This window comes from Triturus cristatus, chromosome 7, assembly GCF_964204655.1.
Source record: "Triturus cristatus chromosome 7, aTriCri1.1, whole genome shotgun sequence".
Lineage (NCBI taxonomy): Eukaryota > Metazoa > Chordata > Amphibia > Caudata > Salamandridae > Triturus > Triturus cristatus.
In genome coordinates this window covers 788,201,309-788,345,487 of record NC_140590.1, presented here as the reverse complement: position 1 = coordinate 788,345,487, position 144,179 = coordinate 788,201,309, and the positions used below count along the sequence as shown (strand labels likewise).

Here is a 144,179-nt window from a genome sequence, read left to right as displayed (position 1 = left end):
CGGTGCAATGCGACAACTACGATGGCTGCGATGGCAACACGCTTCTTCGGCGTTGCGAGATACTTCCGGAATGATGCGAGACGCTTCTGCTCGATGCGATGCTGCAGCGGCGACACCCTTTGCGAGATGCGACGACAACAGCTCCGACGGCGGCACGCTTCTCCTTCTAGAGTCGCGCTTCCAGCTCCTTGCGACACGCAGTCCCTCAGAAGGCCCAACAACAGCAGCAGGCACTTCCAAAAGACTCTGGGGAGCTGAGGGTGAAGTCCACTGGTCCTGGGACTTCGTTCAGGGGGCAAGCTCAGCACAAGCCCTTGGAGATCTTTTAGGCACAAGTTGAATTAAAGTCTTTGTAGTCTTTTCTCCTCGCCTTTCAGCAGCAAGGCAACCACTGCAGGCCAATCCCCCAGGTCAGATACAGTACTCCTCCTTACAGCTTTCCCAGTTCCTTCTCCTCAGGCAGAGGTTCTTCTTGTCAAGCAGGATCTAATTTCTTGGGAGCAGGGTCCCAATACTTATACCCCTAATTCATTTGTTCCTCTGGGGTAGATGGGCCTTTGCCCAGTCCAGACCAGTTCTTGAGCACTTTGTTGACATGACTCTGCCTTTCTATTCAGGGTGCAGGGCAGAGACATCAGCCGCTCCACAGGAGTTGGAGCCAGCATTGTGGTGGCAGAGCACAGCCCTATTCAGAGTCCAGGTGCACTCTTCCCACCCATCTGGATGTCAATCTCTCTATTCACCACCAGGCTACCTAGCCCTGCCCCTCTGGGTTTCCCCAGCCCTGTCACTCACACAAACCAGACAGGCAGATACACATCCTAGCAGAGGCGGGCTGAAATGGTTAGGCAAGCAAATACCAACTTTCTAAAAGTGGTATTTGCAAACACAGAATATTAAAATAAACTTTACTAAAATATTTATTTTATTATTCTGAGTTCAGGCATACTAAACACGATTTTCTACCATGTTCCCTGGGTCTGTTAGGATCATAGGATGTAACAATTCTAAAAGCCCCTTCTGGCCTATGGAGAACAGGTAGACTTACAATAGTGAAAAACGAAAATGGCTGTAATTCACTATTAGGACATGCCACACACATCAGGGCTTGTCCTACCTTATGCTTACAATGCACCCTGCCCTTGGGCCTACCGTAGGGGTGACTAATATGAAGTTAAGGGAAGGTTTAGGGACTGGGAAGTGGGTGCACTTGCCCAGTCAGCATAACAGTACCAGACTGCACGCAGGTTCTGCAATGGCAGACCTTAGACACATTTTACTAGGCCGCTTCTGTGGGTGGCACAACCAGTGCTGCAAGACCACCAGCAGCATTTGTATTTACAAGCCCTGGGCACTCCTGGTGCACTTTACTGGGGTCTGACAGTAAACCAAATAAGCCAATCATGGAATCCAACCAACATATACATTTTACATAGGGAGAGCATATGCATTTTAGCACTGAACAGCAGTGGTAAAGTGCCCAGAGACATAGAATAGCCAACAACAGGTCAGAAAAAGTACAGGTGGAAGGCGAAAAGTTTAGGGACCATCCGGCCAAAAGGGCCAGGTCCAACACAACCCCCTTCCAGCCAAAACGCAGGGTAGACCAATCACTTCCTTGATGGGCTTCCCTGCTGCGGGCGGTAGAACAAGGACCTGGCCCGCAACTGCAGGGGCAGACTCCAGTCCTACGCCAATCTGAACCTATTGGAATCCCTCTGTCCATACTCTCAGGGCCCACCAAGCCAATCCATGGGGAACCCTTCTCCTTACCTGTGGACACCACCTGTGCAGCCCCGAACCTTAACTGGCTCACAGGTGTGTCCCAACAGACAGACAGCAAAAGGCGACAGTGGCCACTGACAGTAGTCAGGGAGGAGACCCAGGTTGTAAGCCTCTCAGAGATCTCAAACCTCTGTGGCACCAGGGAGCGGGGGGCAGTAACCCCAGGTGCTTGGCACCCTTTGTCCATTCTTCCTCCTGTCAGGTCAGGTATGACATCCTGCCACTGACCCACCAGCCCCAGGCCTGTACCCGGCGGCTGGGCCAAAGACTGGGGTGGCCTCTCCCACACCCGGTCCTCCTCCTTGGGGCTCTGTACCCTTCCACTTGGAGTGGTACCCCCTTCCAGAATTGCCGGGCACCTGGGGCAGGTGTCCTGCGCAATTCGCCCACCAGTTCAGGGGTTCTATCCTGCAACTGGGCGTCCAGGTCAGGGGGGACACCCTGAACCTGGTCCTCCAACCTAGGGTCTAACCCCTTCAGTTGAGCGGGGGTCAGAGGCGAGGACTCCCTCCCTCTGCACCCCCTTACAGATGGCTGTGCCCTCCCACCTGGAGTGGTACACCAAGAAGACAGACTGGTAGGGACACTGATTACAGATGTCCCTCTCTCCAGGTCAGACAACACCTGAACCTGGCTCTCCAACCTAGGGTCTAAACCCTCAGGCTGCACCGGGGTCAGAGGCGAGGACTCCCTCCCTCTGCACCCCCTTCCAGAGTACTGCACACTCCCAACTGGCGTGGTACCCCTAGAAGCAACATGGGTCAGGACACTGATTACAGTTGTCCCACCCTCCAGGTCAGACAACACCTGAACCTTGCTTCCCAACCCTGGGTCCAAACCATGCGGTTGAACGCTCGCCTGGCGCACCAGGACTTCCCGGGGAGCACGCATGCCCCCCTGAGGGTACCAAATAACTCCTGTGTCATGTGACAGTCTGCCTGGCGCAGATCTCCCAACCCCTGTCCATCTGACAGTGCACAAAGAACCCCCAGGACAGGAGTGGTGTCACCATGGTCATTCACTGGTTCTTCCACTGGGGACTCCTTCCCCCTCTCACCCCTCACTCTGGACTTCTGCACCCGCCCAACTTGAGCGGTACTGCCAGACACCAGAACTGATGGAGGCCTGCTTACAGACACTCCCCGTTCACCAGACACTAGGGGGTCCCACACAACGGGCAGCCCCTCAGGACAGACTAGGCTCCCCACCTGGTGTTCCCTTAAAGAACCATCCAGGCTCTGAGTCTGAGGTTGGGCACTACCGGGACATAACCCATTCTCACTCCTTCCCCTTAAAGACAGGATGTGAGACCCTACACCCCTCTCACTACTACAGGACCTAGCTGGGCTACTCTGGCCACTCCCACCACACTGGGTTTGAAGATACCTGAACCACTCCTCTGGGGATCACTCCCCAATGCCTTTCCAGACCCTCTGGACTCCACCAAAAGGTCTGCCTCCAATGTGAGCTCCCTGCGGTCAGAGAACTCACTCTCCCACAGGTGTTGGCATAGCTCTGGAAAACAGGGACTTACAATATGCTCTCCCACAATTGCATCACACAGCCCCCTAGCAGGGTTAACCAAACTATCCTTCACCTCACCATCCAGTGCCTCACACTCGTACTGCACACCCCTCTCCTGAGACTGGCAAGACAGTATCTGACTGTCTCTGTCACACAACCCACACTCTTCTGGGCGGTCTTCACACTCATATACCAGGACTTCAATTTTGGGGGAACTCCTCTCCCTGCACCTCTCATCTAGAGTCAGTAGAGTGTCCCTCTCACTACTAGAACCATGAACCCCTGCGCCAGTTACCCTATCCCTCTCAGGGACACTGCGCACTACTGGAGCTACCTCATGTCCTTGAACCTCCTGGTGTATGTTAACCCCCTCCTTCAAGTCAGGTGCCATGTCTCTGGGTGTGTGTACTCTTCTCTCTGCACTAGAAAATTCAATATGGCTGCCACCATCTGAGCTGGATTCCTCCTCCCACTCAGCAAAGCTCAATCTCTGAGCTACACACATTTCTTGTTGCTGGGCTGAGACACTCATGGTCTCAAGCCTCTCGAGCTCTAAGTCAAGATTCCTCATGATCAACTCATGCTCCATTTCCATTTTTCTCTCTTCCATTTCCAGCCTTTTTTGTTCCATTGCCAGTTGTCCATTTAGTTTCGCCATCTCTATCCCATGAGCTCTGGTTTCCTTCCTGTCTGCCAACTCCTCTGGGGATAGACTTTTACCAGAAACACTGCTACCGGCAGGGGAAGGGGTTCTCCTTCCTCTTGGACCCACTGGCCCATTCAGCTGCTCCTCTGCATTATTATCATCAGTGGCATTCCTTGCTTCTACCCAGGCCCTCAGCGCCTTGTAGAACTCTGCCTTGTTTTTACATCCAGTTGTAGAAACATTACATTTCTTGCAGAAGAATTTCCGCTGCTTGGCAGTGTAGCTATCCAATTTCTCTTCTTCTCATTCAAATTCAGTATTAACAGAGACTATGGATGCTGCTTACTCCACCATGGTTAAGCTTGGCAGAGCTCAAAAATAGACAGTCCCAAAAAGAAATCTACCAACAAGTATTGGTTGCGTTTAAGGCCTGCATTCACTAAGTAGTGTTCACCAATTACTGTACATGAGTCACAAATGCAAGTCCAGAATCCTCACCGCTGACCACCAATGTTAGAATCCGGGTTCTCTGGTTGGCACAGGTAGGTACTTGTGACAAGCAGGGAACCTTTCCTCTAGTCAGGGTAAGGGGTTACACTCCTAAAATAACCCCTGCTCACCCTCTAGGTAGCTAGGCGCGAGCAGACAAGGCTTATCTCAGAGCGTTATAGGTTAAGCATTTGTGAACACATACAGTAACCAAGTGACAACACTACAAATGGACACCACACAGGTTTTTATATTAAAAATAAGGATTCTTTATATAGAGTTACCACAAGACCATTAAATGACAAAAATACACAATACTGTTACTTTAGATGGTAGAAGTTTGCTTAGTTCTTAAATGCGACACTTTAAGTCAATGTACCTTAGATGCGACACGCAGGGCAACGAAAGTGTTGCAACGATGCTGATGCGATGAAGTTTTTGGTGCAAAGAAATAAAGACGTGAAGATCTTCCAGATGCGTTACGCTTCTCCGATGTTGCGAGAAGACTTGACTCGATGCGTCAGCTACAGCGGCGTCACCCCTTTACGCGATGCGGCAACAGCGGCCTTGGCAGCTGCACTCTTCTCCGACTTTTGCGAGACACTTCCGCTCGATGCGATGCTGCAGCGGCGTCACCCCTTTACGCGATGCGACGACAGCAGCTCCAATGGCAGCACGCTTCTCCGTGGATGCGAGGCTCTTTTCTTGATGCGGTGCAATGCTACAACTACAATGGCTGCGATGGCAACACGCTTCTTCCTCGATGCGAGACTCTTCTCTTGATGCGGTGCAATGCGTCAGCTACGATGGCTGCGATGGCGACACGCTTCTTCGGCGTTGCGAGATACTTCCGGAATGATGCGAGACGCTTCCGCTCGATGCGATGCTGCAGCGCCGACACCCTTTGCGAGATGCGACGACAACAGCTCCGACGGCGGCACGCTTCTCCTTCTCGAGTCGCGCTTCCAGCTCCTTGCGACACGCAGTCCCTCAGAAGGCCCAACAACAGCAGCAGGCACTTCCAAAAGACTCTGGGGAGCTGAGGGTGAAGTCCACTGGTCCTGGGACTTCATTCAGGGGGCAAACTCAGCACAAGCCCTTGGAGATCTTTTAAGCACAAGTTGAATTAAAGTCTTTGTAGTCTTTTCTCCTCTCCTTTCAGCAGCAAGGCAACCACTGCAGGCCAATCCCCCAGGTCAGGGACAGTACTCCTCCTTACAGCTTTCCCAGTTCCTTCTCCTCAGGCAGAGGTTCTTCTTGTCAAGCAGGATCTCATTTCTTGGGAGTAGGGTCCCAATACATATACCCCTAATTCCTTTGTTCCTCTGGGGTAGAGGGGCCTTTGCCCAGTCCAAACCAGTTCTTGAGCACTTTGTTGACATGACTCTGCCTTTCTATTCAGGGTGCAGGTTAGAGACATCAGCCACTCCACAGGAGGTGGGGCCAGCATTGTGGTGGCAGAGCACAGCCCTATTCAGAGTCCAGGTGCACTCCTCCCACCCATCTGGATGTCAATCTCTCTATTCACCACCAGGCTACCTAGCCCTGCCCCTCTGGGTTTCCCCAGCCCTGTCACTCACACAAACCAGACAGGCAGATACACATCATAGCAGAGGCGGGCTGAAATGGTTAGGCAAGCAAATGCCAACTTTCTAAAAGTGGTATTTGCAAACACAGAATATTAAAATAAACTTTACTAAAAGATGTATTTTATTATTCTGAATTCAGGCATACTAAACTCGATTTTCTACCATGTTCCCTGGGTCTGTTAGGATCATAGGATGTAACAATTCTAACAGCCCATTCTGGCCTATGGAGAACAGGTAGCCTTACAATAGTGAAAAACGAAAATGGCTGTAATTCACTATTAGGACATGCCACACACATCCGGGCTTGTCCGACGTTATGCTTATAATGCACACTGCCCTTGGGCCTACCATAGGGGTGACTAATATGAAGTTAAGGGAAGGTTTAGGGACTGGGAAGTGGGTGCACTTGCCCAGTCAGCATGACAGTACCAGACTGCACGCAGGTTCTGCAATGGCAGACCTTAGACACATTTTACTAGGCCGCTTCTGTGGGTGGCACAACCAGTGCTGCAAGCCCACCAGCAGCATTTGTATTTACAAGCCCTGGGCACTCCTGGTGCACTTTACTGGGGTCTGACAGTAAACCAAATAAGCCAATCATGGAATCCAACCAACATATACATTTTACATAGGTAGAGCATATGCACTTTAGCACTGAACAGCAGTGGTAAAGTGCCCAGAGTCATAGAATAGCCAACAACAGGTCAGAAAAAGTACAGGTGGAAGGCGAAAAGTTTAGGGACCATCCGGCCAAAAGGGCCAGGTCCAACAAGGATGCACCAACTTCTGCAGGCCCATGTGCAATGTGAATCAAGGGGTATAAGTATGCTGTGGGTAAATTCCATTTTGTCATATCTTTATTCCTCCTTCAGCCCTCATAATCCAGTGTACCCTCCTTAGACCATTGATCTAGTTCATTAGCAGAGGCAGATTGTTGCATGTCCAGCACTTCTTGCCTGGCATCATGCCAACATCCAGCTTGTGACTTAACCACATACATAGATGTGGTACTTCGCTGCATTGCGGTCTCACGGGCTGTGTGACCTGCAAAGGCGTTACCTGCTCCTATTTTATCCGTCACTTTCTTGTGTGGACTACATTCAACAATTGACACTTTCTTAGGATAGGTTAGGGCAGTAAAAAGATTATACACTAATTCTCCATGCACTATCTGCATCCCATGTGAGGTAAGGAAACCCCTTTCTTTCCATAAGCGGCCAAAATTGTGTGCCATCCCAAATGCGTACTGGCTGTCGGTAAAAATATTGACAAGTAAGTCTGTACTAAGCTCACATGCTCATGTTAGTGCAATCAGTTTGGCCACTTGGGCTGACTTCTGTGGGATGTGAGCTGTATCAACTACTGTCTGAAGTGTTGTAATAGCATGGGCAGCAGATGTAGTGCCATCGGGTAATTTTAAACATGAGCCATCAACCCATAACTCCCCATCAATGCTAGAGAGAGGTGTATCTTGTAGGTCAACACGACTCTTTGTTTGCTCTTCACTGTGGAATATACAAGCATGTAACTCTTGCGACTGAGGCTGAGCAGCTGGAAATGGTAATAGTGTAGCAGAGTTTAATGCCAAACATCTTTTCAATGTGATATGAGGGTCCAAAAGTGTCAATTCATATCCTGTCAAGTGAGCACTAGTCAAATGCTGTGTTTTTGTATGATTTAGCAAAGCATCAACTGAATGGGGTACTAACAGAAGCAGTTTGTGTGACAAAACTATTCCTTCACTCTGACGTATAGATACAGCCGTTGCTGCCACCACTCGGAAACATCCAGGCAGCGCGCAAGCGACTGGGTCAAGGACAGCGGAGAAATATGCACAAGGACGTTGTTTATCACCGTGTATCAGTGTTAAAATCGAGAGGGCACAACCTTCCCTCTTGTGTATACAAAGTGTGAAAGGCTTAGTGTAGTCTGGAGTTCCTAATACTGGTGCAGAACAAAGAGCTTGGCGTAACTGTTGGAAGGCTTTCTGACATTCTGTAGTCCATGGGAGGAGCATCGGAGTGTCTTTAGTCAAAAGGGCCAACAAAGGTTTAATAATGTGTGAAAAACTGGGGATCCACTGCCTACAAAAAGAAGTAAGGCCAATCAGTGCACGGACACCCTTCTGAGTACGGGGCACAGGAGAATCTAAAATGGTCTGAATGCGATCTGGTGTGAACGCACGTCCCTCCTTAGACAGGAGGTGACCTAAATAGGTAACCTGCTGTCAACAATATTGCAATTTATTTCGCGAGACTTTATGAATATGAGAGGCAAGAAATTATAACAATAACAGTGTTCCTTCTTCACACTGCTCAGGGATATCTGCAGCTAACAAGATTTCATCGACGTATTGGATAAGGGCCACCCCTTTTGGTACAGGAAAGGAATCAAGCTGTCTTTTTAACGCCTACTTTATATACTAGGACTCTCTGTATAGCCCTGTGGAGCTTTACAGAACCGGAATGATCTATTTTTCAACATAAATCTGAAAAGATAATGGCTGTGTGGGTGAATGGGTATTGAGAAGAACGCGTTCTTTAAGTCGATCACTGAAAATGTAGTGGCAGTGGGAGGGACCATAGTGAGAAGGGTTGTGATATCAGAAACTACCGGATATTGGGGTACCACAATTTTATTAACCTCTCGCAAATCAATAATGAATCTATACATTTTAGTGTCAGTGTCTTTTTTCAAAATAGGAAGGATGGGGCTATTGCAAGTATTGTAGGGGACTTCTTCCACTAACCCCACTTTAATCAAATCCTGAACAATACCTGCTAGGGCTTCTTCACCTTCTCTGGATATTTTATACTGGGGCAGACTAGGCAATGAAACACCTTCCTTTACTTGGATATGCACAGGTGGAATAACCATTTGACCCACATCAGTATTTGATTTAGCCCACAAATTACAAGGTAGGGACGCCAAAGCAGCATTCTCATTGATAAGACAGGATCCTCAACCATTGGATAATTGTCATTTAATATAACACGCACACCTTCCGGAGAACAACGTATTGTAGCACGAAAATATTTAAGCATATCGATACCCACAATGTTGTCCGGCGGGATAGGGGAAAACAAAAATGGACATGTTGCAGTGAATTTTTCAAGTCCAAATTCATGTGGCTGAGAAAGCGGGCTAGGTGTAGGTGTTCCATCGAATCCTATCGATGTTATCATTGTGCCGGATAGGGGAGCCCTAGGAACCAATCTTTTAGACAGAGCACTACGGGTAGCCCCTGTGTCAACCAGAAACCGATCAGTAGATCTCAAGTCCCATCTACTAACTGTTTATAATCAGTACTTCTATCCTCTGGCTCTGTTTCATTAGAAATATGCCGCCAACCATATATTACCCCCAAAGAGAATTTTTCTACAAAATTAAATTGGTCTATATCTTTCCACTGTTGAACCATAACTACAAGGATCGGTGCAGTGGTAGTCCGACGAGCTTCCTCTCTAGCAGCGGTTTTTAATGTATCTTTTTCTGCTCTAGTCAAAGTAGAGCGAGTCTGTCGCCCAACTTGTTTGTCTTTATCTTTGTCCTCTGAAGAAGAGACCTACTCATCAGAAGCCTCATCCTCAGGGGCACTTGGAACAGGAAATTCATATGGGGTGGGGGTTGTTCTAATAGGATGCAATCATCATGAGGCGTATTAAGTAGCGGATAGATAGGGCGCCTAATAGGATACTGGCCATTTACCTCTAATCGACGTTCTCTATCTTCCTTTTCTATTCTTTTCTTCATTTCTTTGTCTTTTAATCCCACCGCTTTTTTATATATCATTTTCCGCTGCTCCTTCTCTGCTATAGCAATGAAACATATCCTGTCTACTCTTTCTTTTAAATAAATACTGTTCTACATATTGAACCTTTTTAAAATCGAATGACCCATTCACTGGCCATTGTAAATCAGACTCTTTCTTTGTGTATTTGTTCCACAAGGAACCGTACATTATGGGACAAATACCATATTTGATATACATTTCTCTATTTCGGGTCCCTTCTGGAGGAGCCGGCTGACTTTGCTCTAAAGTATTCTTGGTACCACAAGAGCAGCAACACCCCTTACGGAGTGTGCTGAGAACAGGCATGTTTTTACAAGTATATGTAAAATATTACTACTCCAAACAAATATTCCAAAAGGAGAAAAATCTCCACATTACCTGCCTTCAGTCTTTTCAAAGAATGAATAACAAACCCAAACCAAAAACCAAACCAAGCAAATCAAGAGTGCCGCTTCAGCGACCTTACCAAACAGAAGCCGCCAACTCCCACCTGCCGTTCTCTGGTCGAACTAATGGTCACTGCAGAATACGCCAAAGAAAGCCCCAGTCGAGACCAGCCCAAATCGGGAAAACCGAAAAAGTCACGTCGGCCTGCAAAGACAAAGGTCTCCTCATGCAGTGCACATCCTCAGTAATATTTTTATCCTCCTTCGAGACCACTCCTTCGGATGGCCGCGTCTCCAATGGGGCCCCACGTGTTGGGCAGCAACTGTGGAAATGTGACCAAAAGTGAGCAGACTGGTGCAGGGTCACCCTTTCGTCCATGGGTCCAAAGACTAACAAAAGAGAGATCGGTACTGAAGTTGAAGTAAAACAACAAGTTTATTAATCTCTCATGAGCGGGACCACATCCACACAACACTCTCAAGTGTTGCAGGAGGAGGTACATTGAGTTCACAAAACATCGTCCTTATATACTGGTTTTCTGCAATGTAAGCATTTGGACAGAAATGGAAAGACCAAGTTTAGACACAGAAATAGCTATCAGCAAACAAGGACAGATGGATGAACACTTGGTCAGCAAATAGGGAGGGGGAGCAGGAATGCTTATGGCAGCAGTAAACAGTCAACAGATAACATCTAATACCAGGTGCACCGGCAGCTACAAACCCCCCAGCACGTATATTGCTGTGTCGAAAGAGGTCAACTAAAATAGATGATACAAGCAGGGTGAAAAGGCGAACAGCAGAGGACTAAAGAATTACGAAGCAAACAAAATGGACACCACAGCCAAAATGGCTGTCGCTTATGCTAAGTAAAATATTACACTTTTCCACACAGTGGAGTACATATTCTGCATGACCCCACCATGGGGGTGCGATAACGGGAAAAGAGTATACGGTGCACTGTTGGACTGACCAGCATCAATATGCAAAAAATTTGATGATTTAGCGACATGCCTGGGGGGTGGGGAGGGTGGATGTTTGGAGGGAGGAGGGGGGATATTTGTTGGGCATTAGTTGAGGAGCAGAACCCCGAGGTGAGCCATGCCTAATAGGGCGCTTTACTAAGCACTACTGGACTAAGAACGGAGGGCTGCCTCAGAACTAAGATGAACCATTATTTCCTTGCTCAAGAGCAAGACTATTGACTGTTTGAGGAGGGACATCCTGAGATTACCATTTATATCTACATTATGATGTACAATGAAACTAGCACGCAATTACAATGTGGCTTATGTGATGCTTTTATCTGTTTTATCACAAATTAATAAAAATCTCTTCACAAAGAAATGAGGGTGCCTCCTGAAGGTGGTGTTGGGCTTGGTCCAGATCTGCAAGTGAAGGTGTTCCATGGTCGCCGTTGGGTCATTAGGGTGCATGGTCAGTCGGGTGTGCTTTTGTAGACGATGGCAATGACTCCTCATGGGCGGTCGGGTGGTCCTTGCGGGTGATGTTGTAGCCGTCAGAGATGTCTCCTGTCCGGAGCAGAGGTTTGTCCAGTTTTACATGAAGAAGGTGATGTCTGAAGAGTTGGAGTCGAGGAGGTCCCAGATTTCTGTGGCGTGTTTGTGAAGGACCACATGTTGAGGAGGATGCAATTGAGACAGTTGTGTGCGCTGTTGGTTGGCTGGGCGGCGAGAGGCACTGTTTTGCTGATGTGGCAGAAGGTGTGTTTTCAGTTTCAGCAGGCAATGGGTACAAGGGTATTCTTCGGTGATGCTAGATGGCAGGTCTTGTGTGGTGTCCTCGGCAATGTACATCCTCCACAGCGCAGGGATTGCTCAGGGTACAGTGTGCGCCACCCACCGGTGCTAGGCCTGGGCCCGACACGACCCCCAGGCCTCCTCCGCTCCCTGCCCCACCTTCACCTCACCTAGACATCTACACTGGTGCTCAATCCACCGCGCCCTCTACGAATCTGAGACTCAGTGAAGTGGGATTTCACAAGCCTGGGTACAGCAGTCACGGCCAAGTTCGCTGGAGAACCTCCTGATGCAGGTGATGCAACAGGGCCCCCTTAGGCGTGAGGTTGGAGCGCTCCCGCCACTCAAGTTTGGCGCTGCTCAGGGGCCTCACCCTCCACAGCGTCCGGGCAGTGCCACATCCTCCAGCCTGTGGTGCAGAGAGGCGGGGCCCACCATTGGCAATCTCCACCGTGCACCCCGGTGTAGTGGTGGCACCTGTTATGCAATGCAGACCTCCCTAAGTTGGTGCGCAGGAGTGCTCTACCAATCACAGGGCCAAAGGGCACCAGGTGGTCTCACACCAGTCAGCAACGTGTCTCCATGCGACCTGCCAGACTTCACCACCAGGTACGGGCGATTGCCGATGCCTCAATGTCTAACGCCACGGCCCAAAGGCTTGGTCCCAACGTGGCCCGCCTCCACCGTCAGGCCGCAGCAACTCCACAGTACCTCCGCTTCCCACTCCGGGTATCAGACGTAGGCACAATGAGGCCTCCGGGCCCCGTGGCCTGTCCACGCTTCCAGGCTTCGGCTGCCATGGTATCACAAGGGAAGTGATATGAAAAGTGATGCATCACTGGTTTTCCCCAGCGATGTGCCTCTTTACATATATTGGAGCCCTGAATCTGCATTTCCTTTTACCATCCGACTATGACTGGTCATCCTGACTTTTGGGGGGTTGGGTAGGTTGTCTCCCTGTACTAAACTTGGACCTGGCTGCTCCCTTCTGCATTCAATTGTTTTTTTTGTTTTTTTATCATTGGTGGTGGACTTATAGACTATTTCTGCCTCTAGAGGCAGAAAAGTCACGTTGGGCTGACTAACATGAGATTTTTTGCCTCTAATTGGCCTTTCATCACTTTTCTCTCGGTAGCGGCAATGTTTTTGTTGCCTTGACGCTAGTGTTAGCAGCAACATTCGCCCCCGCGAGCAGATCCTATCGCCATGTAGCGACATTTTATAAATATGCCGCTAGTTAGCGGCAATAATTGTACATATACCCCTAGGGGCATATTTACAATAAACTGGCAGAGCACAGCGTTACTCCAAAATTGATAACGTCATGCTCTGACAGATTTAAAATGCAGACATGTGTCATATTTACAAAATTCGATGCACACCTGCATTTCCCCTAGAGCTGGTGCTAAATAAGCGGCCTAGCAGCAGTGCACGCACCCTAGCACCATTATGCTAGGGGGCCTGCGCTGCAGGGGTGATTGTTTATGTGGAGGAAGGTACCTTCCTGCACATAAACAATCTTAACAGGTGATTTGCTCTATCCATGTTTGCTGCAGAATACAGCACACATGGAAAGAGCAATATATGAGGAGAAATACAACATTTTTCCTTGTATCATCTGTTTAAGACCAGGTATTTCCTGGTATTATTTTTGGCACTGCTCCATACCTTGTAAATATGAGACAGCATCAAAGAGCAATGGGTGTTGTGGTGGAACATCCTCTGCGACGTTCCGCCACACCCATTGCACGCCCCTCCTACGCTAAGTGCTGCATGAATAGGGGCATTATTTAAAAGACGGGGTTAAGCCACGTTAAGTAGCTTAACGCCGCATTGTAAATAAGGCGAAGGAGTTAACGCCACTAGAATGTCATTGAAAGTGACATTCTGTGGGGTTAAGTCCTTATAAATATGCCCGAAGGTGCCTGATTTAGAATTTGGCAGATGGGTTACTCCGTCACAAACGTGACGAATATCTCGCCCACCATATTACAAGTGCCAATGAATATAATGCACTTGTAATATGGCGGACTGGATATACGTTTTGTTTGTGACGGAGTAACCCGTTCACGGAACTCTAAATCAGTCCCTCATGCTGTTAATTTTTACTGCAGTATGTACATGAATTTTGTTTCACTAAAATGTCAGGGGTAGCATAAGTGACATAATGCACCCTGTGACATCAATGACATCAGCGTGTATAGATCTCTTTTTGGCCCTTTGAAACAAGCTTCGGAATATTTAGCAAGTGGGAAAGTCTCCATGCTCTGCTCTGCAATAATGATTTCAGCAGTTTCTTTGCATTTACAGAACTTCAGGTGCAGTGTTTCTGTTGGGGATTTTTTCCAATCTGTGTGTTCTTTTGTTATTATCAGGCCTCTTTCTCCCCCTACAGTAAAATTGGAGAACTGATGCTGTCACATAGTTTTAGCATTAATCTAACTAGTGGGTTGAAGTGTGGTTGTCATTTAATAATGACATAAGACCGAAGAGGGCTTTTTCTTGACTGGTCAGTTTAATAATGTGTGTTGTGGTAACATGATAATGTTTTGGGTACTTATCTGTGGTTCGAATTTTGATGGAATCTATTCCAGAAACTATTAGATTCTGGATTAATTTCTGGCAAATTGATGAGGAGTAAAAAAATATAAAAATCCTTACAACCGGCACATGGCTGAACGGTCCTAAAGGATTAGTGCTGTGAGTCCACGGCAGTGAGCATCACCGTGGATCAGCTGCAGAATATTTACTGGCCTGTGGTGACTGCACTCCTGGCCCAAGGGTATTTGATCTCCTGATCACTAATGGGACATTTCACTTGGAGCTGCTTTCGATATTCTGGTTTGGCCTTCTCCCTTCATGCATTTGTTCCTTCGACGAGGCTGCTCACAGTGCCCAGAATCCCATGTACCTTTCATTTGGGCTACTTGTCACGTATTTTTACCTCGGTTCAGCCAACTGGTTCCACTCTTCTCTTGTAGGGTGCAGCATGGCACTCTTTGAGCACAGCGAAGCACGCCTCTGCTTGATGGCAGTACTTGCTTTTCGTAGGTGCTTAAAGAATCGTTTCTTAAACAGCATCTTAAAACAGTAAGGTAGGTGATATGTTGTACAGGAACAATATAGGGTAGTAGTTCTAATATTGTGTATTGTGTTTGAAATTGTAAAGTCAATGTTAGTGTGTAGGGTATCCTAATTGCCTTCTCTTAATGCTATACTTGGCTGTTGAGCTCTGTGTGTAACCAGTTTGCACTTTCTGCAACACAGCAGCACCCCTGCCCTGTTAAGTAGCACCAATATTTCTGGTAATTATTTGAGAATCAGGTGCCATCTGTTAGAAATGGGCAAGTGGAAAGATTAGTAGGTGGAACCAGGCCAGAACCAGCCTGAACTGAGCCAGAGCCGAGCCAATGGTTTGATTTGGCCAAAATTACCAAAGTAAGTGCTGAGCTATGAAAACAGCACAGTTGTATACATCTACAGTTAAATAAACATGCAATGTGCAATGCACTATATACCCTCAGACATGCATTATGCAACATAAACAACAGAGAAACATGTATGAAGTATTAATACACGGCCCAATTAAACAAGCATTGGCATAGCCAATAGGTCTCGCTTTTGGGACCTTATAAGTGTTTAGGAAGTCAGTTCCAGGGTGAAGAGGAGGCAGGGGTGAGAACAGAGAAAAGGAAGTCAGAGATGAAGCCGGGGATGAGGTGAGAACAGTGGAACAGCTGGTCAGTGTGTGGGCGAGGAGGAGAGAAGAGGATGGTTGTAAGTAGAGGAGAATGTGAAGAAAAAAAACGAAGAAAGGGTGGTAGCGCTGGAGTGAACCGAGGACAGGACAGTATGTGTGGAGACTAGTGAAAAGAAAAGTAGCAGTATGTCAGAGTAAAGGGGGGGGGGGTGCGACACAGAAATGGAAGGGAACTTGTTGTGAAAGTGAAGAAGAGTCAGCTGGACTGGAATAAGAACAGGACCGGGCAGTGCCATAAAGAGAGGGCCAGGTAGTGCCACCTTGGGGAGACAGCAAGACTGAAATAAGGAGGTGGGCCAGCATGAGGAGACCCAGGGACTGAAATAAGAACAGGGACGGGTAGTGCCATAAGGAGAGGGCCAGGCAGAGCCAGCGCCTGAGAGGAGACTGCGGGGCTGAAATGGGGAGAGTCTGTGGCGCGCCTGGGTGGAGAGAGGCTGTGGGCAGTGAGGAAAGGACTCGAAAGATGGAGCGGTCTTCAGTGCAAGGAACTGTTCTGCTAAACGCACGTTAGTAGTGTGAACTCAATATTCCTCAGATACACAGGGCCAGAAGTAGGATTTCAGAGCCCTAGCATCAAATTTGCAGATAGTGCTAGGTTCATCCCATACCCTCAGTAGCCCTAACCGCTGGAACCAACTGAATACACATTTAAGCCAGGGGAGCTGTCTGGCGTTGTTCATGCCCACTAATTCCTTACATAAAGTGCTACCTTTGGTGGCGTTGTGATACCAGCTGCTTTTGTTTACAAGCATCTCGATGCGGGGCACTGAGAGCATGAACACTGTGACATAAATGCAGCGTCCCGCACAGGCCTCCGTCCATTTCAACGCTGCACAATGACGAGTCACAAAGCCAATTATCATCCCTACAGTATTAATGAAGTGGTGTACGTGTCACTGCACACCGTCACTGTGCACAGTGATGGCTTAGATCATCCTTCACTGCGCTATGGCTGAAAGTGCACGCGACTCTGGGCTGAGCACCCTCTGAGAGCGGCCAGGTCATGAATCCGGTCCTGTAAGTGTTAAACTGTGAAAGAAATAAGAACACATTGCTCCAGAGGGGCGATTTCCGTACTGGGTGCACAAACATTTTTCTTCCATTGCCATCAATACCAGCTTTGACAATTTGCGAAAGTTGGCGCTACAAACCGACCGGAATACAACACACACCCTGTACCACAGGCCTTGGAGCAAAAGTTCATCTGCATATTAATCACCCTAGTTCGCCGGAGTGGAAATGGATACTTTTGAAATGGTTGAGGGTGCTCTGAAGCTTGATTGCATAAACTTTCTGAAGTTTCTCTGTTATGATTGCACTGGTGATGAATGAAACCGCACAGCGTTTCCTGAGTGTTTGCACATTGGGAGACGGCCATCGAGCGCCGCTGTCATTGTTTTGCCAAGGCACTCATGTTAAGCAGGCCTGTGTAATTTTGTGATTCTGTGGTGATGGCAACAAAATAATATCAAGTGGTCAGGTAGTGATTAAGCAGCGCGTCCGTGAAAGCGCACTCTTGTGGAGGTGGGGTGTGTCCCTTGCCCGGGGTGGAGGGGACGTGCCTTCTAATGAAAGCGGCAAGGAAACGTGACCCAAAACAGATGGCCCCTGCGTGCCACTGCTGGCTCCCGAGAGCAAAAGGCTCTGGGAGTAAACATTTCCCGAAAAGCCGGGACATCCACACGCCTTTGGCCAATTGCGTGCTAAAGCCAAACGCAAAGGTCAATAGCGTGTGAGCACCACACGCACAAGCTTGCACAAAAGCTGAAGGGATTCCAAGAGGCCTATTTCCTAGGGCAGCGCATGTGCGCTGCCCTAGGCTCAACCTAAAAATTTTAAGAGGGTCTTACGGAAAGGGGAAACCTTTGGCCTGACCAAATTAGGGGTGGGATTAATGAGGTGGGGGCGAGGAGGGCATTTGGCATGAACTGCTTAAATCTCTTTTGATGAGGTCGACATTTTGGAGTTTTTTGGGACAGGGATATATCCTGCATTGTGTGCCTGAACTGCGAATATCTGTTTTCCTGGTTTCTTGAATTTTAGCTCCAGCCTCATTCTAATCCAGTGTGTTCACAAATGCCTAAGCCTGACTTAAGATGGTTTCTGGACTTGTCCTGGAGGTGTATTCCAAGCGCACTACTGTCCCTGTCACAGTTTCATGTGTGCAGAACTGTGGTGGCAGCGTACTGTGTTTGTAGTAATTATTATCTAACCAGACCTTTTTATGTCTGTCATGCGAATGGTTCCTACTGGCCCATTCACCCAAAGTTTCACTGCTAACAGCTGAACTCGGAATCTTAGCACCAAGATCCTGTGCGCCTGGACATATGCATGCATGCTAGTGCAGTTGGTATGCAGTACATGAGTGTCTATGTGAACTAGAGTGACATAGGCTAGTGGATTCCATTTTGGAAGCCTCTGGCCTGCTCAAATATACAAGATGGAGGTGAGGTTCTTTCTGGACAGTGGCAGTATATTGATGACATTTCTGCAATTGAGGGAGGGTTCTCAGACAGTGAAGTGGGGGAAGAGGAGATAGGCTTCCCCTTATATATTCAATCAGGTCCCTTCTGATGCAGACGGCTTCTGATGATTAGCTTCCCGGGACTGCCATTTGGTGGATGTCAGGGATGGAGGATGGGACTGTAGTATCTTTGTTAGGGTCCGAAGAGTCTTTTAAAAGTGGAGCAGCACTTTGTCTCTATTCCTGATCAGAATCAGATGTGGCTGTTGCTCACACCTCTTTGTGCTTCTGTTGTGAGTGTTACTAACTGGAGATGACCCTGATCTGAAGAGCATCAATCCAGATAAAGACTGGGGGGCATATTTACAAGAAAGTGCCACTGGGCAGCACCGCAAGCCCTTTGGCTGCGCCACGCTGCAGCACTTTCAGAGCACAGAAATGAAACATATTTACAATGATATGTCACATTCCTGTGCTCTCCCCTACGCTGGCGCACAAACAGCTGCCATGCGCCAGCACAGGCACCCTTGCATCATGGTGCAAGGATGCCTGCATCATGGGGAGATTGTTTTTGTGAAGGAAGGGGCACCTTCCTGCACGAAAACAATCACTACAGGCATTTCCCTCCTTCAAATTGTGCTGTAGAATGCAGCCCGCATTGAAAAAGGAAAAAAACAAGGAGAAATGAAAACATTTCTCCTTGTTGCACCTCGCTACGCCACCCCTAGGGTGGCGTAGCATACTGACGCATTTCCAGGTTTACAATTCCTCGTAAATCTGGAAATGTGTCTGGTTCCATGGGTGTTGCGTGGGGAACACCCACAGCAACACCCATGGAATGCCCCTTTCACGCAAAGTGCTGCGTGTAAAGGGGCCGTATTTACAAGGACAGGAAAAGCCACGCAGGGTGGCTTTTACTGGTTTTGTAAATATGGGGCAGAGAAATGCGCTGCCTTGGCATCACAAAAAGTAGCGTACTGGCAGCACAAGGGGCTTGTAAATCTGCCCCTGAGTCTGGACGACGGCCTTAGAAAGACACTTCAAGGGAGAACGGACTCAAGCCTGTTTTGCAAAGACAGACAGATAAACCACATCCCTTGTATGCAAACTCTGTATAAAAGTGAAAGCTGTTAAGCCACTTAATGTTCCAGTTCCATGTTCTCCTTAACCAATGAGTGGCGGCTCTCTAGGGGACTACTGCACAACCCAGATTGGCATCTGCCAGACAGACAGATATCCAGTGCTGAGGGCACATCACCTGGATTCCGGAGTGGAAGAGGAATTTCCAACTTGTCCTGGGAACCAAGGAGACCTGTCTGAGCGAGAGGGCTGACTGTGGAGGAGAAGCTGATTGTTAGATGGGGCTGAAGCAATTGACCTGGTGCCAAGGTCTGGCTATCATAGTCTCACAGACTACGTGCTTGGCATGATCAGGCTCGCCATTCAATAATTGCAACCTTTGGAGGGGCAGCGGCATTTTTTAAGCATACTGAGCAACCTTCCCATATTATCCCCATCATCACTGTCAAAACATTTGGGCCCAGTGTGCCTGATTGGCCGGTCTGACTGAATCTGAGATATACTCTTTCCTTGGGGCACCCACTGTGCGTCAGTGACCCCAGTTGTTATGACTGCAGCACCAATGATCTGTGTCCTGTGGCCCAACCACTGTGAAGTAAAGATTACAACCCAATGGTACCTGCAAAGGTATCACCCAATGAGTAGCATACCCAGCACTGACCACAAGATTGCCTTGAGACAAGCACTACTCTGAAGAGCAAGGCCATGGCCTCAAAGTACCCTTTGCCAAAGTAAGCACCTGGCGGACTTGGTTCCCAGTCAGATCATTACCAGTGCGACCCCAGCATGGCACCAAGACTTATGTTGTTACAGCTGGAGCCAAACGCCTGGAGTACCAGCACAGGACTGCCAACCGCCTACACCTGGGGGACCACCAGAGTGAAGGAACCAGGCTCTCCAAGCCCATGAGGCCCACCTCTGATGACCCCCCACCAGAGCTCAGAAAAGGGTCAATGTTGGATGTTCCCATTCCTGCTGCGGCCCTCCAGAGGCTTACCATGCATCCACCAGCTGCGCATCAGCAGCAGGACTGCCAAGTGCCATGCAAACTGGTTCTGCCCATTGTCAGTGAACCCTCCACCCACCAGAGGGACCAATGTGGCCAAGTACCACACCAGATGGATCCAGGACCCAGAGCCCAGAAGAGAATTTGTACTAAAAGTGGTAGGGAAAGCGCAGCATGTAAATCAAGAGACTACTCACAAGAACCCTAACACACCAGGGACAGAAAGAAAGAGGGAGTGGGTAGAGTGTCTAGATTGGGACCTCAATTTGAAGCACAGAAATTCAGGTATCTAACATGATTGTAGTGTGTATTATTGTACTTTCTGGAATAATAAAGTACTATTATTAAAGAGAAACACTATGCTGGGCAATCCTTTTATTGGATTGACGGATGTAGTGTAGAGTGCTGAGTCTAACCTCTCGTAGAAACCTGTGATTGCTCACCATTGCTACTACTGAGAGTCAAGTGCTGGAAGAGCTGTACTTGGCTCAGTTTGCATAGCTTTAGCAGGATGGGCCTCAGGACAGTGGAGGGGGGACCTCAACACCCATGGCTGTGGCCCAGTAGCATGTGCCTTTTCCATGGCCCCCCAAAATGAATTTGACAGGGGTCAATAATGTAACATACAACTTTGGACAGTCTTGAGATACCTGACCCTCTGGTCTTGCAAGCAGCCCCACATGAAAGCCAAGAGTCAAATGAGGCTAGGTGTCAAAGAGTACAGTATTAAACACTGTACGAAATGTAATAATCTGGTTTTCCCGGACTTTTGAGTTAAAAATCCTCAGCATTAGCCAAGCCTGCGGATCTACCATTAATCCATCCCACAATGTTCAAGACTGCTGTGCTATTCCTGTCTCATACTCAATACATTCTTAGGAATCCTTCATTGACTGTCTGTGAAGTAGTAAACAGTGGAATATAATCTTAGGACCCGGGCACTTCAAAGATCACAGGGAGACGGCTCAATATAAAATCATTGACCCTTGCAAAGTAAGACAACAACCATCATCTTTCTAATGCTTTACTATTGTGTGCAAAAACATTTAGGGTAATATCTAAGCTACTATAAGTGTTCTATGGGTGTTCTGATTCTTAAATAGTAAATTAAAGATGTGTTATTTTTAACATAATTGCCTTTGATTGGGGTTGTGTTTTTTATTGAGGCTAATATCTTGTTTGTTATGCTGTACCTGGAACCAACCTTCACAACACCTCCTCCAAGTAACCCGTGACCTCTCAACACTGCTACCACTGAACTCTAAAGGCAACTAAGGGAGACTTGGCTATTCTTTGCATGCAGTAGCATACTGAGTCCTGAGGATAGGGCTGCTCACCACACCATTCCTGCCCCAGGATCTTCATAATTACCCTGTGCCCCATCTGGATGATTGATTGATCAGGGTCTGTTAAGGAGCTGGATCTCCATGATCTCAGGATCAACAGTCTAAGAAGGGGTCTTGGTCAACAAAAGGAAGTGGGATGGAAGAGGTCACTGGGAACAGAACCCCACCTCTTCCTGGTGGGATGGGCCACATGGCAGCTCTCCACACCGCTGCTTGCCTGTTGATTACTGAAAGTGTGTGGGGTGGTCTTGGGCTGTGCGTGGACCCATGGGAACCTCAGGAGAGGTTTAGGGGATAAGCAGATGATCCCACCGAACACATTACAAAACCTCCTGGAGGGAGTGTGAGCACAGGTAAAGGGGCACCAAGCCACTTTTTAAGAGTTTATTGAAGAAGGGTGCTGCCTGGCACAACCTTTATATAAAAAACAATTGTAAGTTACAAATAGACGTTATGTTATGTTAAGTAATGGAGGGTACCAAGACAAAAGAGGGATGGGGCACTACCAGGCATGAAGGGAACACTAACAGCAGAATCATATACAGGGTAACTACAGCGGTCACAAAATTGCAGAAAGGTTCAGGGAACCAATCCTTAGAATAAGAAGAGGGGAACAAAGAGGCGACCAAATGGGGTGTGGCCACCTGATCAGCAGAGGTTAGCAAGCATGGTTATGGGCGAACAACAAAGAGGAAAATTACCCATTATGTTTATTTTACAAACATTTACCCATGTCAGGTCCAAGGCAGACTGGGTAGAAAATTACGATCCAGTTTTAGTGTTGGAGAACAATGAGGAAATTATGCTGTTTTATTGTTCTTTACATGACAAATATTTGAAAGGAGACATAGACAAGACCAAACTTGATGTAGCTTGATAAAAAAACATATACATTACTCACACCAGAGGGAAATGTCATCCTGATATCACAGAGGATAGTGACACACAGACCCCGCAAATGTATCAAGGCAGAGAGGACTTCCTCTTTTTATCTATAAAACTGAATGTCTATGCAACTTTAGTGGCTAATTCAACTGAAAATGTGCTGCCTGTAAATGACAGTGCACCACAACACCAGTGCTCCAAAATGCACCCCCTGCTACATACCACACTCTCCCCCCTCCCCTGCTGAATGGGTGTCGTACATTTGCTACACTTGTTTTTTGTGTGAAGCTTGGATTTATCACAATCTTTGCGACTTCAGTGATATAATATTAATGTCAGCAACCCTACTCTAAAAAATGGTCCAACACCGCTGTTTGCACTTGTATTTATTTGCATACAACACAAACCATGTTGGGCTTCCTTGCGTGGATTAGGTTGACCTGGATTTGTTTGGAATCCTATGGGTTGTGTGCTGTTACTGCAAGTAATCAGGGTTTTCCTCTGCGTGGTGCAGAGCCATTTAGCACTCAGGTCAACTTTCCTCACAAAAATCCATTTGTTTGCAAACGTTAATCTGCAGTTTTGTTTGCGTTGCATAGAATTACATGAGTGCCCCCGCACAACGTTAGCAAAGGGGTCTCCAACCAGTAGCTCATGAGCTACTGTAACTCTCCAGCTACATCTGAATAGCTCACCTGTGTGCAGCCCAGCTTAATAAATTAGAAAGCATTTGGGGCCATATTATCAAGGAACGGCGATAACATTATCGCCGCTTTAGCGGCAGGAAACTGCCACTAAAGCGGCGATAATGGGCTTGATAATATGCCCTTGTGAATTCCCATAGAAGCCCAGGTTCTGGTGTGAACCTGGGCTTCTATGGGAATTCACAAGGGCTTATTATCAAGCCCATTATCGCTGCTTTAGCGACAGTTTCCTGCCACTAAAGCGGCGATAATGTTATCGCCGTTCCTTGATAATATGGCCCTTCCTTGGTTGAATTAATAGTTACAAAAAAGGGTATGACCCAGCTATGCCACCGGGACCTGGGTGCATGAAAGAAAGTACAAAAGATAGACGGCCCCAGTGGGACAATTTAACAGAACACAAATATATATGCAGCAGCATCCATTAAATCACTTGTACTGTAAAATTCTGCTCAATATTATTTATTCATATTGAACATCAATCTGAATGCTCAAAATTCAGCAATACATCTTGAACACATGTATACTAAAGTGCCCTGAATGTGTAGAAGGGAGAAAGGAAGGACTCGTGTGCAAAGTGAGAGTTAAATGAGGGTGGAAAGGGAGTGACAATATATACATCAACAATATTATTCGCAAAAGAAATGGTTTGTCCTACATGACAATTATATACAAGTAAATTAATTAACAGCCATTATGTTGCTGAAAAGGCACAATGAAAACAGCACTGTTGCCCACACTGGCATATATACAACAAAATGTCGACGTTTCGACCCCTGACAGACGTAGGTGACCTTGATCCTTACAATGGGGTCTTCCTCAGGACTGTGAAGGGGCACTGTGAACCACCATTGGCTGGGTGGTTAAACTGATAGTAGCGGGCCCGTGGGCTCCTAGGTCAGAGAACGGACAGATGGCAACTTCTTATTAGGTAATTTCACATTTCAAATGTGTTTCTTTAAAAAATGTTCACTTATGCATGCAGGATTGTTTTTGGGCAGAAAGGGGCACTTTCCTGGACAAAAAATTCCTGAGAGGCATATTTCTCATTCTATGTGGGATGCACAATGTAGTACACAAAGAAAGAGTAAGTAACAAGGAGAAATAAAGATATTTCTTCTTGTTAAGCCTCCCATATAAGCTGTATCTTGTTGGCGCATTCCCAAGTATACCAGTTCAAGTAAATCTGGGAATGCAGCGAAATCCATGGGAGTTCCATGGAAACACTCACCCAATGCCCATGGAATGCCTTCCCAAGGTAGAGTAATGCAACAGAGCGATTTGTGCTGCGTTGCATTACTCCTGATTTATCAAGCCAAGCGGGGCCACGCAAAGTGCCATTGCGTGACTTGTTAAATCACATTTTGAGGTTTGCGTCATGCATGCACCACACTGTGTGATGCAAACGCGATGCAAACCCTTGATAAATAGAGCCCTTAATGTCAACTTCCCCTCTACCTCATAGAAGACTGGGCAGTACCCGCAGTTTGATACAAACACATAACACCTGGGCACTGCATAGATCTCCATCCCTGCCGGGGTACCTGACACTTTGTGAAGCCCCCTGAAATCATCATACTCTAGGCATCTCAGGGTAGGGCAGAACAGCCCAGGTCCACCAGCAGGTCAATCCCCCCTCCTGTCAGCCCTATGTCCGCACAAATCAACAACTCACCAAGGGGTCAGTCCAGGAAATTAGTCCAATTTTGGGTAGCATCCTTTCCTCTGCATCTGAAAATTTCGTCACAGGGTGGTCATTAGCGAACTCGACCTCCCCACTTACGCAGCTGTATTGCCTACTTTTATTTTGTCCATATGACTGTGTGAATAAAGAGCTCTTGGCTCCTGGCCAACAGGTGCACCACATCCTTGTGGAACAGCTCCCTCATGAAGAGCTGGATTAAGTCATGAGGAATTGTGCCCATCGAGGAGCTTCTGCACTGAGTGTTTGGGCTTCTTCACAGAGTCATTAATAGTTCTAGCGGGTGCTCACCCCAGTCCTACCGACCAAGGTGTAACTTCTGACCACTATATCATGGCTCCTGGGAGCCTCTTTCTCACCTTAGACAGGGCTGAAAACAGTGCTTCCCACACTCCTCGACTACCCAAGGGGATAATGTCATTGCCCCCAGCATGGATGACAAGGATGTCAGGTGAGGGAATGCCCCCAGCATTGAGTGCTGATAAAAAAGGTGGCCAAACTGATTCTCTAGTTTGAAACTGCCAATATTCTCCCAGCAGTGCTTAATTTGAGCCTGTGGTTTCCGGTGCTAAGCAGCTGCACTTAATGGTTTCAGGTGCTCGACACCAGCACTTAATTGTCAACACCACACTCAGGGCACTCTGCCACACGGTGGCGCAGATTATTTAATTTGGAGATGAGCATACAATATACATTAAAAAGGACTAATACCTGCCTCCCAAGCCATTCCTTTAACTTTGGGGACCTGGATTAATCTGAACTGCTGCACTTGCAGGTGAGAGAGATGGTTAGTAGTTGATTGGCAGCGATGACAGGGGCAATGGCCGGTGTAAGCTGCAGTGGCCTCCTGGTAAGGGCCCTGACACTTATTATTTTCCAAATTAAGCACTGTCATCCAGTGATGCTTGATTTCCACCCCCTGCTGAGCACTTACGAGCCCAGATCTGCGTAATGGCTCACCTGCCCTGCAGGCAAAAGAGTGACCACACCAGTACACATGCACCAGCCTGCAACTGGAGGTTGCAAGAAGAGATAATTATTGGAATTATAGAAGAGGATGGACATTATGCTGTGGATAAAGGTTTCTGCCATACCAACATCTACCTTGCAGTCAGGGGTCATTAATCAATGTAAAACGGATAAAAATCCATCTAGCTAAACATAGCAGGCAAGTGTCAATTCAAGAATTCTCTGCTTTTTCCTATCAGGTAAATCCTAAAGATGAGATCCTTAAATGGAAGTGGTTACCTGGCACATTATCTAGTGTTTCCCTGGGCAACCACTTGCAACGCCCTCCCTATTAGCAATGAGTTAAAAATTATATCTTGGAATGCAGCTGGAATAAAGAATAGTAGGGAGAAGTTGCATTATTTGAGTTCATTAGAGGCAGACGTGGTTTGTCTCCAGGAGGCTTGGTATGTGGATGAATTGATTTCCGCTGATTTTCTAATTTTGGATTGTAAAGTAACACCTTCAAGGAAGGTACATGCAAAGGGGGCGGGGTGACATACCTATTATCTAATAAGATTTAATGAAGATATGAATGTTATAAAGATCAAAGTAATTTATTCTTGGCAGTAACTTTGTTTAATCATGTTGGAAATCAGAGCACGCCCCCATTAATGTTGTCAAATGCTTATATTCCCCCTGAGGCTGTTAGCGATGTTCTTTCTAGTGATGTTTTTTTCTTATATTAGAAAGGTGTACAACAAGGAGTATCCGCCGCACATAATATTGGTTGGGGATATTAACTGTAAAATATCTAATCCTGTCTTAGAGGGAGAAAGAAAAAGAGGAAGCCATGTGGATACCACAAGCTTACTTCCCTTAAAAATAAGAACTAATAAGAGAGGGGGAATCTTAGCGGCTGGGTTGAGAAAAGTTGATGGTGGCATAGCAAATGGGAGGTTACCCTCTCACTACCCCGTAGCAAATACACATTAAACACCAGGGGGAGCCTCTATCTTGGATTATGTGTTGGTAGGATGTGCTTCCTTCTTTTTACTGGGTGATTTAAAGGTTATCAATTCTGTGCATAGTGATCATAATCTCTTAACTTTATCAGTAAGTTTGAATATGTTTCCTATTAGTTCTTGGAGGTTGGATGGTCAGTTTGTGAGGTTGAAAAAGAAAACAGGGAAAAGTCATTGGGATCATAGGGCAATTCAGCCTTTAGAGGTACCTTGGATGCCTCGTTAACCCCTTCCCCGCTCATGACGGAACCGTTCCGTCATGAGCCACGGTTGGCGTGTGCTCATGACGGAACGGTTCCGTCATGACAATCCTGTTGGCGGCCGCTCCGCCTGCGCGGCGCTGTTTCCCCGCCTGTGCGGGGCGACAACGCAAATGGGCGGAGTCATGACGGAACCGTTCCGTCATGAGCACAGCTCAACTGTGGCTCATGACGGAGCGGCTCCGTCATGAGCACAGGCCCACCGCGCTGCCCCCCTGCCCCCCCCCAGCGCTGCAGCGGAATGTCCGCAGCAGCGGAGGGGTTAAATAAGCTGCCTGGTTGGGCATAAAAGAAATAGAAAGTTATAATACTTTTAGGCAGGAGCTAGTTAAAGCAGTAAAACAAGTGAATACAAAGAAAAGTTCAAAAGGGATTCCCCGTCCCCTTCTCTGGTTAACTCATGAAATGAATGCTCTGGTTAGGGAGCAATTCATTCCCGTCAAAGAAATACTAGAGTGTCATTATTAAAAAGGGGGAGGTGTAGTCAGTTTAATGTTCATTTAAGAAAAGAGAAGGAAGATAGATTTTAGATAAAACTTAGGGAAGCAATATTAAAAGGCTAGACACGGATTTTCTAGACTATTGTTGCGGAGGGTTGTGGAGCCAGAGCTAGATCTGTTCCTGTTGCTATTGAAGAATTTAGATGGGTCAATTTTATTCAGGGTCTTTATGCAGCAAATGAGGGTGTTTTAAAGTAATCTTTAGTAAAGGAAGATTACACTCTGTATGGACCACCCCCTGAAAAAGAGATAGAACTTGCAATTAGGGGAATGCGCAGTTTGGCCCCGATGAAATACCAATCACTGTTATAAAACAAAATGGTCCTCTTTGGAGTCAAATTCTTTGCCCGGTTTTTAAATGCTGCTATGAAAGAAAAATAGTTTCCCCTCTTGGAAGTGGAGTATCATAGTTCCTCTTTTTAAGAAGGGAGATTGTAACCTACCATAAAATTATCATCAGATCCCCCTTCTAGACACAGTAGGTAAAGTCTTTGCTAAATGCCTGTTGACCCAGAGTAGTGAATGAGAAGAAACTCATAAAATTATACCTATGGAGCAAACTGGGTTCAAGCATGAAACTATTAATAATATGACTTGTCTTCAGATTATAAATGAAAAATATGTCAAAGTTAGAGGGGGAAAGGTATACACAGCTTTTAATGACTTCGACACAGCATTTGATAAAGTAGAGCTCTTTGCTGTGAAGTAGGCTTTTGAATTTGGGTATGCTGGGTACCCATTTCAAGTTAGTCCGTGCCCTTCATGCCGATACTTGGTGTAGAGTTTATTGGGTGGGAATAGGGGCTTATAGCAAGGTATTGATACCCTGATTGGGTAAAAACAAGGGTGCTTGCTTGTCCCCCTTTTCTTTTACGTTTATATTTCAGACCTCCCAAACCATTTGCCCCAAAGTGAGGGTATTGCCCCAATAGTAGGGAGACAGCCTAACATGTGCCTATGTCACGAAGACTAATTTTTGATTTAACCCCGAAGGGTTTAAATAGTCATCTCCATGCACTTCAAAAATATCCTGAGGCTCATTACTTAAAGATTAATGTATCTAAAAGTAAATTTATGTGTGTGCACATAAAGCCAAAAAAGCGGAGATAAAGCCCTTGTTAATATGCCCCCAAGTTACCAAAGTGTGATGTTGTCTTTATTTACAGCAGTCAAAGGTTTGGGTGACTGGGCACTCCTGGTCAATAGTGGTGTAGAGAGCAAAGCTGATCAACCCAGGATGAGAGCTCAATTTTAGTTGAACGAATATAGCGTGGATGGGAGGTCCAGGACAGGATAATAAGCAACACCAAGGTAGTTCCTTCAGCCAGATATCCTTGTATACGGCAAGGTTGCAATGGTCATATTTTTGGGGCGCAGGAGTCCCCTCCTGCGAAAAGAAACTCTTGTTGATAGAAAATGTTAGCTTCTATAGAAATAATTTGATCCAAAACCATTCTAAATCTACAGTGGGTTGGGGCTCAATAATAAGAGGCGGTCGAACTCTAGAAGCAGGAGCTAACATGTTGGATGCAAAAATTCTTGAGTAGACAGTAATGAGTAAAATTAGACCTCTCTCCACACCCTCAATTATGGCCATGGTGGAGTTCGCCACTGGGTAAAATGCCATAACCAAGATGGGTGACATTACACAATACTAAAATGTAGCAGAGGGGGCTTTGCTGGCTGGCATGAGTAGCCACCCAAAAGAAATGACAGAACTAACAATCAGTGATCTGGTGGAACTAGAAGACCAGTGGCAATCTCAGGTGGAAAGTGCTACAATTAACTGCAAATTTGCATTGAACAGCAAGATATTTTGTTTTACTAACTATCTTGGGTAATGTAATTTACTGTCCTGTCTCTGGTGATCCTGCAGTTTTACAGGAGCTGAATCCAATGCAACGTATTCTAGGTCCCCTTAGTTTCACATTGAATCAAAAACAGCTACAAAGAAGACAACATTGTTTGGCAAGTAATTGAAGTACGTAGGTGTGCGAGTTATAGTAAGTTTTGGGTAATGTGCAAATTATATCTTTAAATTATAACTATAACTGTAGAATTCCGAAGATTTGGGTAGTTTAATTTGGTTTTGCATAGAAAGAATTAATTACGTTTTACTATTTATAACTTATCCTAAACCTTTGATTTTTCATTCAATTTTAATGTTTTTTTAATTTTATAAATGTCGGGTCTAGATGTTGGTGTAGGCACCAATCCGATGAGAACGCCCAGCAGGGATGATTGATGCCGCTTTTAGCCCCTTTTTCCCCTCACACTCAACACAGGGAGAAAGAATAGGAACTACCACCCTGTGAGCAGTGAAAAGGGGAATGGGATAAAATAACAAACAGCGGTGGATGGATAGGACGTCCCTTAAGGCTTCTAGACTCAATACAGTTGAGGTGCACCCTGTATGCAACAGAGGAGAGAGAAAGGAAAGCATAAACACATAGACCCCTTCCCTGAGTAATGCACTCGAATAATACTAGAACGATCTCCCTACTCACATCCACTGCAGCCTAGTGGAAATAACAAATCAGTCTGTTCAGGGTGGTTGCAGACCCTGGAGCCGGAGTAAAATAAATGATGCAAAGGAGGATAAGCAATATCAAAGAAACAAATCCAAAATGTTCCAGGATGCCAGCCACCTACAGACCCCCCAAAGCGGATACCATAGTCAATTGCCTCCCCAACAGAAAAGCCCAGATAAAACTTGCCTGCATGACCCACAAAGCCCTGCACTTCAACACACGTCTCTACCTCGCAAAAAACACTTGAGCTGTTGGGTGGTGCCCGTACCTCCAGGAGATCAAGCACCCTCCTACTTAAACAAAATAAATTTTAAAAAACAAAAACCTACAACCGTTCCTTCTCAGGAATCGCCCCAAGAATCTGGAACGCCCTTCCAATGGAAATGAGACTGATTCAATCAACAGTGTCCTTAAAAAAAAAATGAAAGCGCTACTTATGAAAACTTGCCTGTCCTAAAGTCCAGTAGGGATCCTGAGTCACCTCATATACTAGCACGCTGATGTCATTCTCGCCTTATCCTACTGACTAATTCTTTTGCCCACTATTACGTCATTGTGTAACTATTGATTTTTTTGCATATCGTGTCGTCACATAACTATTGCTATTTTTGTCTATCATGTCGTCACGTAACTATTGCTATTTTTGTCTTTTGCTATGATTCTGCCATGATTGCCCCCTCTCATATGTGTCACATCCCTCTGTAAAGCGCTCTGACACCCTCTAGGGTCATGTTCACGCTATACAAAACCTTCTAAATAAATAAATAAGATAAATAAGTAACTAATCTGTAGCAGAGAGTCCAGTGTTCCACTTGGGGTGATTCTTGTAGAGATGGAAACAGTAAGAAACCCAGCCACTCCTGGCTGAGGGTACGGTAACTCCGTGCACAGTAATAAAGAAAAACAAAGTAGCACGCTCCTCGTTGCTTCACAGGAGCGGAATCACCATGGAGGCAAAGAAAAACAAGGTAGCACGCTCCTTGTACTTCACAGGAGTGGAATTACCACGATGCCAAGAATCTCGGGACGCGTGAACTTCTGCGTTGGTCCCGATCGCATAGGGAAATATGCGCAAGCAGAAACTCAGGAACACCCAAGGTTGCGCGCTATCCTATAAACAGAGCGCTTCGTCAGAAAATGCCGTATCCCAAGGCAAAATTCGGGCAGCAAGCTAAATTCAGAACGAAACCTGAACTGTGAGAAGTTGGCCTGGTATATGCTGTCCACTAGTTAAAGTGGGCACCTTGTACCAGTCCAAACAACCCTTATTGATGATTAGGTTAAAGACATCCTTTATTGGAAGCTATCCTAGTGGTAGCCATGGAGAGCAGCCTTCAGGCTAAGTCTCGAAGGAATGTAAAGCAGCTTGTTTTACCAGATTAGAACCTCCTGAATGACCAAATGAAAGGAGAACCACACAAGGAATATATAAAATATATGTATTTATCACTAAACACTCTCTCCTAAACTCTTTATGAGATTAGAGAACAAAGCACACAATATTACATCACTAGAACGACAGTAAATAGCACAATACACAGCGGGCTCCAGGGGGAGACGGAACCATATACTAACAAAGTGGTATAACAACCATGACTTGACTAGACACAGTGCTTAGAGCACGTAGAATCGCTGGGACCCCAAGGAACCACCGAAGGTAGTGACACAGGGGACCTACGGAGGACGGGTGCAGTGTGTGAACACAGGCGCGAGCTCCGTACAACTCTATGGGAAAGTCGGAGCTGGAATTTTAAAGATTAAGGACACTTCAGAGAGGACTTTAAGCAAACCCAGTTAAACATAGAAGGTTCTAAGGCCAGCACCCTTGAGAGCACCGAGATACCTGTGTTACCTATCCCAGAGGATGCGGGTGCATAGGGGCCAAGTGATGTCGGAAACCTTCATAGTTTTCAATGGCGTGATGTGGAAAAGTGCTGCTGCCGTGAAGATGAAAAGTGTCTGGTGTGATCCAAGCCTGGATAGTAGAGGAGAAGAACCTGAAAGCAGAGGGGACAGAGTCTGGGTCACTTCACAGTGACCAGGGGCACGATAGACGATTGCTCACTAATGTCGGGTGTTTCAGGTGAGAAGAGGTGAAGGTTGACTCTGCAGCCACGGGGACCAGGAGACGTCGACGACGACTAAAGTCCGGAGGTGAGCTGTCCCACGAAGGATGTCGAGTGCTGGGGTGGTCAGTGTCCGGATTGAACACCAAGAAGCCTTGGCAACTGCAACCCACACGGGCAGAGGAAAGATGCTTCGGTGAGGACCAGCAAGGTCCTAGGGACTCTTCCAGCTATGGGGAGTCAGGGCACATCTGGAGCAACCAGGGAAGTCCACAGAAAGTCAAAGTTACCTTCACAGGGATCCACAGGCCAACAGACCAGGTATCGGGAAGGGACCTCGAGCTGAATCACAAAGTACCAGCCCACGGAACACTCATGGAGTGTAAGCCTGAAATATTCAGTGAAATTACTGCTCGTGGTCAGGACTACAAGTAGGGCAAAACCAAAGGAAATGATGGACGGAGTGTTGAACATTGCAAGCACTCACCCCCAGTCAACTGATCTGGGTTTAATCCATCACCGTTCTTTAGCCCACTCTGCCACCCCAGTTCAGACATGGCCATATGCAAATCAGTCTGACCCTGTGCCTCATGGGAACAGTCCAGCCCGAACTGCCAAGCCAAGTCTTCCCTGGACCGGAAACAAGCTTCCTAGGACCGGGGGGGGGTCCCTTCTTATGACTACCCTGAGCCCTGAGCTGTGGGGGTTTGCTCTTGTCTGGTTATCTACCATTCTAGGTTGGCACTAAAATAAAACTATCTTGGTTGACGTTGTGCACCCTATTTCCTCTCTTCTGTTGGTTTTGACTTCTTATTTACCTCTGCCTCACTCTTGCCGCTTGATCCCAGTCGAAATTATTCAGGCCTTTACCCCCCCCCCCCCCGCCCCCCCCGGTTTCTTTCTTCTTACCCCCAAAAAATACCATGGAAAGTATCAAATCTTTCGGCTTCTCAGATGAAGACTTCGCCCGCATGATCGGGATCACTACTGATAGCAACAAACAATTCACGCTATCCAGGGGCCTGGAAGAAGAATGGACTAAACTTTTGAACCTTAAAAAGAAATCTAAACGCACGGAGGCACATGCCAACTTTATGTTGGAATATCTTAAGGTGGGTACTATCCCCATAGGCCTACGTGTTCGTAACATCCCGGGTCTCTTTGTTGAACTCAGATTATTCCTTGAAAAATGGGCCTTAATCTCGAACAGATGCTCCAGAGATTGGATGATGTTGATAGTTGAAACCGCTAGAGAAGTCCTTTCCATCCTCAATAAAGAAATTGAGGAACTGGAAGACAAACTCAAACGAGAGAACGCTGTTGAGGTAGGTAAAAACAAACTGGAAGAGATTTCCCGTGAACTTGACTCATTTTCTGAGTACCTTCTTAAGAGAAAAACGGACAAGCTCAAAAAAGACATCGGATTGTTCTCCCAGGAACGAGCCTATCCATTTTTAACTCCCAACTTCTATACCAACACAGAAGGAACCTACTCCAGTTATCCCAACAACCCTAGTAGCTCAAGATGGAACAATAAACGGGTTGTCACGTTCTCCGATACCACGGACTCTGAGAGCGATGAACCTACCAACTATAACCCTAACTATAATCAGGCATACCAATCTAGGCAAGAAAATTTCGACAATACCACTCCGTCGAACCATTTTTTAGGGAACCGCAGAGGCAACTTTCGCCCCAGGAATCGGAACCCCAGACAGAGGGGATTCCGTCAGGATCCAATACAGCCTCAGATGTACATCCAAACGAGGCAACAACAATATTGGAAAACATAAATAACATCCCTGTGTTTAACTTATCACAAAAAAACATCAATCCTGAGACCTCTAAATTGTTATCTAGAGGGTTGTCCTTTGTTCCATCGGTCAACTTCAACAAATTTGAATTAATCAAGGACCTCCATTCCTTCTTTCGGAAAATAAGACTTAAAAAATATTTTCAGAACAAGTCTCCTATTGACAACCTCGACAATCTATCTGGACTCCGACCTCCCTCGGAATTCACCCCATCTCTGGACTCTCTGGGCCCAGAAGTCCATATTTTTGAGAAGGCAGTTTCGACTAAGATCCAACAGATCGTAAGATATGTTCCTAAACCATCCCCCAATCTCTTCAAAGAAGAGAACGAGGCCCTCCTTAAATTGAGAGACGACAAACAACTGACCATCAAACCTTGTGACAAGGGTGGTGGAATTGTCATTTTTGACACCCCCACCTACATTGACAAAATGAACAACCTTTTGTCAGTCACCCAACACTACAAACATATTACCACCAATCCTGAACCAGCTCTCAAACAACGCATTTTGAATATCGTACGTAGGGCTGTGGATGATGGGTATTTGTGCACCAAGGAAGCTGAGTTCCTTACCCCCCTTTACACCCGGTTGCCTATCATTTATGGGGTGCCCAAGACCCACAAAAACGTGTCGGACCCCCCCCCTAAGACCCATTGTCTCCACCATTGGGGCGGCCACTGAGCCCCTCTCCAAATATGTGGACCAGTTTTTAAAACCGTTGGTCGCCAAACTGGAATCCTATGTAAAGGACACTGGCCACTTCATCGCCAAAATTGAGAACTTGGACTACCACAGTGACAGGGAGATTCTGGTTACTATGGATGTCGAATCCTTATACACGAATATCCCGCAAGAAGGAGCTTTATCTGCTATTCAAGAAATCTTAAACGCAGAACCTGACATCACCAACACCCCTTTCATTCTCCAATGTCTGAAAATTATACTGGGTGAAAATTATTTTGAATTCAACAACGAATTCTATCAACAAACTCAGGGAGTCAGCATGGGGGCAGCATGTGCCCCTAGTGTGGCATGTCTATACATGGGGATGTTTGAAAGAACCAACATCTACAATGAGATCGCCCCCTTTTTCGAAAATATCCATGCTTGGTCACGCTTCATAGACGATATTTTCTTCATCTGGAAGGGTGACCAGACTTCTCTTGATGAATTTGTTCAATGGATTAACCTAGCTGACGATAATCTGACATTCACTGTTCACTCTAGCAGTAACAGGATTGAATTTCTTGATGTTTGGGTAGAGCACAAAAATAATCATCTACTTGTCTCCCTATACACCAAGCCTACCGCTAGGAATACGTTGCTCCAATTTGACAGCTACCATCCTCGCTGCCAAAGAGAGGGTATTCCTTTCAGCCAATTTCTCCGACTTCGAAGAAATTGTACTGAGACCAAGGATTTCCTTTACCAGGCTGACATCCTGAAAACCAAACTTTTGAATAGGGGTTATCCCCCTAGATTGGTAAAGAACTCCTTTAAGAGAGCCAGGTACTATAACCGTGACACCATGTTCCAACAAAAAGAAGATAAGGTCACAGATCGACTGGTCTGCGTTACCCGGCATTCAAACATCAACCACAAAATCCGCCAGACCATTAATTCCCTCTGGTACCTCCTTAACATGGATGATAATGACCGGCTATCCAAACCACTCTTTGCATTCAGAAGGAACAAAAATCTCAGGAACCACCTTGTTCGTGGTAAACTACCTGAACTCCCTTGTCCTCTTCGCCAAATATCCATCACTGGCCTCCCCCCCATTACGGGTAACCATCGGTATGGATCCTGCCAAGCATGTCCCAACGCCTTGGTCAGACAAACTCTCAACATCAACAAACGAACCATCAAATTGACGGACATGACAAACTGTCGAACCGCTAATGTGGTTTATGCGATTTTCTGCCCTTGTGACCTTATCTATGTTGGAGAAACAGGCAGGGAATGCCGCCTGAGGATTGGTGAACACAAGTCTAACATTCGCCTGAAAAAATCAGGGGCTCCTCTAGTATCTCACTGGACTAGCTCGGACCACTTAGAACTAGATCTTAAATGGGTCATTTTGGAAAAAATACGTACCCCGGCGGGTAAGGACCCTACTACTCTCAGAAAGAAGAGGGAGGTTTTTTAGATATATTACCTGGATTCTGTTGCCCAGGGCCTTTTACGAGACCTGCCCTTGGGAAAATGCCATTACTTGAGCCAATACTCCGGGATTCTCCATCTGCCCGGCTGCTTGTTTCTGTTTACCCGAATAAATATATATATTTTTTTATTGTTTTTTCTACTGCGATTTAGGCTTACCTTTTGTTTTATTTTGTTTGGGCCACCTGTTTTGAAAGAAGTTCTCCCCTCCCCCCCTTCATCCCCCCTTCAGGTATATATTTTAATCCTGATACTCTACCCTAAATTGAGCTGGTTTATATAGCTCCATTTATTCGCTATTGATTATCCTTTTGTCAGTACATTTTGGTTTATTTACAGTAATAGATTTGACTTCCAGACCCAGTCACGTCCGCTATACTGCTGTGATTCCATCCTTTTCCAACATGGCCGCACCTTTTATCGGCCCTCCTAGTACTGCTCCCGTAGCCCCTTCGTTTATTTCTTAACTCCTGGGACTCCCGCGAGACTAATCTTTCCCCGGCTTTGGATTTGGTTGGGTGCTATTTAAACCCTGGACTGGTTGGCCCACATCACTTGCGCCATCAGGACGTGTTACTACAGCGATCATCTTGCTGGATCCGTTTTCCGTCTGAGCTCCGTGTTCGTCGACGGTAAGACTCTTCGCTGTCCTCTCCCAGTCTGCTCTATTGCGGTCCTGAGTATACTGGCAGTTCCTTGGACCCATTCATCCCTCCCCCGTCTATTTATTCTTGTAGCTTCATTTCTGTTTGGGCTTGTCGCAAAACTGGCGATTTTTTCTATCTTAGACTCACCCCATCGGGGACCTTTCTGTGTCTTTTGGACGCCAGCTGGCACTTTGCGCTAATTTACTAACATGGCATCCGCTTGTATAGAATTTTTGAAACAGATTGTCCGTTTCTCTTTTCAGATCATTCATCCCATAGACGAACCTGATATCTGCTGCATCCTCCCCCGATCTGTCGCGTTCTCTAGAATCTGTCTGCGGATTGTTAACTCACCACCCGATTGGATGGCTAGCCATAGGTGGGACTAGCACAGTACTCTTAATCCTTATCCTCATGTATAACATGCATTCTGCTTCCTTAGTTGACTTCACTTGGTTTTATTTTTTTATTTTTTTATTTTTTTTCTTTCTCAGAAATACCCTCTGGGCTTGACTTACATAGCTTGGGGCCCACACAACTGACATGCCGATTGCGGTTGGCCCCCCTAACTCTAGCTCTTTAACCGTCTTCTGATTCAGGAACATAGTCGATTTAACTACACCCTTGGTAAGCCTCCTTCATATTGCATACTGTTCTTTACTTGCGACCCGGTATCTTTGTATACCTTATGTCTGCCTACATCGTTTCTATTGACCTCAAGGGTAGGTTTCAACATTGCACGTCTTTTGTTGATGTTCTTTTCTTCTTTTTACAGAACATTTGTGTCCCCCTTGTCGCTTAGCTTTTGTCTCTTCTATATCGCTTTGAAGAGCTGATCTGTAAATAGTACTGTGGATTGAAAGGTATTGCTTCTTTCTGATAATCACCTATATATCTCTTTCTCTGATCTTTATCTATATATAATAATAATAAATTTATCTCTTTTTCCCCGCTATTTTTTCTCTGTCTTACCGGGTGGCGATTGACTGACTACTTTTGCACGCTCTTTTTCCCACTTTATTTCTCACTATGGGTGTGTATCTATCTCCTGGTTTGTAATCCTGACCCCATATGAATAGACTCTATCTCGCAGGGTGCACCCCGTTCTCCTCCACTTTTAAGCCTCCTATTAGTTTGATTCTTTGTCATCTAAATATCACCTTAGCCTCGGGCTGTTTTGGACTCTAATTGTGTAAAGAAAGGAAGAGAAAAAAATATATACATATATATGTCTTGTTGTACATTAACCTATTGATTATAATGTTTTTTGTTGAAATAGTACAATCTGTAATTTGATGATGTGTTGTTTTTTCACCCTTGTTTATGATTTCACAATAGGCCCGCTCTGTGTTGTCCCACACACCGTACATCGTCGTTGCCCTGATGAAGGTGTAGTTCACACCGAAACGTGCGTTGGCTCCTGCCCTTTTGGGCTCATTAAAAGAACTTATCTATCCCCACCAAATGGGACTGTACTAGCCTATCTTGAACTGGATGCGATTTTTAATGTGTTGATAATAATTACATGTATAAAGTGTTTTATTTGCATTTGTTTTGTCATAAATATGAACGTGTTGTCTGAATGAGAGTGTGTTTGTTTGTGTCTCTGTGTGGGACTGTGCATTTATAGCTAAAATAAACGGTTTGTTATATTGTTTATCCTTTTGGCAAAGACCATTACCGCAACATTGTTGTTTAAATAAAATATGTTTCTTTTATTTTCTTTGTTCTCTTGATTTCTTTGAGCCTGCCCCGGCCCGGGGCTCATTTCCATCTAATGTGACCCAATCCTGGGCTTAACGATATCAATATAGTGTAGACAGTGGGGCCTGTTCTCTCTTTGCAGGACTACAAGTAGCCCAAAGCCCAGCCTCAGGGATTGCCAAAAAGTATATGCTGCTGCAAAAGAACGCGGTGCACAGGGGTTCGGGTTGCACGGTCCCCACGAGGGATACGGGCCTCAGAATTGCTGAGAGCACAGATCAACCTCAGAGACCTCGGGAACCAACCTCCTGTGTTGCAGAAATCTTCGGAGTCCTCAGGAGCTCAGTAGATGCATACCGGTCAGATGCATTTTAGGTGCCTGCCTTGCAGGGGAGTAACTCCTTTACTCCAAGGGAGATTCTTCAGTAAACCAGTGTCGCGCAGATCGTCAAAGTACTTGGTTTCTGTAGCAGAGTTTAGGTCAGGTAAAATCTAAAGTCCTGTAGTCAGGGGTTCTAACTTTATACCCAAGGAAGGGGTGGGACAAACTCTGGGGACCCACCTATGGGAGGATCAGGACAGAGGGGTGGCTACACCCATGTCCTTTGTCCAGTTTTGCACCAGAGCAGGAGCAAATGGCTCCTGCAACCGGTTTGAGCTGGACTATGCACAGGAACACCTAATATACCCCCAGTGCAGAAATCAAAGCACTCTCAGAGTGCCCACACCCAGCCCCAATACACTAAAGCCTGTCTGGGAGGTGGTCACACCTCCTGTGACAGGAAGCCTATTGTCAAGCCTTCCCCTGATCAAGCTTGGCTCAGCAGCAGGAAGGCAGACTTGTGTCTGGGACTGGCTGCATCCATTTTGTGATGCCCAGGTCGTGAAAGCGGGTACCGGGTAGCCCGGTATGTCACATTTGCTAGGGGTGGGCGGAATTTGCGAAAGCGACTTTCGCAAATTATCGCGAAAATGTTAAAAATCTCCGCAAACAAGCGGAAGTTTTTTTCCCGCCCGTTCGCGATATTTTTGGCATGGTTGCGGGTCGCTAACTTACCCCTGCGGTTGCTCGCGGGCGCGGCCATCTTGTTTTCAGTTGTCTCGCGGTGCATGATCGCGAGAAAAAAGACGTGATCGCGCGACGCATGACGTCACTGCGGACGCGAACTGTCGCGAGACAGCGCAAATGGCTAAAACAATACATCATTTCATGGAGAACGTGACCGGATCGGGAAAACTTGTCGGCGAACGCGGGGATTCAGGTAAGGCGATCGCGCGCGAGAATGTATTATTTTACAGCGCGAGCAAGAACCGAAATTATTGCAAAGCTGCGGAATGTGGAAATTTTGACATTTCCGCGCTCTCCGCGGAACGCGGAAATGCCAAATTATCGCAAATTCCGCGAACGGAACGGAAATTTTGCCCAGGCCTAACATTTGCCCCTCTAGGAGTTACTGGCGGGGAGGTATGATTCCAAGGTGTTTGACATCAAACACAACATGTTACCATGCAGCCATTTTAAAGTTAGCATTTACCGCAAGGTTTTAATGCACTTAAGTTTATATGGTTGGCTGCATCACAAACAACCCCGGAAAATAGGTTCCGAAGGCTGCAGAGGGGCTCTGCTCATGCAGGTGCACCCTCTCACATGAAACCCAGCACCCTGCCTTCAGGATTGAAAAGGCCTGCCATTGGGGTGACTGATAGGTTTATATGTGCAGTGATATAGACTAGATATAGTGAACCTATATCTAAGTAAGGGGTGCATGCACCACCTTACACAGACTGGTGTAGCAGACCTGTGGTGTCATTTTGAATGGTCTCCCAGGGGTGGCATAATACAAGCTGCAGCCCTTGGGAGGCCTCTGGGGTACCTATGCCCTGGATACATAGTATACCATATACTAGAGACTGATAAGGGTGCCCCAGAATCCAATCAGGAGTGTACCTAAAGTACATGCAATTAATTTAGAGGAGAAATCAGCTAGACTGGGGTCCTGGATAGCAGGATCCCAGTCAATCTAAGTCAAAAACATTGAAACATCAGCTAAAAGTTGGGGTAACTATAAGAAGCAGATCCTACTCTCCTACATGAACGACAAGCACGGAGCAGCGGATCGGCGCAGGCTAAGTACCGCCTGCCTGCTCAGCTGACTTCCGCTGCCTCCGTAGCTGCGAGCTGCATGGATGCTGGGACATTTGGTTCCTCCCGGCCCGCGCCTTCAGATTCATCAGAGTCAGAGCGGTGTGTGCCTGTGCCTGTCCCGCCATGAAGCCCCACCAAGGCCATGACAGTATCCCCCCGCAAAGGGCACCGTCCCGGCAGCCTGCCAGGATTGGGTGGGTAGCGAGCATGAAAGCGCCAGAGCAGACCAGGACAAGACAGCTTGCGGACAGGTTCCCAAGAACGCTCCTCTGGCCCATAACCCTTCCAGTTGACCAGGTAGAGAACCCGCCCTTGCACTAACTTGGAGTCCATAATGCACCGTACCTCGTACTCCTCCACTCCATCAACCTCCACAGAGCATGGTCTGATAGGCAGATGGGTCTAAGGCAAACAGGGCCGCAGAAGAGAGACATGAAAGGCAGGGTGAATCTGCCAGGAAGACAGTAGACGTAAGCGCGTTGTCACAAAGTTAACGATCCTACTAATTGAGTAGGGCCCAGCAAATTTGGGCTTGAACTTATTCCCCCTTTTAGCCGAAGATATTTGGTTGCCAACCACACCTTCTCCCCCACATGATACTTGGGCTCCTGGGATCATCTACGGTCAGCGTAGCGTTTGTCAGCAGCTTGAGCCTTGGCAAGGTGGGCCTTCGCATCCTGGTGCACCACCCGTAGGTGAGAATGATGTTCAGGCACAGAAGAAAGGTTCGAGGAGATGGACCATTCGAATGGTAGTACATTGGGATGCCAGCCATTCAAGCAGAAAAAAGGGGAAAACCCCAACGAGGGATGTTTAACATTGTTATAAGCGAAATCCGCCATCCACAGCAAGGAGCTCCATTCATCATCATGCTGGAGCGTGAAACATCGCAAATATTGTTCTAAGGTCCGATTGAGCCTTTCTGTTTTGCCATCGGTTTGAGGGTGGAAACTGGTGGAAAGCTGAGTGTCTATCTTCATGCCTGTGCATAAAGCCTTCCAAAAGCGCGAAGTGAATTGCCACCCCCGGTCAGTAATCAGTACAGTGGGTATACCATGAAGCCATACCACATTCTGCAGGAAGGTAGCGGCTGACTCTGAGGACGTAGGAACTTTTCTCAATGGCATGAAGTGACCCATTTTGGTCAGATGGTCAACAATCACCAGGATAGCAGTATAACCTCCGCTAGAAGGCATTTCCAAAATTATATCCATAGACACCGTATGCCAAGGAGCTGGAGGAACAGGAAGAGGTTGGAGCATCCTAGCGGGTTTACTGTGGCAGGCCTACCCTTGGGTACATACGGCACAGTTCATCACATATTGCTTGAACTCTTGTCGGAGATTCGGCCACCAGAAATGACGTTTAGTCAGTGCGATGTCTTTTTGGGCTTCCAAATGACCCCCTATGGTAGAATCATGTGTCCATAACAAGGCCTGTTTGCGTAACTCTTCTGTGGTAAGAGAAAAGGGCATCAGAGTGATACAACAGGTTGTCCTTTTTGGATCAGAGTTGGGGGTTTGCCAATACCCATGTGTCCTGACCTATCAGTTCCCCTTGTGCCTGGACATCACTTAGAAAGGAGACAGAGGTGATAACCACTTGCCCCGAAAAGGGGAAATCTGCGTGCTGGAGTATAATGGGTGGTTCTACATCTTCTTTCTTAAAGGGCTGATGAACTCTGGAAAGGGCATCAGCCTTCCCATTTTGCGGGCCAGGTCGGTATTTGATAATAAAATCATAGTCAGAGACGAAGAGAGCCCATCTCAATTGTCACAGAGTAAGAGCCCTGGCTATTTTCAGAAATAATAAGTTCCTGTGATCTGTATAAATTTTGATAGTGTGTTTAGCTCCTAGCAGGTAATGTCTCCACTCTTCATAATCTTGTCTGATCGTCAGTAACTCTTTATCAGAGATACTGTAATTGCACTCGGTTGGCGTCAGTTTTTTCAACTAGTAAGCCACAGGATGTATTTGTCCAGTATCAGGGTGCCGTTGTGAGAGGACGCCTCCAAAAGCTGACTGTAAGGCATCAGTCTCCAGGATGAATGGTCTTTGCACGTCCGGATGATGCAGGATAGGTGCCTGTGTGAACAATCTCTTTAGTTCCGAGAAGGCGGATTCCGCTTCTGCTCCCTACTGGAATTGCGCTCCCTTTTTCAATAGCCTGGTGATCGGTTGTACTAAACGATAGAAGTCCTTGATGAACCTCTGAAACTCACCAGGAAAATCTGTACTCCTTTCACTGTCAGGGGGGGGGGGGGTTCCACTTGGTGATGGCCTTTACCTTTTTGTCATTCATTCGAATTCCTTTCTCATTGATGACATAGCCTAAGAATTCGATCTCTGATGTGTGGAACAGGCACTTCTCTAAATTGGCGTAAAGAGAGTTCTTCTGCAAATGATCCAGCACAGCTTTTACATGGTCCACATGGTCCTCCATACTGTTGGAGTAGATCAGGATATCGTCGATATAAATGATACAAAAGACCTCAAGATACCCCCGTATCACCTTGTCCATAAAGTATTGGAAGGCCGCAGGGCATTACACAGCCCAAAGGGCATTACTTGGTATTCATTAAGTCCAAATTTTGTCCAGAAGGCGGTCTTCCATTCATAACTCGTACCAAGTGGTATGCCACTCGGAGATACAATTTAGTGAACATTCTTGCCCCTTTGAGATGGTCCAACAAGACCGGTATGAGGGGTAGAGGGTAGCGTTTTGTTACCGTGACCTGGTTGATAGCCCTGTAGTCGATGCACGTCCTAAGATCCCCCTTCGGGTGAAAAAGAGGAGGGAGGAAGCAGGAGAGGATGAGGGTCGAATAAACTCCGTTTGGAGATTCTCTTCTAATTGCTCCTTCAGGTGTTGTGTTCCTGGTTCCGTGAGGGTGTACACCCAACTACAAGGTATTGAAGCTCCACAAAGCAGGTCGATCCTGCAATCAAACTTCCTATGAGGGGGAAGCTGGCTTGCTTGTTGTTTGTCAAACACGGTTTGGTATTATTGATATTCCGGTGCGACTGATACGACGGAACACACCAAAGACATATTGCCTCCAATGGCGAGTTGACTTGCCTGGGTATCCTGGACCTTCTGCAGACAGTCTTCTTTACTCATATAATGAGTTTGGCAGAACGAAGAGTTCATAGTCACCGAACAAGCATACCATTGTACCCATGGATCATGCAAGGTTAACCATGGCATTCCCAAGATAAGGCTGAAATGGGGGGCATCGATTAACTCAAATTTGATGCTTTCAGAATGTTCATCCCCATATTGCATCACAAGAGGCTGTGTGTGGTATTTCACCGGACTCGATGTCAAGGCTGTTCCATCCACCTCTTTTACTGGTTCAGGGGTACTTTTCCTTACACACGGAATACCCAATTGTTGGACGTAAGTCTGGTCAATAAAATTACCTGTGGCTCCTGAATCAAGTAACACAGGCAGTCACTGGTGAAGGTCCGAATCAAACCATAGGGTGACCACCACATTGATATGAGCCACAGATGTCTGGACGGTATTGACCAAAAAAGGGGAGATCGCTGGATCCATAATGCTCGAGCAAAGGATCTTGGTCTTGCTCGGGTTCTTCAGTTTTCCAACATCTCCCACTAATTCCAATCTTGCTGTACTATCACTTGTGTTTTAGCCCATTCTCCTTTTTCTGCTGTTTTAGTGCAAACCCTACATTCTCGAAGGAAATGGCCTCCCTTCCACAATAGAGGCATAACCGCTGTTTCGGTCCCCGCTCTTTCTCATCTGAGGTAAGATGTCCGCCAATTCGGTTTATTTGCATGGGCTTGGTGCCATCAGCTAAACGAGAAGACTCCTCTGCTATGAGTTTGGGTCTAGGTAGATAATACCTTGATTCTGTTCTTCCTTTGTCTCCATTCCGTTCCAAAAAATTGTGATTCAGTTGGACTGTAAGAGCGATTAATTCCTCAAAAGATTACAGCATATGAACCACGAGGGATAATATGTCTTTCAGTTCACATCGCAACCCCTGATAGAAGAGAGAGGTCCTCTTCTTTGGCAGCCACTCCGTCTCAATGACCATCCAGTTAAAAGTGATTATGTAAGACAAGAGATCATGATTTCCTTGCTTCAAGGTGATGAGTTCTCTATCTAATGTAAGCAAATGGGATCGCTGATCGAAGAGTGTCCTCATCTCTTCACAGAAGGCCACAAAATCATACAATACAGGGGCATCCTTTTCAATCAGCAGGATGGACCAGCTACGCACATTCCCCCCTAGGTAGGACATCATAAAGGCTGTCTTGGCTTGGTCATTGTAGAATATAGCTGGTTTAGCTGGTTCACACAGGAAGTGGAGACGACATTGATTCAGGAATACTCCAAACTTCTTCTGGTCCCCAGAGAAGTGTTCCAGAGGAGCCAACGGTATTTGGGGTTGTTGGATGAGGTTGACAGGAACCTTGCCGCCTTGGGCCAGAGAGGCAGTGCAGTTGGGAGACAAACATCCCGCAATGGGAATACTCCCCTCAGACACTTGAGAGGATAGACGATCAACAAGACCGTCTTCGGCATGTACCGGAAGAGGTAAAGTCCAGTCTTTAATGTAAGGCTACTTTCATTTCTGCCCTGTCTGGTTAGCCCTGCCACTTCCCTGTGCATGGACCCCATCTCCTTGCATAGGTACTGGTTTTCCGCTCGGAAAGCCTTTACCTCTATCTGAAGAGTGGTCAGGGTCTCAAGGACCAAAGCCATCAGTTCTTTGGTTCCATCACCCAGCCTGGTAAACAACGTGGGCTTGTCGTTCTGTTGGGTCTCAATGTTGGTGTAGGCACCGATCCAATGAGAATGCCTAGCAGGGATAATAGAAGCCACTTTTTGCCCCTAATTCCTCTCACACACAACACAGGGAGCAAGAATAGGAACTACCACCCTGTGAGCAGTGCATGGGGAAAAAGGGAATGGGATAAAATAACAAACAGCGCTGGATGTATAGAACGTCCCTCAAGGTTTCTAGACTCAATACAATTGAGGCGCACCCTGTATGCAAGAGAGGAGAGAGAAAGGAAAGCATAAACACATACACACCTTCCCTGAGTAATGCACTCTAATAATACTAGAATGATCTCCCCACTCACATCTACCTGCATCCACTGCAGCCTAGTGGAAATAACGAATTAGTCTGTTCGGGGTGGTTTTAGACCCTGGAGCCTGAGTAAAATAAATGATGCAAAGGAGGATAAGCAATATCAAAGAAATACACCCAAAATGTTCCAGGGCGCCAACCACCTACAGACCACCCAAAACGGATACCATAGTCAACTGACTCCCCAACAGAAAAGCCCTGATAACTTATCTGTAGCAGGAAATCCAGTGTTCTACTCGGGGTGATTCTTGTAGAGACGGAGACAGTAAGAAACCCAGCCACTCCTGGCTGAGGGGATGGTAACTCCGTGCAGAGTAATAAAGAAAAACAATGTAGCACACTACTTGTTGTTTTCACATGGTGCCAAGAATCTCAGCACGCGAGTACTTCCGCGTTGGTCCCGATCACAGAGGGAAATAGGAGCGAACAAAACCCCGGGTATACCCAAGGTCGCGCGCTATCCAAGAAACAGAGCGCTTCGTCAGAAAACGCTGTAAACCAAGGCAAAATTCAGGTGGTGAGCCGCATTCAGAACAGAACCTGAACAACAAGCACGGAGCAGCGGAGTGGTGCAAGCTAAGTACCCCCTACCCGCTCAGCTGACTTCCACTGCCTCCGTAGCTGCGAGCCGCGTGGATGCTGGGACATGTAGTTCCTCCCGGCCCGCAGTGTCAGATTCATCATAGTCAGAGCGGTGTGTGCCTGCGCCTGTCTCGCTATGCAGCCCTGCCAAGGCCATGACAATGAAAATGTGTTTGAAATCATATAATGATGTTTATTATGGTATTAAATGTATTAAATTATTGTTTTTGGTAACGCAAAAGTTTTACGAAAGTTGAAAGTTCATTATATTCGTTAGCATTGTGTGCATCCCTTTTTTACGCTTTTTATAGTTTCGTCGAAAGTACTGCAGAAAATGTAAAAATTACACTTAGACCTAATATTTCATTTTAATTTTAAATATAGAATCAGAGTTTCATGGCAAGTTATGTATTTTAATGGTATATGTGTTTGTATTGTTACTGTAGGTTGTGTTTGTGATCTGTACCGGTACCACAATAGTCTCAAGATACTGAAGCGGTACTGTCGTTTTTCAACATATCATTGGCTTAGAACTCTGTCAATTGTAAGATACAGGAAGTGTATATCACTTATCCTCATTCAAATCGATTACTTCCAATGAGAAGGTAGTTCTATATGGAAGATTAAATATATTTTCTTCAAAACCCAACCTGCAACTTTTGAACACCTGCAATGGCTGAAGAAGATGATCCTGTGCTGCTGTAACAGGAGGAACAAGAGGTGGAGCGGATGAAGAAACCAAAGGAATCATTTGTGTTGGATTTTTTCTCACTGCCACCTGGGGGGAAAAAGATTAACTCAAAAATGGCATCCTGCAACCTATAAAACAAAGTAATTTCCCTAGGAATGTGAAAAAATACTCATTTGGTAACACAGGAATGAGAAAACAACTGCAAGCAATTCATACATTCCACCAGGTTGATGTGTGCGGAAAGAAGGCATCAGAAGGAGATAGATGAGGCCAAAGCAGGAAGATCAACAGTGGCCACTTCTTTGGCTACTGCAACATCTTTAACTTCTTCTGCTCCATTAGCACCTCCACCACCACCTGGTGCATCTGTCCCTGCATCAAAACCTGCAGCTGGTACCGCGGTGCCAATACATCTGTTGAGGTTGAATAGAGAAATTATAGAGCACTATGGCAGTACTGGACATACTGTCTCCTCTGCCATACTGTCATTGTTGCAGAAGAGAGAGATATGGCCATCCACTTGAGCTTGTCATGACTCACCAGTATACTCCCCATCACACTTAGGATCTTTTTTTTACACTTGCTGTCCTCTCTTTCTTTTGAGACTATTTTTTAGGTTGTTTATTTTGACCCTGTAAAAAAGAAAATAACTTCCAGACAAAATCTTTGTTTTAAAAGAAGAAAAAAGCTTTTTTTTTAGAACTAATCAAATGTCTTAAAAGATGAAGAGCTTCTACCAACAGTAAACATATTTCTTTTCAGGTATCAGAAATAGCACACTGTCATTAATATAGAGTTCAATGGTCAGTGTAAGGTAAGTAAAACATGTGCATTATGGCTGCTTAATAGTAGATAGTAACTTAGTAATAGACTACTACAGTGATATGTGATTGTACGTGGAGTGGAGTAAAGTACCATAGAGTGGAGTGGAGTGGCATAGAGCAGAGTATCATAGAGTGGAGTGTTGTTAAGTGGAGTGTTGTAGAGTAGAGTTTCATCAAGTATAGTGTTGTAAAGTGGCATATAGTGGAGTAGAGTGTGTCATAGAGTGGAGCAGAATGTTGTACAGTGGCACAGAGCGGAGCAGAATGTTGTAGGGTGGAGCGGCATAAAGTGGAGTAGTGTGTAGTAGAGTGGAGGGAAATAGAGTGTCGTAGAATATTATAGAGTGGAGAAGGGTGGATTGGCATGGAGCGGAGTGGAGCGTAATTTTGTAGAGTGGAGTTACGCGGTGTAGTATTGAGTGGAGTAGCATAGAGTGTTGTAGAGTCATACAGTGGCGTGGAGTGGTTAAGAGTGGAGTAGTATGTCACAATAGAGTGGATTGGAGTAGTGTGGAGTGGCGCAGAGTGGAGTAAAGTGACATGGAGTGTCACACAGGGAATAGCATAGAGTGGAGTAGATTGTCGTAGAGTGGAGAGGCATAGAGTGGAGTAGAGTGTCATAGAGTGGAGGGGCACATAGTGGAGGGGTGTAGATTGGAGGGGAATAGAGTGGAGTGTCATAGAGTGCAATGGAGTGCCGTAGAGTGGAGTGTCATAGATTGGAGTGCCATAAAGTTGAGTAGTGTGGAGTGGCATAGAGTGGAGTACAGTGTTGTTGAGTGTCATAGAGTGTCATAAAGTGGAGTAGAAAAGAGTGTCATAGAGTGGAGTGGCATAGAGTGGGGTAGAGTCGAGTGGCAGAGTGGAATAGAGTGGAGTGGAGTAGAGTATTATGCCATACAATACAGTGGAGTAAAGTGGCATGGAGTGGCATAGAGGAAGTTGTGCAGGGTGTCGTAGAGAGAAGTACATTGTAATAGAGTTGCATAGAGTGGTGCAGAGTGTCATGGAGAGTCATAGAGTGGAGTGGAGTGGCATGGCGTAGAGTGTAGTAAAGTGTCATACAGAGGAGTTGAGTGGAGTGGAGAACAATGGAGGTGTGTAGCGTAGGGTGGAGTAAAGTGTCATAGAGTGAAGGGTCATAAAGTGTTGTGGCGTAGAATGAAATGGTATAGAGTGGAGTAGTGTAGAGTGGAGTGGTGTACAGTGTAGTGGTGTGTCATAGAGTAGAAGTGGGATTCTCATAGAGTAGAGTGGCGCGTCATAGAGTAGCATGTTGTAGAGTGTCTTAGAGTGGAGGGCATAGAGTGGAGTGGAATGGTGTGTTATAGAGTGGAGTGGCATGCCGTAGTGTGGGGTGGAGTGCCATAGAGTGGGGTGGAGTGCCATAGAGTAGAAGGTCACCTTAGGTTATGTCTAATTTGATTTTGTCAGATGTAAATTGTTTTTATTAAATCAATAGGTGCAGCTGTACTTTCTTGATAATTTCGAGGGAGTACTGTTGCTCATCGCAAATTTAAAAAAATATATATAAATCAATAACAATACTTTTCCCTAACTCTACAGACTTTGCTAATGTGCCTCATTCCTTCTTGTGCATTTCAAAAACAGTAATTAGCTATATTTTGCCTTAAAACGCAGAACAAAGACAAAGTGTATTCCAAACAATATGGCTGCCTTTTTATTTTGCAAGGTCTCTCATCAATCAATAATATTGTGTTTTGTCATCGGCTTGTACCGCAATAAACCACAAAGGTACCGCAGTATACCAAAGCCTAAAATATAACTACACTTTTGTCCCTTTTTTTACTTAAAAACAACTGAACAAATTCAGTTCAAATAACAAAAAGAAGACTTTCCACATCATAATCTAATTTCCTGTCAGATTTCAGGTAAATGCAATAATAGTGTGTTTCGTCATCATCATGGACCATGATAAAACATGAAGGTACTGTGGTATACCACGGTTCAATATATTACTACATTTTTGTCCCTTTTTACTTAAAATCAATTAAACAAATTTAGTTTAAATAACAAAAAGGACAATTTCCACAATGTTATCTAATTTCTGTCAAATTTCAAGTGAATGCATTTGGGTGAGTCCTGCCCTGGAGGTCTATAAGACGCAAGCAAGGGCAGCTGCTCTCTATGGGGGTGAGCTTTGGGGTCACTGTGCTGCCCCTGAAATCACTAAAGTTGAGTCTAAATTTGCAAGGCGATTACTATCGCTTCCTCAGGGTACTCCATTAACACCGTTGAGGTTAGATCTGGAACTGACGCCTATTGCAAACAAGCTAGCAGTAAAACCCCTAAGGTTCTGGCATAGACTATGGACCACTCCAGATCTTTCAAACTATAGGAACGAACTTAAACAGATCCTTAGTTTTAATTGTGTAAGCAAAATCCCCTGGCTTGCGTTCATTAAGCGTGAACTTCTAAGTCTAGGACTACAGTCTATGTGGGAAGATCCAGATAGGGCATGTGGCCGGATATCACGAAAGATGTTTACTAAAATCTACAAAGGGCAAAAGCTGGAACTTTTAATTACGGCCCCTAATGCAGGTTCCCTCACTAACTCTTTTTATTATTTTGAGGACTTCATGGATGTTGTCTTCCCGATTTTAGCGCGTAAACTTTTTATCCAATGGCGACATGGCACTTTACCCCTCAAGGCCATCACAAGCAAGTGGACGGCCTCTTCTAATAAGTCCTGCCAGGGCTGCAGCGGCGATTTAGAAGATGAGCTTCATGTTCTCTTCTTTTGCCCAGCTTATACCAAACCAAGAAAATATTGGTTGTTGCCACTGTGCAGAAATTTGGGTTTTAAACATTGCTTGAATGCTTTTAGAATTTTTAAAACCAGTACATCGAGCCCTATTGTTTTTGCACTGTCTAAATTTTTGCTAGCTATGTGGTGCAAGAGGCGTAAATTAATCGATATCGACTGCTAGCCCTAAATGTTTTTGAAATGAGTGTTGGAATCTGACGCATTTTTAAATATTTTACAGATGAGAGGGTATTTTTGCCTGTACTAAAATATTGCCATGTGTATACAAATGAATTTTAAATACTACTTGCCTTCCCTTCCCCCTTCTTCCCTTTTCTGTTTTACTCTGCACTCTTTTATGGCCAAACCGGCCGAAATAAAGAATTTTTGATTGATTTGGGCTTTTTGTCACAATGTCCGAATAAACAGTCTATGAAAAGTGCATTGGTGGAAAAATGTGTTTTGGGATGCCCATTTTTTATTTGCACCCTCTTAACTAATCAACTTTGCATCACCAGCCAATGTAGAAAAAGGAAAAGGTCTGCAAAGTTTTTGGGAGATTCGTCAAATTGTGGAAAAGTTATTACCAATAAAAAATCTGCAGAATTCCTAACTATAACTACAAAGTTGCTGTTGCCGCTTTGCAATATAGATAGATAGATAGATAGATAGATAGATAGATAGATAGATAGATAGATAGATAGATAGATAGATAGATAAATAGAGTGAAATAATTGATAAAAAAATTATAACTATTCAGATGACATTATATTGCATTTAACTATATTAATATTTTAAAAATATTACTTTTTTAAACAAAAAATTTGTCTTACCTTATTTTGGATGATACTCCCTTCCACAATGTTTTTGATCATTCATATTACAGGTATAGAAAGACGATATTAAGGTAACAATATTCCTAACGCAGTTTTCATGTGCCTCAATATTTGTGTCTGATTCTGAAGTTATGTACTGGGATTTCTGGATTCTCCAGTATGCACACAACTTAGTTATTCACAAAAGAAGTATTTTAATTCAACTATTTTCAGAAACTGTGAGGCAAAAGCTACAAGAATATGTTTGTTTTCATACATCTGGGACAGAATGCATGCAATTGATTGTTTTCTTACCATAGTCCAAAGATAGAATGGCAGCGTGACATCTCGGCTTGCCAATGCAGTGGTTTCAACCAGAACCTTTTAAATGTTCCCACTGCTTTTGTACATATATCCATCCAGTTCAAATCTTTGGATCCCAGTAAGTCATACAGGAAGGCAACAGGTACCAATTTCATCCAAAAACAAGGTGAAGGACCTCAAAAAAGGCCACATTCCTGATAGGCTCTGTAGTGAGTGGACCTGATGTGAAAGGGTCATTGGTTGTAGCATCTTAAGCCTGCTTTGGTCAAAATGCTTTACTCATGCATATCTTCACTGGAAAGCAGAATGTCATCTACATATTGTATGATCGACCTTTGGGGGGGGGGGGGGGAGTGTCTCCAGTATTTGTTACATGACCTGATTACAAAATAGTGGGAGCACTTTCAATCCTTGGGGTATATTGGAACACCTCTCCTTGTTAATGGAATGCATTATTCTTGCAGCTTTCAGGGTGTAGTAGGGTAATGAAAAAGAGCCCATTGCTGATGTCTGGAAATATGTAGACCTTATTTTTAGGTCTAATCTTTGCAACTAGCTCAGAAAAAGCTGCCACCATGGGAGCAGAAGGTACCAGGACTTAGTTGAGCTCCCTGAAGTTTGTAGTAAGCTTCCTGTGCTGCCTTGTTTCGGGGTTACCCATCTCTCCTAAGTCAGTTCCCTTAGTGTGGCACGCCGGGATCAGGGTTCTATGTCAAGCAGGGAGGTGGGGTCTGTGTCAGTCGTCATACTAACTGGCTAGGCTTGGGCAAAAAATCTGGGTTCCACTGGATATTCCTCAATTAGTTCCTGTGGTAGTAGGGTCTTAATCCCCTTGTTAAGGCTGGGAATGCGACACAGGGCTTGGTTTAATGTGTCTGGGGTTGGTCTTTGTTTGAATGATAGCAACAAAATTTGTCTTGCCACAGTCCACTTTGGAGTTTGCAAACATAACCTGAAAATCTGTTATTATAGCCTGTCTGAGGGGCTCTCTATGTGTAGATGGTGAAAGGGATGTCACGCTTGCCAGAAGACAGTTGCCTTGTGGAGCAATACAATGAATAGGGTTGTTGCTTTTGGTGTGCTGAAACCCTTCTGCCTGTAACGCCATGTCGTTACCAAGATCCATCAAAATTTTATATGACCTCACAATGTTTACTCCGAAAACGTCCTCAGATCCACCCACTGCTATATTGTGTTGTATGGGACTGTGTTGGGGTCCAATTCCTATTTGCACAGACAGCTGATTTTGTGGCAAATGAAATGTTTGCCCTTTAAAGCCCCGCAGCGCTACAGCATCATTTTGGGAAGAAATGTGTACATGTTTTTGCTGAGTCATTGTAATGGTGGCTCCAGTATCTGCAAGCATATTGACTCCACCACCCTCAATAATACGTATTGCTTGCGGTCTATGCAATTTGTACATTTTCGCTAAACTCGAAGTTTGAAAGTTTGGTACATTTGATGTGGCTAGTGAAAGGAAGGGTGGCTTTTCAATGTCCAAGGCGTATTGTATCCCATGTTCATAGAGAAAGGAGCTACTTTCAGGCCCTTTCTCCATTGTATTGCCTTCATTTGAGGGCACAGATGTGCCTACCTTGCTCAGGTTTTCACAAGGAATGACAACCATTCCTCGTAAGTGAGCCATCAGTAATTCAGCTGCTGTTTTTCTTTCTGTAATTCCCTTTCACTTCAGCAAAAGTGATGTAAAGGCATACAAAGCCATGTTTCTCTCTCTGTTTCAGGCCTTCCCATCTTTAACAAAACAGCCAGGGCACCGCCAGCACAAGCTGGAAGAAAGTTTATTGGTTTCCCCTGGCTCCTTGTACACTTTGGAATTTACAGTACTCCCTTCCTTTCTTTGGTATGGGAAGGGGATGATGGGGTGTCATGAGAGCAGGGTGATCTTGGGGTCCAGAAAGCATGATCTTGGATGGTACTTCTTTGTATGCTGCCCAATTTTTTGGGCCGGGCTGTCATAGTTCATGTATAGGGATAGAGGGTCCTCTCGCTATATTTTTGCCATATGGTGGGTAACTGCACTTACCCACCATATGAAAGTAGGGTACATTTTTTCTGTCTCAATAATGCCTCTGACCATGTCTTTCTATGATCAGGGGTGGTTGATTGGGAAAGGAGGGGAGACAGGCCTGTGGGATTGTAAGTATTCACCCTCAAAGGGGTTGCATTCTTGCATTCTGCTGTGACTTTGTCTATGTAATCAAGGAATCTATTAGCATTTTCCTTGTATGCATTAATGCCCTTGGTTTTATTCCCTTGTTCTGTAAACTCCGTATACGTTCTTTTCATTTAGAACTGGAGGGCGGAGTGGCAGAGGGTCACTTTGATGTAAAGCAACCCCTTTAAATGTATCTAAATCAGGATATAGGTTTCTTAACCCTTCCGGTTCAGGGTGGTCCATGCGATAGCTGTCAAAGCTGACCTGTAAATCATGGGGGCAGATTTATGAGCCCCTTGCGCCACTTTTGCGTCACTTTTAACATGCGAAAAGTGACGCAAAAGTGGCGCAAGGGGCTCATAAATCTGCCCCATGGTATTTCGTTTTTTTCCTTCAGAAGTTATTCTTTCAAAATATCACAGTCGCTCTGTGTGTTGAGTACAGCGGCACGACGATGGGCACAGTTTATTCATTTTTGGGCGCTCTCGATTTTAATTGGATCCCACTCCTTTAACACCTGACTGCACAAGGAAGAACTCCCTTAGAGTCTAAGGATTAATGTGAACACCTGCAGCCAAGCCCCCCGGCCAACCCTAAACCCTGTTGTTTGTTTGTTCATTCATTCAAACTAAGTTATCCATAGCGAGGGCACATAACCTGGGTGACTTCAAGCTTCTAGAATCAGCCAGTCAGTCCGCCATTAGCCTGGTTGAGGTATAGACCGGTCCACTCTGTGCCCACGCGCGCATGTCTGGGTTGTGGTGCCTTCTCTGATGATATGTTGATGATAAGAGAGGTGGATAAGAGCTTATGGTGTGTGCGCGTGTCCACTATATGTGTGCATGAAGCTTGATCAGGAGCCTGGCTGGGCTCAGGCCACCGTTCCTGGACGCCCAGTAACATTACATGCCAGCAGCATCCCTCGATGACCATCTTGGCAGGACTGACACATTCCGCCTCGTGTGCAACTCCTGTACCCCTGCCAAGGACAAGTGATGCAAGAAGCCTACATTTCGCCAAAAACACAACAGTCGTCTGGACGGGCTTAAAAACATGAGTCCCTTGGATCCACCGACTATTTTTATGTTTTGTTTTGTGTTACTTTTTCTGTCTTTACCCAAATCTGAACTCATTGGAAAAACATGCACTTTCATTGCACTTTAAATGAGTGCATATATTGATTGTCCCGATATGTCAATAAATCGTGGTCAACGTTTGCAAATCATGGCTTTTTGCACAGTACCACGTGACAAGGTGCACAAGTTAAATGCCAAAGAGGGAATCAGTGCAGGCAAAGCGGGTAACGTTGAGGCCAAATGGACACGCAGTACTTCAGAGGGTGAGCAGAGCCCGGCTGAGGGTACAGAGCAGATCATCGAAGGCTGTGCATCACTTTTCAGATCATACGTGGAGTTGGATTGTGTAGGAAAAAATCATCATTAAATACAAATGCCTCATGAATCATGGCCCAACACACTCAGCTCAAAATGAATATGACACCACACTCTGTAAATTTGTATATGTATGAAATTGTGCAGTAAGGCCAAGGGTACATGTTACTATCCTTAGTCACCATGAAGACAGGCTGCAGGACATCTTGAGGAAGTCATGCTTCCTTTGTTGTTGTATACGGATTTTGTTAACTTGCACGTGGAAAACAGCAAAAGGGGTCATCCTGTCCCTCTATCTGATGTCTCTAACCTATAATCAGTGGGATCTTAACTGAGCCGGAAACAACTGGCTGGCAAATGGTGTTAAGTGGTTGGCAGAAGGTCAGCAGTTACAGGGTTGCAGTAATCCTTAGGACTCCACCAGGAGGTGGTGCCGAATTACAAGAGAAAGACTGAAGAACAGCCTTTCAAATTAGGAATTTGAGAACACTCCTGAAAAATCATACTTTGGCTGACGTACTTGCACTTTTCCTGGTCTTCTCTTAGCCATTATTGCCTTCAAACCTTATGAAGCTTTATGTCGGGAAAGCAGTGGAATATCATCTCTCGCTCCAAGGCCCATCGCCAGACAGCATTTTGAAGTCTGCCTGGGCAGTCCAATTTCTGGGTTTCATGTTCATCAACTCCACGCTAGGGCGGAGACCCCTCAGGGCGGCACTTGCTATTAACTTATATGGTACTGAGCAACCCGCTGGGTGTGTGCACCCCCTAAGACTGCTTAAACCCCATGGGGCATATCTACAATGAGGCGCTAGAAAATTATCGCCGCTTTTGCGGCCGATTTCGGCTGAAAAGCGGCGATAATTTTATCGTCTAATTAGCAAGGTCACGCTAACGCGTGAAACCTTGCATTAGCGCACGGATTCCTAACGCCCAGCTTTGCATCTCCAATGAGAATCAAAGTGGGCGTTCCTGACCTGACATGACAGGAGAAATGTTGTTAAGCGACATTTCTCCAATCATCAAGCCCCACGCTATGAAGCATAGCGGCAAGAAAAGTAGCGATAACCCCTGTTATCGCTACTTTCCTTACGCCTGCTTCAGGACTGACTTAGCCATGATATCCTATGGAAGGTGGATATCATGGCTAAGTTTGTGAGGCCCTATCATCAAGCTAACGCCACATTTCGTGAGATTATCGCTGGGTTTCCAGCGATAATCTCACGTTAGGCAGTTTGCGCTAGGATTTTTATCGCTTTTGAGATAAGCGTTGCTAATAGCACGCTATCTCAGCGATAAAAAATCCACGTTAGCCGCCGATAATTATCCTAGCGCTAAGTGCGCTTAGCGATAATTATCGCCGGTTGTTGCTGATATGCCCCCTAGTGTCTAGTGAGGATAACCCAGGATGGTGTGGTGGCTTCTAAAATCAATCAAAAGGCAGTCCTATTCATTTATTACCTTTAAATGGCCATAGAGAAAAACAATTCTCCTCTCCCAGTCTTGCATCTCTAACAATCACCAACAATAGACATTCTATTCCTCGCTGCTTTGAGGCGGTCAGCTGGGGATTTGAGATGTACAGTGACGTCATTCACTGGAAGGCCTCTTTAAAGGTGCTTCCTTAGGTTAGACTAGCCCATGCATGACGTGTGCCTGGGGCCCTGTGGGAGTTCCACAACTACCTGTCAGTAGAAGTGGAGAGACCATGCAAGGCTTGAGCCTTGGTCCATTAGGTGGAACTGAGATGAAATATAGCTGAGCCAGGCATCCCAGGCGCTACATCTTCCCCACCGAGCTCAGTTGTAAAAGGACGACACCACTAGAGCCATGAAAGCTGAGTGCCTAAAATATTTAGGGTGATTTCCTGCTACGCGTGTCTGCAGCTGGGCTGCATTTTGCATGTGTCTCACTGAAGAAATTCCAGGAGTGGGAATCCTCTTTGTATTGCTAATCAATGTAATTGTCGTCATTAAAGTGCTTATTCTCTCATGCTTTATAGTTTGTTAAGACAGGGGAAAGCACTATTATTCACACCACTAGTCTCCTGTCTTCTTACAGTTAACTTTGTAGAAAAAACACATTTTGGCAGTTGGGCATGTACCAGACTGAATTTACGTGTCATACTTGTGTCTATTGAAAGTAAAGTACTTATGAAGTTCATAAAATAATTTAACACAAAGCATTGCCTTTCGGTAACAAAATTGAGAGAGAATAAGATATTCATCCACTGGGTGAATTGCACAATGTGTACCGGCAAACGCAAGCACCAACTTCACGTTCGACTAAACTGACTGCTGCTTCCCAAATCACTTTATTTCACTGTGTCTCATTTTATATAAGGGCTAAACTTCAGACCAACTCAAAGAAAATCCATTTAGGATGCATACTAACTTACATATGGGTCAAGAAACAACTATGTTGCCCCACAAATAACAGTTTTAGCTATATGCACAGTGCACATCATAAACTGACATTATATTTTATTGTATTGTACCACTGCTCTGGAACCCAAGGTTTGTGATTAATCCAGTGGTTGTTGTTGGTTATCGAGATTATTCAATGCATTTATTTCAGTGTGGTGGATTAAATTAGTAGGGGTTATGTGTGATTATTAGTGGTGGGGTTTGTGAGTTTGTGCAGATAGTTGGTGGTATTAGTTGATGAACTAGAGGAGATTCATTATTACCAAGTTGGAGGATATGATTGTCAAAGAAGGACAGGTTGTGAACTTTGAGATGAAGTGTGAGCAATTAGCAGAAAAATAAGTAGTGAGATTTTGGCAAATATAGTGATTTCCCTTCTGGTTCCACTTTGGTTCTTCCTTAGTTTTGCATTTTAGACATCTTAGGCTGCCTCTGCTTGCTCTGCATAGCCACAATTAACGCATTTGTTTTTGCGACATTATTTTGAGAATACACTGTACATGTTGTTTGTTAATCAGGGACTCTTCTTGGGATTTGTTGACATGTTTTGTACAAGGTTTCTGGAATTACATAACAACATAGTGTACTGTGTTCTTTGCTCGTTCAGGAACAGCTCCTAATGTTTAGAGATAACACAGACGCACAGCTGCATCTCCAGCACAATAGTTTTATCAACTGTGTTCCATTCCCTTGGGGGCCAGAGAGGAGAATTCCGGCAGAGGTAACTATTGTGGAACAACAGCAGTACCTGACATGCTGCCCTGCGTAAACTAAGTGTACACATTAATAATGCGGACCACACCACCTAACTGCATACAATAAGTATGAGGTCCAGGTCAATCCCAGAGATCGCAAATGTATCCCTATGCTCACTTAGTAAGGGTAGACCAAGACAAATATATAATTTGCAATGGTTGGGATGTTTGTCCTATACAGTCTGTTAGTAATGCTAATTACTTAGCTTTGTTGCATCTTCCTTATCGCAGCACACTTGCTTCATAATAGACTATGATAGTTTCAATAAATGTATTGTAAATTTCTTCATGTCTTTCTTGTGTTTACTACAGGCATGCATGAGCTACTAAGTGAGGAACGAAAGGTGAGGATCTGTTTCCAAAGTTCCCTTGGGGAATAGAGGGTCATGTTCAAGGGGCCCAAAATTACCTGTTATTCTGGGAAGGTTAGGAGTTCATGTGAGACACTGTGAGCTAGCCAGGATTGGGCCGACAGGTACTAACTTTGTAGAGCGACTCAGTCCCTGCATTCTGACATCCTGTTGTCCGAATACACAGTTCTGCTTTCCCAGCAGAATCCATACAACACAAAAATGCACATGACTTAGAGTAAGCTGTACTTAAAAAAGGAGGCATGCAGAGGATGGAAAGCAAGGCAAAAGCCGATGGAAGAAAAAATGGAGAGGCAACAATCTGTCGATTTAAGTCAAGGTCAAAATTTTATGCAGGGCTTTAGGAACGTAGGGCCTGATGTCCGATTTTTTGCTAAAAGCGGTTGCAAATTGAGCACATTTTTGCAAATGGATATACATTTTGCAAACCAACTTATGTACTAATAGATCTGTTCAGAATATTCGGAATCATAATGGGTTGCAATTTGACCTTCATTAATATGCATGAGGCCGGTTACAAATTGTGACTCACTATGATTGTAAAGAGTCACAGGCATGGTGACCTGTTGGGGCCAGCAGACCACCATGTCTGTGTTGCTTTTAAACAAAGTCTGTTTTTCTAAAAGGAAAACGGGACACATTTAAAAAAACAGAAATGTTGAACAAACCTTTTTTAGGAGTAGGCAGTGGTGGACCACTGCCTTCCCCCAAAAATGTATTAGTGATAATTCTAGAAGGGGAAGGGGGTTCTATGAGGACCCCTTCCTGTTTGTGAATGGCTTGCCATCAATTCTGAATTGGTGCTAAAATAGGAATGTTTTTCAACCGGATTTTGGTCACCAAAAACTTAATACATACCTTCAGAAATCAGTATTTGGAAGGGACACCCTTAACAAGCCCCTTCCAAATAGAGATTCCTTAATGTGTATTAACTCATTTAACAATTGAGAAAAACGTTTCAGAATCATTATTTGGGTGTAGTACATTATAGAAACTGTTTGAGTGGTCACAAAACCCTCGGATTTACTTAATATGAGGGTTTGCGGCCTTTAAAATACTTCAGACATCAGACTTTTGAAATAGCATGCACTCTGAAGAGACAAAACTGTAGAAAAAGAGAAACATCTTTATTTCCTTGTGAGATAATTCTATATTAGGTACTTTTGATAGGCACTATAATAAGGCAGACAGTTTATCTGCTGCTAGGTTAATGCTAGACCACCACTTAAGCAAGGTCAGCTGATTAGCTCAGGGATTATAAGTGTAAAGTAATGGCTGGACATACACATGTAGGGCAATATTGAGAGCTCTAGACTGCTTTGAATGAGGCAATAACATCATGATCAAAGCAACCTTACAGAAAATCCAAGATAAATAATGCAAATATCAACCATTTGATTCTGCAAATGCTGGAGTGAATATCTGCGGATGTTTATCTTAAGCGTTTGCCTCACAGAATATTAATTACCAGAGCAGAGTGGGATCTATCTGAATGCCCCTGATTTATCTTGGCACAGGATGGGATGAAGATAGTGTTCCAGATAGTGGAAGTATTGCCTGCATTCTTGTAGCTGAGGGGAATAGACCCAGATACTGAAGTAAGGAGGGAGTGACTGGGCTACCATCAAATATTCTGGGAGTCCTTTTGTATTACAAGGAAATGTAAATTGCTATGAATAGGAATCACCTCTGTATCTGCCTAATTTATGAAAAAATGCCCTTTAGAAAATCAGCCTTTCTGCATGGTCACCCCACATTTTTCACCTTTTGCTGGACTCTATACCTTTGCTGTCTTTAGACCTCTGTACACTTTATCCCTGCTAACCAGTAGTAAATTGCCTGTGCTTCCCCTTTAAACATGGTTGAATTGACATATTCCTAATTGGTATATTTAACTTACCTATAGGTCCCTAGTATATGATACAAGATATATGAAGAACCTGGAAGTTAAATGTCACTAGTGGGCTGCAGCACCTGTTGTGACATCCACTAAAGTGACAATGTAAACATGGCTCCAGGCCTACCACTGTAGCCTGACTATAGCAGTGGAAAAACTGCAATTTGACCTGTCAAATAAAACCTTTTGACAGGACAAAACGTACTTTAAAATATTAGTAAGTCACCCCTAAGTGGGCCTGGTAGCTCACAAAGAAGTGGGCATGGTACGTAAAAACAAGATATGTAGAAATGTAATGTTAACATGTCCTCACAATAACTAGCTGTCAAAAGCTACTTTTCACTATGGCAGTCCTTGCTGTACGATGTAGAAAAACAAAGTCCAGTTAAACCCTAATACGGAAGTAGCTAGCAAAAATAAACAACTATTTTTAATAATTAATAAAAATCAATTTAAATTGTGAAGTTGGATTTTTAATAGCAGTCAGGGAAAAGTAACTTTTAGAAAGAGAAAATTACCTTTTTCCCTGCCTGAGGGTTCTGACGGCTAATTTCCATTTTGCTCTCCAACTTCTCTAAGCCAGTGATTAGTATTGAATAGGTGTGGAAAAAAAGGTGCAAAATACCTCTCAGGAGCAAATGTAAAGGCTGACCTGAAGGAGCATAGATGGCTCCTGAACATCACAGAACATGCAGGGTGGGTGCTGTGGGCATACTCTTTGGCACTACAGTGCCAAGTTGTGAAGCAGTGTTAGATTCGGCTTGACATACCTTCTTTAGATATAACACTTTGGGTGGACTTAAAAAGAAGGGAACAAGATGCAAAGACAATTCTTGGGTATTAACAGTCTGGCTGCTAGAAAACCCTGACTTCTGTCTCTGAGTTTATGTAGGGTGCAGTGGCTGCTTCCAACTGGTGGGTTTTGCTGTTAGATGTGGGAGGACACTAGGACTGCCATAGTAAACTCCGCATGCACACCCTCGCCCCCAGAGCCCAAGTTTCATGTGGCCGAAGATTTTCTCAATTTGAAAAATCCCCGAAGTGAGTAGAGTTGACCTTTGGAATGTTTACTCTATTGGGTACGGCATGCCCAAGAGTCATTCCACCCACTAGCTCATGCCAGGCATAAATATGGCATCTCCAGGGACCCACTTTAGAATACTGCTGGACCAGAGAAAGAACATAAGAGGACTGGACCTTCCGTCTGGGACCCAAGATGAGCCCTGAAGGACTAGACCTGCTCCCTCTTGTACCCAGGACAAAGTAGTGGACTCCAAGAGTCATTAGGCTGATCTCCTGTTCAAGATACAGGGATGCAACAAGCCACAAGAGTCATTTTCCCAACTGACCAGTGGCAACTGGACCTGGACTAGACCCTGTTGTTGGCCTCTGCCTGACACAATGTGAGTATCTAAGTGGCTCTCCTGAGAACCCGGGGGCTAAACAAGTGTACTCCTACAGTGGATTGAATTTAAAGGATTATGTCAGAAGGTAAAATCTGTGACCAGGACGAACCTTGTTCCATTACGGCCAATCTCAAATTGCACCTCGGTCCCAGTTTACCACAACCATTTACTGTCATTGGCACTTTGTGCTTTTTGGCGCTATTTCTACTTAAAACTTTATAAAACCATATCTCTGGTTTCCCTTGTAGATTTTTTTCATTTATTTTTCGTGTCATTTTGATTATCACATTTTACTCTGTATAATTTGGTTTGAGATTTTTATTGTTATACATTTAACTTTATTACTGTTTTAGTGCTGAATAAGAACTTTGCACATTGCACTAAATTAAACATGTCTGCTCTGTGACGTAGCTACTAGGGAGTTGAGCTGAGGTCAATTTATTGAATTTCAGGGTTCACCCTGAGAAGGATTGTGGTTATACCTTGGGTGGGAAGACACCCACCCTAATGAGTAAGTTTTTATAGTTCCACTCGTAAACCAAGTTTACATGCACAGCAGTGCGCTGGTACCTTTAGTCCCTGCTGTATAATTACTGCTCTGTACCGATTATCGAAAACCGCTAGACACACAACATGCCACAATTGTCGTGGTTCAAAGCTCAGACTTGAATATACAGCCGGGAGATGAGGCACGCATGCCGTCAGCAGCTGTGGCAATCTTTGCTAGAGTGGACCTGATCCACATCTGACCAGTGTTTTATTGCCTATATGAACCAACAAAGTATGAGTTTACTTATTGCAGAGTGCAAAATAGCAATAATATAAAAGATTGCTATTGGCTGTCAACTCCCTGTATGGCCACAGCAGGCATCCATAGAGTGCTCAACCATTTGAACTAGCACTCCTAGGTGGCCTAAGTTGGCATTCAGCAATTCACAATGGCCCATATTAAACAAATAAGGGTCTATTCGCATGCAATGCTCCTCTTCTTACCGTGCACTTTACTCCCTTCCCCAAGACGTTCTCAATATCATGTCCATTGTAACCCCCTCTCCCTTCTTCCTGCACCCCACCCTTCAACAGTTCACCTCTGCCAGGCTCAAGTTCTACTGCTCACCCCCTCGCAACCTTGGTCACTCAATGTCTCCATTCATGCGTCCTTTGAATCTTTGGACTGCAAGCACCCCCTTGGCCCAGAATCCCCAGCTCATCTTGTTGTGGCTCAGGAGGTTGCAAGAAGCAGAGACATTTTCAGGCATGTGCAAAGTGGACAGTTGCCTAGGGCCCCCAATTAACAACGCCCCCTCTGGGAACATAAAGTTTTTTTCTATTTGACTATCTATATTTTCTATTCCCTTTCTAGACCCCTCTAATTGCCTGCCTATCTCTGACTTTGTCTTTCTACTCCATGCCATCTTAAGGATGTTTTGGGGAGCAGGCAAAACATACTTCAACTCGTTTGTGTGACCCTATTAAACCTTCGGATCTGACACGCTGACGGAATGCGGCGGGCGGGAGCACAGAATCTTTGAAATTATTGAATTATTCTGTCTGACCAGGATCCCCGCTATTTGATTGTTGGGCACATCTATGTCCCGATCTGTTTCATTTTGAATTCACACTTCTAGCCTTATTTAAGAAGGTCTAACGGAAGCCGTGAGATATTTTCGAGGCATATTGACAGCTATTGGTTCTCTATTTTAATTTCAGGAGTTTTACCCAATATACCAAGATTGATGCTACCTTGTATATTACGGAGATCCAGTCAGAAAAGAAAGTGGACGCTCTTATACTGGAAGTCTTTGTCCTGGAGATGACCCGTAAAGTACCCCTGGGTCGAAATGCCGTTGATGCCTTAAAACGTGGCCTAATTAAGAGAGGACACAATTGTTGCATTGTGTATTTGTTTTGTTATTTGGTGTTTTATCTTTTTTCTCTGCCACTGTTTGTTCAGTCTACACCTGTCAATGTTCACTATTTCATCATTGTTCGTGTAACTGTCTGTGCGCCCTTAATATCCTGATTTTTCCTGTGTTTTATGAAATTTGTATTAAAAATTGTTTTTTCTAAGATCTTTTATGTACAAGATTTTTTGTAAAACTAAGTTATTATAAGTTTTGTTGTGTCTATGTACCATTTCTCTCTTTTTCCTACTCTAGTTCTTTTTTCATCCAATTATTGTAGCTCTTGAACCACTATTTGGAAGACAGTAGATATTGCCCCAGGTTCTTGTTCTAGGGTTGCCCTTGTCTGTAAATCACCTATTAAACTTCATAGGGGCGTGAGTTACCAAGAAATAAAATCTCCTTCACAGGGGCCCCCAAAATATGTATTTCCCATGTCCCCAAAGTCCTTGAGATGACACTGGAAGAAAGTACTGGCTCCCTACAGGTGTGGCCCTTGCAGGTAAGAGTGGTGAGGTGCTGGGGCCGTGTTCTGGGGGATTCGACAGATGACCACGAGTGAAAATTAAATAAACAATCAATTTTCCCTCGTCGTCTGTCTAAATCCCCCCTCACCCGGCCCACCGGTCTTACCTGCATGGCCGCTGCTGGCTCCCCTTCTTCCAGACAGGATTTCTCCTTGAAACAAGCATTCAAGAAATAACCTTCAAAAGAGTCTGTAACATATTCATAAAGGACATTTGATGTGTACATGCCAAATCTTTTGAAGGCTCGTCTTGCACTTTGGCTCTTAGGATAAAGCCAGAGCAGCAGCTTGGCTATGACCCGGTTCACCCTATGAATTTCTTGCTATGCCACCTCTACGCTTAGACCTCAAAGTGATTCTGCCATTCTCACCCCAATGCATTCACTGCCCTTTTACCATTGTGTATAGCCTGAAAGTAGTTTATGTGTGTACCGCAGTGTCTTCATCTAAGAGACCCTAGTCAGCATAATTTATTCTCACGTGATATGTAACCATTCTGGTGCTGTTGATGCCCCAGCCCTCCAAAGCCATGCCCCTGCCTCACACAGTAAAACATATTTATGCGCTGGCAGGTCTGCACACAGGGGAGCATATTCATCATTAAGTCACGCAGCGCAGCTAGCCACCATGCTGCTCTGCGCGACAAAGAAAGGGCAGGAACGTGCTGTATTTAACACTATACAGCACATGCATGTATTTTCCCAGCACTGGCATATAATGTGCTGCCTAGCACCAACGCAGGCACCCTTGTAGCATGGTGCAAGGGTGCCTGCGTTGTTACCAGGATTGTTTTTGTACAGCAAGGGACACCTTCCTGCACAAAACAATCCCCTGAGGCATTTTCCTCTTTCTATGTGTGCTGCAGAATGCACCATACATAGAAAGAGGAAAGATTAGGAGAAACAAACATATTTCTCCACGTTACGCCTCCCCTAGGAATGCGTAGCAGTATTGATGCATTCCCAGGTCTACCACTTATGGTAAATCTGGCTATACACCAAAATCCTTGGGTGTTGCATGGGAACACCTAAGCACCACCCATGGAATGCTTCCTTGGAGCAGAGTAATGCAGCGATTTGTTCAGAGTTGCGTTACTCGGGATTTCTCAAGCCACTTTGAGCCACACAAGGTGGTCTGCGTGGCTTGATAAATCGCATTTAAGGGTTACATTGCTTTTACACCCATTGCCTCAGGGTTTCTAGATCTACCACCACTGTGCTGGCGTCAGCAGTTCTGTTATAAGTGCTTTCCAACTCAATCAGGTGGGTCCCGTGCTCTCCATGCCACTGAAGTCAAGCTATCCTGGCTGATAAGGAGTGAAACCCCGAAACCGGTCCTAGGATGCTTGTTTCCAGTCCGGGGAGAACCTGGCCTGGCTGTTCAGTCTGGATTCTTCCCATTGGGTGCAGGGTCAAGACTCATTTGAATATGGCTGGGTTCAAACTGGAATGGCATGGGGAGCATAAAAACTACGGGGCAGATTTATGTTTGACTTGCGCCTCATTTACGCCGCCGTCGTGTCACTTTTGTGACGCAGCAGCGGCGCAAATCCTGCGCCATGGTGCGGGGTATTTACAACGTGACGCATCTGGGAGATGCGTCACGTTGTAAAGCCCTGCGCCACATGTAGGCGTTCCAGGGCAGGTGGGGGCGTTCCGGCGCAGGTATACCTCCTAAAAGTGGCTGAGTGAAATCTACAAAATTTCACTCAGTCACTTTTGAGCCCATGCTGCGTCAAAACCCTGCGCCTGCTTGAAGGAGGCGTAAGGATTGACGCAGCATTGTGCAGATAGGGCCCCCCGGAGCATTGCTGGAGCTGCGTCGCGCTTGCGACGCAACTCCAGCAATGCGCCACTTTTACGGCACAGATGCGTGACGCATCTGTGCCGTTTTTGCCCCATGGTGCGCCGCATTATAAATGCGGCGCATCCATGGTGGCGGAGCTGGGGCGCAAAATAACTGGTGCATCCCTGCTGATATGCAGGGATGCGTCAGTTATTATAAATATGCCCCTACGGATTTAGGCCCAGATCTCTGTACTGGGGTAAATGTATGCCATTGTTCTGCATTTTGTCAATCAATTGTTCTTTTTGCATTTGTCACTCCGAGTGGGACGCTTATGCCCAGACGTGGGTCCCGTGCTCTCCATGCCACTGGAGTCAAGCTATCCTGGCTGATGAGGGGTGAAACCCCGAAACCGGTCTTAGGATGCTTGTTTCCAGTCCAGGGAGGACCTGGCCTGCCAGTTCAGTCTGGATTCTTCCCATTGGTCGCAGGGTCAAGACTGATTTGCATATGGCAGGGTTCAAACTGGAATGCCATGGGACAAAATAAAATGGATTTAGACCCAGATCTCTGTACTGGGGTGAATGTATGACGTTGTTTTGCATTCTGTCCATAAACTGTTCTTTTTGCACCCCAGCTTGCTAGCTACAATGATCGAGCGCATTTGCCATGCTTACTTGAAAATGATCGAATTTTGTGAAAGTTCATGATAAAAGACGTTAAAGCGGTGACTTAGAGGCCACCGAATGAAAAGCAACATAGCGATGTGTTTTCGAGCACATTCCCTCTTCAACTCATGTCACGGGCTTTAAGCTCAGCACAGGCAGTTCTAAAAAGTAGGTGCTGAGACAGGTTTGCCCTCACCCTCAGGGTGAAGAAAAATCTTAACTCTGTAGCAGTACCACCCTTTGCTGCCACTCCTTATAGTTCTTTCACAGGCTCATCATTTCAGTACAGGAAGCATTTTCAATATTATATACAACAAAGCTATAGTTGTTGCGTATATATCTTATGCAACTAACAACCATTGACAAAGCCAATAGTCCTGGCTTGTTGTAGGTGTGTTATGTGTTTTATTATGTATCTGGATGCAGCGACAGAAGCAGGTAAATACCAGTCTGGCAGCACACTATGCTAAGCATACATTTTTAGCTTATGTGTTCTTAAGCCTCGCTCTTAATTTCTTCGGTCACTCCCCTTTGAGAGACCCCCCAGTTTTTTCAACCCACTTAAAGCCCGGCTCATATCTAACTTCACCTTCCACTGTTTGCAGGCCGGACTAACAACAGTCTCTGGGGACAGCCTTTTCCTTGTTTCGGTCCTAGGACCTAACTCTGGCTGTGTTCAGACACCCGGGAATCATGTGCTGAGGCAGCCCAGGCAGCTGACAGCATTCCGAGGCCAGACATATGGTAGACTTTATGCTATACTCATGCCAACAACAAGCATCACACCATGGCCAGGATCTGAGTCCCATGGCTGCTCTTGCATCCCTGTGGCTGTGTTACAGCTTCGGTCTTCACATCACTTCCCTCCCCAGCCCAGGCATGAGGTGGAAAGAAACAGCTCCTCGCAACTGCTGACCACAAACATCAACTAAGATGTGGTTGGTTTTATGTACACAATCCCACTGGCTGTGCTTTATTGTCATAGCAGTATGTAGGGCCCAGAGTGGTGCATCTGCTAGTGGCTGCTGTCTAGAGCTTACAGGCCCCTTCCACCTCGTGGCAGAGCTACAAGCGTAGGCGCTGCATGCGATGCGACTTGAAGCTTGACTACTGGGACAATTGGATCCCAGGACTTCCACACAAACTCAACGCTTGACTTGAATTGGTTAAAAAAAGAAGCAAAGAGAACTATCTATGATATTCAAAGTGTCACTCCCTGGAACGGCCCTTTAGTCTCTGCATTTGTAGGGTGTAAGGTGGTATGTATCACATATAAACCCTATCTGGACTGGTTGTATCATGTCTGGAAGAAAGATCAATGTTTATGATCCAGCAAGGTCTCTATGATGGGTGCTTCAAGCCGTGTTTGGGATCTCTTCACGTCTCAGTGGAGTTTGTGAATGGCGTGGTGTTGTGTTAGCTGTGTAGATTTGGCTATCAATCAAGTATGGTTGGTCAACAGTGTGCATCTGGCCAGGTGTGTCCAAGTGATTGTTCATTCGATGTTTTGAGGGTGGGGTTAGGTGACTGGCTTGCTCTGTGAGTAGAGGGGCTGTGTTTGTCTTTGCTGTGAAGTATGGTGTGTGTTTGTGTATAGGTATTATTAAAACAGACATCGCTGAGAGGCAATGGAGAACTGTAAAGAGAATGCTAGTTAAAAAAGAATTAACCTCTCTATCACATACCTGCTGTTAGTATGCCCCAGCAGTGTTGCTAGAGTGTTTAAAACGTATTGTAACACACTTCTGTGGTTTCTTTCCAGACTTTAGTCTGGGTCACCATATGATTAAATGTTTTGATATTGTGTTCTGATCGGTTCCCAAACATTGTTGTGTCCTGTGTATGATGTGAAGGTTGAGCATTGATTTCTATTGCAGGAGGAGCATGTGAGGCGATATTAGATGGTCGTGTGCCAGATGTTAGTCACCGTACTGTGATTCCAGAGTTTAAATGTGGGAGCAGCGTGGACGGGTGGCTTTATGATTTGCTTATGACTCCCTTAAGTCGATGGAGGCCAGTTGTCTGGGGTTAGATAAAACTTGTGTGTGATTTGAGAGGATGAATCCGGATCTTGTGCAAGGGAGAGAGCGAGGTACAGACCAGGAGACAAATAAATCAAGTCCAGGATGAATTTGGATCTTGTGCAGGGGAGGGAGTCGAGGCACAGACCAGGGGACAAATACATCAAGTCCAGGATGAATCCGGATCTTGTGCAGGGAAGGGAGTCGAGGCACAGACCAGGAGACAAATAAATCAAGTCCAGGATGAATCCAGATCTTGTGCAGGGGAGGGAGTCGAGGCACAGACCAGGAGACAAATAAATCAAGTCCAGGGTGAAACAGGATCTTGTACAAGGGAGGGAGTCGAGGCACAGACCAGGGGACAAATACATCAAGTCCAGCATGAATCCGGATCTTGTGCAGGGAAGGGAGTCGAGGCACAGACCAGGAGACAAATAAATCAAGTCCAGGATGAATCCGGATCTTGTGCAGGGGAGGGAGTCGAGGCACAGACCAGGAGACAAATAAATCAAGTCCAGGGTGAATCAGGATCTTGTGCAGGGGAAGGAGTCGAGGCACAGACCAGGGTACAAATAAATCAAGTCCAGGATGAATCAGGATCTTGTACAAGGGAGGGAGTCGAGGCACAGACGAGGGGACAAATACATCAAGTCCAGGATGAATCCGGATCTTGAGCAGGGGAGGGAGTCGAGGCACAGACCAGGAGACAAATAAATCAAGTCCAGGATGAAACAGGATCTTGTACAAGGGAGGGAGTCGAGGCACAGACCAGGGGACAAACACATCAAGTCCAGGATGAATCCAGATCTTGAGCAGGGGAGGGAGTCGAGGCACAGACCAGGAGACAAATAAATCATGTCCAGGATGAAACAGGATCTTGTACAAGGGAGGGAGTTGAGGCACAGACCAGGGGACAAATACATCAAGTCCAGGATGAATCCGGATCTTGTGCAGGGAAGGGAGTCGAGGCACAGACCAGGAGACAAATAAATCAAGTCCAGGATGAATCAGGATCTTGTGCAGGGGAGGGAGTCGAGGCACAGACCAGGGGACAAATAAATCAAGTCCAGGATGCCTAAGGAGCTGTAGTCATTATTAATGATGGACAAGTTGCCCTGAAAGGGGTGAGCTTTCAATTCTTTTCAGAGTTTCAGTACTGACGAGCCAATCATGATGTTCTGTCGAATGGCATTCCAGGTCCTGGACGGGTGTGGTAGCAGGGAATGTCTTCTTTTTTCTTTTTTTCTAATTTTGAGCCCAGCAGTGTCATTTCTTCTTGTGCTTTGGATGCGTCCACAGATGGTTAGTTTATCTGCCAAGTACAGGGAAGCATAGGATCTAGCAGCATTCTTTGCAATGCAGCATGTCTTTGAGTTGCGAGCTCCCAGCGGTAACAACTTTCTGTGTTTTACGGACGGAGTATTGTTAGCAGCTGGAATACACGATGAATGTTTGTTAAGCATCTGGTTGGTCGGGAGAGTGTCTGTCATGAGGCAGCTCCAATGAATATTATTGTGACTTGGTCACAGTGGATATCAATCAATGTGTGAGGTGATTATTTTTTAGTATGTCTGTGTGAGAATGTGTCTACTTCTGCAAATATGTCTGTTAGAGGAAGAAGGAGAGAAAGAGAGAGAGAGCGAGAGAGAGGGAAATAGGGAGACAGCGATAGTGTGAGAAAGAGAGTTTGTCAGCAGAATATAATTCATTATGTGTTTAATATGTTTTGATGTTGTGTATATAGGTGTTTTCTGTTTTTTTGTGATTATCTGAGTGAGAGTGTGTGCATTAGAAGGGTGGGTGTTATGGATTTGTATGTGTCTAATTGTGCAGGTGAGTGTACTATTAGAAGGGAGAGGAAGTGTGCTTGTGAGAAGTTTTCTAACAATACCTATAAATGCTGTTGTCCCAGTCAGTGGACATCCTGGTGTATGGTGGAAGTGTGTGTCTGTGGAAGCGTGCATTCATTCATTCAGAGTTATCTCTAGGTTATCTAGTAGGCTTTTAATTAAAGTGATTGTGCAGGATTTGTGTGTGTGTTGTCGATTGGTGGGTATTTTCTTCAAAGTGTGTGGGTGATTGGTTATAGTTGTGCTTGTATAGGTGCCCGTGGTTTGGGTGACTGGCATTTCCAGAGTAGTGTAGAATTAATCAATATTCTGTTGCTGTCAGCGTCTGTTAGGCTGTAGGTATGTGTGCATTTATTAGCAGGATTAAGGTTAGTTTTACGGGTCTGTGAGAGGTTTTCCATGCATTCGCTAACCTTATGAATGGGTGATCGAAGTTAAGATCTGATGTGGCTGTGAGTGTGTGTGAATGTGTGTGTATGTGTAAGTGCATGTCTGAATGCATCTGTGTGGTTTTCTTTGTTAGTGGTTGTCTGTGGAATATCCTTCTGGATTTGATTGAAGGTCTTATTTGTCTGTTGTTGTCAATTATTGATGGTGATTGACTGGCAGTGGGTTTGTACAGCACTTGAGGGTTGTGCACGCTTTACGTTTATATCTGGGAAGGGATTCATATGAGATGTCTATCAGGCAACCCTGGACGCCCACAGGATGGTGACGGCTATGGCAAATCCCACCTGGTGTAGCCGCAGGTGACCACATCGTCCCTCCCCCCTGTTATGAAGCGGATTTGCGGATGCCGGCGGACGAGCGAGGAGACGCTAAGATGCTGGGAGTTCGGAACTGAAAACGCAGAGGTTCTTTTCTCAGTGGATGGAGGATTTCTGTTTTTTGGGGCATTTTTCTGACCTGTGGTGGCCCCGTTGATTGCAGAGGGGGTCGTCAGAAAAGAATCTGAAGGGGTCTGCTGAGGACGCTTGGGCCAGGGGTTGAAGGTGCTTCTCAGTTAAGGATTGGCAATTGAGGTGAGCTGGCTTTCAACAATCCAGAGACATTTTGTTTCCTGGAAGGGGGTTTCTTGTTGCTGCTGGGACATTTCTACAACCCTCCGGTTGGTATAATTTGGACGCTGGGCAGTTTAAAACTGTAGGAAACTGTATGAAGCATTAATTAATTAATTACTGATAGCTGCTATTTAGTTCGAAAGTACAGAATGCCATTCAGCAGGCACTAAATGTAATGCACAAAATACATAGAAGAAGACGGCAACAAAAAAAAAGAAAGTGGGCATAGACCCTGGCATACAACTACGTGTATCTGGATGTTAGTGGATAGCTTTCTCCCTTATAAGAGGTCGGAAAATCACTGTGGTTTTGCTTCCTGGACCCCCTGTTAGGATGGGGAAACATTTAAAGATTGCCAATGTAATGGCCCATGTTGACTCAAATGTGGGTCTGAAGTCAAAAACTCAAACAACTGAGATGAAAATTGCCTCAGCAAGTGCAAGAGCTGAACACTCGCAGAAAGCTCATGGAGGCTCAGCTCTAATATCAAGTCCTTTGAGCTTGGAGACGATGTCCTGGATCTCAGGATGGGGGCTAAAGGTGATCAATACCAGGGAATGTCCAAAACTCCAGGAAAAGTTGAGTGTGGAACTAGGTACTATGGGGTTAGTCTCGGCCCAATTTGGCTCAGTCACTAAATGGGTTATTGCTGGTGAAGGTAGCTGGACAGCAGGGAGTTTAGAAGAGAGGATGAATCAAGAGATCGCAAAGGGAGGACTCCTCTAGCATGTCTCAAAGTAAGACCAAGGAATACCTACTATTCTTGAAACCCAAATTGCCCTCATTGCCTGCACAAATTCCAGTTTCAGAGCAAGAGTCTGTTGGTAAAATACAAGTGGACATTCCACTAGATGTCCAAGCTTTTACTTCGCCTCTTAGGCCACTGGATGGCCAGCCTCTAGCCTCTGTGGTGGATAAAAATGCAGAGGCAGGACAGCAAGAACTGGTTCGTCTAGCACCGGAAGAGCCCTTAGGAAATCAGCTATCAGAGGCCCGGACCAGCATCCAATATGACATTAAAACCATGCTAAATCTTATTCTTGATGAGATTCATAAGCTGAAAGCAACGCAAGCAAATGAGATTGCAGCATTACATTTGCGCCTATCAAAAACCGAAGAAGCAGTCGGTACCTATCCGGCACAATTACAAGAAGATGAATCCAGGATATCCCACCTTGTAGATCAGATGACCTCGATGCAGCATCAGGCTACTTTGGATAAAAAACAGAAAAATAAATTGGAAACTAAGCTGGAAGAGCTGGAAAACCATTCTCGACGCTCTAACCTGCGGATGGTCGGAGTCCCAGAAGGCTGTGAGGGATCACAAATGCATCAATGGGTCGAATCATTCATTAAGGAAAATGTGTTGCCTGAATGCTCCGGAGATATTACTATCATGAGAGCACACAGGGTCCCAGCACAGCCATTTCTAAATTCAAAATTACCATGAACAATCCTAGTAAACTTCGCAGATTTCCGGGTCAAAGAACAGATACTGACTAGAGCCATTCAAAAGAAACAATTCTCAACCCGCAAAGTTCCCAGTTGCCCTATTTTCTCCGATATGTCAGCAGCAGCGGCTCGTCGCAGGAAATAATTTGTCAAGCTTCTCTACTTGTTCTAGGCACAGGGGGGGTCAGGCGGCTATAGCTCAGCAATCTAAGTTACGAGTCCTGGTGCAAGGGAATTTTCATATGTTTGCAAATCTCGAGGAAGCACAGGAACTGTTACAGAAAATTACTATGGAAAAGTAGAGAGTTAGGAACGGTTGCTGTTTTTCTTCCTCTTTTTCCATTTATTTTTCTTTTTTTGAAAATGATTGGGATTACTTTTTTGTTTCGTTGAGACTAAGGGGGTGTGGTGATAGGTCGCTCCAGGGTGCAACACCATGGCACCCAGCTTAGGGGTTATTCATGGAGGGCTATTCCCCAACTGCTGGGGGCTGGAAGGGGTACGTGGGTTGGTGTGGGTGAGGGATGGGATAAGCAAGGGAAAAAATGAGTAGGAAAAGAATGAATTATATAGGATTTGTTTTCAAGCTAGCGAGATACCCCAGAGGTTAATTTTGGCAGGAGACGACGGTTTAAGAAAGGTTAAAAATGGAGATAAAAACTCTGGGGTGGTTGGGACTGAGATATGTTTTTAAAGATAGATCAAATGATACAAAATATAAAAGTGATTACATGTAATGTGAAAGGTTTGTTGAATCCGCGTAAAAGCTCTGCATTTCTAAATTGGTTAACATCCCTAACTCCTGAAATCTTATTTCTACAAGAAACGCATTTCAGGACTGATACCCCCAAGATATCTCCACCTAAGAAATATGCGTTGGCATATTTCTCATCTGCTAATTTAGCAGTTCAAGGGGTCGGTATTTTACTATCAAACTCGATGGACTGGCAGGTTCTGGAAGTCCTGCGAGATGGGAAAGGCAGATGGCTATGGGTGAAGGTAAAGCTTGAGGAAACAGTGTTAAATTTAGTTCATTATTATGGCCCCATAGACGATGAAACCACAGCACTTGAGCAAATTTATCAAATTGAGGGTAATATGGAAGGTATATTGATTATGGGTGGCGATTTTAATTGCATGCAGAATCTGACACTCGATACCTCGAATAAAACAAAATGACAATTAAAGCCTAAAACCGCAAAGTCAATTAAAAATAGGACAATAGATTTTGCCTTAACAGATCCTTGGAGACAAGGGCACTCTGATTTCCCTCAATTTACCTGTTACTCTTTGATATGCAGAATGGCATCCAATTAGAATTGTTTTGGGTGGACAAACTGGTAGCCAATGGTAAAACAGAGATATTGATCAACTCTTTTTCTGATCATTCTGTCATTTCTTTCACGTTAATGTTAGGGATAACCCCGAAAAAGAAATCAAGATGGCAATTTGATGAATCTTTATTAGAAGATACTATTTGGCTGACAGAAACTAGAATTTTTATCAGGGAGTTTTTTCAGTTCAATGCAAATACTGCCCCAGTCTTTAGGGCATTAAAAGGCACTTTCAGAGGACAGATGATATCCTATAAGTCTAGGTTAAGTAAACAACGCAAGCAAAAGATCGCATAGTTACAAGCTGCTGTTGAGAAAGCTAGACACGATGCGAATTTAACAGCAACAGTGGAGTATACTATTAAGGCACAACAGCAAGACGTATTAAAAGCTAAGGAGCAATTAAAGGATTTTATTTTGCTAGAGGAGATTTCGGGAAGTAAGACATTCCAACAGAAGCTCTATGAAGAGAGTCAGCATATTGGCAGTTTCTTAACCTGGACCATGAAAACTCAGAAAGTGGCACAAATAATAATTTATGTTAAAAATCCTTCCACTGGCCAATTAGAAGTAGATAAACAGGCGATCTCTAAGGTTTTTCTCTCTCATTTAAAAAAAATTTACACTGAAGTACAGGCTATAGAGGAGTCAAAATGTATATCTTACTTTGAATCATTGGAGCTGCCGCAGATATCTCTGCTGCTTATTGAGACGCTTAAAAGCCCCATAGAAATCTCAGAAATGCTGACAGTATTAAAAAAGTATGTCCAACGCCAAGGCTAGTGGCTCGGATGGAATTCCTTTTTAACCAAGCTGTTCAACCAGATGAAGGACAGGATAGATATCCACAAAAGTTTCAAAGAGTCAGTGTTGGTAGTCTTCCTTAAAAACGATAAAGATCCTCGTGATCCTAATTCCTATCGCCCTATCAGTCTGTTAAATACCGATTATAAATTGATTCTGAAGATTTGGGCAAGGAGAATTGCTCCATGTGTCCAACATGTGGTTCATGGAGATCAAAATTCCTTCCTTCCAGGATCGCTAATGGCCACCAACACATATTTTCTAATGCAAGCTATTGATTTTTTCCCACTAATAAGATCAAAGCGACAATTTTAATGATGGATGCTGAAAATGCTTTTCATTTGGTAAATTGGCATGGATAAGTTTGGTTTTCCACTACAGCTGACACATATGTTAAAATAATTAAATAGTCAGGCGGAAGCCAGAATTATTATTAATGGAGCAGAAGCCGGGAGTGTAAATATTAAGGGCCTCATTTATGAGAAGTGACGCATCGCTGCATGAAAGCAGCGATGCGTCTCTTCTCAGTGCGCCCTCCATGCGACACCAATGATGCGTCATATTTATAATATGACGCATCATGTCGCAAGGAAGGACAGATACGTCAGTTGGCAGCGCAAAAAGTGGAGTTGTGTCGGAAGCCTGACGCAACTCCAGCAATGTTCCTTTCACATGGGGCAAGCCCCATGTGAAAGGGCCTGCTTCACCCTTACGCCTGCCATGAGGCAGGCGTAAGGTTTTGACGCATTGGCTTCCTAGAAGTGGCGCAGCAAAACCTCATAGATTTCGCTGCGCCACTCCTACGACCCTTTCTTGCGGGGGTATGCCCACCCTGCATACATTTTACCTGGCGCAGGTATAATGTAGCGCAGGGGTTTACAAAGTGACGCATCTACCTAGATGCGTCACTTCGTAAATATGGCGCAACATGGCGCATGTTTTACGCCACTGGTGCGTCACAAAAAGTGACGCACCGGTGGCGCAAAAGTGACGCAGGGGCTCATAAATGAGCCCCTAAACGCGGAACGTGATAGGGATGTCCGTTATCCCCCCTTCTGTTTTCCCTGTTTATCGAACTCCTAGCTGCTAAAATTTGTAACAATTTACTGATTTTGCCTCCCATGGAGGGGATGGCAAAAATTAAGTTATATGCAGACGATATAATTTTATATCTCAAACTGGGGGTTCTAATATACAGGATGCGCTGGACGAAATTCAAAAGTTTACGCAGGTAGGGGGATATAAAATGAATCAAGCAAAGACGGAAAACCTTACATGTAATTCAGACCTCTCTGATATTCCGGTTTGCTTACAATATCAATCACCACATCCAGTTAGATTCCTTGGTATCTTTGTTACAAACAACTATGGTCAACTATTTCCATGGAATTATAGCAGTACGCTTGCGAAAGGGAAAAAATTACTAGGTAAATGGACTTTGCTGAATCTGTCACTGATAGGACGCATTTCCATGGTTAAAATGTCGGTGCTCCCGTTGTTTTTGTTTCTTTTTAGTAACCTTCCTTTAAAAATTCCCTGTTCTTATTTTAAAGAATTGGACAAAATGATTTGGAAGTTTGTGTGGAATAATAGGCAGCCCCAGGTTAAACTAGCCACACTTCAACTAGATGTAGCACGGGGTGGATTAGCACTCCCACATTTTGCAACGTACTACCAGTCCTCTCTAGTCAACTTGTTATCACAATTAGGAGAGGAAAACTCAATTTTCAATAACTTCTTTTTAATACATATTCTAAAGGAAAGTGTCTTAACACTCCCCACTTTTTTACAGTCAGCAAAACTTTCCAAAAGGAGAAGATATAAGGTGATACTGGCATTAGCAGCAAGAACTCAGCTCTTTTATAAATCGCGAGATATTCCAACATATCATGCCCATACTCCTATTGAAGATTGTGCAGCGGGAGGTTTAATGTTTCCCAGAGGACTCTACCAATTATGGCAAGAATTAGGTTTCGTTCAGTTTGGGCATTTTTAAAAATCATTTTACATTAATTACATGGGAAACAATACAATTACAATCTCGCAACCTAAACACAGCTTTCTCTATGAGTTATTTTTAGGAGGTGAATTTTTTCAAAAACAATTATACCATGCTGAGAGAGGCTGCACATCAAAACACCAGGCAGATGTCAAATACAATAGTGGGTGTAAGATTTTGGTATCGGCTATTACATCAGAAGGCTCATAGTGAAGAGATTATTATGAAAGAGCTTCAGAAAACGTACTCTGAGACAAGCTGTAAGTTTAATATGAAAGAGTGGCAGCAGCTCAGTGAGATATCAAATAAAGCACTGCGAGGTGCTAATTTTAAGAGAATGAATTTTTTATCCACATTATTAGCATATTACACCCCTCGGAGATTACATAGGATGATTCCAATGAATCAGAACCAATGGCTCAGATGTAATGAACAGGATGAAGGGGGCTGGGTACATGTATTTTATTAGTTTAATAACCTACAGCAATTCTGGAAGGACATTTTTATCACGATTTCTCATTCCTAGTCTTGAACAATCGCCCCATCATCTATGTTGGTTTTGTTTGGTTCATCAGGGGAGGTAAAATGTTTAACACAATATCAGCAGTATTTTATAGTAATTTCTATAGCAGTTGCAAGGCCACTTGTCCTGGAAAATTGGAAATCAATTAAACAACCTAGGATTGACCATAGGGTTAACAAAATGTGCATGACATACAGATTTGAGGAGGCCTATGCAAAGCGTGTAGGAGCTACTGTAAGATTTAGAGCCATCTGGGCAGATTTCTTCACTCATTTCATGTCTGAGTAAAGTATATTTCAGTGCACTGTTTTTTTGTGGGATTTAATCGGGGCACTTGAATTAAATATTTGCTGCTAGATGCACAAGCACTTTAAATAGTTTTTGATACTTATATGTTAGTTTGACGTAGCCATTGTATGGATTTCAGATTGTTAACTGTGCATTAATAGCCACTAATGTATAGATGTATTGGTTTTCCTGCGGAAATACCAGGAGAAAGAAAAAGCCTGGTAGATTATCTGAATATGGCTTAGTGTGGGCTAGTGCTGAATATATTTCCTATTTTTTTCCTATTTTTACTCTGTTCGGACTGGCTTTTTATCAATAATAGTCGATGATAACCCTGATCTTTTTATGTATTATTAGATGATGTATTTATGTTGTTTGCTATTAGATATCCGCAATTTCCATCTTTTTTATCCATCCTGTAAACTCATGTTTCTTCTATTCTTGTGCTAATAAAAAAAAAAAGAGATGTCTATCAGGATGTGACTGGAGCTTTGTGTAGCCTGGGTGTTTATGGGTGTTGTTTGATCATAGTCATCTGCCTGAGTATGGAGCAGCTGTTTACAACAGAAGGTAGGTCTTCACCTGAGCTGTTTCACTGCACGTGTCAGATTCTTCCTTAGCCAATGCACATGTGACACGGTAAACAACAGAGAAATCAATAAAGTGAAAGATTAAGCATTCTTAAAAAATCTCTCTTTATATACTACACAAACAAAATATACATCCCGCTGCATTCAAGGTCGGAATCAGTGAAGTTTTGTTAAACAGTTTGGGAATTAATAAAATTCATTAGCAATATGAAATTCTTCGTATTTAATAATCCTTGAAATGGTAGCCATCTTCTCACCACCGCATTCGTTGAGCTCTATGGGATCATATCCTCTCTGTATGATTTGCGGCTGGTCTCGGTCGATTGGTTCCCTCATGCTGGCGGCCTTGGCAATTGTATCCTAGAGGTCCATCCCCAATGCGGATATTGGTAAAATCATCAACAGGCTTCTGTCAGTCTGTCAAATTAATTGCCTGCTTTGCTCCCCAGAGCAAGAGCAGGCCGCTGGCTTTACCTTTGATGAATGAGTTAGTCCGTGGCGGTACCGGCATGACTGTTCTGATGTGTGGCACCGGGTGCATATGTGTGACCTTACTGACCACACTCAAGAATAGATGATGTTATCAGAGGTTGAAGACATTGTCTGGTTCTTCTCCATCTTTAAATGTCCGGTTGAAGAGCTCCACTGGCCTTCCATCCGCCCACAATCTGCAGAACAGAGAGACATGCATGGCATTGAATACTGGAGCAGGACAAGCTGTTAGGATTTGGAGATTAATGCTGAGTTGATAAGATCCTTTGCACTGTCAAGCTGTGCAATTTGTGTGTGGGTCTGAGTGCAGCAGTACTGTGTAAGTGGCACCCCAACTGCAAGACTATTGTGTGCCATATGCTCACAATGCACTGAGGGACCTCATTTCTGAGTCTTTGCCGCAGGGCAGTGCCACAGGCCTTTCTGCTGCCCTGCCCTACGGCAAACGAAAAGGGCAGGAATGCACCGTATCTGTCAGATATGACGCATTCCTGTCCTTTTTGCCTGCGCTGGCGCACAATGGGCTTCCGTGCGCCAACGCAGGCCCCTTTGCACCATGGTGCAAGGGTGCCTGCATTGCCTAGATGATTATTTTTGTTCGGGATGGGAAACCTTCTTGCACAAAAACAATCACAAGAGGCTTTTTCCTCTTTCTATGTGTGCTGCACAATACAGCACACATAGAAAGAGGAAAAACTAGGAGAAAGAAAGATATTTCTCCTTTTCGTGCCTCCCTTATGCATCCCCTGGGGAGGCGAACATTTTTGGTGCTGCCTCAGAGTTGCAATTTCTCTTAAATCTGGGGCAGCATTAAAAAGCCATGAATGTTGCTGGGAACACCCCTAGCAACACTATTTGCACGCCCCTTTAATGCAGAAAACTGTGTTAAAGGGAACGATATTTACAAGGCAGCATTAAGTCAGAAAAGTGGCTTAGTGGTGCCTGGTAAATATGGAACAGGCTCATGCGCCATCGGAGCATCACAAAAAGTGACGGCCCAGCGACGCAAGGGGCCTCATGAATGACTATCGTAAGACCAGTCCAACACTGCATGGGAAGCCCTTTTTACACAAAGTATTGTAAAACAGCACAAAGAGCTACTTTCTAATGTTACCCAAGAGTTGCGCTAGAAAGTAAATCCCAATTCAAGAGTTTGCATTGATTTGTGTCACTTTTTGAGAGAATATACCAGCGCAAACCCTTGCTACAACTGGATCTTTGCGTATTGACCCACACCCCGTCATTGTGAGATAGGAGGTCGAAGAGATACAGACTTCCATCTATTGTATATGCCTTTGCTAGGGAGACCCTAGTGCTGTCCTAGCTTGCCCAAGACCACTGAACAACAGATAAATATTTTGCAGCGGGCTCACAAGATATTCTTCAGATTCGCTTCTTATGGCCAGTTCCAGCGCAAGATAAATCTGACCAGTTAAAATTCACATAGGATTTTTAATTAGAAGGCACTTACAGCTGCTGCAACCTATCCCCATCATTAAAACACTCACAGTAGACAGCTTAATGCAAACAGCAGAGGGTAGAGGTTGGAGTCACTAAGTCATTGGACAAAAAAGGCAGAGTGGATAAAGGCAAAAAGGGAGTCGCGGGAGAGACTATTGACCCTCAAGCTCATTAATTCTATGCGAAAAAAACCACATTATGTACTCTACTTGTGTGTTTACCCGGGAGTGGAGTTACTAATGAGCGCAATAAACCATCTTCACAAAAACCTTTTTTCAGCCCCTCGTAACTTGTGGTACCTCATTTTCCATCCTGGACCTTTATTTCTTCTGATAATTTGATCCCCTTGTCCTTGTTCTGGAGCATGATAGCCACTGCCGATGAGAAAGCAAAATCATTTGTTTCCATGCCTTAATGCTAGTGCTTGTATGCGTATGCCTTAACATGTACTGATGCATTTCATTGGTGACTGGCAATATCGTTTTATACTGAACTGAAGTGCACATTTACTACAATACGCTGCAAAGTTTCATGTGTATCCAAGGGCCAGAAGCCATTTTATGCAGCATTGCAAAATTGAACATTTTCTGCACTATGTAGTAAGAATATTCTTATTTTGAGGATTGGCGCCACGAAGCGCTAATTGTAAAAACCAGACGGCTCAGCTGTTGCTGGAATTTCTATATCTAGTCTTCAAGGACTTTTTGCATCCTTTCTTGTGAGAAGTTCCTGCCATTTGCACATTTGTTTATTTTTGTTCAAAGATAGTTTTAATCACATGCTCACGTTTCTATTGACTCGAAGTTAGATGAAACAGTATATATAAGTGTGCTGAAAGTGAATGGATTTCAGCACTGTATGCTCCAACTGGATTAAGTGGGAGGAAGCTCTGGTCTGTTGACTGGCATTGGTTTGCTTGAATACTGGTTATTTTTGCATCGCATGCATATTAGACTTTTATGATTTCCTGAAATGTTGTGTTTTATTGTACGCCCCATTCTCCCTTTTGACTACCTTTATTCTTTTTTTTATTATTATTGTGATTTCTATATTGGTAAGATTGTATTATTTTAACTAATGCTGTACACCACAGACTCTAGCAATCAAAATGCAGTAGAAAAAGGTAAAAGCTGACTTGAGTGTCTGAGTTTCAGGGGTGGGTGTAGAAGTGTGATTGGTGGAAACTGGCTCATCAGCGGTACCCCAGCAGCATGATTCGCAGGAGTGTCCACATATGATTGGTGGATATTGCCTATCAGAGATACCCAGCAGTATGCCTCGCGGGAGAGCCAACATATGATTGGTGGATATGAGGACTCAGAATTAGGGTTGCCCTATGGGTTAGACAGCATTAGGTTTGTGCCGATTCTTTTATGGCACCCAATTTGGCAAAGGGACACGGTAAATCTAACACAAATCATTATAAAAAATTGCTTAAGGCTGGATAATATACATAACATCACGTGTTTGCAGCATGTAACGTCAACCCTGACAGCACTTGGGTTAGTGGAATCAATCAACGACCCAAGCACGTGCATGAAGATCACGAAGCAGAAGTTAAAGGCTACGTTTTTATCTAAGACTGCCTAAGGCCGACAGGAAAATAACTGTGTAAAACAATCAGGTCTTTTATAGCAGTTGAGACCGCCCATCGTAGAAGGGGGTACTCTTATCTAGAGAGTATTGGAATATTACAGCAAAGATGTATTTTGCCGAGGTTCCGATTGAACCTAATTCCCCTGATTCTGGACTTTCCTGTGAAAAAGTTTAGGCACACTGAACTGACACCGTGCCCATGTGGCAATAGTTCTCAGCCGTCCCACCTACATATATTCCTCTTTTGTGGGCTTTTCAAGGAAAAACAAGATCATTTTATCCTCCCGAACTTAAGATATCATAATTTGTAGGCAATGCCAAATAACATTATATTATTTAAAGAATCTTTCTGACCCCTTCTCATGTTTCTCATTAGCCACATTCTTATGGGCATGTGTAAAGGAGGAAGCTTCTGGGTCCCTAGTTTTACGTATGATTACTAGGAAGTATCCAAGCTGAATCCTTTGTATTTCCATATACTGTCACTACTTACTTCCCGAGAAACGTTTTTAAGAGAGATAGTTTGACTGTTTTAAAGGTTTTTAGGGATGTACTGCCTGTTTTCATGTCTATTTGACTTTTATTATATAAAAGTTATGAATTATCCGAGTACTGTATTGCACATATGGGCAAAGTCTAAGAGTTACATAAGGGGTCTTTTACGAAATGAATTTGTGCCTAGTATGTTTATTATTGTCTCCTTTTGCATTTGTACTTTTTATGATCTGTATTTTAAAGGGATCGAATAAAACAATTGATTGATTGATTGATTGGCGGATATTGCCTCTCAATAGTACCCCAGCAGTACACCTCGCAGAGTGCCCACAGGTCATTGATGGAGACTGCCTCTAAGTGGTACGTTGGCAGCATGCCTCACAGGGGTGCCCATATGTCATAAGTGGATCTGCCTCTCTGGACTATCCGGAGAGACTACCTTGCTGGGATGTCCACATGTGATTGGTGGAGCCTTACTCTTACCGTAGCCCAAGGAGCCTGTCTATCTATCAGGGGTACCCGTATGCGATCAAACTGTCCGTTTCCAGCTGAATTATTTTTATTACAAATAAACAGGGACAATTGTTTGCAACATTTTCGAATCTAAAATGCTTTGCTTCATAATTTATGTTTCTGAGCATCTGTTACAAACTGGAAGATGTGGTCAGAATGCCGTCAGGATGGGATGTGTTTTGCAGGCTATCCAATGTTATGTCTCAAAGCAAATATATGTAACAGACCTTGAAGCACGTGATATCTTTTTTCTTCTCCAGATCCCTGGTAGCAGAGAGCACCTGGCTGCCTGAGAGATGATACTGCCGGTTCTCTCAAGCGGCTCAGGTCAGACTGTGATAGGAGAAGCCCCAAACAGTGTTTTACAGCCGGTCCAACACTGCTCCAAGAGACAGAACGAGTCCGTCTCCTCCCGGGTGGGTTCAGGGGTGTCCTACTCCACATTTCATTCTTTAAATGAGGCCAATTGATTTAGTTTACAGCACAATGTTCCAAATACATTGTGTAAAAATCCATACATTTAAAAGCATTTCCCAATTGATATGTTGATGCTTTCTATGTTTTACTGGTAGACACTGCTAAAACCGCACTGGAAGGGAGTTTTGAGATTTCTGCTGCACTTTCGCTGCGTTCGCTCCAAAATAGCCCAAACACTGCAACCGCTGCATCTGCTTCGGCCCTTATCCCACTTTCCTTGTCTCGAAAGACTTGCAAGCAGTGGGCTCAGACAGTGCCATCTGGTGATATTTGAAAGTGGTGAGGCGTATAAGTTGTAGCTGGCTCACTGTGGTGAGCGAGCGTAGCAAGCGAGCCTGAATGTATCATGGAGGGTTCGGGGGGATTCTCCCCCCGAGGAAATTTTGAAAAAAGAGCGGCCAAATGGTGCATTTGCATTTAGCTTTTACTCTTGGATAACAGCAGTAGGCATTGGAGTTTTTGGACTCTTATTCACAGGTGTGCAAATTCTGAGATACTTTTTGAAGGCCCTCTCTATTGACATTAATGGTGATGCTTCCATAGTGGGCCTCCAGCAGGACCTCTTGATTGGCTGAATTCTAAGCTAATAGTTGGACTCTGGTGCTTGGAAATCCAGCTGCATTTACTTTATAAGTCTGCCTGGATGAGGCATGGTCATGATGAGTCACAGGTGGTATTTCATCGCGAGAGTTGGATGAGAATGAGTGAACTGTCTGTCCACCCATATCTGGCATTGAACCGCTACGTTGTATCCATGTTATAAGCGAAGACCAGATGGCTTCTGTAGGTGGCTGGGACAATGAGAACATGCAGTGATTGGCTGAAACAAACATCTTCCATTTTCTGTTAGGCACATAATACGCCTGCCCTCTGTTATAGTCATCTATGTGCTAAGGCCGTATAGTTGCAGGATTCTCTGGGTCTGAGTAGCTATAAGTCATGCTAATTTAATGGTTTTTTTCAGGAAGGACTTGTCATGTACTGGGATGAATACATCAGTCCCACATGTGTATTGTTTTTGTTGCAATTCTGCTGTTCCCGAGACATGACTCTTTTAATAAGAATTTACCCACTCAGTATTCCCTTAATCTTTGCAGTGCATTGGTTGAATCTGAATTGGTCCCTTAATGTTTGCTGAAGGCAAATAAGACAACAGCAATGCAATTAAATGAGGTCTAAGGTAACTCACTCCTCTCTGACGGGGACGATGGAATTGGTTAGACATCATGTGATCACGCACAAAAACTGTTTGGAGAAGACACCCTACACTGTGCCTGCTCTGCTGGTGCCTCACATTCTGCAGCCTATTTCTATTTCTATTTAGGGGGTTTTATAAAGCGCTTGGTGACGCCCAGCGGCGTGTCCCCGCGCTGAAGAGCAGATACTTACTGGAACCTACCAGAGTGGAATACCCTACTGTTCAAATAGTGCAGTTTTAAGCTTGGCTCTAAAGATTGGTTCTGATGGTTCTAGTCGCAATGCTGTGGGTAGAGTGTTCCATCTAGAGGCTGCAAGATACCTGAAGGATCTTCCGCCCATCCGTGCTCTAGATACCTTGGGGATAACCAGGAGTCCTGAGCCGGACGATCTCAGGGAGCGGACCGGCTCATAAGGCGTCAGCAGTCCTTTCAAAGGGAGAGGAGACCTCCCGTTGATGATCCGATGGCATGTGCATAGTGCTTTAAATTCTACCCTGCTTCTAATCGGGAGCCAATGCAAAGACCGGAGGGCCACTGAGGATGCGGCTCTCCTAGGTAATCTGAGCACTAGTCGGGCAGCGGCGTTCTGTAAGACCTGTAGGCGGCTCAAGTTCTTCTCCAAAGTCCCTAAATAGAGAAGATTGCCATAGTCCATCTTTGATGTGACTAGTGCATGCACCAGGGTTTGACGAGCTCTTACAGGTAAAAACTTAAGTGCCTTCCTAAGACTTTTAAGGGTCCCGAAGCATGAACCGACCACCCGATTAATCTGGGGGCCAAAGGTCAGGTCAGTATCAAACCAGATGCCCTAGTTCTTTGCTTTCTGGCACGGGATAGGTGTTGGACCTAGGCATGTTGGCCACCATGCCGACGTCCAAGCAGATCGGTCTCCCCCCACAACCAGCACCTCTGTCTTGCCTCCATTAAGCTTGAGACAATTGGCGGACATCCAGGCAGCTAGATCTTGCATGCAAGCTCTGAAGATGTCCGCCGAAAGATCGGGTGCGCGCGACAGGGAGATCACCAACTGCGAGTCGTCGGCATAAGACACCATTTGAAGGCCGTGACTCTCTACTAGGGTGGCAATCGGGGCAACATAGAGGTTAAAAAGTGTTGGACTCAGGGACGAGCCCTGTGGCACCCCCTGGTCCAAAGCAATTCGCTCAGAGTAATGATCTCCTTGCCTCACTTGGAAGCCTCAGGCTGTAAGAAATGAATAAATCCATTTCAGCGCTGCCCCTCTCACTCCACCTTTGTTCAGACACTGCAGCAAGATGGAATGTGCTACAGTGTCGAACGCCGCGCTGAGGTCTAAGAGGATCAAAGCCATGGTTTGTCCCTCGTCAGCACCTTGCCTGAGGGTTTCAGTAGCCCTAAGAAGGGCAGACTCCGTAGAATGACGGGGCCGAAACCCAAATTGGGTAGGGTGAAGAAGGTTGCTTTCCTACACATATTTCATTAGCTGCTTATTTACCACCTTCTCCGCTACCTTAGAAAAATAAGGCAGCAGAGAAATGGGGCGTAGATTGTCTAGCTTCTCGGAGCTAATGTTGGGCTTCTTGCGCAGGGGGAGCACCACAGCCTGTTTCCAATCCTCAGGTATAGAACTGGATTGAAAGGAGACATCTAGCAAATGCCTGATGTAGGGTTCAAGTGTCTCCAGACTGTCACTCAGCCTTTTTGGGGATGCAGGATCTCGAGGGGAGCCAGATTTGACAGAGCTGCAAATTTTAACTAAGTCCTCCGGTAAGGGAGTAATAAAAAGGAGTAGCAGATTTTGATCTGCTTCCTCTCCTGCTGAGTCTGCAGGCTCTTCCACTACAGGTGGTATGTCGGGAAAAGCAGAGTAGATCTTAGACACTTTATCTCCAAAGTAGTTGGCAATGCGATTGCATGCCGCTACTGAGTGGTCTTCATCTTGAATAAGGGTTTTTGGAGTAGACAGGGACTTATATATGCTGAACAATTCCCTAGCGGAGTTTTCTGCCCCGTGTATTCTGTCTGCATAGTATGTAGCTTTCTCTATCCGGATTTTATTATGATAGATTCGTCTCTTTATGAGATAGGCCTCTTTCATCCGGTCCTCATATGCCACTCTCCATTGTCTTTCTGCTCGTTTGCAGTCCTTTTTAGCGCAGCGCAACACCTCACTGAACCAGGGAGCAGTTCTTTGTCTGTGGGCACCTTTAGTTGACCGGCCCAATGGGGCTGTGCTGTCCAGGGCAGCCGTGATGCGGTCATTGAGCAATTTATTTGCCATTACCACGTCATTGCCTCCTGGAGGACCTTCTGCGGTAAGGGCCTTATTAAACTCTCGCAAGGAGAATCTTGCCCACCTGCGACGAGGGTAGTTGAGAGGGGTGGGAGCACTAGCTTTCTGTTTGGGCAAATGAATACAAAATGGAACAAAAAAGTGATCAGTCCAGGGCAGAGGCACTGGGGGAGCGACAGAGACGTCCTCCCAATTGGCAAATATAGAGTCTAGCAATTGCCCACGATTATGTGTTGGATGCTGCCCCTTTAGCTCTAGCTGTAGGGTGTGAAGTTCTTCCCGGAACTCCACCGCTCCTTTATCTAGTGAGTCTTGCAGGTGTATATTTAAATCTCCCAGCAACAGAAACTTGTCCCTTCTTATCACTGTTTCTGTGACCCACTCTAAAAGATTGCCTTTAAATCTGGCCATGGGTCCTGGTGGGCGATAAACTAACAGGCCCTTTACAGTCATGCTCCCATCGATTATTATGGTGAAAACACCCGCCTCGCATCCTGCCAAATTAACTAAATCTAGTTTACAAGCCCATTGTTGTTTAAAAGCGATCACAATTCCGCCTCCTCTGCCTATCGGTCTGTCCAGGCGCACCATCTGATAGTCATCTGGTAAGGCCTGAATGATATCGGGGTCAGAGTTGGCATCGAGCCACGTTTCAGTAATGAACAACAGATCAGGATGTTTGTCGATGAGGAGGTCATATACATCGTGTTTATGACAGCCAAGCGACCTCACATTAATGAGGCCGCATGACAGCAAGGAATTGTTGGCCCTGGTGTCAGTTAGCGCTGTGCTAAAGCGGAATTGACAATGACTACATCCTCCATTCTCCCCTACCCTTACGCTGTGGCGACCGGGAGAGCACGCATTTGAGGAAAAACTTACTAGTTCACTCCTGCACCAGGTAACTCTACAATCCGGGCCAGGGGTTGGGGCCCTGGGCCGTGTCCGGTCGCGGACGGGCGCAGACGGGCTTGGCTTAGGCGCGGCTTCAACGCGCATCCGGCGCGCCCGCTGCGCCAGCCTGCTGCGCCATCTGGTTGGAATACACATAATATAGGGTGTGAGGAGGGTGGGAGGGCGGCGCGACTAGAGCGCACCCCCAGCCCTACCTAAAATGGCGCCCACCGCAGCCAACAGCAAAACACACAAGACGGCTGTAAACCCAGGGGTGTAGCCTGCTTGTTGGAAATTCGTCACATTTCATGGTGTGCAGTATGTAGTTAATATTCTGTGGAAGTTCTTATCATCTTTCTCTATGTTCATTATGAGTGTAATCGTAGCCATGTTTGGCACAGACACATATCAGGTCTCTGACTCTGGCTGTCTCCCATTTCATCGCAGCCTGGAGCTAGCTAAATAATACCCAGTTGCTATACACGGTTTGCTATAATACATTTGCCTTTACGTAGCACTGTAAATAACTGGTATCTGTATTGCTTAATTCAATGCTAATACAATGACTGTTGTTGAAATCAACAACCTTGGAAATAAGAGAGGCTAATTCAGGGTTTGACCCTGTGATCTTTTAGAAAAAGATGCTGGCAGCAATCGCTTAACTCATGCAGCCATCTTAATGGCTGTTTTCTTCAAAGTCTGAATTTTGCTTTGTAGAGCTCGAAAATTAAAAAATAGCATATGAACAGGGCTTGATTTGTAGAAAAATAAGTGCCTGTGCTCAAAGCTCTGATGAGAAGCCCACGTCAGGCTCCGTCATGCCACATACCCAGGCTGCATAACCTGGAATCCACCAGATGCCTTTTTAATCCAACACCAGATGGTCCCTGCCCCAGGACACAAATCCTAGAAAATGAAGTAGCGGGACTAACCAAGTTAGGCACTATGCAAGTGACATCATGGTGCATCACATCACTGTACGTGATATCGCACATAGCATCACAGGAAGTGACATCACAGGAAGTAGAATGACAACCCATGAACTCACTGGAAGTGACACCACAAGAAGTGACATTACATCTTAACACCTCAGATATATATTTACCAGTTCTATCATGAGTATGTTGGACCGCATCACAAGATTTAACAAGTGAGATTTTGTGTTGGGGTTGTGCAAAAAAAGTGACGCAAAAGCTATTCAAAATCTGGGCCTCAACTTATATGTTGATGTTTTGAAAACTCTGTCACAATGAAATTGGCCGCAAGGATAAATGTGTCGGCAAATCTGGTCTGCTTAATTGGTTGCAAAGTCTGAATTTTGAAATATCTTATGGGGTTAAGGCATATGCGGCAGAGATCTTTGTGTGCCCAGTAAATCTCAGGAAATAATAATAATGGTAGGATAACTCTGGAGGTTAATGCATTTGCTGGAGAGATCTGTGTTTTGTCTAGTCCCAGTTTTCAATCAAAGTAGTGAAAAACAAAACAAGTGAAAAAAACTGTGAGCACTTGACTTGCATAGAGTCACTCTAGGACACACCACATGCTTACCTCTCACTTTTAGCCAGATGATACTTGTTCCATAATTTGCCTAGGAGACAAGGAGATTGGAGGTCAGTCATTTAAAATGAATATGAAGCGGAAAGTGAGAGCAAACAAACATGAGCCAAAAAGAATCAACTTTCCCAAAATGTATCTTAAGAATGAGCAGTCATGGGAGTGTTTTCAAACTATTTAAGTATAAAATGGAATGTCGCTGTCGGCTGCTGTAGTTCTATCGGCTTTTGTCACTGTCACTATCACATGTTCTACTGTCTGTGATGACACAGACAGGAAGCGCAAAAAGAGGTCAAAGTCTGACAGGAGAAATAGCAGTTTCCAATCTCTGACCTCAAAAGTAGCCCTGCCTCCATTCTAGCAGCACAGAATGGGGATGTGAGGCAACCCAGGCCCAGGATTCCGTGCCTGGCGTCAACAATGCTTTTGTGGTTTGGATGCTGAATGTGAGCAGCCACATGGTGGCACCGGGTAACACTCCGTCGCCCCAGAGGAGACGACACAACCTTCCATATTCTACTTGCCAGTGGCAAGACTACTCACTAATGGCCACGCCTTATTCTACTCTGGGGAGCGCAGAACTCAGGGACTCCCTCATTACAGATAGAGGCAACTTCATACCGCTGGGAGTCCCAGCAATATGACCCAGATGTGCCCAGCTGGGGCAATGGTACTGCAGTTTGCAGTAGTGCACCGTTCGATGCTTGTTTGAGATGGAGGCAACGGATTTTTCTCCTGCCCATTTTTCCAGCAGAGCAAAAATGGAGTAAACAGATTGCAAAACAGTTGCAAAAAAATACATGACACATCATGAGAAACAGCAATCTGTAACAGATGTGTAACTTGAATTGCTATAGAACTGTATGTAATGCACATCCTGCCATCTAGTGGTTAGACATGAACAGTTCTCTTGGTTCGGTTGAACAATGTTGATGTTGTGTGTCACTTGGGTGTGTGCTCCTCAAGACGCTGCCACCAGATTTTGTGTTTGTGTGCCAGGGAGAGAACGAGAGAGGGAGAGAGATAAAGAGAATGAGGAGAGATTGCGAAAGAGATGGAGAAAGAGCGAACGAGAGAGAGAGAGAAAGAGAAAGAGAGAGAGCGAGAGGCCGTGAGAGAGAGCGCGCGCGCGAGAGAGAGAGATTGGAAACATACTGTAACTGTTACATGTCACACTAAAACTATTTAAGCGGCTAAGCAATTGCTAGCAGTAAGTAAATGTTTTCTTTTGCAGCATAAATCTTTAATAAATGTGTTCTAGGTCCGTGTGTTGCGGCAAGAGCTGTCAGCAGTGCCCTTAACTTGGTGGTGGGATGAAGGTTGAAGCAGATGGGATACATTATTAGGTACAGTTTGTCTCCCTCCAGTGAATCCTTCCTTGTGTCTGTGTCAAATGTTGGCAGTGTAAGTGCACCGATGTTATTGGATCTGGCAGCTGCGTTCCACCACTGATGCATCATTGTGGGACTGCAGGAATCCCCAACTCAATTCTCTCTGGTTTGCATCGTGTCTTACAGGCCGTACCCAATCGGTCCGCTTCGTCCTTTTTCAATCACATCTATAAATGTGAAGTCTCCCAGCGATACGCGTTCTCACTACATCTCTTTAATCTATGTGGTGGGTGGTTTTCTAGCCTCGTCCACCACTGGGGTATGTACTGCCACATGGAATCTAACAACACCCACAAACATACAAGAAACATGCCAAGCCGGGCAGGGTGCACAGATGTCCTTGATTCCACCCAATCCTCTCAACAGAGGCTTGTACCCCCAAATCTCCAACAAAAAGAATGAGGCTGGATCGAGATTTGTCGTTAACTTTGCAACTCGACAATGACGGAGGCACATCTGGGACGGCGCAGGTGGTTAGCAGATCAGGCTAAAGGTGCACATAACAGAGGTGATGGTGGCGATGGGAGGTCAGACCTCTGACATTTCTATATTGGGCTAAGGACCCAGACAATTCCAGGGCGGTCCCTTTGAAATCTGGAAGCCAAATCTGAGTCCAACCTCCGTTCCGCCCAGGAGGAAAGGATGAAGGCTCTTCCGTCTATTAATGACAATGAGTAAAGTTGGCGCATTATGGCCATGAGCGTCTCAAGGTTGGACCCTTAGACTCTGCAACTCTTTCTACTTGAACCTTGGTGAATATTTTCTTCAACGCATTAAGGTCCTTCAGAAGCAGGCATCTGGCCTGGGGATCTGTGCCAGAAAATACTGCAGCCTTTTGCCAGCCAACCCATACTAGTGTATTTTAAGACTCCCTTCGCAGTGGACGGTGTGCACCTGCGTTCATAAGCAAACATGTCCAGACTTATTTTCCTACGAGGGCACTCTGATCATCTCCGACAATCTCTGACCCTCTCTGATCATCGCTGATCACCTCTGACTATCTCGGATCATCTCTGACAAGCTCTGACCATCTCTGACTATCCTGACCATCTCTGATCATCTCTTACCATCTCTGACTATCTCTGAAAATCACTGACCATCTCTGATAACCTCTAACCATCTCTTACCATCCCTGACCATCTCTGACTATCTCTGAATATCTCTGACCATCTCTGATCACCTCTAAACATATTTAACCATCTCTGATCATCTCTGATCACCTCTGACTATCTCTGATCACCTCTGATCATCTCTGACTATCTCTGAATATCTCTAACCATCTCTGATAACCTCTAACCATCTCTGAATATCTCTGATCAACTCTGACCACCCCTGATTATCTCTGATCACCGCTGATCACCTCTGACCATCTCTGATCACCTCTTACCACCTCCGATCATCTCTGATCATCTCCGAGCACTGATGATCTGTGACCATCCTCCACTAATCTCCTGGCTATACGTACATACAAAAAGCACTGGTACCTGGGTACGGTTTCTTATAACCTGGAACCAATCGCTTGTGAACCTGGAATCTAATTGTTCTTGAAGCATCTTCTGGAAAACCTTTAAAATCTTGCTTTTCTTTAAGGCATGGCAATTCACTGCAGGAGGCACACCCAAGCACCATAAAACCTGTGCTGATCGAGTGCTTTAATTTAGTTATAAGCATAACATAAAGTCAACACAATAATAATCACTGAATGTATGGGCCAACCTCCAAGTTGCTGCTCTGAAAATGCCCTGAGTGATAGATTTACCTACGAGGAGTAGATGCCTCTCCTGCCCATACAGAGTGTGGTTTAGGCCTTACTTGGAAAATGTTCTCTGTTTAGCTGCACCATGGTTGTAGGCAGAGGACACACAATCTGGTTAGTCCTGGTTTAGAGCTGTGTTTCCCTAATTTCATTTTTCCTAGAAGATTGATAGTGGTTTGTTCTCCTGAAATTCATTTGCCTCGACTAAATACTAGGGGGCAGATTTACAAGCCCCTTGCACCACTTTAGCGTCACTTTTAACATGAGAAAAGTGATGCAAAAGTGGCGCAAGGGGCTTGTAAATCTGCCCCTAGTACTTTAATGCTCCCTTACATCCGATATTTGCAAACACCTATCTGTATTCATTTGCAGATTCTTAAAGACAATTGGTACGTCCATATTTTAGGCATGGACCTACCTTGAATGGGAGTATAGTTCTACCTTGCCTCACTGCAACTTTATTCATTTTGGATCTGTAGTTAGGAAGTTTCAACTTATGCCTTTTTAAGCTATCCTATGACGAGGACTAAAGAAACAACGTTTGAAGTTAAGTGTTTTAGATCCACCGTGTGTGTTGGCTTGAAAGGAAGGCCATATGCTCTTAAAAATGCAAGGCAACTCCAAGGGTGGTGGGGTATGTTAACTGTAATAGAATGTGTTTTAATTTGTCCAGAAAGGCTTGCACCACTGTTATCTTGAACGAAGACACACACTGCTCTGCCTGCTTGCATGCAGTTAACACTGCCAAGTGTGCCTCAGTGACACACATGCGAACTGCCAATCAGTTAGTACAGAGGGTAAGAAGATGTATTTCACAATGCATATTTTGTCAGATCTCTTTGTTTATTCAGCCTGACAATTTTGTTGCTTTTGGCTTGGTTGGGGTGAGCAGGGGAGGCCGAATGAAGAATGACCTGTAGTCTCCAGTCGACAGAAGTAGTTAATAATCCAGGTTCGATCATGTCAGGGGATCCCATATGTAATGTGATGGAGTGGGGTTGTGTGATCACCCTCGTCTCAGAGTTATCATTCTCTGATGTTGTTAGACAGGCTAGTGTGGTGCACTAGGCCACCATCTGCGTTGGTACAAAAGTGTACGCAAATGTCTTATGTAACTTGATCAAAAGTGCATAATCTGGTGACCCCCTTTAGTAGTGGGTGAAAAGAAACCTGTAACCCACTAAGTAGGATGCAGTCAGAAACTATGACTAGGCAATGGCAGACAACATATTCTGACTTTGAAGAGGTGAAGTTTCCCTTTCCGCAGCCCGCAGATTTACAAGCCCCTATCGCCATCACAATGTCACTTCCAGTGACGTTGTGATGGCAGTAGGGGCCTCGCCTTATTTACAAGGCATTGTTAAGCCACTTAACGTGGCTTACTGCTGCCTTGTAAATAAGGCACCCTTTCACGCTGTGTTTAGCGTGAAAGGGCAGGGCAATGGGTGCTGAAGTGGGCTTTCCACCGCAACACCCATTGATTTTGACGCTGCCCCCTATTTACATGGGCAGCATAAATAGAAGGCAGTGCCAGAATTAAGACCAGGGAAAACATGGTCTTAAACAGGCAAAATGAGCAGAAATGCTTTATTTCTCCCCGCTTCTTCTGTTTCAATCTGTGCTGCCTTGTGCAGCACACATAGAAACAGCAAATTGCCTATCGTTGCTTATGTGCAGGAAGGTCCACCTTCCTGCACATAAACAATCATTTTGATAAAAAAATATCCTGTTTTGCCACTTCTATGTGTGCTGCACTAAGCAGCACATATATATGTTAGAAAACGGCATTTAAAGATTGTTTACTTGCAGGAAGGGTTTCCTTCCTGCCCACAAACAATCTTCCTCCCAACGCAGACACCCTTGTACTCTGGTGCAAGGGTGCCTGCTTTGGCGCCAGGCAGCAGAATTCAGCGCCAGCGCAGGGGGAAACACAGGGTTGCACCGCATTCTTGTGAATATGGCACATCCTTGCGTTTTCAGAATGGAAAAGCGTGGCGTTAGCAATGTTTGCTTAACGCCACGCTTCTGCATTCTGTCGTAAATATGCCCCAGGGTGTTTTCTAAAACCAGGATTTCATACCCATGGAAGATGGGGGATCCTGCAACTGGGAAATGGTATTAAAAATATGATGGGGCTAGTGCATGAGGTATGTGGTCGGGGCTGGAAGTATGAGGGTCTGCACTGAAGAATGGGAGACCATAGTTGGGGGGGCATACCAGGGGAGATGGAGGGCGGTAAATCATCAGAGGACAGTGTGAGTACAGGGGCTTGGTAAGGACGTGTTGGGGTGAGGACTCTTCTCGACAATAGCTGCAAAATGTCACAAGTTCACCCCTCCCGCAGCAGGAGGTGGTCTGCCACCGCCAAGAAGGGCTCCTGAGGCTGCCTTTTTTAATGTTGCAAGTTTTGCACTTTGCCACACTTGTGAAGCTTTAAAAATGCTGCACAAAGTTGCAAGTTGCACAATATTTCAACTTCGTTCACTGATATTCCTTTTAAAAGGGCATACATGTGCCATGACATCTCTTGTTTTCTGGTGAGGTGAACAAATCTGTTCTAGGATGTTGCCAGTCATGGGCCATTTTGTGTACCATCCTTTGGTCTAACCCCAATTTCTGTGAGTGTAACATTGGTCTGCTCTGGGGCGTATTTGCTGTGAGTGCGATACATATTTGAAGGGGTCAAGGCATATGTTTTGTGTTTCATTTAACAGTTGGGGTAGACCTGTTTTGCAATGTTTTACAATGGAGGATTTCAGGGCTTAATTCACAGAAGAATAAGTGCCAGGGCCGTAGGTTTTACCGAGAAGCCCGCAGCCAGGCGAATCGAACATCAGCGTCCCAAATACGAAGGCTGTCTAGTCTTGATTCCATCTCATGCCTCTTTAATTCACCACTAGACACCCCTTGCCCCTATATCTCTCTCTTAATGGATTGTCTTCCCCTTCCTCCTTCTCTGCCCCTTCTGTGTTTCTGCCTCTCTTGGTCTGGGTCAAAATCCAATGAGGAAAAATAATTGCTGGACACAGCAGCTCAGCGAAACTTGAGGGGGGCCTCACTGCAAACTACATGGGGGGGCTCCCACGTTCTGGACCCAGTCAGGAGCTCTCAGGCCAAAGGCCTGCCACCCGTGCACATACTGGAGGTGGACCCCTAAAGCTAGGGCTCCCGCACCACACGGCTATTGTTACACCGCTGGCCGAACACCAAAAATGAGTGTCGGCGGTCTAACCTCCAACCACAACCACTAGCTCAAAGCAAGCACTGCAGACGTTGCTGTTCTGTGGTCCTTCCAGACCAGTGTCACTTGCTGGTTGGTCTGAAGAGGCCTGAGTGCCGCACCCACTGTTTTCAGAGCCAGCGCTTTTATATTCCCTGCTTTGTGATGTAGTGTTCTTAAAAGAGGTGCATCTATTTTGTAAATTGTTGCTCCAATGTAAGAAAGTGCTGAAGACACACCTCTTTAAAGAACACTACATCTCAGTGCATTAACAGTCTAAAAATCACCCACCTCCCCTATCACTTGTTAAGTTTATGCTTAACTTGTAAAGCACTCTGCCACCTTTCAGCTAGTTTCACGAATATTAACTACATACACACGTGAATGCATACATACAAACATACATACATACATACATACAACTAAGCAGTTTAAACTCTGTCATTGTCTTTTCACAGTGTCAGTGGAGTGGAAAGTGTCTGAATCTCTAAATAACACATAACACGAGCTGAAAGCCTGCTTGGCCCATTGTTACATATCACGGGGAGGCCATTTTATAGAACATGCAGCTCTCCAGCTCGGGTGGAAGCCCCAAGGATGATCATTCATCTCGCCCTTATCTCCATCGACAACCATTGCATTACATAATCAGTCATTCGTGAAGGGCTCAGTGAGGATAAGGTTTTTTACATTCTACTGAACTAACCCTGGAAATATTTGGAGTTTTGTTCTGCACGTTATTGTGGGTGTGACACTCCAGGCCTCGCCCCCCGCCCCCCCCCCCCCCCCCCCACAAATAGAAACATTTCCATCAAAAGGTTCACTTACTTCTTACTCTTAGCCCGAACAGCAGGATAATCACACAGAAGGCCACACACCCACAAACCACAGCAATGAGCGAGGCGCTAGAGAGGGAAGACGAACTCTAGGAAAAGATGGAGAGACATCAAGAGGTTAGAGAGGAGATATGTGCTCTGGAAACAGGAAGAGAGATCATGTGTTTAGGAAACACACAATGAGATCAGAGAGATCTCCCTGGGACTCGTGTCCGAGGAACTGCATAGACTGCAGGGGCCTCGCCTCAAAGTCAGTGGGAAACCATGGCCACATGTTCTCCCTCAGCTTTGGAGCAGAGGCATTAAAGGCCTCTGTCTTTATGTACAGTGTGAGAGACAATAAGAGGATTTTCACTTCTCATGGAAGTAGGGTAAAGAAAATCCTGTGTCAGATTATACAAAAACAGGGATATCAAAGGAGGAAGGGGTGTGCCAACATTAAGGACATCTTTTTCAAGTGATGCAAAGGTGAAACACATGAGGCTGCATTAGGAACAGAGCAGGAGCATGACTGCTCAAAGGCTGCGGAGAAACACGCTACATATGCTTTCACAGACATTACAGGTGAGATAGCTATTATCACATTTCAAGCATGATTAATGAAAAGATCATGGCATTTTGGGTTCCTGTCATGACAACGGATCTGCTCATTCCCGCCTATACAATAAACATATCATTGGCGGTTACTATGATTTTGAATTGATAAATTTTGATTAAGTGCCCAAAATGTATTCTCAGCTACAGTAACTAAGCATGAGCCTGGTTGACTGTGCAGCTCAGAATAGCAATGAGGAAACGAGCTTGTCACCCCCCCATATCCAATCATATTGAAGGCTCAAGGCAATAGCTCCTCCCACAGTGGGCACATGGGTTTGGTAGTAGGGTCTCACCATAGCGACAGTAGTTATCGATTACACCACATATTTTGGAGGACATATGTCTTTTAATCTGCTCAGAGCAGGTACAAAAACACAAAAACAGCAAACGGTCCGAGCTGCACTAAAGAGACCAAATGTTTTTTTTAAAAAGACGCAAATTCCTTAATACACACCCTTACTTCATTGCTCCCCATTATAAAAACGCAGATTGTAAGTAATGTAAAGTATGGTGGCATGTTAAATATTACTTTTTTATTTTAACAGTGCATATATTAAATTAACATGTTTCCTGTTTGACTCCCTTATAAAAAGAAATTTCCAATGTTCAAACCATTGAAACATTTAACCGAGCCGAACGTTTAGCTGCCAACATACTTTGTTGAAATACTAACAAATGTAATTGTGTTAGTATAGTATTTCTAGGACAATTTTTAACAAATTGTTAGGAAGCTTTGCAGTCGTTTGAGGACAAAATAAAAACCAATACATGCAGCTCTGCAAAGAAAGTCTGCTTACTTCACAATTTGTAATTGCCCAGATAGTTCCAAACAAACAGGCAAAGTTATTATTAGCAGGACTGAACCCAGTATGGCACTGGGGTAGTTTTAAGTGTTGAGGCATCACAGTGCTGTTCTACTCTTCCCTGGAGCGTGCTATAACCAGCTGGACCATTTCTATGGCAGGGAGATCATGATGTTTTCATTTCCAAAATGTTACCTCAAGGGAGAATTTCCCAACTCCAGGAGTATTGCATAGTTTTTCTCTATGACCCACTTGACAACATCAAGTTTTAAACTTTGTGAGCTGGGACCCAAGCAACTTTACACACATTTTGAGTGTTTCCAGGGATTGTGAGATGCACAGACTGTAGTTACTTATTACAAGACAACTGGTATACATTTAGTGTCTCGTGACTTCACAGAATAAAATGCTTTCACATGTTGCAGCCTTTAGAGCAATACATGAGCGAGGTGGAGTTTGGAGATGGCCCAAACCAATGTGTGATATGTCAGCGCAAGGCCTTGACATTGCTCTTAAAATGAACCTGGTTCCAGAGCACTTCCAGGAAACAATGAGCACTGAATAAAAATGCCTGGGAGCGAGAGTGAAGTAATGCTCCGAGGATTGCAACAATCCGGTACATACAGTACAATAATATTGTTGTTTAAGAACTATTCGGTGGCCACAACGAGTGCCCAATAAGGCGTATGTATAAGCAATAAACACAACTTAGCTGGCAGCCAGTGTAGAGACCTCCTGTGTGGAGTTATGTCATCCTTACCGAGAAGACAATTCCATCACCCTAACCATGGCATCGGGCACTGCCCGCAGACCAGAGAGTGGACACACCACTATTCCCACCTGAAATGGAATATCATCATCTATGCCAGCCACTACCAAGAGGACAATTGGTGCAGTGAGACCTTCTTAGAACAGTAAGTGCAATGAGCAAAAGCTTCAACGGGCGAGGTCTGGGCATTCAGGGAGAAATCATCGCTAAACAAAAAAACAAGACCTCAAACTCAGGAACAACCCTTGAAGGGTCAAGCAGAATACCCTTGCCTTGGACCTTGTCTCAACACTGCTTAGGATCTCAAGGTTAAATGGAAAATACACGTAAACGTTGGAAATCTGACCGGTTTATCAATTGATGCTGTACTGAGCACCAGCGGATTGGGCCCACTTGTACCATCAGGGTCTGGACCACGTGAATTGACTTTGCTTGTGCATATCATCACTATACCCTTGACATCGATATTGTGTGTGGGTTTTTTCGGCATCGGTAGGACATTGATGCAATGCCGTGCTCTATTAAGGCAGAATGCCAGCTGGCCACTTAGTGAAGAGCTATCCTCGACATGTCATCCAGGATGGGAGAGCTCAAAGGCCTGACTCTTCTAGAAGGAGGACAGAGCAGAGCCACATCTTGGTAAATTTGGAAATAGATCATTTGAGGGCATCATTGTCTTCGCTCCAACTTTCAAACAAATTCTACCATTTTGCTGAACTGTGAAAGGAATGATGGGGCATATTAACAAGCCAGGCAATAAAATTATCGCCGCTTTAGCGGCAGAAAACTGCCGCTAAAGCGGCGATAATGGGCTTGATAATATGCTCTATGGAATTCCAATTGAAGCCCATGTTAGACTCCTTCACATTTAACATGGGTTTCAATTGCAATTCCATAGAGCATATTATCAAGCCCATTATCGCCGTTTTAGCGCCAGTTTTCTGCCGCCAGAGCAGCGATAATTTTATCGCCTGGCTTGTTAATATGCCCCGATGTTACCTAGAACACGCTGCTACTGAGCTCACACCAGTGATCTGTATGATGCTTGTCACAGTGAGGGCCCTTCAGGCTTATTATACAGACACGTGTTCGATACTCACCTCTCTTTTCATCTCGTTTCCAGACAATAGGACATCTGATTTAGACACTGGGGTTTCTGTAAAAAATGCCAAATCCACAAAATATGAGAGACACACAGTGATACATTTCAATGAAGGATTGGGGGATACAAGGGAATAAAGATGACTACAATATTGTATAAGGAATTTCAGAAACAGAATACCAAAAGTTAGAAAATCACTAAAATGCATATAAACCCTTTATTGTTTCATAACTACATCAGATCCATGAGCCTGGGCTTAGGCACCCTGCTTCAGAGCATGTAAATAGTAGTCAAAGGAGGCAGCATTACAGGTGGCACAGACACGAATGGGCAAAATAGCGCCTCGGGCAGGCGGGTAGAGATCTGGTACCAGTACCCTCTTCTGGGGAAGGGCTTGTAAGAGACAGCACTAGTGTCCGAGAGAGGGTCCATGTCTACTTCCCTATAGTACAGAATATCCGAGGCATTGGTGAACTGATGGGCATTGTGAGATAGAGGCAACGTGGGGGACTGCATTGAGAACAGGGAGGTGGAGGGGGGCATCAACAAATTGTGCTAACCTTTCCGCTAGTAACATGGGACTATCAGAAAAGGGTTGTGGCAGCCCAGCGTCACAGCAGCAGTGACAAAGCAGAAACATAAGCCCTCCCCTACAACAGCAATACCTCCTCTTGGCCCTGCTGCACTGGAGTCTCCATTCAGAGTGCACAGCATGGATGGAGAACAGCAAGAGACATATGAGAAGAGAATGGAGAAACAAAAGCAATACAGATAACACATGATGGAGACTTAAGAGAAAGAGTAAGACAGGATGCCTTGAAGTAAGACAGAAAAAGGAGTAGCTAGAGGGAGGAGAGGGAAGTGAAAACGAAATCAGTGATACCCAAAAGAACAAGTTAGAGGGGCAGTGTGATGGAAAGTGTGACATGAGACCCGGGGGCATATTTAGAAGCAAGTGGCGGAGCGTGGGTTAGCTCCAAAATAGCTAACACTGCGCTCCGTCGCTTTAGAAATGCAGAGATGCACAGTATTTACAATAATGCAGCTCACCCCTGTGTTTCTCCCTGTGCTGGTGCTAAAATTAGGTGCCTAGTGCCGACGCAGGCACCTTTGCACTCAGTGCAAGGGTGTCTGCATTGGGGGAAATTATTGTTTATGTGCAGGAAGGTGTACCGTAACACATAAACAATCACAAATGCATTGTGCAGCACATAGAGAAGTTGCAAATTGTCATTTTTTAAATGATTGTTTATGTGTGAAAAATAAAGCATTTCTCCTCGTTTTGCCACGTTAAGACCAGGTTTTCCCTGGCCTTCATTCTGTCTCTGCCTCCTATTTACGCCACCCTTATAAATAGAGGGCAGCGTCAAAATCAATGGGTGTTGCAGCAGAATGCCCATCGCAACACCCATTGCCCACCTCTTCACGCTAAGTGTAGCGTGAAAGGGTGCCCTATTTACAAGGTGGCGTAAAGCCATGTTAAGTGGCTTAACGCTGCCTTGTAAATAAGGTGAAGCCCCTATCGTCACAGGAATGTCTAAAAAAGTGACGTTCCTGTGGTGATAGGTGCTTGTAAATATGCTCCCCGGTTCTGAAATGTATGCTTGGAGGTTTCCTACTAAGTCTGGAGTACATTTCTGACTTTTTTGACATTCACAAAGTTCTGCTGATGTAATCCCGTGACGATGCTAGTACGGTTATTCTAGAAGGTGTCCTGGAATTCTTTTGTGTACTTACTTTTTGTTTGAGGAAATATACCCCTGTATGTAGTTAATCATGGCGATATCCTCAGACTAAAGTGCAAATACTCTTCTTACTTTTGCATTACTCACAGGGAAAATAATGTCCCTGTGAAGACAACTCTAATCATAATACCCAACCAGTTTTGGTAGTATTCCCTCTCCATTCCCTTTATGGGTGTACATTTGCTCCTGCCCTTGAAAAAAATAAATCTCAGTCCAGTCCAGCAAATGTTTGCGAATACCTAGAAACCTACACGTCTGTGGGTGTCACCTGCTTAACAAGCCTTCGAAGGCCTATTCCCTATGCAGCAGATTTACTAACACATACTTTTTCACCATACTGGTGTAATATTACAAGAGTGTACATACATTTACATGTGTAAATATAGATTTTGTGAATTGCAAAAGGAATGTGTGTCATTACCAATATTAACTTTTTGTGCTAAAGTTATTCAGAACCATTCCAATGTATCAATATTCTCATCAAAACCAACACATTTCCAAACGTTCTTTGTGTAGCATTCGATAAAATGCATTAGAGAATATTAACTGGAATCATAAAATTCGGAACAGTCCATAATTATTAAACCTAAAAATTAATTAATCACAGCACTTTGGCTAGGATGCAACTAACGTCTCCCACAAGAAAAATTATATCTTCATAGCACTAGCAATAAACATTTAAAAAAAAAATATATATAAAGAAGATAAAACGAGAAATGTAAAAAACAAAAAAATACTCGGGCCCTAATTTGGGTGCATAATGGAAAAAACCTGTTTCAGTAATTGGGTCGATATCATCTAACATCAGTAATTGATTTAGGTTCTTCCACGTAGTTAATGTGGTTTGAAAATACACCTGAGAATTTCCACAATCTACAACAAATCTCTTTGGTTGTTCCATAGTAGGAGCAGACTTTCCCTGGTAAAGTAAAATAGGATAAATAAAATAACACAAGATAGAGTTGTTGGCATTGTCTACAATATTTACAAGTGTATTCAACTATAGCTAACTCTGCTGAAGATCTGCTAATTTCCAGTTGGGATTTAATACAAGGACTGAAAATGTAAATAGTGGGACATGGGCACAGGGTTAAGGCTAGAATTAAATACTTCTGCAAAGTCTAGGGGGGAAACATTGGTGCAGGTATTGCAAGCTTCTTAAAGTTTCTCCAAATTTCCTATAGCTTTATGTAATGAATGTAGATTAACTGTGATCATTATATAATGGTTAGAGTTCATTTAATCGACTGCAAGGGATCTGTTGATAATTTCTTTTTTGATAAGATGGTGCAGGAAGCCTGATCTCAGATTCCGGTCTTCTTAAAAACAGCTAAAGTCCCCCCAAAAAACTAGGTATAAGACTTTGCAGGAGTATAGTACTAGACTCCAGACTTTTTACTGTGAGATGGCTGTTCCACAGGGCATGACTATTTGAAGCTTACAGAATGTAAAAGCCTGGGCCTCCAAATCCAGAGCAGTCACCTAAGGTTCTGGAACGCCAATGGTTTTAAAGAGTTGGGTCATTTTATGGTTGGTGGGAGATATATTACCTGGCAAGAGGTCCAAGGCAGGTGTGGTGACCAGAGTAAGCTTTTTTTTAGGGTTATCTCCAGATTTTACATCCATTAAATAAGTACTGTTTTCCATCGGGTCCCATATGGCTGCTTTATTCAGAGCAAAGTTAAGGGGGGGGGGGGGGGGGCTGGAAAATTGGTATCACCTTTTACGGTCCTAAGGAGAGTCAATGGTGGTTAATAAATTCCTAGAAAAGGTGACCCAGGAGATGCAATGCATTTTCTCGAATCGGGAGTGGCAAGCCATTTCGCAACTTGGTAGCAAGGCTTTAAGAGAGTCCGATTTTAAAAGAATGGCTTTTTTGTCACGTTGGATGGCGTACTATACCCCAAAAGCACTCCATAAGATGTGTCCAGAAATAGAGAATAGATGCTTTCGCTGCCAGTTAGCAGGCGAGGGAGACTGGCTCCATACTTTTTTTTACCTGTCCAATGCTAGGACAGTTTTGGGAGAGAGTCTTTGCTGCTCTAAGCATTGGATTACAGAAAAGATAGGATCCTGAGGCAGCGATAGCACTTTTTGGTACCGTCAGTCAGACACAAAACCTAGCAATATCTAGAGGGGAGGAGACATTCATAGTAATTGCTACCCTTGTGTCGCACTTTCTGATACTCCAGACCTGGAGGACCCCCAAGGTACCTACCTATATGGAGTGGTATAATAAAATGATACGAACGAGGACATTTGAAGAAGCTTATGCTAAGAGAGTCGGTGCCACTAAAAGATATATTATTGTAAGGAAATATATGGAGCAGTTGGAAATCGGCTAGTATAGTGGGGTGGAAATGTAATGCTAAGTATCGATCAGTATACACTGCACCTGGTTTTAGTCTTTTAAAAGGAATAAAGGAAAGAAAGAAGGGGGAGGGAAAGGGAAAGGAAGGGAAAAAAATCACTTTTATGGGGTTTTATCGGATTTGAAAGCATTGCACTTTTTTAAATTGTATTTGGTGGCACTTTAGAAAGTTCTACTTGAAGATTAAGGCTCAACACCATATGCAGATAATGAATTGGCACGTTGCACTTTAAGGAAAGGTATATTCGAAGAGGCCTATGCTAAGAGAGTCGGTGCCATTGAAGATATACTACTATATGTGATTAAATGGAGCAGTTGGAAATCAGTTAGTAGGGGTGGTGGAATTATAATTACACTTGGTTTTAGGAAGGAAAAAATGCACTTTATGGCTTTTATTGGATTCGAAAGCACTGCACTTTATTAAATTGTAGTTGGTGGATGATGGCATTTTATTGTATTAAGCTTAACTTGAAGATTAAGGTTCAACACCATATACAGATGATGATCTAGCATCTTGCACTTTAAGGAAAGGAAGTTCTTGAAAATACCATTATTTGTGTTCAAGTCAATATTTAATATAATGATGTACATTTGTCAAATGGATTGTACTAGATTCTCGTTTTATCTATGTTTCTGTTCAATACATTTATTTTTTTTAAAAGCGTGTGAAAAAAGCAGATGAATGACAAAGAAACGAGTTTTGTCGGGACATTGCAAGTCACCAAGAAATTCCATGAGGATATACAGGTCTCTGTACTCACGGCATGGAGCATTTTATTACCAATACTACATAATAATGCAAACCTAACCCTCACTGCAGCCCTCTTTAAAATCAAAGGTGCCTTTTTCCTACTTGTAGGACATTCTTGGGGTGCAGTTTGGGAAAATACGCATGAAATATGTACTATAAAAATAGTTTTGTGTTGTGCTTGTCATTTGTCATACAATTTAATATGTCTTTTCCAACAGAGGCTATGGGATTATATATGAGATAACCTCAAACAGTATTCTGATTTGTTGTTATGAACTCCAGCAGTGCAATAAATAAACATGTTAACCGGAATAAATCCGTGTGGTGAAGTAAAAGGAAATTTCCAGAGAAAAAAGTTCAGAAAAGAGCTGTAAAATTAGCAATTCCAGCAGTTTTGGTTCTGCTCAGTAACCTGTGTTTACATTGTCCGCTGCCAAGAGGCACCATGACGTCACAACTCCGATATACAAAATTATATAGCACAAATAAGCATTAAGAAGACTCTCATGGCGAGGTCGTTATGTCTCATGCCATACAGAAAGTATATGGCACACAAGATGATATGATGTGTTGCATATGATGCACGCGTTATGTGGCACGTTTGAGGAGGGTTTTCAGTAGTGGGATTTTCTATGGTTCATAATGATGCTTTCTGGCACACTTCATGGTTAGGTATCAGCAGTTCAGGGCATATCTCAGGGGTGCCACTGCCTTTACATTTTAAAAGCGCCCTTGAAAACACTGTAGTACTGTAATGAAAGTTTATTGTAACATGTTTAGAATCCAATTCGGGACATATCTGTATTTTCCTGCAATTCCCGGGCAGTGACTTAACCAAATGCTAAAATAGAACGGTTGCTGCCTAGCAAGGGTAACTTGAGACCTTAGCGGAGTGAGTCAAACCACAGATTACAGAGAAAGATGCCAAACAGGAAGGAAAGGTGGGAGAGAAAGGGAAAAAGAGGGAGAAAGAAAAAGAGAGAGAGAGAAAAAAGAGAGAGAGGGAGGCTAAGAAACAAGGAGGGGGCATAGAGACTGTGAGGGGAAGAGAGAGAGAGAGAGCAGGAAAGAGGGAGAGGAAATAGAGAGAAAAACAGAGACAGGAAGGAGACACATAGAAAGTGAGAGAAGGGGAGTGCCAGAGAGACAAGAAGAGAGTCAGAAAAAGAACGAGTCAAATAGAGAGAAGCAAAGACAATTAGAGGGTGCACAGGCATTTGAAAGAGTAGTAAAGGACAGAGAGATGGGCGGAACCGGGAGGGAGATAGGAATTCAGGGGGAGAGAGGTAGGCTGCAGACTGATGTTTACAAAGACAGTCGGACAGAGAGAGAGTGAAGACGAAGAACAGGACGAAGGAAGGAAATAAAACGTCTGACGCTAGGGCCGTCAATGGGTGAAACTCAAGGATTGCAGGCTGTGCGCCCTTGGCTGTCACGTCACCAGGGTCCTGTAGTGTCAGACTGAGGGAGCACGATGAACAAATGAGTTCAACATACCACCTCATGCTGATACAATAAATAAATGCGCGTTTCCAAGGTTTCCTTGGGGCCGTCGCTCACTTACAGTAGTGATGCCTCCCGTTTCCACCACTGGTGCAGGCCCTGTCAGTGTGACACCACTTACAGCCTTTGGAACTCTCACTCCCCCTCCTGGAACTTGTTCAGTTAAGAAAGTGTGTATGTTTGTGGGTATGTGTGAGCGCTTGTGCGTGTGTGGGTGGGTGAGTGTGTGTGTGTGAGAGTATGTGTGTGCGTGTGTGTGTGTGTGCGTGCACGTGTGTGTGTGTGGCGCTATGGAGGTACCCATTCCCTCCTACCCCCGCCCTACGGTGTGGAAAGGTGTGCCTCTATCCCTCACTCTCCGTCAATGATCCTACCCCTTGGCTCTGACCGAGAGCCTGAAAGTGTGTTTTTTGGGTCAAGCACCCACTAAATTCAGTACCCCCCCCTCGGTCTTGCACAAGTTACAGGGAAGGGAAGCTAATAACTGCCACTGCGTCAGCACCACAATTACTATCCCAACACCAGGGGCAGCTAGCTGTCACCTGCCTTGGTTCCCTCCTTCTCCAAAGGCATTCAGGAGATGCAGGATTGGGGCATCTGACAGCTGCATCAGTGCCAGAATCCTGCCACCAGGACGTCTCTCAGTCCTCCAACTCCTGCATATGCATTTGGGAAGAGGGGAAACATCACCCCCACCAATCACACACACACACACACAAAAGCAGGGTTCTGTTGGACTCACTTCTCTGCTGAGATGAGATGCTCATGAAAAAACCTTTAACAACTGTTTCTTTTTACTTTAAAAAAACAAAATGCTTATTATGAGCATCGGGAGACTTCTAATAAATAACAAGTTAAACAAGAACACCAAGATAACTGCCAAACTATGGGAGAAATGCAAATTTGATTACTGAACCACAGCACTGTTATAGAGCCACCTCCACATTAACCCGTTAACCGCGGCGCAAATTCCGCCGTGGTGTGGGACTTTTAATGAGTGGGCAGGGCCGCGTCGGCCAACGGACGTGCGCAGCACTAGTCAGGTAGTGCTTGCGACGGCCGTTGGCCGACGCACGCAGGGAACGGGTTAATGTGATCCTCCGTGCCTTACAATGGCAGTGAGTCTGAAATGAGAATGTAATATCCAGTATATGTATTTATGTTTCTACCCTGTTGCTTTGGCCCGAGCTGCTCAACCAGGGTCAATGTGCGGCATGGAATGTTGGAGTGGTGATGATGAATGAAACGTTTGGGTGCCTGGGAGGTGAGGTGTAACAGTTGGAGTATCGGCTGAGCAGCAGGCAGGCTGCTCCTGATGGGGATGCGTTACATGGATTTACCAACCTGCAACTAAGACTAAATTACATCTCGGCAGCTTGATCCTCATTATTACAGAGAATCACCATCCTTTTGTGATGATCACAAACGTCTTAAAATGATTACAATTCTCAAACACATTTCACCACGAGAACTGTAAATTCAAAATTGTCTGCCTGTCATACAAGGCCATAAATCAGGACAAACTGTCCTAACTGTCAAACCTGTTCACCCTCCCAGGAGACAAAGTAGACTTGGAAGCAGGAACTCTTTGATTGGAAGGACCAAGATTCAGAACCACTCAAGCACAAAACCAGTCATTCACTGAAGCCTCACAGCTTTCTGGAGTTCTCTTCTTGCTCATTTGAGGACCAAACATTCTCTTTTGTCCTTCACACACCATTTAAAAAATCCCCTCTTCAGTCTGTTTTCTTACATAAGAATGCCCCCCCCCATAATGTCCCTTACCCAATTTCCCCAAACTCACTGGAGACTCCTGATACTAGTAGTTCTGCAGAAACTGGTAAATAAATACAAATTACACCCAAGCTCCTAGGCGAAGATGTGCTTGAACTTTATCCCTGCACAGTGTTTTGGGGGCAACAGTACTGGGTTCAAACGTTGATCGTAAGCCATGCCCTGTGCATAAGGAGTGCTGCACATAATCAAAGGCCATGAACAGTTGCTTCTTGGAGAGCAGGACTGGGCACAGAGAAGACTCTTGGACCACACAGTTTGCCCGGTAGCTGTTGGGCACAACCAGAAGACATGTGCAACGCACTGGGGTTATGTGAACTGAGAATAGGCCATGGCTGTAAAACATGCCCTTTGCGTTGGGACCACTGGGAGTTGCCATAGTCCAAGTGCTGCTGTTTCGCGAAAACTAGAGCTGGGCAAAAGGTGTATTCTCCGATCACACTCTGCATCCAGTCGCTGCCGAGCACTGCCTTTGTTCAACTCCAAGACAACATCAATGCTAACCATCTCCTGCACATCTACCAATCTAGCTTCAGACCACGCTACAACATGGAAACAACTACCTTTCACATCATAGACAATGCCCTCTTGACCACAGTTGAAGATGACCCCTGCCTTGTAGTGTTGATGGACCTCTCAGCTGCCTTCAACACAGTTGACCATCCCACCCTCACCCAGGAGTCTCGAACGGGATTCACCCGCAATGTCCTTCACTGGATCTCCTCCTGCCTATCCAACCAACACCAGTTTGTTCACATGGGTACGTCAAGGTCACAAAAGATTCCTATCACCTGTGGCATCCCCAGGGCTCCATACGTCTCCTATCACCTTCAACTTATACACAGAGCCGCTTGGTGCTGATAACACCAACAACATTCACCAATACACCGATGATACACAAGTCTACTTGAAAGTCTCCTCTGCTTCAGACATTCAGTGCCTCAAACACTGCTTGCAAATCATCCAGACCTGGATGTCCAGTGCCTGTGTGAACCTCAATCTAACCAAGACAGAATTCAAGTTATTTGCCAATAACAATAAATATGATACAGTACAAACCTGGCTCAATGACTTGAACCTTGATGGCTTTGATCCCCAACTTTCAAGTCCAAGTCACTTGGATTCACCCTGAACAGCAACAGAAACATATTGCAAAAACATAAAGATGGCCTGGTACCAGCTCTCTCTGCTAAAGAAAGTGAAACCATTTCTTCCAGAAAGTGACTTCAGAACTGCTGTTTATGCCCTCATACTCTTACATCTGGATTCTGGTTAAGTCTCCATCCATGGCCTCCTAGACTGTCACCACTTAAGGGCATCCTTCGCACTGCAGAAATGCTCCTCCAGGGCCTGAGAAAATATGGTCACATTACCTCCACCCTGATGGAACTCCATTGGCTCTCTTTGCTGGCCCGCACCATCTTTAAAATCGGCTTTACAATTTACAAATCTATCACAACTAGCACCCCTGCTAACTTTGCAGAGAAGCTCGCCGTCTCTGGTGGATCTCAGCACAGCTGCAGTGAGGACATCATATCAGGATGTCTAGAGTGTTACCTTTGACTATGAAGAGCCGTCTACTGTCATTCAGCCCTGTCAGGAGTGTTATAAACTGAGCGGGCATATCCAGTGAGCACACTAATTACCTCCTACTACTCTATTCTGCAGGGGTCGTTTTTATTTTGACTTAAATAACACTAATTGCTTATCTTAACTGCTCAGAACAGTTGAGTTTTGAGTTGAGGCTTGAAGATCACGAAGGAAGGGGCGTTGCAGATGAGAGGCGGCCTATTCTAGAGGCAAATGCCAGGGACTAAGAAGAGTCCATCACCTCTGCCTTCCCAACTGGTCTTTGGGACATTCAAACATTGGCTGTGTTAGAACGTACACGGTGGACAAGGTTACAGCATTTAATTATGTTTCACAGGTACAAAAGAGCAGAGCTTCCTGGGCATTTGAAGATCTGGACAGCATTCTGAAGTTGATTCTTGCTTTTATTGGTAGCCACTGGAGCCTTTTCACTTCTTTTGTTATTGTTACTGCTTTTGTAGGCCACAAAAGAAAGAATGCCAATAGCCACATTTCAAGCATTTTTGTAACTCTTGGTAGGCGGGAAGACCAATATGCAGACCTTTTCTGTAGTTAATGTGTGAATATAATAGTGCCCCATTTATCATGGTTTGGAGTGTTTTCTTTAGGGACGAAGGGCAGTGTGTATTGGAGGAAAGTGGGTTTGACCACTGGAGTTGAAACTGAGATCTACATCCCAATGTATGCCTATGGTCCTCACTGATTTCAATAGAATCAGAGTCTGCAAACACAGTCTGTGCGAGCAGCGTGTTTACATATTTGAGCAGGTTGGGCAGATGAAGTACCAGAATTTCTGTCTTGCAACCATGCTGATTGCAATCTATGTCTATGAGGACATTCCATAAGGGAATTGGGTTTGTCTCCTGTGGCTATCAGGTAAAAGAATGTGTCAACCCTGTTGAAGTGGAAGAAGTAGTTGTGGATTCCTAGGAAGTCCACGAGGCTTCACATACATTTTAAAGAGGTACAAATAGAGGGATGACTGTGATAGTCTGCATGTGACCTGGCTGGTGGAAAAGGACAAGTTGCACAAGCTGGTTATTTGTGAGCAGTCAGTAGGGAAAGATTTGAGCCACTTTAGAAAGTGGTTGTTGACGTACTCAACTGACTGTAAACATGAATTGAGGATGTTGTGGTCGACAGTGTTGAATGCAGCAGAAAGGTATTGAGAATCGGCTTGCTTAGTGAGCCGTGATCAGCTACATCAAGTAGGTCACCCCTGACTCTGATTGGGCCATTTCTAGTCTGTGTTTATGACAGAAGATAGATTGGGTAGTATCTAGGACACTGTGAGATTCAATGCGAGTTTGGTGGTGACAGATATTTTCAGGATTTTGCAGTGTTATTGGAAAATTACAAAAGGGTTGCACTTGTTTGGGTCGAGCTTCCCTTTTTCAGTAAGGGAAGTAGTTGTTCTATGACTACATGATGTTGAGCTCTTTACTCGACTGTAAAAAGCTATTGATAACCTGTGCTTAATTTGTGAAAAACATATGCGTGTTGGGCCAGAGTTTATATTAGTAGGGCACTGCTGATTCTACCGAATGATGGGTTTATGAATTCGAAGGCTACCGTATCTTTATCTTACAACACGTTTTTCCACTACCCTACACTATGTATATCTTTAGCTCACTTTTGCAGGATATCTTTTATCTCTCATTTCTACCTTTGTCACTGTTTCCCTTTCTTTCTCTTTCTCCTTCTTTCTTGCTCTTCTGCCTTTCTCTCATTTGCTTTGGTTCAAAGTCTGATGAAAGAGACATTTTCCTTTATCCCTGAAAAGAGTGTTGGTGCTCACTACCTTCAACTACCATCACAAAATAAACACTGATGAAGACTTTCATAGATTCTGTATGCGAGGAGACGATGTCAGCTAGACACGAGTGCCATCAGTCTTTCATGGCTCTGAAAGAGGGGTAGGTATGATGTAGGTTGCTTTCTTTAAAGGAGAGGCTGTTGCCATGTCCCCTATTTGTGGCTGCTAGTGTTTGTCTCTCAAGGGCAATATCTGCACTCATTTATAGTACTTTTTGGGCAAACAAGTTGCCCAAGGAGTTGCAAAAGTCTGTGATATGAGGAATTTTCTTGTGGTGGAGTGGAGATTGAAACCCTTGACTTCTTTGGATTCTAATCATTGTCCTTTTGTGGCTTCATTTACTTTTTTTTTTTAAAGAGTATTTGGTATTTGCCATTACTATTGTCTTTTGGTAGGCAAACAGTGGGAGCTTGAGGGCTAGAGCACTAGGGGGATGCTGGCCTGTGCCATCCTGTTTCTAGGCTTTAACCTTATGCTGCGTCACTCACTAGCAGGCAAGTGCAATCACTACAATCACAAAATCCATAGAGTCACTGGCTAATCTTGTTCCTCAAACAAGAGTCTCCTAAGGAAATGCTGGTAGAGGGAGGACCCAAACAAAGTAGCACTCATAGATAGAAGAGGATAGTAAAGGTACTGGTATCCCATTTGGCTAATGCACTCCATCCTCCGCTGTCAACCACTGCATTCACGAGCATTTGCAAAATGATTTATAAAGACCCTTTCAAAATACATTATAGGGTTGGCATTGGTATTGTCAATAGACAAGATGTGTTAAAATATACTATAGGGAAGCTGAGAGTTTTCCATCGTAAAGCAAAAGGGATGAGAAAACATCAGCTTGAGACATGCAGAGTGAAGACACATGTGGGTCGAATCTAATGCTTTGTTTTCTCGGGTCCTTCTAACTTGGTAATTATTCATCCCAAATCTTCAGGATTTTACTGGCATCTAGAAATATCCCCATAAAAGACCAAATTCTGTGTAAATGTACTGAAAGTTTTTTTAACTCTTTATCCTAGCGATATTGCGTCAAAGGTATGCTTCCTATTTCATGCTCTTGATTTCTTGATTTCTTTCTCTACTAAGAAATCTCATTGCTTACCTCTCAACTAGCTCAGACCCTGATAGAAGACACCAGAAAAAATAAGTCTGTGCTAAGCTAGGCACATAATGTAACTGAGGACATGGGCTTCTTTAGTTTCCGACCATCCATCTGAAATCAGGGTCCCTAGCTGAATGTACAACTAAAACTTAATGAGTGTCTGCAAAGCACACAGTTTCGCTGTGGTCCTCCTGGCGCTGAATAACAGGTATTTATTGCAACTCAACTAAATGGCACTCAAATTATTGGCCTGAGAAAACGAAAGTCTCAGTGAACATGCCGGGTTTAAACCCTGTGACCATGAGGTCAAACGCAAATTCATGTGGTGAATGCATTAGCCCACTGAGCCACCAGTCACAGCACCTGCTCTAACCCTTCCATTTCTTTCTTTTATAAATCAGGTCCCCCACTGCTATCCCTCTGTGTCTCACTATGCTCCCCACAGAGAACTCTGAAATGCTAATCTAGGGCTCCATTGGGTAATTGGACAAAATATTGGATTAGCAATATCAAGTTGCAGAAATATCTGAAAAAGATATCATTATACAAAAATATCATGATGCAGAAATATCATTGTCAAGAATATCGATTTTTCAGCAAGTAATATCGTTTTCAATAATATTGTTGCAAAAGAGATAGTTTTTAATTATCTTTTAGTGTGTTAGTTCATGTGCTCATTGCATCTGTTATTATTGTTTGTATAATTGGTAATAATATTTTAAGATATAGTTTGTAATTTTAAGTGACCTATACACTTCTAATTTAATTGCTAATAGTAATTTCTATTGTAGTAGTGGATTGCTTGGTTTGATGGGTGCAGGTTGGGAAGGTAATTAATTATAATTAATTAATAATAAGTTATTATTAATAATTTAATTGATTAATAGATATGTAAATGGTGTAATAATTACATTTTTAAGTTATATATTAAGTGTGGGCTGTTAGGTTTGTAGGGGAATAGGGAAGGATATTATTTAAATAATAATTCATTACCAATGTATTACTAATTATTGAATTGTTTATTAATTATTTAAATTGTGTAATATTGGTATTTTTTAAGTAATATATTAGGTGCGAGCTGCTGGGTTTGTAGAGGCATACGGTGGAAAGTTAATTATTCATTAATAATTAATTCTTAAATTATTTTAGCTGTATTTTAAGTGCAGTCTGGTAGGTTTGTGGGGGTATAGTGTGGTAATTTAATTAAGTAATAAATAAATGACAATTTTTTAAAATTGATAATTATTAATGTGTTTACTAATCATTTCAATTGTTTCATTGCTTCTTATTTTTAAATATCTATTTTTTGGTTCAATGAATGCAGTTCTTATTAAGAGTTTTATATTTGTTATAAATTATTAGGGTTATGTTTCATATATATCATGTGCTTGAAGTGAAATACTTTCCCGAGTATTGCACAGACTAGAGTGGGAATAGGAATTGGTACCCCTCCGAAGTCCAACACTTTCCCTACTGTTGCACAGACAGGAGTGGGAATAGTAAATGTAACCTCTATGAAGTCCGCTTTCCCTACTGTTGCACAGACTGGAGTCGGAATACTAAATGTTACCCCTCCGGAGCCCAACGCTTTCCCTACTGTTGCACAGACTGGGTAGGAATCGTAAATGTTACCCCTCCGAAGTCCAACACTTTCCCTACTGTTGCACAGACTGGAATAGGAATAATAAATGTAACCCCTCATAAGTACAATCCTTTCCTTACTGTTGCACAGACTCAAGTGTGAATAGGAAATCTAATCCCTCTGAAGTCCTAGGCTTTCCCTATTGTTGCACACTCTGGAGTGTGAATAGTAAATTTTACCTCTACTGAGTGCAAAGCTTTCCCTACTCAAAAGTGCAGGCGAGTTGCCACCTGAACAGTGAACCACGGAGCAGCTGCTTCAAAGACACTTCATATTTCACTTGAATGCTCTTCCCCCAGGGCAGTACAAGTTTGCGGCTGTGACTCTCTTTGTTAGCGCCGAGCGCACCTTTTGAAACGTGCTCCTGGCGCTAAGAAGGAAAATGTGCCACACTGTATAATACGGCCCTTGGTCATCTTTTGGCACACGGACAGGAAGAAGTGCACCATCACATTTTGAACTACGATACTCACATAATCTCCCTGTGCCAACGTTCGCTTGTTGGAATTTTCCCCTTCCCAATAACTACAGACCTGTAAACATAGTCTGGCAGTTACCGGTGACTGTTCCCATGAGGAACAGGTTCAAGACTGATTTGAAGACGGCTGGGTCCAAACTGGGGTAGCAAAGTGAGCAAAAGAGTGATGGATTAAACCCAGATCTTGGGGGTGAGAGATTGAAAGGTTTCAGCACTCCGTCCATCCTCTTGTTGTGTTTGCTATGTTCACCCTAAGTGGCCACGGGTATGCCCAGAGATTGGTCCCTTGCTCGCTGTGCCACTGGAATCAAGCTAGCCTGGCTAATGAGGAGTGAAACCCGAAACCGGTCCCAAGATGCTTATTTCCAGTCCAAGAAGGACTAGGCTTGGCAGTTTAGGCTGGACTGTTCCCATGAGGAACAGGGTCAACCCTGATTTGCATGATGGATTAAACCCAGATCTCGTGACTGAGTGAGTGGTTGAAAAATGTCAGCACTCTGTCCATCATCTTGTTGTGTTTGCTATGTAAACATAGGCAATCACCCAAAGTGGCCTGAATGGCACAAATTTGCCCAAGGATCGTGGTGAAGCTTGAGGAACACACATCCAGCGTAAGCTGGATAAAAAAGCAATAACAGGTCCTGATTGGTCCCTGTGTGTGCCCTTGAGCGTGTGAACACTCACACCACCTTCCCAAGAGGGCCAGACCCTTGCTCCTCGGCACCAAAGAAGGTCCACTTAACATGGAACCATCGACCCAGTGTTGTTTGTGATTTTAGTCATAGCTGAGGGAGGTCTCTGGGATGTCCAAGTTTCACAAGTACTAGTACTCCCAAATCCGTACCAGGGAGAAAAGGTGACGTTTTCTGTTCTCATAACTTTTAACCGTAAACACTGATATACACGATTTTGCCACCTAGAACCTTGTTTTCTTTACCTACAGGGTGTACAATGTATATTCTGGGGCCCGATTCACAAAAAATGTATACATCTAGACTTGTACATGTACTCTTACACTCGGTGTATATGTATACATTTTGGTAATTCCCAAACAATCCCAGTAGTGCCAACAAGTAACATCGACAGCGATTTCCAGGCTTTCTATTGTACACAAAGTACAGTCGAGCCTGGGAGAAGCTACAGATTGCATGATCTGAAAAATCAAAAGGCATTTTGGTGGAACTATGTTAACAGAAACTAAAAGAAAGGCGTAATTACTCACTGTATTGAAATCTTTTTTTCTTAAACCAGTTTCCATTATTTACATAGTGAATAACATTTGATTTGCAAAACAATATTGGTGCACAAATATTGTGTGCTGCAAATCACTGAAATACAGTTCGTTGACCATAGCAGGCAGTGTTAATCCTCTTTTCTTGAGATGGTAACTACAGTGACCAGTATATCTAAGCCAGTACCGGTAAACGCATGACTGACCCAGAGTGAACTTTGTGGATCTGGACTAAGCAAGAGTCTGTGATTGTGCAAGGAAGGGCATCAGATTTGAATGACAGCTGTGCTGGAAACCCCCATCCAACTTTCATTTTTGTTCAGTTTTGAGAATTCCTAACCTGGATGTGACACTCGATGCAGAAGTGTCTATTAGATTCATTATCACAGAGTTTCCTGATATCTGGCTCCCATGCACAAAAGCAAAACAGGAAATGCCCTTGGGGTGACACAGCAAAATCACAGAAAGGGACCAGACTTATGGGCCCCTGGGATAGAAAACTGCTGAGAGGCCGAGACACTGTGACACTCGCACTCAGAACGCACTGAGAGTTTGAGTGACACTTCGGTGCAGACATCTCAGACCTCTCAAGTGATTGGCTTTGTGCAGTGGTCTAAACTCGGCTGCACCTCTGGAAAGAAGGTGCCAAACGGTGCCTTTCTGTTTGTTGTTTACATGAAAGAAACAATATTGAGAAAGGTGAGTGCTGGACAATGAGCTACCAAGGGGGCAGACATCTATTTATGAGCACGAAATATATAATAGAGCATGTTCACCAGCTGATCAGTGCATGCTCAGATAAATATACTAGCAGAGAGAGCTGCAGGGTCAAAAACATAGGAATGCGGATTCTTGGTGCACTGTGAGTCTGGATATATATGGGATAAAGTACCCCCTGACGTACATTTTAAGGATATTGCAACTCATAGATCAGTTTCAGAACCATATAGAGTAACGAGGCTTAAGGCCAAATTACTTTATAAGGCTATGGAGCTCTGAGGGGACTTGCAATACCCTTATCGTGTACACCAGGGGTACTTTATCCCATATAATACGTGGTTACACCACCACTCTTCCCACAAACCACTTAAAACTTTGATGCACAGGTCTTTCATATGAAAGAGCAAGCATGTTTGCAAACATGACGAATTACAATAAAACCTCTAGCGCAAAATTAAACGCATCAAAAACCTGTTTGATACTTGTTGCAAACAGATATTAGAAACAGTTTAATGCAATTCATTATGAAAAAAAAGCTGCATAGTTCGTAATGTTTAAAAACATGCAGAAAGTTTCTAGCTTTATTCTATCTAAGGAGAACAAAAAATAAACATATTCTCTCTGCTTGCCGTTCTAAACTATTAAAGTAGAGCATGAGAAAGAAAAGCAACATTCTGTTTTTGTTGCTTTAAACAGCTGGTTCAATTCTGCTCCATGAAAAGTAACTAACATAGTCATGCTTTTTCATTGAATTCTGGTAGTTGTAGTTTGTTTTCTATTATAAATAAAGGACTACAAAAACAGGATGGCAATGCAATAACAGGACTAGGCAAGCTATTCAACTGAGATTAAATCCATGACTGCATAAGTGTGGAACATTACTTATGTGAAACAAATAAATGGAATGTATGTTTGGCTACTTCCAAAGTGCTGCACACATTTAATTGAGAACAAATAGACTGTTGGACAGAGCAATAGGGTTGACATAGGAACTACGTGAGATTGAAGTACAGAATGATGTGGTTACATCGGTAGGTGAAAAGGACACAGCCAGCTGCACAGTCTAAGTGAAAACTTGCGCCCTGGCCCTTTTTTTCTATTTTTTTAAAAACATTAAGCACTACTACTGCATCATTAGCTGCGCAGATGCACTATGTATTTATAGAAACTACACAACCTTCTTGTTCCAAGGTCATTGTGAAGACACGTTCCCCAGAACCTATTCCTTCCAATCAGTCATATCAGGGTGTAACACGGGCCCCTGAAGCCCCTGCAGAGCACAAAGGACCGCTAACCATTCAGGGGTCCCCACACTTTCAGGTGGGCCCCGTCCAGCGCAAGACCAATGAATATATGTGAGATATGGGAGACTCAGGGGTCCCTCATCATATTCTGCAGGGGACCCCATGATTTTGTGTTATGCCACTGAGCCATGCTAGGTAGCAGAGAAATATGACTGCTCTGCAATCAATATTTTTTTAATTGAAGAGGAAAACCTCACTTCTCTGATTAGTGGTGAAGTTGAAAAACCTAACCATCTTAAATACTCTAGCACACAAGAGAATTGTAAAGGAAGGAACCTCCTACCTCCATTTATGATGTCTGGTCTCAGGGGCTGTATGGTATGTTGTCCTGTTGGTGCTGGCTGCCTCTCACTGTTGATAGACATCAGTGTGCTTATATTTGCAGTTGTTGGAAAACGTCCTGTTGAATCCATGTAGGGAGAACTAACCATTCTTGAGTGAGTCAGCGTACTTGCGTCTGTACGTTTGCTTGTGGTTTTGTATTTATGAGTCATTAAATCTATGATCGCTGGAATGCTTGTACGTGTACTTGGTGTGTTTGTAAAAGTAAATGCAGGTAAAGTTCTAGCAGACTGTGCAGTTGTGGGTATGCTATTATTATTGATAGAAACATTTGTAGAGGCATCTGTTGATGTGGTGCTGGTAACAGCAATGGTTGCAGAAACAGGAGTTGATATTGTGGCTGTAGCTGTTGTGTGAATGAATAAACTCGTAGTGATAGGTGGTTTCAAAGGTGTAGTTGTAGATGGGGTGGTGTCTTCAGCTGTATATGGAACTGGTGCTGGAGAAGATATCCCTGAACTTGGCAGGGTAGTTATTGTTGCTGTTTCATCAATTGTAAGTGGACTGACTTTGGTTGTTGGTGTGGTTTCAATTGTAGTAATAGTGGTGACTTTTGATTCATGTGTTAGTTCAGGTGTATTTGAAAGTGATGGGGTTGTGGTTGGTGCAGCTCTATGTGAAATTGGTGGTGTGGTGGCAGGTATGGTTTTTGTTGTGTATGTGTTTATAGATGTAGTTGCTAGTGTGGCTTTCACTGTGTTTGTTGGTGTGGTAATCATTGTGGTAGCTGTGGTGCTTGTTGGTATGCTGGTAGGTAAAGTTTGGGCATCTGCGGTTGTTGATACAGCAGGAGCTGTGAATGTGGTTGTTGGTGCAGTAGTTGGTATGCTGGTAGGTAAAGTTTGGGCATCTGCGGTTGTTGATACAGCAGGAGCTGTGAATGTGGTTGTTGGTGCAGTAGTTGGTATGCTGGTAGGTAAAGTTTGGGCATCTGCGGTTGTTGATACAGCAGGAGCTGTGAATGTGGTTGTTGGTGCAGTAGTTGGTATGTTGGTAGGTAAAGTTTGGGCATCTGCGGTTGTTGATACAACAAGAGTTGGGAATGGGGTTGTTGGTGCAATAGTTGGTATGGCTGTTTTTGTTGTTGCAGTTGTTGGTATGGTTGTTGGTACAGTTGTGATTGCTGGTGCAGCTGTGGTTGTTTGTGCTGCTGTGGGTGTTCTTGAAGCTGTGGTCGTTGATGGAGCAGTGGTTGTTGGTTCAAGTGTGATTTTGGCTTCTGTTGTAGTTACAGATGTTGTTGTGGGTTCTGGAGTGGTTGTTGTGGTTGTTCTTGCTGTAGTTGTAGTAGCTGAAAAACAAGAATGAATTGCTCATTGTAAATTGATAGGGATATTGTGATGCCTGTACAGACTACTGTAAGATACGAAAAAGAGGACAGGTGAGAGGTGATGTAACAAAAGTGTGTTGAAAAACAAGAGAAAGACATTGAGCAAGGCAGTGAGCTGAGAATTAAAAATTAAGAGAGCAAGCTTTCAGTTTTTAGTCCAGCCGCATGGATCCAAGTGCCCAAGACCTACCGCAACACTTACAGGTCTATGGATAAGCATTTCTAATCCAGTGCAATCTTAACAGTGACACAACTGTTATTTGAGTTGTATGATAGCTATGTTCACAGCTGGATGGTTAGGGATCTAAACAAGGAAATGTTGCCCTGTGGAGGTTCCTGCTCAAGAAAGGCTAACTGGTGAAAATTTCCTTGAATCCCAATTGCAACTGCAAACTTTCTTTTCCTCCTATTTCTTTTTTGCTAATTTTCCAATCCCCAGGATAATTGTTCTTTGGATTTGTCAGTGTCTGACCTGGAGTAATTTGCTGGCCATCCACATAGGAGGCCAGCATAGTTGGGCATTCATCCTATGACACGGGCCAACAAGACTTGGAGCAAAACAAGCGCTTGAATGTAATAGACAGAAAGATAGGGGCATATACAGATGTACAGACAGACAGGTAGGCAGACATGCAAGCATATAGGAAGGTGAGCACTCATGGAGGATGCTCACTATGCATCTCTGGAAATCAGGAGGTTTACTGGATAAGCAAAGTCTTGTAAAGACCTGTAATGTTGGGCAATTTCACCTAAGTGTTAATCTAATACCCAGTCACAGACATGGGGTTTTATAATATGCACTATTACCCTATTCTAATCCTTGTGTCTTTATTGGTTCATATAACCCTCTTCTCTGGGGATTTCTTCTCATAATTCACTCTGCTAGTGACTGATGTGACTCTCCAGCACAAGAAAACAATCATTGGCTGAGATAATATTGAACAAGCCTCCCTGTTGCCTGTGGCCTCTGCAAATACTCCACTCTCACAGACCTTTACTTTGAGGATTAGATCCTCTCTCTATCCAGACTCAAGGATGTTCCCCTAGGATTACTCGCACCCACAATAGTTTCCAGACTCTATTCTTGTCAAAAGTGGACTGGACTGTGGGGAGGACAAGGGATTTCATGGCAGTCTGGGTCCACTTCAGGCACATACCATAGAGTTGTTGAATGGATCTGTTTCTTACAAAGCGCAAAGAAACTACCCAATCCAGGGTGTCCCAGCGCCCAAAAAAAACCTGCAAGCCCATTGGGGAGGAACTAGACAAGACTGAAAAGCCACATTTCCAGTTTCTTCCTGAAGATGGACAATGACGGCGCAAGCGCTCTTTAAATAGCACACGATTCCAATGTCTGGCGGACAAAAAAAGTAAAGGCGCGGCCTTAGAGTAGGGCTGAAACATGTTGGTCTAAAAAAGAGGGTCATAGGTCCATAACAGTCCACATTACCCGAGAGTATTATTATTTTAGTCTCCCCACCTGCTCCACTAATAAAGGGATACCGCAGAAAAGGTGAGGGATTTTAATCACTAGTTAAGCCTCCTGGTCACCCATCCATTAAGTGCTCCCTGAAATACAGTTGAGCCCACCCTGACCTTTTGGAGTCAGGGTGAACCCAATGATGAAGCATGACACCACTAGGGTGTGTGAGGGTTATATATCAAAATAAAAAAAAATTCCATCCCTGCACAAGTCATGCGGAGCTAGCATACCAATGAGGGGTGACCAACCCCCCTGCACTGTGTGCATTATAGGAAATAATCACCTTGACCACTAGTGGGATACCTTTGTGTTATATTGATTTATCCTGGGAGGGCGTATCCCTCCACCCCCTTCATAGCCGGAGGGCCCTCTCAAGCTATCAGATCCGGCAGGTTACCCTTGTTTGGATCCTTTCTGTTTTTCATCCGACTATATTCAACAGTGTCTCCCATTGGATGAGCCCCATACCCTGCTCTTTCAATGGACACCCATTTTTCTCACCTCAAGTCATCCTGTGTTCCACATGAAGTACTCTCACCGTGCTATTGACTGCTGCCTGGGCCTTATTGGGCTCAATGCTTGTGTATAACTCTCTGGTGTCTTACCAGCTGTCTAGGTGGTAAGAAAGGTTCTAACAATGGGACACAAGCCCTCTCCTGGCAAAACAGTGCACCCCATCCCCATAATTATTCATCCCACCATCACCATTCATCTCAGATCTCTTGAAACATGCAGGATTAGGCTCACCTTTCATCATCTTCAGCTCAATGTTGTATTTCAGGTCATTGAACCAGCCGGGCACATCGATGCGACAGCAGTATGTTCCGCTATCCCCCTCGTTAGCATTCAGAATGGTCAGGGACACATCCCCTCTGGTGAGCTGGCTCCAGAGCTGATAACGCATGGATTTCCTCCACGTGACCCTCCTCTGGTCTGTCTGAATGAGTGGATCGCTGCACTGGGAATAGGGGCAGGCCCCGCGTCCCCAGCAGACTGGGTTGACTTCGCGTGCCGATCTAACGGTATAGCTGCAAGGGAGTGTGACTGGTTGTCCAACCCACCCAATCACAGTGACTGCAGATCCCATGGAGACTGGAAGAGAGAAAGGAAGAATAGCATCAGAGACTTTCCTTCAGAGACACCCACATCTTGTGATCACGGTGAGAGAGTTTAGTGTACTTGGTTGTTGGTAAAGTTTGTAATATGCAAACGGAGATAAACTTCAAGAAACATATAGAAATAACCAAAAAAACGTCCTACGTACAATGAAAATGAGAATCGAGAACGTTAGAAGAAATTTTCAGGTATTCAAGTAACATGAACTCTTAACATAGCCTACGGTTCAACGTCATTCCATAATACCCAATGCATACATAAGCTATGAGTCAATGCTCTAAAAATTAGACTTAAAATTGGCATGAGGTCACTGTCTTTAACCAAAACCCCAAGAAGAACCAAATGCACTCAGAGCATTCAAAGAGAAGACTACGGCACATACTAACAATGAATCACGTCTTACACTAAATTTACTGCCTGAATATCTCCAAAAAATACAGAAAAGATTCTATTCTTGAAGAAACAATACACATTTACATATCTTTATAAAGCAATAGCAAGGAATCGTTCACTAAACGACACCTAAATTGAGTCACTGGAATTATGCAGTAGCAGAGGACCAAATTGTGTGGCTGGATTGCGTAAATTATGCAACCAAAAAGGAAACTTAAGCAACATTGTATGGCAGTTTTATTTTTAATTTTTTGTCATTTTAACACGCATTAACTACAAACGAATCCCAATGCTAAGCAAAATCAAATGTTCTTTAAGGAAGAAAAGAGTAAATGATTTCAATAGATTTCTTTGCAAATGGTATTCAAACACATATATCGATTTTGCTTTGCATGAATCTCTCGGGGAAAAACGTGTAAGTAAAGCATACACTGTTGCACTGAATAGAAAACAACCTTGTATGAGCACACTTCTAATAACTACAGATGTGAGAATTTTATTCAGCGTGTTGTAATTATGTTTTAGGACTGATCTTCAGTTTGGGTTTACATTGTGTCCACCCTAAAGGCATCTGGGAGCACCTCTGTCTGGAAGGAAACAGCATCACCAAAGAGGATTATAATTGCATAAGTAAAATATATGTCTTGTGCTTCAAGACGTAAGATTAAAGAGATAAGACCTTAAAAAGATTAAAATGTTTTTGTAATTTTCCTGCACTCTGAGTGGCTTCTTGAAAATACTGCTGCTTGTCTGTGGAGTAACAAGAATATGCACAAAGGACGAAACAAAATATTTTGTGCCATAAAACTCTGTTACAAATATGGATTTCATGCTGTAGACACACGCCCTTCTCAGTGCTAAAATTGGGGACATTAACACGGTCTTTCAAGGTTTCACCTCCTATGTAACAATTATTGTCAGAATACAGCAATCAACAATTGAAAGACGACCAGGTAACCTTTCTAAAGCGTGCCGCGGCGCCGCAGTTGGTTAAGTAACTTTTGAACCATTTGAGCTAGAAACTATTTTTGTTTAGACTGCCACATTATGCAGCAGATGGAAGGGTATATGGAAGGTGTGGTAACACCACGCATGTGGGTTAAAGACTGCAGCCACAGACTTTGGCTTTGATGGTTTTCTCGCCCTCCGCAGGGGTACACTGAACTACATTGGCTGACACAGCTGTTGCACTTCGCAGGTGGTTGGTATACATCGCAGCTATGACTCTAAGTAATTAAACCATTACTTTACTATTACGCACCGGTAAACTTCATTATCCCTAATCAAGTCCCCATTGTCCCATTCCGTAACGAGATGAGGCGGCCCACCACCCACAGGCTTGTACCACGCAAATCTTATTTCTGTTTTATGTATAATGTGGACATTAGGATCCTCCCCCCTTCCAAACATCTTGTGAGTAACAAGAAAACCAAAAAGCATCGGCCAATAGGTCTCGCCTATAAGAGCTATTGGTTTTGGGAATGTTTTGTCGCCATGCTGCACAGCAGTGCGGATACTTTGCAGTATGGCTTTTTTAAAGAAAGCATTAGCACTGGATGCACCATGGCCTTTTTATATTATTATTTTTAGCTGTGCTGCACAGCAGCCACGCTGCTATATGACCAGGCTACAAAAAAATTCAGCAATGCCAATGCTGTACAGCAGGAACACAAGGCAATGGCAGGGCCAATAGCCTTTAATGCAAGACCTATTGGCTTTGCCAATGCCTATTATGTTTCGCCACAACATCCCTGTGATTCTGAGCAAATCAGTTCATTTCCCCATGTGTGAAATAGAGAAAAAAAATTCTATCAAATAAAGAAAGCAATTGTGCCCATGCCTTCATGAAAATACATTTGGAAGCAGATAACGTCTGCTGTCATAATAAAAGCAGATAAAATTTGTTGTCACAACAATAATCCATTTCAAGGGGCAAGATTTTATAATATTTTTAATTTGGAATCTATCTTATATTCTTTGAAATCAATGAAAAAACAAAAATTGGGTATTCAGGTATGGGGGCCCATGATAGAGCATATGAAATAAGTAAGTTGAATAAGGGATAGATCATGTATTGATTTGCTTGATTGATTATTTACTATTTTATTATTGTGTATAAATGATATGGCGATTTGTGGGCTTATGTATTTAAGTTACTGATTTTGATTGTTATCTATCATGTATTGAATAATAAAAAAAAAATGTAATCCATTTCAAGTGCGAAAAGGTCTTCTTTGAAGTAAATGTGTCATAGTAAAACATATTTGCAAATGGCAAGAGGTTCAACAAGGACGACAGGGAAGAAAAATAAATAAAAGTAGTACCACAGTCACAGCAAGAACAGCAATCAAGCTGAATTAATAAGTACTTGGTCCATGCTCCAGCTGAAAGAAGATGAAGTGAAGCCAGCACACGTTGCCCACCCAATTAGAAGGCAGTAGAGAAGCATGACAAGGAAGACAACGAATGGTAAGCAATGGGTGGGCTGCTTTGGTCAGTTATCTCAGTGGACCAAAACTGTTCTACAAATCAAATATTTTCTAACTTAAACTCGTCTGGTATTGAGGGAAATAAGAGTCATCTCTTTACTTTCTTAGCTAAAACCTAATCCCACCGTCATTCAGAGAGAAGGGATACCAGCCCAGCTAGATATCCGCCATATCGGATATCATGTCACAATGTGCCAAAGTTTGTGACGTGCCATTTTACATGTCCATATTACAAACGTTGTTTCGTGCCATGAAGACTGTCAGGGAATGACACTGTAACGAAAAAGAGCCGGTGTCTGAAGACCTACGTAGATGGCATTGTTGCTCAGCAGGTTCCCAAGACCCGAGATCACAACCCTAAACTTGTCTTCACCTAGCCAGTAACTTCCATGTGTCTGTCAAAATCCGCAAATATAAAATGAATCGTAAAATGTGCATTAATTTTCCCTGTGTGGTTACCATTAAATGGCAGTCTCGTAGCGGTTTGTGGTTATCTGGTGCTGAGGTTTAAAAGAGAGGCGTCATTAGCATTATTGGCAATATTTCAGAGCGCTGCATTATTATTGCCCAGTGTTGGAGAGTGTTGACCCTGTAATCCTAAACTCATAGTCGCAGCCCATTATAGTCTTACGTCTGCCATTGGCCTGTCCCATTTTATTTTATTTTTTTTCCTTTTGAAATTCTGGTCACCCCGCTTGTGCAACACAGAGACCGCGTGTGGGACTGCGCGGCCTGCAGGCGGCGATACCCCAGCCCTAGGATGGCAGGGCTGAGAGGTTAGCACACTGCAGGAAGATACTGAAAGCAATAGGGTGGATGCGGCAGGGTCACAGCTACCAGGTATCTTCACGGGACTGATATTGGGACAAAAACACAGCAGAGAATCTAACAAATGCCTCTTTTACAAATCAGAGCGAAGACCACAAGACTGGAGCTAAACTTAGAAGACAGGCTCTGTGAGGGAACTGACTCCTGCCTGCTCTGGGACTGACTGCTGTGCACCCACAGGCAGACCTCACTCCCAGCTAGAGACAGGGTAGGCCGAGTGCTGCACATCACCAGCATGGCGTGTGCAGGCCTCGGTGACTCCCCTGTCACCCCTGAGATTCAACTATTGCAAACTCTGGAGAATGAAAACCAACCAGCCCAGGCCCTGCTTTCAGAAGCAGCCATCCTCCCACGCACATTGCAATCTCCCTCCATCCACCCGAGGACCCTGGTGGGACTCAAGTAAACAGTGAACAAGGTCAAAGTGTCATGGCTGCCAGACCTGCACAGCAACTTCCCTAAAATGCTGCTTCAATGCACTGGTCCCAGACAAGACAACACCGAGCTGTTGTGCTGTGGGTACCCCTCCCACACATCCCAGTCCTCGACCCGCTGAAACATAGTTTATTCACAGCCCTTGCAGCAGAACCCTTGTACACACAAGTAACCTACAAACTCTGACTCCATTCCAAACCGGCTATAAATCAGACACATGCCAGACAGGAAAGTCACACAACAATTACGGGAATGCATGGTATTCAACAACTGACCACAATCTACAGCTGGATTCAGGCCTACAATGGGCATCAAGAACACAGTAGCATGGAATCAGAGAGGATCTCTTCACCATACTACACCAACTGGGACCTGGGATCCAGACCTGAGGGGACCAGATCACATTTCATATCTTCAGACTTTGCCAAAAGACAGATCTAAAATCCACCAAGCGCACAAAACCAACAGCCATCTTGTGCCTCCATTTTAAAAACAATAACAGTGGCACTTACAGTGACGCCCAGTCTGACCTCACTCTAGTGACTCCTGGTGGAGTACAGGTGAAGGACAAGTCAATCCATTTTCCACTATGCACATTGCCTGGGGGACATGAGCCTAGAATGACCAAAGCCCTGCAATACCACACTACCCTCAGTAGATGTCACATATCCCGCCCAGTGCTTAATTTGAGCCGGTGCTTTCCGGTGCTCAGCACCGGCACTCAATTGGTTTCCGGTGCTCAGCACCGGCACCTAATTGTCAACATCATACTTAGAACAGTCCACCGCTGCTCATTAATTTAGAGATCCGCAGAACAATGGTTGTTTGGGAATACAATATACATTAAAAAATGACTAATACCTGCTTCACCAGCCATTCCTCTGGCTTTGGGGACCTGGAATAATCTGAACTGTCGCATTTACATGCGAGAGAGATGGTTAGTAGTTGTTTTTGGCAGCGATGGCGAGGGTGATGAGTAGTGCAAGCTGCAGTGACCTCCAGGTCAGAGCCCTGGCACTTAATATTTTACAAAGTAAGCACTGAATTCCCACCATGCTCCAACCACTGACCAGGCTGAGTTCAAATACACCATACCAGGAGGCAGACCCTTGAGCAGCAGGTCCCTGGCTTCGGAATGCCGTGACCACCAATCACTGAGGGTACAACCAAACTACTGGCTCTCAGGACACATCTCTATGTGCTTTATGCAGACAAACCTTTGAATACTTACAATGCTCCATAAGGCCTCTGGGTTAGATCCCGTGCAATTATGCGAGAAGAGTAATTCAGCATTTAGCGCTATTTTCTTGGAGCCAAAATGTCCCTTGTGTCCAAAATGGAGCAGAGGATGCATTTTGTGCTAAAGAACGGTGCCAGTTGCAACAGAACACGAATAGCAGCGTGATTTTATCCCCCTACATACTCCAGCATTTAGCACTATTTTCTTAGTGCAAAATGCACACTCATGTCCAAAATGGGTATGCGGATGAATTTTGCACTAAGAAAACAGAACTAATACAAAACAACATGGATAGCACTGCACACCAACTAAATTCATTGTTTCTGTGCTTATTTTCTCCCCCAAAGTACTCTTAATTACGCAGGTGGAAGTATTTGCGTAACTATTGGTAATTCCATGTCAGAGAGTAGCATGGAATTACCAGTTACTCTGACTGTTCCGTCGTAATTCGAATTATTCCCAGGCCTACTCTAGGTTTCTTTTGATGAGGGACCGTCCCCAGAAAGTAAAACCCATTGCCTGCTGCTGACAAACTAAAGAGAACAGAGTTGTGGAAACACCTAACAATGGGGGCAAAGAGCAGGTGCTTGTCCCAGGCCCCACCGGATGCTGGAAAGCAGAGGAACAACACGCAGAGCAAGCACTGACCATCAAACCACACGGAGGAACAATTACAGTCCACCGGGCGTAAACGGGCTCTAAAGAGTGCAAAAGAAAGCATATTCGGGCTCTAGGAAATGCATAGTTATAGAATGTGTACAGTGAGTGGCCTCAGGCCATACCCCGCCTCTCCCAGAGACATCAAGTGGGGTGATTGTAAAGTCCCTCTGAAGCCCGGGGCCGGTTCCTGGGCAGCACAGCGTGATGAGTGACCGAGATCTTGACCCCAGCACAGATCTGTGACACGGAAGTGAAAGCTGGGCCGTGGAGGGATGGAGATGTTGCTGAGAGTGTGGTTCCCCTGTACCAGGGTTATTTTTGGTCCAGGGCACGCGCCGCTGTTTTGAGCCGAGGTGCTGAGCTGGTGCTTTCGATTCCTCATCAGATAAAAGCTTCAGTGTGAGCTTTCTGATACTGCAGAGCTCAGCAGAAGTACCAACAACACAGGCCAGGCCTGTCTGTGGAGCCTGACGTCGCATGCACAAAAGGTGATTAGGAGGGATGCTTGCAAACATGTCAGACTGCTGGCAAAGGCTCGGGGTAGCATTCCAACCCATCACTTTTCACCCACTGTGCCACCCTAGACAGATGCGCGCTTTATGCAAACCAGATCTGACTGCTTCCACTGCCAGCAGGGCCCCCTCCAGATTATTCGGTATAGCGTGGATACCGTGGCACGGCCAGCGAGGGGCCCACCTCTGCGCGTACCCTTGGCCACTTCTTCTTGGATTGGGCAACGGAAGGCGCCATCTTTGCCCAGGCCCTCGAGTACATGGGCAGCACGGCCTACCGTGAGTGCAGCAACGTGTGTCCTGCTTGACTTCCTGAATGTGTGCCTTGCCTTGCTTTAAAGTAGCCGCGCGCCTGCACTTCACTAACTGCAGCCAGTCCACATCACCCCCGCAGACCTCTCCACCAGGGCACCGACGCCTTCACTCAAAGGGGCACTCTTGCTCAGAGGGTGCGGCTGCACAGCACCCTGCGGGGCCCAGATGTGTCACTGCTGGAACGGGAGGGTGTTAAACGTAATACCACTGTTTTAGAAACTTGGAATCGCCGGCTCCCTCCAAGATCTCAAGCAAATCCTAGAACAAGGCGTGTCTGTGTTTTGGTCAGCTCTCAGTCAAACCCCGCTGTAAAAATATGGTTTGTGGTGCAGCTACTGTTCTGAGGCACTGCAGCCGGCACTGAAATCTCACGGACGAAAAGCCGCAGCCCTTCTTCCCCTAAAGTCGGAATAAATACAAAACAATTAAAAGGAAATAGATTGTCAACCAAGACGTGTCTGGCTGGACTGGCATTCTTTTAATGCTGAAGGGAGGGGCAGGTCACTTTTCATGGCCCTCTTCCCATCATCATCCCAGCCCATGTAATCTGCCGCAGTGAAGGCTGTGTTTAGGACTTTATCATTGTGACCGAGTCGCCCGGCAGGTTAGAAGCAGACTGTCTCGCTGCTCCCGCCAGCGCCCCCTAGCGGAAGCCACGAGGGCAGCAATCCATAGACTGACAGGTTCTCACTCTCCCTCGGGTTTTAGTGGTCATGGGCCCCTCTCGGGACACCGCAGTCAACAGCTCCCTTCATCTAACAGTGTGCTCATCTGTAACTAGACCAAAATGATTCCCCTCCTGACGAATAAAAGAGACCCGAAAGTCACTCTTCCAATGTCAACAGAGACCTCCAGACTCACGCCGGGCTAGTGAGGTTTATTGCTCGCCCCTGCTGTCATCAGTGGAAAATTACATCGCAGTCGGGCCTACAGACGGAGAGTAGAAGATTGATTCTACAGGGTTTACGCCTGCGCCATCAGTGTGGAGGTACACCTCAGCCAGAGCTTCATACTGAGAGCGAGCGATTGAGTCTACAGGGTTTACTCCTGCAGTCATCAGTGTGAAGTTACACCTCCGCCTGAGCTACAGGCTGAGAGCAGGAGATGGAGTCCACAGGGCTGCGGTGCTCACATGCAGAGTGCAACTCCTGCCAAGGAGGACTTCCTCTACGAAAGCCTTCTCCAGCCCTTTGAACACGGTACATCACCATAACACACCTTGCACCAGGGACTTATGCTTGGGAAGTAGCGAGTGCGGATGCTGAGCCAGGGGTCAATGCTTGCTGCCCCTGTGACACAACTATATCAGTTAGGGCAATTATTTTTGTCATGTGTGCACTTCCTGTGATTCCCTCGAGGTCAAATGCTATGAGTTACCTCTTTGTGCAGCATACTTCTAGTCAAATAACGTAATATTCCATCTAGCGAACTTATTAAATATTAATTATATACCTAGAATGTCCATGAGATAGCAACATTGCTTCCAGGTGAAACAGTAATCCAAGGACGATGGGGAAAAGCCACTCTTGAAAGTAACCCAGAAGATGAGGCAGTCACGTCACTCCGGTAGTTGGACCCGTACAACTTCCAACCCTGTTTACCAGCAGGTTACGAAAATATTCCATACGTCAACTTTTAGAACTTGTGGTACCTTTCTTCATCTCCCCAAATAGCTTGCTGGTCACATAAAATTCAAGTATTTAGAAGAACTCCATTGAGGGGTTATGAAATAAAAAGGCATCAGGTGTAATCTCAAATGTGAGGTCAGAACCCAAGAACAGCCTAGTCATGGTTAACAATGAAAATAATATTGCGGGTAATGCCTACAATAATAATATACACGTCAGTGATGATGATAATGATCATAACAATGATTTATTCAGCATCAACAGGTTACCAAGGAAACTTCAAAATTCTAGAAGGGAGCTCTTCAGAGCAGGAGTAGTAAATGGTTGGAATTGATTTCCTACAAAATCAACATCAACAACTTGGGACGAGGTCAAATCCTACCTTTCAACCGCCATCAAAACACTCCGATTCCCCCTCGATGTTGACCTCACCCTGAAGTAACACATCACCATGAAAACCAAGAATAGCCTGGCACTATCTCTTTCTGTATAAAGGAAAGAAAGGGAACTGTTCCTCCCAGAATGTGACTTCAGAACTGGTGTGCGAGTCTCATGCTTCCATAGCTGGATAGTAACAATGTCCTACTGCACAGCCTCTCAGACTCCATATTGGCCCCCTTAAGCCATCCTACAAGCAGCAGCACACCTCATCAAGGGTCTGAAGAAATATAGCTATGTTAGTCCCAATCTGATAGAGCTCCTCTGGCTCCCCTTGCTGGCCCGCACCATCTTGTATCTTCAAAACCAGCATCATCATCTGCAAAGCCACCACAACTGGCATATCTGCTAATTTGGCTAACAATCTCAGCACCTCTGATGGCTTTAGGCACAACCACACAAACATAAGTAGATGTTACCATCAGAGTGGAGTTGGAGAAGTACACAACTGAAAAAAGGCAAGGCAACAGGCCACCTCTATTTACACACCAGGATCTGGAACCACATCCTTGCATCGATCAGGACTGCCTCAACCTGACTCCAATGTGACTTGGTTTCTTGACTGCACCTGTGATCCTGTACAGCTCTCTGCTTCCTTTTCATTAAGTTTGTACTTTACAAATATCACACAAAAACATACGCGCAAATTCAAAAATCTAAAGCGAATTCAAAAAAAGCCTAGCTGAGTGAGGCCGTATCTGGACTGATATCGGCTTCTAGCTGTGTATAAAGGGTTCCCCTGTCCCTACTAAGGGAACTGATCTAATTCGTCCTCTATTTCTCATCTTGACTGCTAGCTTTTGGGGCTCCTATAGAAAAACTTTAATGCCTTTTACTTGTGTCTTAGCATCAATTATTTATTCAAATTTAAATTAGCACTTTTATTCAACGGGCTGATTTAAAAATAGTAAACAAATGAGAAAACCATGACCCTGGCCAAAGATAAAAACACAAAATCAGGCATGGACCAGAGCAGGGCAAAAGATGTGTCCTGCAGACAATGTACTTCTGACAGGTTGATAGATGAGGAGGAAGCTATTGAGATATGAAGGAGCAGGATCCTTTGTATTTATACAAACAATACATTCCTAATAAAAACGAAAGTGAAAGAGGCAACCAACAAAGACTTGGTAGATAATGACAATACATCAGGTCAAGAGAGTTGCAGGCAGGTATTTCGGAATCCTCAGAGTATTAAGAAAAACACTAGGGGGCAGATTTATGAGCCCCTTGCGCCACTTTTGCGTCACTTTTAACATAGGAAAAGTGACGCAAAAGTGGCGCAAGGGGCTCATAAATCTGCCCCTAGATATTTTACCTCTGGCAGCAAGAAAAACCCTGACCCATGCGCTTGTTACATCTAGATTAGATTATGGAAATCTGCTGTATCTAGGTGCCAACAAAAAAGGACTCCAGAAGCTACAATCTGTTCAGAACGCAGCGGCCCGCCTGGTTCTGAATCTGCCAAGAAAAGCACCCTCGAAGAATGCACTAAAGACACTACATTGGTTGCCCAGCCAGAAACAAATTACATTCAAGACACTATGCATCGGGCATCGCATCTTGCAGGGCAGATGTCCATTGTACCTCAGCGATCTTATGACTCCATACAAAACAGGAAGGCAACTGAGATCCAACGGGACCCATTTGGTGAAAGTCCCAAGGATTAGGAAGGCACTAATGGGTGAACGCTCTTTTGGCTACTTGGCAGCAAAAAGCTGGAACTCCCTCCCTTTGTCCCTCTGGGAAGAACCATCAGAGAAACTCTTCCGAAAAAATTAAAAACGTGGCTTTTCACCCAATAAGTAAGAATTGGTACATGAATCTGTGAGGCACCATTTCCCAAAGTTCGCAGTAATTTTTAAATAGCGCGGGGACACACCAGTGGGTGTAACCAGGCGCTCTACAAATGCAGAAATATCAAATATCAAGTAATGTGCAAACAATGAGAGTAATACAGACCGAAATGGATGGAGAGAATACTATGGAAGGAGAGGATACAGTGAGTCAGCACTCTTACCCCCCAATTTATAAGGAAGAACAGCAGCTGATTCAATTTTAAAAGAACCAATCAGAAGGGCATCCTTCATAATAAGTTCTATGCTTCGCAGAAAGTTGCAGATTCTGGGAGCTTGAGCAGGCAGAAGCCAGCTGGCAGTATGCTCCAAATAGGTCAATGTCGGTCAGTTGGCTTGCAGAGTGAAAAGGCTTCTGGGAGCTAGCAACTCCGGAGGACAGGACGGACATTCATTTCCATGTAAAGCCAAAAAGGCTTAGTGAGAATTGGAAAATGCCAGTGTTCAACTGGGGAAGTGAGATGCCAGCATCATTGAACACCCAAGCCTGGACTCTCCCCTTGTCATCCTGCACCCACAGGCTCATGCTGACGTCTTCACACTACGGCGTGCAGTACTAACACTGATATTGGAACCCCGGCAGTATAACAAGACTTAAGTTACCGACAGACTGAGCAGGTTTGCGCCACCCCCAAAATGTTTTCTGTAGAAAAAAATAATAATCTGTCAGCTACCTTCCATAATTTAGCCCCAGGGCACCCAACCATCAAAAGAGAGCAATACCAAGATATCCCGTGACAGAGGTCCCTTTAGAAGAAGCAGGAAACATCACATCAGAAAAGTTCACCTCTATGTCAGGCCGCAGATGCCCTGTGACTGCATCTTAGGCTTCTGACAGTGTATGCCTTAATGTCAAGCCGTAGATGCCACGCGCCTGCATATAAAGTCATAGATGTCATGTGCATGCATGCACGTCAAGCCATAGATGCCATGTGCCTGCATATCAAGCCATAGATGGCATGTGCATGAATATAACATGTTACAACGCATGCTATTACATCACATTTCTTTACAACGCGGTCATTACAAAGACTGCGTTGTTAGAATGCGATACCTTTACAACGCAAGTCATTAGATAGACTTGTTGTAGGGGGCGCGCTGGACTTAGGAATAGTATAATTTACTTTTCCAACTCCAGCCTGCGCAACAGTAGGGAAGGTGTTGAAACAGTAAATGATACTATTCTTTAGGTTAGAGTTCCCCCTACAGCTAGTTGATCTGATGAATTCCGATGTAAAGGCATCGGGTTCTAACAATGTGGTCGTTGTAACGACCGCGTTGTAAAGGAACGCGATGTAACGACTGCTTTGTAAATGCTGTTTCTCCCTGTGCATACATGTCAGCCCACAAATGCCATATACATATATGTAGGGCCATAGCAGGTGGATGCATACAATTCACAGGTATCATAAACCTGCCTCTAAGGCCAAAGATGATGAGTGTCTGTATGTTGGCCGTAGATGGCATGGGAATGCATGTCTTGCCTTGGGTGCAGTGCCCCTCTGAGTCTGTCCATAGACTGTGTGTACCTAGACAATAGAGTATGGCTCTGGGGCTGAAATCAAGAGGAAATCTTAACTACGACCCCCTGCCAGGCACCCCCGTCTGCACGGGTCTTGCAGTGAACTTTGCTTTGAATTGATATTTTAATAGCTTTTGGATATTGGGCCAACCCAGCCCCAAAGGGCATCAAAGCTCAGTACATGAGAAGCTTGCCATGTCATCGTATAATTTACATATAAACGGAAATGATTTACGAAAAGTCTACGAGTTCTGCAAGGCCAGGAGTGAAACCAGCACAGATACCTGAGAGGATGAAAGACTAGAGATTTCTGCAAGCAGTTAGCACCACACAGCAGCGTGTGTTTCCTTTTCCTCACTGAAAGATCCATTCATGTATATAATGTGTTCGAATGGTAGTCTCTGAATCCAAGATACTACAAAGATGGCAGCTCTTATGTGTCACTAGACATAGTTAGACTGTCTGGTCGAGCAGCACCCACTATGCACCAAAATGGGCCTTGTTGCCTTGTTGATTGCAATGTGATTCTGTGGTCGACCTCGCCCCCTCACAGCTATCTCCCATGTGAGGTAGTTACAGTGTAGACTTAAGTAAAACATGTTTCTCTTAATATGCATGCAGGACACTGCTTCCCAAACTTTTTTAGAATTGCGAACCAGTTTTTAGAATGAAAACCATTTTTCGATCCACCTAGCTTTAATGAACACGAGTCGATTTTTTAATGTAACTAAAGCATCTTGTGGTAACACACCGTTGTTTACAAACAGCACATTTTCCATTGAAATTGCTACTAAATTTGCATAGACGTATAGTTTTGCTGATAAAACTTTACTGAACACAAATAATATTTTGTGGGATTTGGATTTCAGCGAATATTTATCTTGTGTGCATTCCCAAGTAGTGTCTTGGTTTGTTTTGATCCTATTCCAATCTTTGTTTCCATCACACTTCAGAATTTCAAAAAAGGTGCTTTGTTTTTGCTTTCCTAACTGCTGAATGTGTACAGTTCCTTTACAGGTATCTACATGCTGCTATGTGTTACAAAAATGACATCCTGCATCCTTTCCTTCCACCTTCAGCCTTTCCTGTACCCAAGCAAGATTGTCATATAATCGACTTTACTATTCTTTCTCTGACTACAAAGTGAGAAGAATTTGTAAATACCAGTCCCCATGTTAAAAAAGCAGCAGTTTCGCAAATGACATAGCCTGGCCTTTGACGTCTGTCTTTGAAGCGCAGCAAAGGTGATAAGATAAATGCAGAATTTCAAGGCATCCTTATTTATTGCTTGGACTTACATAACCAACCCAAAAACAGCTCATGCCCCACAGTTTGAGAAGCGCGCTTGAGGTGCAAACATAGGTTCAAATGCACCACTGGTCTCTGCGAAGAGGCAGTGACAATGCTCCCCACTGAAGGCCAACCCCTTCCCCGTGAGATCGAATCACCATGGTACTCTACTGAGAGGTGAGTTGGGCATAAGATCCTGCTCATATCCTCAGGATGGCACCCTTATCTTGGTGCACTTGTGCTACTGGACCACATATAGGGGCATATTTACAAGCCCCTGGTTCCACCGCAGCGTCACTTTTTTTTACGCTCCAGTAGTGCTCTATGCAAGCTCATATTTACAAGGCAGCGCTAAGCCTCTTTGCGTGTCTTAACATAGACCTGTAAATATGGCCCTCTGAAACGCAGCTCTCTGCAGCAAAGGGGCATGCAATGAGTGTTGCTGTGGGCGTTCCCAGCAACACCCACCGCTTTTTGACACTGCTCCAGATTTTCAAGGATTTGTAAATCTGAGGCAGCGCCAAAAACTAACCCCTTTCAAAAGGAGGCGTCAATGTGGGGCAACAAGGGAAATACTTTTATTTCTTCTCGTTTTTTGCTCTTTCTGTGTGTGCGGCATACTGCAGCACACACAGAAACAGCAAAACACCCTTAACTATTGTTTTTGTACAGGAAGGAGTCCCTTCCTGCGCAAACACAATCATCCCTGCAAAGCTGGCACCCATGCACCATGCTGCAAGGGTGCCTGCATTGGCATATTCTTGTTAACACAGATCCCTGCATTTTGAAAATGTCGCAGCTCGGGGCAGCAAAATTGCTTGAAACACCGCACTGCACCATTTTCATGTAAATAAGCCCCATAGTCTGGTGAAGAAATATCTTGTGAAAAGCTATTGCTCTGACAACAGACTTGGAAACTGGACTCAACATTCAGTTTCAACTGAACTAATGTGACAACTTCCAGGAAAGAACTTGCAAAGTAGCCATAGCCCCCCGATAGCCTTGCCAATCATATTGTGAAGAAAGTGCCACTGCTTATTGGAGATGGGCTCCTTTACATGTTCTTGAAGAACTAACAATATACTGGACTCCTTGGGCTGTACTTATAGGATCTACACCAAGCTAGATTATTCTGGGACATTCGAACCGCAAGTGGGCATCCCCTTCCTGCTAGGAGCAAGCTTGGAGAAATTCTGTCTCAAGAAACCTGCCATCTAACTGTATGGAGGGAGCACACCAGGCCTACAGAGGTGCTGAGCAGCCCAGTTCCCAAGAGAGGACAAGTGATTCTGAAGGGATGGGTGCAGAGATCCAATGATCCAGAGGCGAATGGCAGCAAGTGAGCAGCTCTGGAGCAGCGACTCTGTCTGGGGAGCTGGTTCCCCTGCACTGATAATGATCCATCCATGAAGGACCTCTCACTGTGAAGCACAGCTCAGGCCGCCTCCATTCAGAGTCACAGGGGTGCAGGGCTGAGATCAATCCTCGGCGTTGCAAAGACGCCTGAGTCTTCCATTAAAGATCCCACCTTAAAAGGCATTTAAGGTGCAGCCCCAATGGTTTCACCCGCCTCTACATAGACACTTGCCGGCCCCTCTTTGTGCTACCAAGGTGCCTTATCTTGTGAGTCATGAAATCTGATCTGAAATGGTAAATGATTGATTTAGGGATCAACCTGCAAAAGCATTTTTACCAGATATGGGAGTTGGCAAAGTGTTAGCCCCTACACTTTATGAGTAATGCTAGTCACAGCCACCGGGGCTCCAACCTCAATCAGGCCAACAGGGCTCCAAAGGATTTTACCCACAATTAGTCCTTTTAAAAATTCAGGCCCTTGATGTACCAGTGAGCTCGAGGCACATAAGAATTCGACCACTGCCCAGTTCTGAGTTACTTGTCCCTTTCCAGTCCACGTTAGCCACAATCAGTAACAGCAAGCCATGGGAGGCTCCGGAACACCAGGCGACAGTGAAAGAAACTGCATCAAAAGACCAGAAGCCCAGTTCTCCCCAAAAACAATGACGTTCATGTGGTGACTTTTATAATTGACTCAAACTTAACAGTACATGTCATACCTGCTGAGCTACCCTGACCTCTGCCAAACTGTTGCTCCGAACATTTAACAAGCACCTGAAGCTACTGTGTAGCCTATCTTGGACTGGAAGTAAAAGTTAAAGAAGTACCCTGTAGCAGAGATACTCTCCAATATTTTGTGAAGATAGACACCCTCCAATATTTTGTGAAAATAGACATCCTCCAATATTTTGTGAAGATAGACACCCTCCAATATTTAGTGAAAATAGACACCCTCCAATATTTTGTGAAGATAAACACCCTCCAATATTTAGTGAAGATAGACACTCTCCAATATTTTGTGAAGATAGACACCCTCCAATATTTTGTGAAGATAGACACCCTCCAATATTTAGTGATGATAAACACCCTCCAATATTTAGTGAAAATATACACTCTCCAATATTTTGTGAAGATAGACACCCTGCAATATTTAGTGAAGATAGACACCCTCCAATATTTAGTGAAAATAGACACGCTCCAATATTTTGTGAAGCTAAACACCCTCCAATATTTTGTGAAGATAGACACCCTCCAATATTTTGTGACGATAGACACCCTCCAATATTTTGTGTATAAACACCCTCCAATATTTAGTGAAGATAGACACCCTCCAATATTTTGTGAAGATAGACACCCTCCAATATTTTGTGAAAACAGACACCCTCCACTATTTTGTGAAAACAGACACCCTCCAATATTTTGTGAAAACATACACCCTCCAATATTTTGTGAAGATAGACACCCTCCAATATTCTGTGAAAATAGACACCCTCCAATATTTTGTGGAAACAGACACCCTCCACTACTTTGTGAAAACAGACACCCTCCAATATTTTGTGAAGATAGACACCCTCCAATATTTAGTAAAGCTAGACACTCTCCAATATTTTGTGAAGATAGACACCCTCCAATATTTAGTGAAGACAGACACCCTCCAATATTTAGTGAAAACAGACACCCTCCACTATTTTGTGAAAACAGACACCCTCCACTATTTTGTGAAAACAGACACCCTCCAATATTTTGTGAAGATAGACACCCTCCAAATGTTTGTGAAGATAGACACCCTCCACTATCTTATGAAGATAGACACCCTCCACTATTTCGTTAACATAGACACCCTCCAATATTTTGTGAAGATAGACACCCTCCAAATGTTTGTGAAGATAGACACCCTCCACTATTTTGTGGAGATAGACACCCTCCACTATTTTGTGAACACAGACACCCTCCAATATTTTGTGAAGAGAGCCACCAGCCAGTATTTTGTGAAGATAGACATCCTCCAATATTTTGTGAACACAGACACCCTCCAATATTTTGTGAAGATAGACATCCTCCAATATTTTGTGAAAAACGACACCCTCCAATTTATTGTGAACGTAGACACCCTCCAATATTTTGTGAAGATAGACATCCTCCAATATTTTGGGAAAACCGACACCCTCCAATTTATTGTGAACGTAGACACCCTCCAATATTTTGTGAAGAGAGCCACCAGCCAGTATTTTGTGGCGAGCCACCCTCTGATATTTTGTGAAGTGGGTCCTATCGCCTTCCACTGGCAGATGTTTTACTTTGATAGACCAGGACTGGGAAAGCCTAGTGCAGCATCTCGATAATCCAAAATCCGGGCTACTTAGGGGTTCACCGCTGTGTTCTATTGTAGCTGTTCCTTTGTTCTGTTGGTGTATTTAAAAAACACTCCTTTTCAAAGAAGTTCCTTTGAACATTTACCTACCCTTCTCAGGTCTGATTACTTCTTGGTGTGAATCCCAACCCCCACACCTTGTGTGTGAATCCCAACCCCTAACCAGCCCATAGGAGTGGGCCTCACCTGGTCAACCACAGGTAGAGTCCGACTAGGGGCGTCCTGGCTAACCACTGAAGCAGCAGAGTCCAGGGCCATGGGCCTGTGAGGAGACACAAAAGAACCAAACACCGGGACTGCCTAGAAGTCACATCCGGTCAAGGCCCAGAGAAAGGGACTGACAGCATAGTGAATGTGATGTGAAGGGGCAGAATAAACCTTTTCCTAAAGATCGGTGGTCCCGAGAGTACACGGAGTGTGTGATGAGGGTGCAGCAGGGTGCAAACCAGGTTATGTTGCAGGAGGGGGGTCGGGTAGCCGCACGGCCGAATGTGGGAGGTGAACGGGCAATGCCGGGGGTGACGGAGGAACTCCAGAGAGTGTGTCAACAGTGAGACAAAATCACCTCTACTAGCGGTGGTTTAAAGCCCAGTAAGATAGAAATTATGAAGCTAATGTAAGGTGCGGAGGAGGGACTCCTGGGCAGTTAAGGGAGCCAACGATGGCGCAGTGAATACAATAAAAAAATGCGTTGTTTTCACGGCAAGTCGAGTAACTAATTAAAAAGTAAGTGCGGGGCGTGATTCAGGAGCAAGGGAGGGAGAAGGCATCAATTCCTCTCTCAGTGAAGATGGGTGGAGGTTGATCGGTGAGGAGAGTTCCCGCCGGGACAGCATTTACTTCACACTGATTTACAAACAAAGTGAACGGGGGCAGAGAGGAGTCTGAGAGAAGGGTCATTAGGGGGGGGGGGGGGGGGGGTAGGCAAAGGCAACTCATGGCAGGGGCGCACCCGGAGAGGGGGTACTTATCCCAAGGAAGCATCGGGGGCCTTGATGTCGCTGCATCAGTGTGGCCTGGATGCATTAGTGGGGGTAGTGGATAGAGGCATAGAGGAGGGATTAAACGCCTAAACCCTCCGTCACCCCCTCGGTCACCTCTGACCTGGAGCGTCTAAGGGGGTCACCGCACACAGGACCGCAGCAGATCCGCGAGCCCATTGAAATGACCCCTCCATCTGCGTAAACCAAACAAAATGTGTTTTTTTCTCCAAAGAACTGCACCACACAGACCGAAATCTGCCACACGTGTCGCTCAGTTGACACAATCAGCTCTTCTAATCCCTTTCCCTTGATGAGAATGCAGACTTCCTTTTACAGATGGACGTGGCGTAATGGCCAGAGCTGACGACTTTGGAGCTGGGCAGCCAGGTTCAAATCTCGCGTTGGCTTAACATCCTGTGTCCTTGTAAGTATGTCCTGGCTTCCTGGTGAGCTGGCCGCCCTCAGTGAAACCCGTGTATATCTCGGACAGTACTAGCGTGTCCCTGAGGACATCACTTGGACCCTGGTAATCTTGTGTGGGCTTGAGAACCCTGCCGTGTGACTGAGGATACAACGTGTGGCCCTGGCCACATGACATCAACGTCACCTGTATTCCACAGATCTTCAGTTGTGGCCATAATGGCATAAGGCCACCTGTTTCCCTGCAGACAGAGCCCGTGTCCCTGATAAACGTGTATAGAGCCGGTTCCCCTGAGAGCATGACCTGTGTTCCGAAGAACGCCACACGTGCCGTGGGAATGATAGCGCGCCCAGGGATCCCATGTGTGATCTTAGCTATGTCTCCGGCACGAATAGCAACATTCTGTGCATCCATGGCACCAATACCAGCGACCCTGCATGGGTCATAAACGTGACCCGGCCAGGACATAAGCGTGACGCTAGTTTATTTGCTGAACATACAAGTCTCATTAAGGTGTGGGCTCCCAAAGGCGACAGGAGCCTTCCTAAGTACACAGGCTTTGGATGAGATATGATTACTATCACTGCGCTACAGATTCCGTTTCAAGGCGCTAGGACCATTTCCAAGAACCACGGGTCACTCCCGGAGTGTCAGAATAGTGTGTGTGGCAGTGAGAGGGGATCCAAGCCCGAAAGTTAGTGACTTTCCTGTGAAGTGACAGTCTCCTCTCACGGAGACACTGTTGGTTCTAGCGCTCTCGGGTCCTTCACAAGAACACGTGTCTTTGGGTTTACCGCTCACTCTCTGGTGTTCGCTTCCTAACAAGAGGATCTTAGGGTTAATAAATGTGGGGAGTGGGGAAATAAACACTCTAGCAGCAATTAAGGGAAACGGTGTTGTTCAACCATGGGGTGTGGAGAAGGTTAACATGAAACAAGAGCCCCTACTACCTCCGAACTAGGACCATGTTCAGAGACGGGACTGTGGCGCAGCCCGCCTGGGGAGCCAGCCCCTCGGCTTTCCAGGGATGACATTACGGCTCTTACTTACTGTTATTTTGGCTGCGCTGGAGAAACATTCCTAAGCAAGAGGCCTCCCTGGGAGGGCCCGCCTCAGCCGGAGGATTCTGTGAGAAGGGGCCGTGGTACTGTGATCGGGCAGACCCCTGACTCGGAGCCTGCAAGGGCGTCCGCTCTCTGGCTCTGGAGGGAGCCTCGAACGGCCCCGGAAGGAGCCTCGAACTGCCTCTCCTGGGGAAGGTGTCTATCCGTCCCACCTAGGGAGGGACCCCAGGACGCATGTCTGTCGCTCCTGACAAGACAGCCCTCACCGTCCCTTCTGGAGGGAGTCTAACGACTTGCGTCCCTCCTGGATAGAGGGCCCCGTACGCCCCGCAAATGCCCCAAAGACCGTCATTCCTGATGAGGTAGCTACTAGCTCATGTCTGTCTCTCTTAGAACGGGGCCCTGGCATGCGCTGTCCTCCTGAGGAGTGGGTGAAGGGGCTCCCAGGACTCCTCCCTGTGGCCGTTATCCGACTGCCCCGAGAGTCATGGCCAAACAGTTGCAGAGCAATAGAAAGTATTACGGCCCCGGCCCGTCCCCTCATGAACCCAAAGGGCCCTTCTTACCCATCACTGGCATCAGCAGAACCAGGGTCCAGGGCGGCGGCAGCAGGACAGGAGCCCGGGCCATGCTCGCGACCATCACTCAGGAACGAAGTTCAGAGATGCCCCCTCCAACTGCTGAGCTCTGCTGACTCGGTCCAGATGTGTGTAAAATGCCTGTCACTTGCCCACCTCCTTCTGTAATTATACACTCACCCAGCCCCGCCCCCTGCCCTCCCGAGGGGGGACCGGACCGGCTGAGACAGTGATAGCAACAGCTGGACCCAGCCTGTCTCACACCGTGAGCGTGCTTGAGGGGGGGGGGGGGGCAGAGACCCCGCGGAGATCGGGGAGACCGAGACCTGGGGGGACGGGGGACACAATGGAGGGGGCGGGGCCCGGGAGTTCGGGGCTAGGAGCGAGGGAATCCGGGAGTTGACGGTACTAGTTCGAGTTGGACTGAGTTTGAGGCCGGGGGCTGTCAGGGGGTGGCTGTGAGGACCCTCGGATGGCACATTCCGAGGCAGGGACTTAAATGCACTGAGAGAACAGAGAGACCGCGGAGCCCAGCCGTGGCTTGAGGAAGGGAAACTGGGAAAGTATACTATGGGAGGCTGGTGGCGCAACGCAGACCACTGCAGGGGGACCACCCAAACCTCCGCGGGGGTGCCCTAATCCTTGCAAGGGGCCCCATTCAGCCCACGGGCAATGACTAGCTATGAGTTATGAGAGACTCGGGGCCCATGCTCACATTCTGCAGCTGACTCCATCAGTTTGCGTTTGCCTCTGGTGAGAGAAAGGTGCCAGAGAAAGGGCTGGGACATATAGCGGTAGTAACATACACGGAGCCTGGGGGCCGGGAGCGAGGGGTGTTTGAGAGAAAGGGCTGCAAGAAAGTTGGACTAAGAGGTAACTAAGGGAGGCAGGGGAGGCGATGATATTGAGAGAATGAGACTGGGAGAGAAGCCGGTGACTGTATAGCCGGCAACGGGTACATAATG

The 144,179-nt window shown here is 44.8% G+C and overlaps 1 protein-coding gene across 2 annotated transcripts; it reads right to left on the bottom strand.

The window, feature by feature from the left end:
* Positions 1-79,165: 79,165 nt before the first annotated feature.
* Positions 79,166-143,485, bottom strand: LOC146810575 (uncharacterized). 2 transcript variants are annotated; one of them, XM_085617607.1, is made up of 8 exons: positions 143,203-143,379; positions 122,467-122,811; positions 118,848-120,197; positions 100,513-100,568; positions 97,236-97,332; positions 90,035-90,074; positions 81,337-81,411; positions 79,166-79,752 (listed from the first exon to the last, which is right to left on the bottom strand). In XM_085617607.1, the coding sequence occupies exons 1-8, from the start codon at positions 143,276-143,278 to the stop codon at positions 79,668-79,670; spliced, it is 2,124 nt and encodes a 707-aa protein (XP_085473733.1). In that variant the 5' UTR covers positions 143,279-143,379; the 3' UTR covers positions 79,166-79,667. The 2 variants fall into 2 exon arrangements, with proteins under 2 accessions (XP_085473733.1, XP_085473734.1); XM_085617608.1 differs by lacking the exon at positions 81,337-81,411 and having other exon boundaries at positions 143,203-143,485.
* Positions 143,486-144,179: the final 694 nt, after the last annotated feature.

What these genes read in the sequence shown, in the direction of transcription:
- LOC146810575 (XM_085617607.1), bottom strand. Translation starts at nt 143,278, where the DNA reads ATGGTCGCGAGCATGGCCCGGGCTCCTGTCCTGCTGCCGCCGCCCTGG. An exon ending in TGAGCTGAAGATGATGAAAG is followed by an intron (nt 120,198 to 122,466) that starts GTGAGCCTAATC and finishes CTTGTTTTTCAG; the next exon opens with CTACTACAACTACAGCAAGA. An exon ending in GAAACGAGATGAAAAGAGAG is followed by an intron (nt 97,333 to 100,512) that starts GTGAGTATCGAA and finishes ATCTTTTCCTAG; the next exon opens with AGTTCGTCTTCCCTCTCTAG.